The sequence below is a fragment of the Nomascus leucogenys genome, chromosome 16 (assembly GCF_006542625.1).
Source record: "Nomascus leucogenys isolate Asia chromosome 16, Asia_NLE_v1, whole genome shotgun sequence".
NCBI classification, from domain to species: Eukaryota; Metazoa; Chordata; class Mammalia; order Primates; family Hylobatidae; genus Nomascus; species Nomascus leucogenys.
The window spans coordinates 13626465-13770643 of NC_044396.1; the positions used below are offsets into that span (position 1 = coordinate 13626465).

At 37.6% G+C, this 144179-nt stretch overlaps 2 protein-coding genes and 1 pseudogene across 3 annotated transcripts; 2 read left to right on the forward strand and 1 right to left on the reverse strand.

Annotated features, from left to right (window-relative positions):
• Positions 1-11265: 11265 nt before the first annotated feature.
• RAD54B (RAD54 homolog B) lies at positions 11266-112794 on the forward strand. 2 transcript variants are annotated; one of them, XM_003268318.2, is made up of 15 exons: positions 11274-11388; positions 18843-18993; positions 28190-28358; positions 73231-73425; positions 76799-77080; positions 80285-80447; positions 84058-84283; positions 84896-85103; positions 90976-91115; positions 92945-93235; positions 97682-97857; positions 104408-104669; positions 106482-106548; positions 106737-106937; positions 112362-112794. In XM_003268318.2, exons 2-15 carry the CDS (start codon positions 18859-18861, stop codon positions 112580-112582), a joined length of 2736 nt encoding a protein of 911 aa, XP_003268366.1. In that variant the 5' UTR covers positions 11274-11388; positions 18843-18858; the 3' UTR covers positions 112583-112794. The 2 variants fall into 2 exon arrangements, with proteins under 2 accessions (XP_012351500.1, XP_003268366.1); XM_012496046.2 differs by lacking the exons at positions 73231-73425; positions 76799-77080; positions 80285-80447; ... (7 more) ...; positions 106737-106937; positions 112362-112794 and adding an exon at positions 53894-54605 and having other exon boundaries at positions 11266-11388.
• On the forward strand, positions 49439-54605 carry FSBP (fibrinogen silencer binding protein). Its single transcript, XM_003268319.4, has 2 exons — positions 49439-50065; positions 53894-54605. The coding sequence occupies exons 1-2, from the start codon at positions 49692-49694 to the stop codon at positions 54417-54419; spliced, it is 900 nt and encodes a 299-aa protein (XP_003268367.1). The 5' UTR covers positions 49439-49691; the 3' UTR covers positions 54420-54605.
• A 24195-nt stretch (positions 112795-136989) lies between the features above and the next one.
• LOC100592105 lies at positions 136990-138540 on the reverse strand (annotated as a pseudogene).
• Between the last annotated feature and the right edge of the window lie 5639 nt (positions 138541-144179).

Sequence of the window (144179 nt, forward strand, 5' to 3'; positions counted from 1 at the left end):
GTCGGGAGTTTGAGATCAGCCTTACCAACATAGTGAAACCCTGTCTCTACTAAAAATACAAAAATTAGCTGGACATGGTGGCACGCGCCTGTAATCCCAGCTACTCAGGAGGCTGAGACGAGAATTGCTTGAACCCAGGAAGTGGAGGTTGCAGTGAGCAGAGAACGAGCAACTATACTCCAGCTTGGGGGACAGAGCAAGACTCCATCTCAAAAAATAATAATAATAAAGAAAAAATTAGCTGGGTGTGGTGGTGCACGCCTGTAGTCTCAGCTACTTGATCCTACTGAGGCAGGAGGATCACTTAAGCCCAGGAGGTCAAGGCTGCAGTGAGCCATGATTGCGCCACTGTACTCCAGCCTGGGTGACAGAGTGGAAAAAAAAAATCAGACTGGAGCAGGGCACAGTGGTGGGCACCTGTGGTCCCAGCTACTCAGGAGGCTGAGGTGGGAAGATTGCTTAGGCCCAGGAGTTCAAGTCCATCCTGGGCAACGAGCAAGACCCGTATCTCTAAGAAATAATAAAAGCTAGGTTGGCTAGCTCCTAATTCCTTACCTCTCCATCTTGGAGAAGAAGCTACTTTTCAGGTTAAGTGTGTTAGAGATCAAAATTAGGAATTCATCATAAGGCAATGGAGTTTCAGAGACCCAACACTGTATTTTAGTTATTTCAGAAGTGAGCCTCAAACAAGACATTTCAGGGAAAATTTTTGTTTGTTTGTTTGAGACAGAGTCTCATTCTGTCACCCAGGCTGGGGTGCAGTGGTGCTTTCCCGGTTTACTGCAGCCTCTGCCTCCTGGGTTCAAGCGATTCTCCTGCCTCAGCCTCCCGAGTAGCTGGCATTACAGGCACCCACCACCATGCCCGGCTAATTTTTGTACTTTTAGTACAAACTGGGTTTCACCATGTTAGCCAGGCTGGTCTTGACTCCTGATCTCAAGTGATCCACCTGCCTCAGCCTCCCAAAGTGCTGGGATTACAGGCATGAACCACTACACCCGGCCTATTTCAGGGAAAGTTTTGAGTGGCATTTAGAAATTAATGAAAGATGCAGAATTCCTTCGAGGACAAATTTAATCTGTGGAAGAGGAGTTGATAGAATCATTTGTGTTTATTTCCTAAGAATAAGAAAAAAGAAATACTATGAAATATTGTTATGCTTTATTTAAAAAGAATGTTGCAGGTAGTATTCTGTGTGAAGGAGTAGTAGGCACAGTTAGCTTTATTTCTTTTTTAAAAAGTAATTGCAAAAACCTGCAGGATGAGAATGTAGGAACTAGAGTATGTCTCCTATGCATCTTCTGTGTTCCATATACCCTAGTACAGTGTGGGGAATATAAGGGTGACTAAGATATTTTTTGCCCTCAGGAAACTCACAATCTAATAAAGGAAAAAATTATGTAAACGTCTTTTTTTTTTTTTTTTTTGAGACGGAGTCTTGCTCTGTTGCCCAGGCTGGAGTGCAGTGGTGTGATCTTGGCTCACTGCAACCTCCACCTCCTGGGTTCAAGTGATTCTCCTGCCTCAGCCTCCCGAGTGGCTGGGACTACAGGGGAGGTCCCACCAGGCCTGGCTAATTTTTTGTATTTTTAGTAGAGATGGGGGTTTCATCATGTTAGCCAGGATGGTCTCGATCTCCTGACCTCGTGATCTGCCCTCCTCAGCCTCCCAAAGTGCTGGGATTACAGGCATGAGCCACTGTGCCTGGCCACATCATTTTTTAAAAGAAAAGTTAATGAGATCTTAAGAGTATGAAGTGTATATGGAACAATTCAGAATTCTTGAATAATCCGACCATTACATTTCTAATTGATTTTATTGTGGGTTTTTAAAAGTAACTATTTTAAAAATAGTATTTTAAGAAAAGGAAATCTTGGCATTACAATTGTATAAAATCTTTTTGGAATTGCTTTTGCATAAAGACTAGTTTTTGGGGTTTTTTGTTTTGTTTTGTTCTGTTTTGTTTTTTTGAGACGGAATCTCACTCTGTCACCCAGGCTGAAGTGCAGTGGCATGATCTCGGCTTACTGCAACCTCCGCCTTTCAGGTTCAAGTGATTCTTGTGCCTCAGCCTCCCAAGTAACTGGGACTACACTACAGGCACAAGCCACCATGCCTGGCTAGTTTTTTGTATTTTTAGTGGAGACAAGGTTTTGCCATGTTGGCCAGGCTGGTTTTGAACTCCTGAGCTCAAGTGATCTGCCCTCCTCAGCCTCCTAAAGTGCTGGGATTTCAAGCATGAGCCACAGTGCCTGGCCTAAAGACTAGTTAAGCAGAAAAGATTATATATGCAATTTTAATTTTTATTATTTTAAATTCATAGGACAGATTAGGAGGTAATGAGTAGGATCTTTAAAGTGTCATATAACTTCATAATCTAGAGAAGGGGGTACAAACTAAAGTACTAGCAATACACATTATTGTGTTAACCAATCTCTAGAACTGTTTTTTTTTTTTTTTTTTTTGAGACAGACTCTTGCTCTGTTGTCCAGGCTGGAGTGCAGTGGCACGATCTCGGCTCACTGCAACCTCCACCTCCCAGATTCAAGTGATTCTCCTTCCTCAGCCTCCCTAGTAGCTGCGATTACAGGCGCACGCCACCAGGCCCAGCTATTTTTTGTATTTTTAGTAGAGATGGGTTTTCACCATGTTGACCAGGCTGGTCTCGAACTCCTGCTCAAACTCCTGATCTCAAGTGATCTACCACCTCGGCCTCCCACAGTGCTGGGATTATAGGTGTGAGCCACTGTGCCCGGCCAGAACTTTTTCATCTTTCAAAACTGAAATTCTATACCCATTAAACAACTCTCATTTCCCTGTCCCCCCAACCCCTGGCAACCGCCATTCTCCTTTTCTGTCTCTGTAAATTTGAGTACTCTAAATACCACATGTAAGTAGAACTGTATAAATTTGTCTTTTTGCCGCTGGCTTTTTTCACTTAGCATAATGTCCTCAAAGTTTATTCATGTTGTAGCCTGTGTCAGAATTTTTTTAAAGACTGAATAATACTCCATTGTGTGGATATGCCACATTTTGTTTATTCATCATCGGTTGATGGACATATGGGTTGCTTCCACATTTTGGCTATTGTGAATAATGCTGCTATGAACATGAGTGTTCAAATATCTTTTCAAGACCCTACTTATAATTTTGGGGCGTATATATCCAAAAGTGGAATTGCCCTAATGACATGGTAATTCTGTTATTTTTAATTTTTGAGGAACCACCATACTGCTTTCCACAGCAGCTGCACCATTTTACATTCCCATCAACAGTGCAAAGGGGCTCCAATTTCTCCACATCTTTGCCAGCGCTTGTTATTTTCTGTTTTGTTTTGTTTTCATAATAGCCCTTTTAATGGTTGTGCTTCTGACTTTTAGGGAGAAGCCAAAAATCTGGATTATTGTGTAATCAGTTTTCAAATATGCAATTAATTCAATTTAAAAATTAAAAACATTTTGTGAGCAAAACAAAAAATTATGCAGGACAAAATGTGCCCAGAGAGTTTCAACCTGAAGAATTTGATGATAGCATCTGTTTTAGAAATCACAATGGAATTTCTATAAAGAGTTATTTTTATTTGGGAAGGTGAAATGTACCAGGTAAATTTGTGATGGGACATGATGTTGTGGAGAAGTTCTTTGTGACCAAAAAGTCTGGTTTTGAGAACCAGTTCTATGCTCTACTAATTAGCTGTGCAACTGTAAATCGCTCCTCTTAAGTTTCTTTTTTTTTGTTGTTGTTGAGACAGAGTCTCGTTCTGTCACCCAGCCTGGAGTGCACTGGCGTGACCTTGGCTCACTACAACCTCCACCTCCTGGGTACAAACGATTCTCCTGCCTCAGCCTCCCGAGTAGCTGGGATTACAGGCGCCCACCACCATGCCTGGCTAAATTTTGTATTTTTAGTAGAGACGGGGTTTCACCATGTTAGTCAGGCTGGTCTCAACCTCCTGACCTCAAGTGATCCACCCACCTTGGCCTCCCAAAGTGCTGGGATCACAGTCATGATCCACCGTTCCTGGCCTATCCTAAATTTCTTTGTCTGCTCTGCCTACAACAGTAGGTTATGGGGATTAAATAAGATTTGTATTTGATTTTTTTTTTACATGTAGAGCATTATTACTTTAAATTAGATCCTCCACTACCTAGACAAAAATATACTTAATATGCCTTACTTGCTAAGTTATTTCTGAAGCCAGAAATTAGTGCCTGCTTAATAAATAAATGGAAATTATGTAAGTAGAATTATACTAATGTTTAACAGCTCTACTGAACAATATTGATGTGGTTTTAGGGAGACTATTAGTTTGAGGACACTTTTATAATGGTTTTTTGAACATAGATTCTAAGTGAGGATAGTCCAGTTTCTGTCTAAGCAGAATTTCCAGGATACTCAGGGCATATGGTAATATTTTTTAAATGTAAGGAGGTGGTAATTGCAGGCAACAGTGAATAGTCTACTTTGGCCAGTGTAGGAATGTAGGGACAGTGTAGAAGGGATGGAGGGGAAGGTATATTTGGAGACTGGGGTCAAATTATGAAAGGTCTTATTTGCTGTGCTAAGCCTTAGGGAGTAACTGAACTTTTTAAATGTGAGTGGCATCTTCAGATTTGGTACACTTTTATGAGCTTCTATCGGCCAGTCACTATGAAAGATGTTTTCACATAACTCCCAATCAGAAGTATTCTTTTAAAAAGGGAACTGATGGGGGCAGTGGCTTATGCCTGTAATCCCACCATTTTGGGAGGCTGAGGCAGGAGGACCACTTGAGCCCAGGAGTCAGAGACCAGCCTGGGCAACATAGCGAGACCCCCCACCTCTACAAATAGAGGTGTAGTGGTGCTCATCTGTAGTCCCAGCTACTCAGGAGGCTGAGGTGGGAGGGTTGCTTGGGCCCAGAAGGTCAAGGCTGCAGTAAGCTGTGATTGTGCCACTCCACTCCAGCCTGGGTGACACAGCAAGACCCTGTATCAAAAACTAAATAAATAAAAATTGAAAAAATAAAAAGATTAAAAGAGAACTACTTTGGTGCAGCAGAGAGGAAGGATTAGAGAGAGAAGAGCCTGAAGGCCGACCAATAAAGAAGTTACAGGCCGGCGTGGTGGCTCACACCTGTAATCCCAGCACTTAGGGAGGCTGAGGTGGCCTCCTAAGGTCAGGAGATCGAGACCATCCTGGCTAACGTGGTGAAACCCTGTCTCTAATAAAAATACAAAAAAATTAGCCAGGCATGGTGGTGGGCACCTGTAGTCCCAGCTACTCAGGAGGATGAGGCAGGAGAATGGCGTGAACCTATGAGGTGGAGTTTGCAGTAAGCCAAGATTGCTCCACTGCACTCCAGCCTGGGCGATAGAGTGAAACTCCCTCTCAAAAAAAATAAAAAGAAGTTACAGCAAAGTTCTCTATGAGCAATTCTCAAAGAGCAATCCCTAGACCAGCAGTTCAGCATGACCTGGGGATGTGTTAGAAATGCATATTCCTCCAGCCTGGGCAACATAGCAAGATCCTGTCTTTACAAAATATATATTAAAAAATTAACCAGGTGTGGTGGCATGTGCCTGTAGTCCCAGCTACTGGAGAGGCTGAGGCAAGCGGAGCCCTTGAACTCAGGAGGTCGAGGCTGCAGTAAGCCATGATCACGCGACACTGCACTTGAGCCTGGGCAATACAGGGAGATTTTGTCTCAGAAAAAAAAAAAAAGAATGAATGAATATTCTTAAACATGACCCCAGGCACAAGAGGGGAGGGGTTGGCAATGTGTGTGTGTTTTAACAAATCCTGCAAGCAATTCTGTTAAAGTCTGATGCATCCTAAGGTTTGAGAACCACTGATCTATATCAATGGTTTTCTTTCTTCTTTTCTTTTCTTTTCGTTTTGTTGTTGTTGAGACGGTGTCTCGCTCTGTTGCCAGGCTGGAATGCAGTGGCACAATCTCAGCTCCCTGCAACCTCTGCCTTCCGGATTCAAGCGATTCTCCTGCCTCAGTCTCCCGAGTAGCTGGGACTACAGGTGCCTGCCAACATGCCTGGCTAATTTTTGTATTTTTAGTAGAGATGGGGTTTCACCATGTTACCCAGGATGGTCTCGATCTCTTGACCTCATGATCTGCCCGCCTCAGCCTCCCAAAGCGCTGGGATTACAGGTCAATGGTTTTCAAATTTAGGAATCATCTGGGGAGGTCTTTAAAAATGCAAGTTTTGGGGGCCTACACATCTCTTTTTAAAAAACTTCTGAGGAGATTCTAATAATTAGCCAGGTTTGGATACAGTGACCTAAATGAAAGTAATGTCTTCAGCTAGGATAGTGGTAATGAAAACAAAGGGATCACATAGAACAGGTATTTGTCAGATACTGTAATACTGCTAGAATTATATTAGGCCATGATGGCATAAAACTCAATAAAGCAGTTACTGTTCTGAAAGAACTTTCTAATGGGAGAAGAGAGGGGCAGGTGCTTGGGAGCAGAATGAGGAAAACGTAGGTAGCATTTTGGAACAGCAGAATTGAAGCTCAAACGTCTGGAGGTTTCCAGATGTGGTAAATAGTGCCACAGGCTCCAAATGGATCACAGAGGGTGAAGGTGAAGATGAAACAACAACTAGATTTGGCAATTTGGAAGATTTTATAACCTTTGTGATGGCAATTTTATTGGAATGAGAATTTGAAAGCAAGGTAAGCAGAATCCGTAATGCTATTTGTTGGCATGATTGAGAAATGAAAGTATAGGCGATGGGTACTTTTTCAATTTGAACTGAAGAGAGATTGCTAAAAACTATGTGTATCAAAGCCATCCGCTCCTCAACTGTTTACACATAATGATTGACTTTGGATATGTGGCCTTAGACTGTTATCTGCAGAGTCTAGTTATGTTTTTTGTGCTTCCACACTTTTGACTACATACTTCTTTGGAATTCCATTTCTGATTATTGTGTTTTAAGTTCTTATGTCTACTTTCATATCTGAGATGTTGTCGCCAGGCTGGAGTGCAGTGGCGCAATCTTGGCTCACTGCAACCTCTGCCTCCCGGGTTCAAGCAATTATCCTGTCTCAGCCTTCCTAAGTAGCTGGGATTACAGGTGCCCGCCACCGTGCCTGGCTAGTTTTTGTATTTTTAGTAGGGACGAAGTTTTACCATGTTGGCCAGGCTGGTCTCGAACTCCTGACCTCAGGTGATCCACCCTCCTCGGTCTCTCAAAGTGCTGGGAGCCACTGCGCCCAGCCACATATTCTTGAGTTTAAAATGGAATAAGGTTTTGAGGTATTCATTTGGAAAAAAAATGCTGAATTACATGACTTTCATTTTAAAGCAATAGACAAAACTAAAATATTAGTTAAATAAACATTCTTAAACTTTTTCTCAAGTTAATAAATCTTGACAAATTATTTGAGTTGACAAACTGTGTAGTATTCCCCACTGAAGGTCTCTTGGTTTGCTAAGAGATACTTTGGGCATATTTTGGTAAAACTTTGGTCCTCTTTAAGTCTGCAGCTGCTTTCAGTTGTTTCCTCTAGGAAGGATGCTTTTAGATGTTCTGGTAATCCTGGAATGGTAGAATTGCTACTTACTCTGATGAAACATTTCACCTGGCCCTTCCAGAACAAGTTAGGGTCCTCTGGAATCACTGTTCTCTTTAAGCTAAATAAGGAATCAAAAATAATTCACCTGAAAGCCCAAGTCATATAAAATAAATATTATCCAAAACTGCTCTATAACCATGTGAAACTTATTAATTTTTTTTTATTGAAGCGAAGTCTCACTATGTTGCTCAGGCTGGTCTTGAACTCAAGCTATCCTACTGCCTCGGCCTGCCAAGTAGTTGGGATTACAGGCACACACAAGCACACCCAGCTAGCACGTGAAACTTTAAAAAACTGTTCAAAAATTTTCCCTCCGAAACTTATTTTGATGAAAAAGTAAGAAATTAGTAATGAATAGAGCTAGGTACTAATCATGCCTTTGCCATTCATTAACTTCTGTGTGATATGAACAAATCACTAGTGGGGTGTTATTTTCTCATATTCTGAAACATAAAATAGAAGTAGGAATGTGTGTGGTGGGGAGGTGAATATGAATCAAAAGAGAAATGTATTACAGATATTTATTATAGAGTTAAAGTAAAAAATAACAGTCCAGAATTGATCAAGTGTAGCAGCTAGGAGACAAGTGGGATCACAACTGAAAAAGAAGGGTAATCAGACTAAAAGGAGGTGTCCAAATTATTTTTCTTCTCTCCACTCCTCCCACCCCAGCTGTAATGTTGATGCTGCTTAACCAATTCACTAACATTACCAGTAAGTAATAACCAATTAATGTGTTAATTCAACATTATAGTTACAGAGACTTTTACCTCCAATATTTGTTACTGTTAACCCCAAGGCACAGTATAATGTCCTTATAAAAATATTTAGGGGTGATATACTTGGCATTTAATGATTAAAGAAGGAAATTAAATGAATACCAATATATTGGTATATACCAATACATTCATTTCCAAAGATATATGTATCCACCTAATTGGACAAAGACTTTGATTTTTTTCTTTTGAGACAGGGTCTCATTCATGTTGCCCAGGCTGGTTTTGGACTCCTAGACTCAAGCGATTCTCCCCACTCAGCCTCCCAAAGTGCTGGCATTACAGGCATGAGCCACCACACCCAGGCTTACATTGCATTTTATTTGTTTCCTTTAGAGATAATACAAAATCAGACTATACACTTCTGCAGAAAAGTACTTTTGAACTACACATTATAGTGTCCTCTGCATTATCAGGTACTTCATGTTTAGTATTTGTTGAATAACGGAAATCTTGTTTTTTAAACTTCTTTTTTTTTTTTGAGATGGAGTCTCGCTCTGTTGCCCAGGCTGGAGTGCAATGGCGTGATCTTGGCTCACTGCAACCTCCGCCTCCTGGATTCAAGCAATTCTTCTGCCTCAGCCTCCCCAGTAGCTGGGATTACAGGCATTCACCACCATGCCTGGCTAATTTTTGTATTTTTAGTAGAGACAGGGTTTCACCATGTTCACCAGGCTAGTCTTGAACTCCTGACCTCAAGTGATCCGTCCACCTCGGCCTCCCAAAGTGCTGGGATTACAGGTGTGAGCCACCACGCCTGGCCTTTTTAAACTTTTTACTTGAACTGATGTTTGACTTACAGAACACTTGCAAAAACAGAACAGAGTGTTCATGTCTACACTTCTTCCAGCTTTCTTTCTTTTCTTTTCTTAAAAGACAGTGTCTCACTATGTTGCCCAGGCTGGTCTTGTCTCAAACTCCTGGCCTCAAGTGATCCTCCTGCCTTGGCCTCCAAATAAATATCAACAAATATATACTGAGTGCAGTCTGTAAGGCTAGTACTGTTCTGGCTGGGCGCAGTAGCTCATGTCTGTAATCCCAGCACTTTGGGAGGCCGAGGTGGGTGGATCACGAGATCAGGAGTTCGAGGCCAGCCTGGCCAATATGGTGAAACCCTGTCTCTATCAAAAATACAAAAAATTAGCCAGGCGTGGTGGCGCATGCCTGTAGTCCCAGCTGCTCAGGAGGCTGAGGCAGAAGAATTGCTTTAACCCAGGAGGCAGAGGTTGCAGTGAGCCAAGATCACCCCATTGCACTCCAGTTGGGTGACTGAGTGAGACTCCATCTCAAAAAACAAAACAAAACAAAACAAAACAAAACAAAAAAGACTAGTACTATTGTAAACACATGGGTACAGCAGAGAATAAAGCAAAGATCCTGCCCTCATGTAGCTTATATTCTGAGAGTAAGAGGAAAACAATAAACAAATAAGTATATGTTAGGGAATGGAAAGTGTGATGAAAACCTATAAAGCAGGATAAGGGAGATAGAAGATGAGACAAGAGAGCAATGGACTGTCAGATAAAGCCCTTTGACAAGTTGATATGTGAGTAATGATCTGAAGTGAAGGAGCAAACCAGATGCAAATCTGCAAGAGGAATGTCCCAGGCCACCTTTAGCCAATCTGTTTTAGATTTTCTGAATTCCCCAGATGATATTAAGGTAGGCTGCAGACACTACGAAGCTAGCTTGTTTTCTGGTAACCCTTACTCTTTATGTGTCCCAGTCCAAAGAAGAGGGGGGTGCGGTTTACTAAGGTGCCCAACCTTGGCAGGTCCCCATTTCAAATTCTTGTAACCCTGACTCCAGGAGCTGCCAAAAACACAACTCATCCTATGAGGTGCTCTTTATGACTGGAAAAAGTCCCCAGGATAAAAGCTCCTTAAGCACATTACTCTTTTTTTTTTTGAAACAGGGTCTCTCTCTGCTGCCCAGGCTGGAGTGCAGTGGCACCATCTCGGTTCATTGCAGCCTCCACCTCCCAGGTTCAAGGTATTCTCCCACCTTAGTCGGCTGAGTAGCTGGGATTACAGGCGCGCTCCAGCTAATTTTTGTATTTTTAGTAGAGACCGGGTTTCACCATGTTGGCCAGGCTGGTCTTGAACTCCTGACCTCAAGTGATCCGCCCGCCTCGGCCTCCCAAAGTACTGGGATTACAGGCATGAGCCACCGCTCTCAGCCTCAAATTACTCTTTTAAATGGCTGTACCTATTTACACTCCTACCAGCAGCCCAAGAGTTCCCATTGTTTCACATCTTCATTTCACCTTTGATATTTTTTAGCCTTTACTTTTTGTCAAACTGCTGGATAAAACTCAATAAACAACCTTTAGCCATTCTCTCTCCTTTCAGATTAGCTTTCTAATACCATTCTTCAGGGATAGTAGACTGTGTTATCGCCTAGCACTTAGAAGGTGCTCAGTAAATACTCATTGAATGATGTAACTTTCCTATTTAACATGCTTTAATGCTTTTCCAAGTCCGGAGGCGCCTCCCCTTTTCTGAGAGCCTAATAATCACGTATTCATTTCTATATTCCCAGAACCTAACAAAGAGTTTGAAAATTATCCTGCAGGCAACACTAAGTCAATGTTTTTTCGGATAAATTAATAACCAATAGGATATCGTATACCTCTGCGATGCACGCATTTCTATTATCGCACACACCGAATCATACCGTATTTATTACTTATCCACGCAGATGGTGAGGTCTGTAGCCTCAGCATCTACACTGTGTCTGAAAGTACGTACTAAACCAGTTTTTTTTTTTAATTGAACCGTAAACTTGAATCAAACTTGGAAGCATTTAAAGGCAAACGCAAAGATACATGCGCAGTGATGCAGTAGGGTCGTCCAATCAGGGTAGGGCAGGACAGGGCAGTGCAGCGGCTAGGTAGTGCGCACGCGCAGCGGGCTCGTCCGCGATTGGCTTCGCCGAGGCGGGATCCTTGAGCTTCTCCGGCGGTGAGGGGATCGCTGGTTACCAGAAGGGCTTCTTTGCAAGGCCAGTGGTTTCTGTCAGATTTTCGCCGGTGCGTCCTGCAGGGGGAAGCTCGGGAGGCCGCGACAGCCTGTAGGCTCGTGCGGGACAAAGCAGGGAGCAGGCCAACGAGGGAGGAGGGAGGGAAGGCGGCAGGAGCCACCGAAGTGGCCTCCTGCGGGCCTGCAGCTTTGGTCTGAAGTGCCAGGGACGCCCTGGCTGCTGGCCCCGGGGGGGCTTGGAGCGAAGGGCGGGCGGTGGGGGTTTGGGGGTGTGCATTTGTGTGCGAGGGATGGTTCTGGGCAGTGGCCCCTGGGGCCGCCCCTGCGGTCGCTTCGCGCAGGCTCCTGTGGGCGTTTGGGTCTCTTCCTCACTCCTGCTCTGGGAATCTCCTTCCCCAGGGCCAGGGGGTGAAGGCTCCGCGAGCGTCCTGGAGAGTGTCGGTACGCCTTCTTTAGGGGCTTTTACCTCTTCGCTGGTCAGGTTTTTCTTGTATTTCCTTAAAACCTTTTAATCAATTACCTTATGGAAGATTTTCTAGGTAGGTACAGATGCTTCTCGACTTTCTTACGGGATTGAAAATATCCCAAGTCGAAAATGGATTTAAAACAGCTAACCTACTGAGTTACAGCTTGGCCTAGCCTACTTTTGTTATCAAAAAAATTATTTGCAGCTGTTTATTTTAGATTTGAGGGTACATGTGCAGGTTTGTTGCATCGGTATATTACGTGGTGCTGAGGTTTGGATACGATTGATCCTGTCACCCAGGTAGTGAGCATGTTACCCAATAGTTTTTGAACCCTTGCTCCTCCTTTCCTCCCCCTTCTAGTTGTCTCCACTGTCTATTGTTGCCATCTTTATGTTCATGAATGCCCAATGTTTAGCTCCCATTTATAAGTGAGAACATGCAATACTTGATTTTCTGTTTCTGCTTTAATTCGCTTTGGATAATAGCCTTCAGCTGCACCCATGTTGCTGCAAAGGACATGATTTCATTCCTTTTTATGGCTGCGCTAGCCTACCTTAAACATGCTCAGAACACTTACCTTAATCTACAGTTGGGCAAAATCATGAACACAGACGGTTGTGTGGTTACTTGTACAGTTTCTACTGAATGCTTATGGCTTTCTTAAAAGTCGAAGAATTCTAAGTGACACCGTCCTAAATTAGGAACCATCTATATAGCCAGAGTCTCAAAGGAGCAATTTAAGGCATGAAGTGGAATAATTACTACCGAATGTAGTTGGAAGTCGAAAAGCAGCAACAGCAGGGAGAGACTGTTGCTGGTTCTTGGTAGAGTTGGTTTACTTAAATTCTTGCATCCTAGACGTTTGATGGTTGCACATACCTCTCTTTAAATCCCAGACGAACCCAAAGATTCTGGTCATTGTCCTATATGTTGAACTACCCCTTCTCTATCTCCTTCACAAGACCTTCATCATTTCTACTCTCCAATAATACTAATTATAGATAGTAATATTACAGATAACATTGAGTGCTTACTGTGTGTCAAGTTTTGTTCTAAGTGCTTTACATATTTCATTTAATCCTCTCAACAGTCCGGTGTGTAAGTATGATTATGGCACCCCCTCTTAAAGATGAGGAAACTGAGACACATGGAGCCAAAGTAAACTGTGCAAGACCATTAGGAAGTGTCAGTCCACATTTATATTCAGGCATTTGCTTTCAAAGTTGTGTTCTTATTTACCACAGTGTAGTGCCAAGTACTTGTGGCTATCTGGTGTATTGCAGTTGTCAGCTTGGCCTTACCATTTTACTTGGAAGGACTGAAGCTAATAGGTGTTATAGAAGTTGTAGCATCACATCAGGGCTACCAAATGGCTTTATTCCTAGGACCTGGGAAAAGGGCTCAGACAGCACTAATTAACTAATTTATTATGGACAGGACAATATGAACATACAGAACCAGTTTAAAAAGCTATAAGGGTGCAATGGTCTTTTGGGGGGAAATGTACTGATTTCTGCATTTTACTTTGAAATGTATCAACAAATTAAATGGCTTGATGGATGCCCAAGGTCATATGTAAATAGCAGAGTTAGGATTCTAGCCAGGCAGCCTGGCTGGCTCCAGAGTCAGTCTGTTTTCTTAACCACTGCTCTGTGCTGATGCTTGTATGCTTGCATTATCATTTTTATTAGTTTACAAAATAAATAGGAGGATTGAAAAATCAGAAATCATATATTAGATGTAGAAGCGTTTAGGGTAGTAATTCTTTGCATTTAGTGTTGAAAGAAATTTTAGCATCTAGTTCGTTCTTTATTTTATAAATGAGAAAATTGGTGTCTAGAGAGTTAAATAGCTTCCCCAAAGTTAAGCATCCCTGAAATAGCAGAATCTGAATTACACTCTGGTTTCCTTAATTTCTACTGTTAATGTTTCTAACTTCTGTATTTTTTAAGTGTTCCTTTTAAAAAAGTGTCAGAATTTTCACAGTATTAAAGGGTATTCTGACTAATGTATAGAACAGAACTCATTACATTTCGTGATGTGGACATCATATTTTTATTAATGCTATCTAGAATTTATTAATTTAAGAAGGCTCATTATCTTATTTCAGTTGAGCTGTAGTCACTAAAATCTTTAGTTTTAAATTTCAGCTTCTATTGTTCTATTTCATTTGACCATTAAGTAACTGAGTCTAAATGCAAGGCCTAACATCCATGTCGTCTTGTGACAGTTACCGTTAATCAGTTTCAAACTTGTGTCAATTATATATTTAGAGACTTGTAGTATTCTGCTTACCCATTATAAAAAGGAAATTAGTTTAATGAAGTTATTTTGGCATGACTTGTTTGGCCAGAATTCGTATTGACTTCTGGTATTGGTAAATACTGCTTCCAAAGCAGTCAAAAACCATCTGTTTCGTAATTTGCTTTAAGATTAAAGATTGTACTAATAGAGATCCATTTCGTCCTTGAATAAGAAACAGAAGAGAGTGATCTCTCCTACTCATTCCTCAAACTATGTAAAGGCTGGTTATATATCAAATATTTACATGTTTCATCATTTTAACATTGATGAAATTGGGAAATGTCTAACCATCAATGATAGTGTATCATGGTTTAATTGGCTACACTTTTTTTCTTGGATACATAAAATAATGGTACATCTTACAATTTAAAAAATTTTTATTTTTAAAATTTTTATTTACTTTTAAAAATTTCTTTTCTATGGACTAACAATCAAGAGTATGTCTTATAATTGATGGCATTTTAGATTTGATGAAATATGGTAATTTAAAAAAATCTAATTAATGATACTTTTCCCTATTACAAAGGTAACATTTTCATTGTAAAAAATTTGAAATATACAGAAAATAACTCAGAATAGAATGAAAATTACTGGTATTCTAACCAGACCTAGAAATAATTAGGGTTAATGTTGTGGCATGTATTTTTCTAGTTTTTTAAAAACAATTGTGTATTTTAACATATAACATGTATATTATATCTACTTTATAGCAGTACAATTTACAGTGTGCAGTTAGATGTGTACATTTTGATGTTTTCATATACAGATGTATATATACTCCTGTAACCATACTACAATCTTATATAGATTATTTCTATCACCTCAAACAGTTCTCTCATGCTCCTTTGCTTTCTAATCTTTTAAATGTACATACACACATTATCGTTTTTCTTTTTCTTTTCCTTTTTAAAAATTAGAATGAGGCTGGACATGTTTTGTGGCCATTTTTCCTTTGATCTATCAAAACATATTTCTCATGTCATTAAACATTTTTTTAAAGTATTGTTCTCCCCCGCCGCCGCCACCCATTAATGGTATCATTCACATAACAAATACTGAACTCCTTCTGTGTATTTGGTACTGGCGATATAGTGATGAATTGTACGTAAGATTTCATGCCTGAGTTAATAGCTCAGGGGGAATGATAGGGCAAATTTCATTGCAGTGTGAAAAGTGCTTGGGTAGTGCCTACACAGGAAGGTCCTCCAGTCCAGTCTTTGGGAGGAGACGAAGGGGGCTCATGGTTAAGACTCCTAGAGGATAAGGTAGAATTAATTAGGCAAAGAAAAGTGGGAAAAAGCATTCCCAACATTATATTACGGAAAGTTTGTTCAAAGCCTAGAGAAAAAGAGAAAAAGAGAACATGGCTAGCTTGGGGAATAGTACTGACTTGATTTTGGTGGTATATGAAGAGAGTGTGTTCTGTTGTGTGGGTGTACCATAATTTATCTTGTACTTCATTATGGACATTTGTTTCCCTTTTTCCCCCCTACTGTAATTGATACTAGCATCATTCTTCTTTTTTTTTGTTCTTCGTTTTCTTTGAGACAGGGTCTTGCTCTGTCACCCAGGCTGGAGTGCAGTGGTGCGATCTCGGCTTACTGCAACCTCTGCCTCCCAGGTTCAAGCGATTCTCATGCCTCAGCCTCCTGAGTAGCTGGGATTACAGGTGTGTACCACCACACTTGGCTAATTTTTTTTTTTTTAGACGAAGTTTCGCCTTTGTTGCCGAGGCTGGAGTGCAATGGCGCTATCTCGGCTCACCACAACCTCTGCCTCCTGGGTTCAAGTGATTCTCCTGCCTCAGCCTCCTGAGTAGCTGGGATTACAGGCATGCGCCACCACGCCCGGCTAATTTTGTATTTTTAATAGACACAGGGTTTCTCCATGTTGGTCAGGCTGGTCTTGAACTCCTGACCTCAGGTGATCCACTCACCTTGGCCTCCCAAAGTGCTGGGATTACGGGTGTGAGCCACTGCACCTGGCCCCAAATTTTTATATTTTTAGTAGAGATGGGGTTTCGCCATGTTGGCCTGGCTGGTCTCAAACTCCCGACCTCAGGTGATCCACCTGCCTTGGCCTCCTGAAGTGCTGGGATTACATGCCACTGTGTCCTGCCCAGCTGATTATTCTTATACGTAGTTAGTATTATCTCCGATAGTTCCTTAGGTTAAATTGCCAGAATTGGAATTTCTGGGTGAAACAGATAACGTTGGTAGTCATGTTCATCCTTGCTGATGGCTTATGTTAAATAGTGTTTTGTGGTGTTGATTTGAATTGGAATGCTTGCTACTATCCATTGCAGAAACATGATGTATGTATGTAATGTCCTTGTTTTCCATTTGTTCCCCTATCTAGTCCTAGTGGAAATAAGATTGAGCGAAAGTTGGGAAACCTGGTTCTAGTCTCTTGATTTATATTTTAAAAAATTCCACTGTTTTCAAATGAAATAGGATAGTAAAAACAAGTTGAATTATAAAAATACCTTTTAAATTGCCAGATTTCATTCATTCAAAATATTTGTTAGTGATGGTAATGTATCTGTCACTGTTGCCAGACACATTATAGTCATTAGTGGTGGAGAAAACAAGCATGAGATTGCCACCCTCATGTGGTTTATGGATTAGTGGAATAGAAAAAAGACAACATGTTTGATATTTGTATGTGAATTGTATTTCTTTACATTTTGAAATTTTTATTTAAATTGCTTTAAAGAAGATATGCTTATAGTATTATCAGAATGACATATACTTAAATTTACACCATTTGTATTAGTCTGTTCTCACACTGCTAATAAAGACATACTCAAGACTGGGTAATTTATAAAGGAAAGAGGTTTAATGGACTCACAGTTCCACATGGCTGGGGAGGCCTCACAATTATGGCGGAAGGCAAAGGAGAAGCAAGCCATGTCTTACATGGGAGCAGGCAAGAGAGTTTGTGCAGGGGAACTCCCATTTATAAAACCATCGGATCTCGTGAGACTTATTCACTACCACGAGAATAGGCCCTGCCCTTGACATGGGGATTATTACAATTCAAGGTGAGATTGGGTGGGGTCACAGCCGAACCGTATCACCGTTCAATTTAAATCTTAAATTCTTTTCAATAGCCCTTGATGAAAAAAAAAATCTTACTAGCTATTGAACTTAGTTTCTTTTCCTTTTTTTTTTAAAAAAAAAAAAAAAAAAACAAGAGATGGGCTCTCTTGGGCTCAAGTGATCCTCCCACTTTGGCCTCCCAAAGTGCTGGGATTACAGATGTGGGCCACTTTGCCCAGCCTGAACTTGTTTTCTCAGGCTTATTCTCTTATGTTTTGTTTTTGTTTTTTCAGTTGAAGTCTTGCTGCTATGTTGCCCAGACTGGTTTTGAACTCCTGACCTCAAGGGATCCCCCTCACCTCAGCCTCCTGAGTAGCTGAGACTACAGGCATGCACCACCAAGCTCCTCTTATCTTTTTTTTTTTTTTTTTGAGACAGAGTCTCGCTGTCGCCCAAGCTGGAGTGCAGTGGCGTGATCTGAGCTCACTGCAAGCTCCGCCTCCCGGGTTCATGCCATTCTCCTGCCTCAGCTTCCCGAGTAGCTGGGACCACAGGCGCCCGCCACCACGCCCGGCTAATTTTTGGTATTTTTTTTAGTAGAGATGTGGTTTCACTGTGTTAGCCAGGATGGTCTCAATCTCTTGACCTCGTGATCCGCCCGCCTCGGCCTCCCAAAGTGCTGGGATTACAGGCGTGAGCCACTGCCCTCGGCCTTTTTTTTTCTTTTAATTTTAATTTTTAATAGAGACGAAGCTCCTAGGTTCAAGGGATCCTCCCGCCTCATCCTCTCAAAGTACAGGGATTACAGGCATGAACCACTACGCCAGCCCCTTTTACCTTTTTACATATGTCATGGTTGTATTACCAAACCAAACTTGAGACGGCCTGCCTGGCACAGCAAAGCTGTCCACAGACATTGGGATTTGCAGCAAGAGAAAGGCATTTATTGCAGGGTGCCAAGCGAGGAAAAATGGGCAGCTAATGATTAAGACCCAAACTCTGTGATGGCTTACATGTAACTATTTTTAAAGATGGGGAGGCAGAGGTTATAGGCAAAGTCATAAATCAATGCATCATTGATTTGGCCTAAAAAGGTGAGAAATCTTGAAGTGGGGGCTTAGGAGTCATAGATGTATTAAAAGATTCTCTGATTTGGGATTGGTTAAGGAAGTGAAGCTTTGTCTAAAAACTTGGGGTCAGCAGAAAGGAATGTTGAGCTCTGGCCTGTGGGTATGACTTCCTCCAGACCCCTGAAGAAGAAATTTAGAACAAAGAATAGCAGTTAGAGTTCAGTCCTGTTTCCCCTAATCTGAGGTCTATATGCCAGTAGACAGTATTTTCCATTTGGTGGGGGTCTGGATTTCTGAAAAACAACTCAAGGACATATGTTAAGATGTTACCTTTAATTTCTAGAGGGAACCAAAGAGTTTGTCACTCTAACTTCCCTCACCATTATTTTAAGCCATTACCTTCTTGCTAATCATATTGCTCATATACTTCTCAGGGCTAGCTAAGTGCCTGGAATTTCCTTTGAAGGAACTGAAGATTTTCCTTTGTTTCTATGCTTGGGGGCCCAGGCAGGCCCCTAAGAGGGGTTCCTGCTCCATCTCAGTTGTAGTTTTGAGCTATTTTTATATTTGGGGGTGATTGTAATTAGATTCATGGATAGTTACTGTTTTGGGTATTTTTCAGGTCACCACTGCTGAATATGAGACGATCTGCAGCACCAAGTCAGTTGCAGGGGAATTCCTTCAAAAAACCAAAATTTATACCTCCAGGAAGAAGTAATCCAGGTCTGAATGAAGAGATTACAAAACTGAATCCAGATATAAAATTATTTGAGGTAAGGCAAAAAAGGACTCATAATATAGATAATATAGAGAAGCATGTATGTTTAAGAAAATGCCATTTAAAGAGTTAACAGTATTTTCTGCCTGTAGGAATTTTCAGTACCTCTGAAAACCTCTTCTAAAAACCTTGGAAATGAAGATTACATACTTTTTTTTTAAAAGGAATAACAGGCTGGGCACAGTGGCTCATGCCTATAATCCCAGTACCTTGGGAGGCGGAGGCGGGAGGATCACTTGGGCTAAGGATGTCAAGTCCTGCCTGGGTAACATAGTGAGACCCCATCTCTACAAAAAATAAAAATTTAGCAGGGTGTGGTGGTGTGCACCTGGAGTGTCTGCTACTCGGGAGGCTAAGGTGGGAGGATCACTTGAGCCTGGGAGGTCGAAGCTGCAGTGAGCTGTGATTGTGCCACTGCACTCCAGCCTGGGCAACACAGCAAGACCCTGTCTCATTCAATCAATCAATGGAATAAGATGTACTTGAGTCTATAAAATAAACTTTTGGTAATGGTAAGTAAGTACCTCTTTGAGGGAAGGGATGGAGATTCTATAAGTGAAAACTTCTTTAAGGTCATTTAAAGAGGAAAAAATACATAATGATTTATATCACTATTCCAAACATTTCTTCTCATTTTTATCTATAAAAAGTGAATACTGGCTGGGTGCGGTGGCTCATGCCTGTAATCCCAGCACTTTGGGAGGCTGAGACGGGCAGATCACCTGAGGTCAGGAGTTCGAGACCAGCCTGGTTAATTAACATGGTGAAACTCCGTCTCTACTAAAAATACAAAAACTAGCCGGGCATGGTGGCGCGTGCCTATAATCCCAGCTACTCTGGAGGCTGAGGCAGGAGAATTGCCGGAACCTGGGAGGTGGAGGTTATAGTGAGCTGAGATCATGCCACTGCACTCCAGCCTGGGTGACAGAGCAAGACTCCGTCCCCCACCGCCCCCCCCCCAAAAAAAGTGAATACTGAAAGCAGTCTTAACGTGTCTCATTTACTATTAAGAAAAAGGATTGTTTTGGTCTTAGGTCTAAGATCAAAGGTGTTAGTATATATGAAAGGTATATAAAGTATAAAGTAGGTATATAAAGTATAAAGTAGGCATATAAAATGGAGAATTCACACTACCTACTACTCTGCAATTCCCTGATCCTTTTGTGTTATAGGGCTTAAAGTCTATTAATTTTTTCCCTCTTCCTTTTCATTGTGGTTAAGCATATGTAACATAAAATTTGCCACGTTACCATTTTTAAGTGTACAATTAAGTGGCATTAATGACTTTCACACTGTTGTGCAACCATCGCCACAATCTGTTTCCAAAATGTTTTCATTACCCCAAACAGAAACTCTGTACCCATTAAACATTAACTCCCCATTCTCTCCACTCAGCTCCTGATAACCACTATTCTACTTTTTGTCTCTATAAATCTGACTGCCCTAGGTACCTTATGGAAGTGGAATCAGACAATATTTGTCCTTTTGTGTTTGGCTTATTTCCCTTAGCATAATGTTTTCAAGGTTCATCCATGTTGTAGCGTGTATCAGAACTTAATTTTTTTGTATGGTTGAATAATCATTATATGGTTTTACCACATTATGTTTATCCATCCACTCATCTATTTGATGCATGCTTGGGCAGTTTCCACCTTTTTGCTGTGGTGAATAATGCTGCTATGAACATTGGCATCCAAGTTTCTGTTTGTGTTCCTGTTTTAGTTCTTTTGGGTTATAACTAGAAATGGATTTGCTGGGTAATATGGTAATCCTGTGTTTAGCTTTCTGAGGAACCATCAAACTGTTTTTCATAGCTGTACCATTTTACATCTTCACCAGGAATGTGTAATGGTTGTAACATCTACATCCTCAGGAACACTTGTTATTTTCCATTTAAAAAAATTTTTTATTATTGGCATCTCGGTAGTTGTGAAGTTGTATTTCACTGTGGTTCTGATTTGTATTTCCTTAATGACTAGTGATGCTGAGCATCTTTTCATGTGCTTATTGGCCATTTGTATATCTTTGGAAAAATGTCTATTTAAGGTCTTTGCCTGGTTTTTAATGGTGTCTTTTTTTTTGCTGAAAAAACCTTCTAATTTTTGACTCTGCTTTTTTTGGTGTGTATGTGTTTGTTTTATCCTATATTTCTTTCCCAAGCAGATTGTTTAGCACTTACCAATGTAAAAATTCTGGCACACTGTAAGGAGAAAATATAGGCTTTTGTTTTCTTAATAAGGTTTCTTTCTTTCTTTCCTTTTTAAAATACAGCTTTATTTAGGTATTGATAGAGTTTAGATATTTGTCCCTTCAGAATCTCATGTTGAAACGTGACCTCCAGTGTTTGAGGTTGGCCTAATGGGAGATATTTGGGTCATGAGGGATGGATCCTTCATGAATGGCTTGGTGCTGTCTTCATGGTAATGAGTGAGTTTTTGCTCTGAGTCCATGTGATATCTGGTTGTTTAAAAAGAGTACGGCATCTCCCCCCTCCCTCTTTTGCTCTCCCTCTTCCGATTGAGACGCAGGTTCCCCCTTTACCTTCTGCCCTGATTATAAGCTTCTGGAGGCCCTCATCAGAAATGGAAGCTGGCACCATGCTTCCTATACAGCCTGCAGAACTGTGAGCCAAAATAAACCTCTTTTCTTTATAAATTACCCAGTCTCAGGTATTCCTTTATAGCAATGCAAACAGACTAATACAGATATAATTTAAATACCATACAGTCTACTTACTACAACTCAGTGGTTTTTAGTATATTCACAGAATTGTGCAGCCATCTCCACAATCAATTTTAGAACATTTTCATGACACCAAAAATAAACTTTTTATCAGTAATTTATTTCCTATTGCCGAAATATCAGTTTTCTCTTGCTGCTGAAACAAATTACCACAAATCTAATGGCTTAAAATGAATTATCTTATAGTTCTGTAGGTCAAAAGTTCAACACAGATCTAAGATCAAGGTGTTGGCAAGGCTACATTCATTTCTGGAGATTTTAGGCGAAATCTGTTCCCTGGCTTTTTCCAGCTTTTCCAGGTCACCACGTTCCTTGGCTCATGGCCCCCTTCTTCCGTCTTCACAGCCAGGGAAGCACGTTTGAGTTCTCATGTTTCCTTCTCTTTGGTTTTCTGCAGCTAGAACTCATTTGATTAGGTTAGGCCCACCTGGGTAATCCAGGATCATCTCTCCATTTCAAGGTCCTGGTCCTTAATCACATCTGCAAAGTCCTTTTTACCACATAACAATACATTCACAGATTCTGGGAATTAGGGTGTGGACATCTTTGGGAGCTGTTATTCTGCCTGCCACACTGAATAATCTGTTGTTTTAATATACCACATTTTATTTATCTATTCATTAGTTAATGGTCATTTGGGTTGTTTCCACTTTTTAGCAATTATGAGTAATATGAATGTTTGTGTACAAATTTTTGTGTGGATATGTGTTTTCATTTCTCTCTTTTTTCTTTCTTTTTTTTTTTTTTTTTTTTGAGATAGGGTCTTGATGATGGCACCATCATGGCTCACTGCAGCCTCCACCTACTAGGCTCAAGTGATCCTCCCACCTCCGTCTCCTAAGTAGCTGGGACCACAGGCATGTGCCATCATACCTGGCTAATTTTTAAATTTTTTATAGAGATGGGGTCTGCCTATGTTGCCCAGGCTGGTCTCTAAGTCCTGAGCTCAAGCAGTCCTCTCCTCAGCCTCCCAAAGTGTTGGAATTACAGATGTGAGCCACCATACTTGGCCATGTTTTCATTTCTTTTGAGTGTATTCCTAGGAGTAGAATTACTGGATCACATGATAATTCTATGTTTAACCTCTTAATGAACTGACAGACTCTTTTCCAAGCTGACTGCACCGTTTTCATTCTTACCATCATTGTATGAAGGTTTTAATTTTTCCATATCCCTACCAACACTTACTATCTTTTTGATTATGGCCATACTAGTGGGTGAAGTAGTACCTCATTGTGGTTTTGCTTTGTGTTTCTCTGATAGCTGATATAGAGCACTTTTATGTGTGCTTATTACCCATTTGTGTATCTCTTTGGAGAACTGTCTTTTTTTTTTTTTTTTAAGGCGAAGTCTCGCTCTGTCGCCCAGGCTAGAGTGAGCCACTGTGCCCAGCCAATATTTATTTATTTATTTATGTATTTATTTATTTATTTTTGAGATGGAGTCTTGCTCTGTCACCCAGGCTGGAGTACAGTGGCATGATCCTGGCTCACTGCAACCTCTGCCTCCCGGGTTCAAGCGATTCTCCTGTCTTAGCCTCTGGAGTAGTTGGGACTAAAGGCACCTGCTGCCACGCCTAGCTAATTTTTGTATTTTCAGTAGAGTTGAGGTTTCACCATGTTGGCCAGGTTGGTCATGAACTCCTGATCTCAGGTTATTCGCCTGCCTTGGTGTCCCAAAGTGTTGGGATTACAGGCGTGAGCCACCACGCCTGGCCAAGATTTGTTTTTTGATGTAGTGTCTAAGGACTAATTCTAGGCAAAAACACTGATTTACTATTTTTTTCTTTTAATTCTATAAATAAATAGTTATTTTACTTTTTAAAACTGAAGTGGGTATTTTTGAAGTTATACAGCAATTTTAAGCAAGGTAACATGAGAAGCCTAAAAGTATTAGGCTTAGCAGTCAACTCCGCCATCTTTTTACTTTGTCTGTTACATTCTTAACTTTTTGTTTTTAAATTATTTCTTATCTTAGGCTGAATTAACCTATAGTGAAAAAGTATTGTTTTGGTGACTTCAGTGGTTTTTACTTGATTGGTCTGATAAATACAAAATCTGGAACAAATTGAACATCAAAAGAAATATACTAATGGATTATAACCCATTGAATAATACAGGAGTCAGAATCCATAATAATATATGTAAATAAATGAATAAATAAATAAATGAAGATTAAACTCTTCCTTACAGTGGAATGCTAAAGCATAGAAATAGAAGTAATGATGGTGTTAGAGAGTCTCAATGGATGCCAAAACTAGTGGGTAAATGTTCAATGAGGAAGTAGGATATTTGAATATACTCAAGTATCTCCTCACAACATACTTAAAAAAATTACAAAGGGAAAAATACTTTGGCAGACACCACCTTAATCAGTGATCAAAGTTAATACCTCTAGTAATGGAACAAACCAATATTATGTGCCTCCTAATATGATGAACTGTTGTATTCTTGCCCCAAATTCACAATCTGAAACTAATCATAGGGAAACATCAGACAAATCCAGATTGAGGGATATTCAGCAAAATAACTGGCCTTATTTTGAAATTTTGAAATTTCAAGACCAGAAATGATGAATAAAGTTAGAGATTAAAGGAAACTAAAGGAACATACTGACTAGATGTAATGTGTGGTGTAGGATTGGATCCTGATTTGGGGAAAAATCTATAACAGACATTATTGGGATAAGTGACCAAATTTGAATATAGATGGTGGATTAGATACTGGTATTATACCAGTGTTAAGTGATCAATTTTGGTAATTTTACTGTGATTATGGAAGAGGGTCTTTGGAAACACACCTTGAAATATTTAGAGGCGAAGGAGCATAGTGTCTGCAGTTTACTCTCACGTGTGTTTGTACACACATACACAGAAAGAGCAAAGGGGGAGAGGGAAACGGAAGAAAATGTAAAACAATGGTTAATATGGGTAAAGGTATACTATTTTTGGAATACTATTTTTGGAATGTTTCCATGAATTTTAAATTATATGAAAATAAAATATTGCAAAAAAGAAAATTTGTGACCTTCATTAGTTGACTTACTTTAAAATCTAATCAGATATAAAAAATAAAAAAAGATTATCAGGTTTTTTTTTTGGAAACTTTATTTACTAACCATGAAATTTATTAAGATGAGTATTTATGGCTGGGCGCAGCAGCTCATGCCTGTAATCCCAGCACTTTGGGAGGCTGAGGCAGGCGGATCACCTGAGGTCAGCAGTTCGAGACCAGCCTCAACATGGGGAAACCCCGTCTCTACTAAAAATACAAAATTAGCTGGGCGTGGTGGTAATCTCAACTACTTGGGAGGCTGAGGCAGGAGAATTGCTTGAACCTGGGAGGCGGAGGTTGCAGTGAGCCGAGATTGCGCCATTGCACTCCAGCTTGGGCAACAAGAGCAAAACTCCGTCTCAAAAAAAAAAAAAAAAGATGAGTATTTATAATAACATGACAACTTTGCCTATTATTGTGAGTTTCTATGTAAAAAAAATTCAACCATGTACTACTGTGGTAGACAGAAAAAATGGCCCTTTAAACATGTTCATGTCCTAATCACTGGAATCTGTGTTACCTTACATGGCAAAAGAGACTTTGCTGACGTGATTAATGTTAAGGACCTTGAGATGGGGAGGTTACCCTGGATGATATGAGTGGGCCCAATATAATCATAAGTGTCCTTAGAAGTGGAAGAGAGAGAGGGAAGAGAATCAGAGAAAGAGATGGTGATTAGAGAAGCAGGGGCAGAGAGATGTAACATAGCTGACTTTGAATATGGAGGAAGAGGGCTAAGCCAAAGAATTTGGGTGGCTTCTAGGATTTTGAAAAGACAAGGAAATATATTCTCTCCTGGAGCATCCAGAAAGGAACGCAGCCCTGGTGATAACTTTGAATTTAACGCAGTAAGACCTAAGTCTGTGTTCTAACTTACGAAACTATAAAATGATAAATTTGTGTTGTTCTATGCCACCAAATTTCTGGTAATTTGAGAGAGCAGCAATAGAAAACCCATACATATACAAAAAAAAAAGAGAAAATAGTACATAGTGAACTTCCTTGTCCATATTACCTAACTTCAACAATTGAAAATTTATGACTGATCTTATTTTTATTTTTATTTTTTGAGGCAGGGTCTGGCTTGTTGCCCAGGCTGGAGTACAGTGGTGTGATCTCAGCTTGCCTGCAGCCTTGGCCTCCTGGCCTCAAGCCATCCTCCCACCTCAGCGTTCGAAGTAGCTGGGACTACCGGAACACCCCACCATGCCTGGCTAATTTTTGTTTTTTTTTGTAGAGACTGAGTTTCACTATGTTGCCCAGGCTGGTCTCAAACTCCTGAGCTCAAGGGATCTGCTTGCCTTGGCCTCCCAAAGTGCTGGGATTACAGGTGTGAGCCACCATGCCTGGCCGTGACTGATCTTGTTTCACCTTTTTTTTTTTTTTTTGAGACGGAGTCTCGCTCTGTCGCCCAGGCTGGAGTGCAGTGGCGCAATCTCGGCTCACTGCAAGCTCCGCCTCCCGGGTTCACGCCATTTTCCTGCCTCAGCCTCTCCGAGTAGCTGGGTCTACAGGCGCCCGCCACCACGCCCGGCTAATTTTTTGTATTTTTTTTAGTAGAGACGGGGTTTCACCATGGTCTCGATCTCCTGACCTCGTGATCTGCCTGCCTCGGCCTCCCAAAGTGCTGGGATTACACGCATGAGCCACCGCGCCCGGCCGGCTTGTTTCATCTTTTTTTTTTTGAGACGGAGTCCAGCTCTGTTGCCCAGGCTGGAGTGCAGTGGTGCAATCTCGGCTCACTGCAAGCTCCGCCTCCTGGGTTCACCCCATTCTCCTGCCTCAGCCTCCAGAGTAGCTGGGACTACAGACACCTGCCACCACGCCCAGCTTTTTTTTTTGTATTTTTAGTAGAGATCAGGTTTCACCGTGTTAGCCAGGTTGGTCTCGATCTCCTGACCTCGTGATCTGCCTGCCTCGGCCTCCCAAAGTGCTGGGATTACAGGTGTGAGCCACTGCGCCCGGCCTAATTTTTTATTTTTTTGAGACAGGGTCTTGTTCTGTCACCCAGGCTGGAGTACACTGGTGCATTCTTGGCTCACTGCAACCTCTGCCTCCTGGGTTCAAGCGATTCTCCCGAGCAGCTGGGATTACAGGTGTGCACCACTGTGTCCGGCTAATTTTTGTTTTTTTTTTTAGTAGAGACGGGGTTTCACCGTGTTGGCCAGGCTGGTCTTGAACTCCCGACCCCAAGTGATCCGCCTGCCTTGGCCTCCCAAGGTGCTGGGATTACTGGCGTGAGCCACTGTGCCCGGCCTCTTGTTTCATCTTTACTTTTCCACTCCAGTTTGAGTCCCTCCCTTCTTATTTTGATGCAAATTCCAGGAATATGTTTTCATTTGTAAATTTTTAGAATATGTCTCTAAAATATAAGCGCTTTTTAAGGCCGGGTACAGTGGCTCACCCCTGTAATCTTAGCACTTTGGGAGGCCTAGGCAGGAAGATTGCTTGAGGCCAGGAGTTCAAGACCAGGCTGGGCAACATAGACCCCATCTCTACAGAAAATAAAAAACATTAGCTGGGTATGGTGGCACATGCTTGTAGTTCCAGCTACTAGGGAGGCTGAGGTGGGAGGATCCCTTGGGCCCAGGAGTTGAAGGCTGCAATGAGCTATGGTCGTGACACTGCACTCTTCAGCCTGGGTACCAGACTGAGACCCCATCTCTTAAAAAAAGAGGTAGGGGCTCGTTAAAAAAACCCAACATAGTGACATTACCATTATCTCACCTAAAAATATTTAAGTATTGATTTTAATATTGAGAAATTTAACAAGAAAAAGAGCATTTTACTATGAGAATGGCATGTTATGATTTGTTTAAAAACTTCTGATATGTTTAAAATATAGTATAATTATAAGCATAATTTTTCATTCTGTCATATCGTTCAGTTTTAATAGCATAATTTAAAATAGCTCTAAAAACAAGCAATAAAAATTAGATTTTAATTAATTAGTTAAATTTTTTTTTGAGATGGAGTCTCGCTCTGTTGCCCAGGCTGGAATGCAGTGGTACAATCTTGGCTCACTGCAACCTCCGCCTCCTGAGTTCAAGCGATTCTCCTGCCTCAATCTCCCGAGTAGCTGGGATAACAGGCACTTGCTACCACGCCAGGCTAATTTTTGTATTTTTAGTAGCGACAGTGTTTCACCATGTTGGCCAGGCTGGTCTCAAACTCCTGACCTCAAGTGATTCACCTGCCTTGGCCTCCCAAAGTGTTGGGATTACAGGCATGAGCCACCATGCCTGGCAGATATTAATTTATTTTTAAATATCTAGTTCTCATTTATATATATAACTGGTAGCTCATGTTTTAAATTAGAATCTTTAATGTAAAAATACAGAAAATACAGAAAATTAGGCTTGATTTCTGATTTAAATATATATTTGTTTATTTTAGGGTGCTGCAAATAATAACACCTTTCTCCCATCACAAAATGATCCTAGAATATGCAGTTTAAATCTGCCTAGTGAAGAAAGTACTAGAGAAATTAATTACAGAGATAATCGCAGTGGAAAATATTGTTTTGAAGCACCTACACTGGCAACATTAGATCCACCTCATACAGGTAAGACTGCTTTTTATTTATAAGGTTTATGCTTGACCAATAGTATTATAGTATTCTTTAAATGATGATTGAAGAATGAATATGTTATATTAGAAAATTGTTGATGTAATACCACTACATTGTTGGTAGTTCAGGTTTTTTGTTGTCATAATTTATCTTTAGTGATTGGATTAATAACTGTGTGATTAAAGTGTGCTTTATAGTAGATGTATGCTTAAGACTGTTTATTATAAACTTGGTCAAATGTGATCTTTTCCTCAAGAACCAAGATTGTGTTTAAAGATAGGATTTATACATTTTTTTCTAAAAAGCATGTTAATAGGACTAAAATTGTAGAGTTGAACTTGAAATTAGTTACTTGTTAATTCATTAGAGTCTGGAGTACTTCAAATCAGAGTTGAATTATTAAGATACATACTTGCATGAAAACCAAGCATTTAACAAATGCTCCATCCCTCTATTGTTGAACTGAGTTAAAATAATGATTATGGTTCCTTTTGTATATGTAAGAGATCACTATTAGGTAACTAAAAAAAATAATTAAGATGGTTCATAGATGTTTATTTGGCCTTGTGAAAGCCATCATTAGACTGTATTTTTCCAAATTACATTTTATTCATGTTTTGGTTGAATGAACAGATTGAGCCAGCCGGCCCCATCTGTTGGCCTACAGAATAGTAACTGCCATCCTTATGATACCAGTGCAAATCAACAAAGTGCCCTAAGCACTTAACCATTTTGAAGGAAGTTCTTGGACTTTCTGATGATTAATGAATTTTACCTGTGAATGGGTTTGTATCTTGTTGGGACAGAAAGGAATTCTGTATTTACCTAACTGGCCATTATCTTGATGCCATTTATGTGCTCCTCATAACTTTTCAAAAGCTGTGACTGGTGTCAGAACAAGGTCGAGAAAGACTTTTTGAGCTGATTCAGTATAGGAAGATCCCTAGGAACAGCTCTGGGCATGGCAATTTAGCTGCTGCTCTATCTTACTGACTTGCTCTCCCTTCTTTCCTCCCTATTTTCTCCACTTCCTCCTTCCTTGCTTCCATCCTTGTTAGGTGACTATTCTGTTTTCCCAGGTTTTCTTTTCTACTTTAAGCCCGAGGTAGATAATGATCCATGTATGCCCGGTTCTTTTCTAATTTCTTCATCAGAAAATGACATTTAGACTCTGGAATATAATACCTTTTATGTTACTAATCTTGGGCTTTATTTGTGTTCTACTACAGTTTCTCATTCTCTTCCCTGCTAAATTTGAGAAGGGAGTTAAGAGTTAAAATAAAATAAAGAGGGAGTTAATTTACTCAACTCCTAATCCCTTAATGCTTTCTCTGATTAGTACAGTCAGTGGACTGAAGAACCTGTGCCGACCTCCTGATATCCTCCTGTTTCTTGTTCAGAAAGAGGTTAAATTGGGGAAAAGAGCTTTGTGAGAAATGTTTTGTTCTCTATGGTGGATTGTTGGAGAGGGATGTAGTATATAGAAAAGCATAGAGATGAGAGACCTGTTTAGTATCCACTCACCCTTTCACATCTTTTTCATTCTAGATCTAATCCACCTTGAAATGAGCTACAAAGCTGTATGTCCCAGTTAAATAAAATATGTCATTTTCCCCGTCACCTTTTTATTTTGAAATATGCCTACATACTCTCAAGTTGAAAGAATGATTCAGTTAACATCCTAAACTCACCAGTTACTAACATTTTGCCTCATTTGTGTGCTTTCTTTCTTTTTCTCTATGTAGATGCACTCCCCTCAACCTTTTGAAAATAAGTTGCGTATATCATGCCACTTTACCTCTAGCCACTTAAGCATGTATTTCTTGAAATAAATGTTTTCTCCTGCATAACCACACATTGTTATTATACCAAACAGGATTAATAGTAATTCATAATATTTAATTCATTGTTAATGTCATTTTTGCTTAAGCTAGTTTCAGTTTAGTTTCTCTTTCAACTGAAAGAGCCCTGATAAGTACATTTTCACTTTCTTGAATTCACGGGACACTTTGAGTCTCTTCATAACACTACGTGTTTACAGATAATATTCTTTGTGTGAGAATGAAGATGTAGGTCTACCACTAATGACTTCCCCCAAAGCTTAGGGAATGTGATTTCTTTAGGGGTGTGGTAGAACGGCCATAGGGCCCACTTCTATCTTCTTTGATCCAAGCTCCACAGGTGTTTCTTTTCATGAACAATCTAGTTCAGTACTTTTGAGCCTGGGCTTTCAAAAACCAAATTCTGGGAGAGGGGAAATGTAGTGGCTTGAATTGTGTCTCCTAAAGATATATGTTAAAGTCCTAAGCCTTGGTACCTATGAATGTGACCTTATTTGGAAATAGGGTCTTTGCAGATGTAATCAAGATAAAGTCATACTGGATTAAGATAGACCCTAAATTTAATGACTGGTGTCCTTATGAAGAAAGAGATGGAAACACAGAGGGAAAAAGACCATGTGATGGTGGAAGCAGAGATTGGAATAACCACCCATGATGCTGGCAACCACCGGGGGCTAGAAAGAAGCCAAGAAAGATTCTCCCTTAGAACCTTCAGAGAGAGCGTGGCCCTGTGTCACCTTGATTTTGGACTTCTGGTTTCCAGACTGTGAGAGAATAAATTCTGTTGTTTAAAGCCACCCAGTTTGTTATAGGAGTCTCAGAAATGAATACAGGAAGCCCCAGATCTCTTGGATATTCAGAGCTATATAGTTTCTTTAGAAAAAGAGAAAGATTTTATTCTTTCTGATTCCTTCTCATTCTGAAGAACTGTGAGAGGAGACTGTGCCATCTTCTGTTTTCTGTTTACCTGAATCTCCTTCACAAAACTGTGACATGCAAAGGCAGGAACGTTCTCTTGTTAAGGTTTTAAATCAAAGTATATAGATTTAAAAATGTTTTGTGACTGAATGAAGAGATCCTGAGAAACTTACAGTTTTCTCTAGTTGAGTCTCTTGGCTGTCTTTGGCTTCAGAGTGCTTCAGGGAAGTCAAGTAGCCACAAAGAGGCTATTGTAACATTATAGTTTGCAGGCTCTGGTAATATTTGAGAGAATAATTTCATAAGTGTTTTGGAATAGAAGTCATGCTGTAATGGATATGTGATGAATGCAAATAGGCCAGTGGAGGAAGTGAATGCGAGTAAAGTATGTAAATAAAGTTTGTAAGTAAATAAATAAATTCGGTAGTGAAGGAAGTAGTATCTCAAGGAATGGTACAGGGCTAGAGAGTTTTGTTGTGTTTTTGTTTTAAGGTAGTATGTTGTAGGCTGAGAGGAAAAAAGGTAGTGAAGAGTGGAAGATTAAAGGTGTAACGGGAGTGATAAAAATCTTTCCCCAGTGGAGAAGTTAGCTAAATGTTTCTTAAGTGGGTCTTAGGTCCTTGGAGATGGTTGGACATAATCTCAAGGGTTTATAAATTCTCAGATAAGTTAGACTTTTGTGTTTTCTTTTAAATGATATGAATAAAAGTGTATACGCTCGTGCTAGATCTTTTGGATAGCTGCCTTATAATTGAGTGCCATTACATGATTTTATGCCTGCAGATGAGAACAAGTAGACAAATGTATAAGTGGTATACTTTTGCCAAATGAAGGTTTCCCATATTCAAATAGGGATGGTGAATGAATTAAGCCATCTCATCCCCTATTGGATAAAAGGCTTGTTAAACACAAAAGATGTGTGTCACATCTGTTGGTATCATATTTATATTGTAATTAGCAGTTTAATCTTAGCAAAATATTACTCTCATGAAACTAATATATTTTAAAATATTTTATTGGTTTTATTTGTATTCATAAATGTTTGTTTTTTTATTGTGATAAAATATAACATATAATTCACCATTTTAATCATTTTAAAGTATACAATTAAGTGGCATTTAGCATATTTACAATGCTGTACAACTGTCACTTCTATCTAGTTCCAGAACATTTTTCTCTAAAAAGAAACCCCAGATCAATTAAACAGTCACTCTCTTTCTCTCCTCTCTTTCCAGCCCCTGGCAACCACTAATTTGCTTTCTGTCTCTATGGATTTACCTATTCTGGATATGCGATGTAAATAGAATCATACAATATGTAATCCTTTGTGACTTTTTTTTTTTTTTTTTTTTTTTGGTAATGCATGCACATGGTAAAAAATTCAGAAGGCGTTAAGAATATAGTAAAAAGTTGGCCAGGCGTGGTGGCTCACATCTGTAATCCCAGCACTTTGAGAGGCTGAGGCGGGTGGATGACCTGTCAGGAGTTCGAGACCAGCCTGGCCAACATGGTGAAACCCTGTCTCTACTAAAAATACAAAATTAGCTGGGTGTGGTGTTGCACACCTGTAATCCCAGCTACTTGGGAGGCTGAGGCCGGAAAATTGCTTGAACCAGGGAGGTGGAGGTTGCAGTGAGCCGAGATTGCGCCGTTGCATTCCAGCCTGGGCAAAAAAGAACAAAACTCTATCTCAAACAAACAAACAAAAAGAGAATATAGTAAAAAGTCTCCCTTCCCTGTTACCTAGCTGTCTACTTCCCTTCCCCAGAGGTAACCAGTTACTAGTTTTTTGCATGTCTTTTTTGAAGTATTCTAGAAACATATTTGTATCTATATATTTTTTTCTCCATCTAAATAATTGTTCACTAGCTTTCTTGTTCTATACATTGCATTTTTACTGCAACAGTATATCACTGAAATCTTTTTTGTCAATGCATTTAGAACTACCTTATTTATTTATTTATTTTTTTGAGACGGAGTCTTGCTCTGTCACCCAGGCCAGAGTGCAGTGGTGTGATCTTGGCTCACTGCAACCTCTGCCTCCGGGTTCAAGTGATTCTTCTGCCTCAGCCTCCTGAGTAGCTGGGATTACAGGCACCTGCCATCACACCCGGCTAATTTTTTTGTATTTTTAGTAGAGACAGGGGTTCACTATGTTGGCCAGGCTGGTTTTGAACTTCTGACCTCAAGTGATCCGCCCACCTCAGCCTCCCAAAATGCTAGGATTACAGACGTGAACCACTGTGCCCGGCCAGAACTATCTTACTTTTAAAACTAATTCCATTGTGTGGATGTGCCAAATGTACTTAACCAATGTCTTAATAGTGGATATTTAGTTTGTTTGGTATCTTTTGTTATTACAAATAAAGCTACAATAAATATCTATATAATACATACATATAGGAGACTATATTCATAAATACCTTGGAGTAGGATACTCATCACAAGGTATGTGCCTTTAGCATTTTGATGGCTAATGATAAATTGCCTTCTACAGAGGTTAGTACAGGTATATACTCTCATCAGCAATGCATGAGGAATGCATTTATCATGTATTGTGATGCTCAATCTATATGTAAGTATATATTTATATTTTTGATATTTGACAATCTAAGTTAAACAATGTTATTTTGTCATGCTTTCAATTTAAACTTTTTGATGTTAAAGATTATTTAAAAATTACAGAAAAAATTAAGGATAGTAGACTGGGTGTGGTGGCTCATGCCTGTAATCCCAGCGCTTTGGGAGGTCAAGGCGGGTGGATCACGAGGTCAGGAGATCGAGACCATCCTGGCTAACACGGTGAAACTCTGTATCTACTAAAAATGCAAAAAATTAGCTGGGCGTGGTGGCGGGTGCCTGTATTCCCAGCTACTCTGGAGGCTGAGGCAGGAGAATGGTGTGAACCCAGGAGCGGGGCTTGCGGTGAGCCGAGATCGCACCATTGCACTCCAGCCTGGGCAACAGAGCGAGACTCTATCTCAAAAAAAGAAAAAATTAAGGATAGTATAAAAAACTTCCACAAATTTAACATTTTTGTGTGTATTGTATGTATATGTGTAATGTTTCAGAACTAGTTGAGAATAACATGCTCCATCACCTGAAATTCTTCAGTATGTATTTCCTAAACAAGGACAGGCTACTATATGATAAAGTACAGAAGTACAACGTCAAAATCAGGATATTAACACTGATACAATGCTATGGCCTGAATGTTTCTGTTTCAGCAAATTCATATGTAGAAACCTAAGCACTAATGTGATGGTATTAATATTAGGCGGTGAGGGCTTTGGGAGGTGACTGGGCCAGGAGGGTGAAGCCCTCATGAATGAGATTAATTCCTCTGGGAAACAGGCCCCAGAGAGTTGCCATTCCTCTTTCACCATGTGAGGACACAGGAGACAGTGCCATCTATGAACCAGAAAGGAGGCCTTTACCAAACACTGAAATCTGCCAGTGTCTTAATCTTGGACTTCCCGGCGTTTAGATCTGTGGGAAATACATTTCTATTGTTTATAAGCTACCCAGTTTATGGTATTTTGTTATAGCAGCCTGAATGGACTAAGACAACGTCCTTTATGGCAGAAACAAATTTAAAAATGAATAAAGTTTTTTTTTTCCTGCTAGACCAGGATGTGTGTTGTATTTAGTCATCGTGTCTTTTAGTTGCCTTCAATCTGGAACATTTTCTTAGTCTTTGCTTATATTTTGTGACTTTTTAACTTAAGGAGTACAGGCCAATCATTTGTTGAATGCTTATCAGTTTGGGTTTGTTTGATATTTCCTTATAATTAGATATAGTTTATACATTTTTGGCAGAAATATCACAGAAATAGTTCTTAGTATATCAGTCAGAAGGCACATGATGTCAATTTATCCCATTACTGGTGATAATAAGTTTGATTATTTGGATAAATTGGTGTCAGCAGGGTTTCTTCACCATAAAATTATTTTTACCTTTGAAATTAGTAAGTATCTATGGAGAGTTACTTTGAAATTTATTACTATAATTGTTGCCAAATGTTAGTTTTCTCATTCCGTCTCTACTTATTAGTTGGCATTCTGTTGTAAGGAAGAGCTTTCCCTTCTCCCCCATTTATTTGTTAATTTTTATGGATTCATAAATGTCTGTTTTATTCAGTGGGCTATAATCTGTTACCATTTATTATGATGCTCAGATTTTCTCAGATTTGGCCAATGGGAATCCTTTTACCAGGGTTCCTATATCCTTTTGACAATCCCCATCAATTTTTGAGCAATTTTGTGCTTCTGGCACAATAAGATCTTTCCTGCCCCAGTTCTAGAAATCATTCGAGCCCTAGTTCTTTTTTGGTGGAGAAGTGTATTTAAAAACCAAGAACTGACCACTAGGTGTACTCAGTGATACTGCAGTGTTATTGCTTTTAGCTCTTCTAGCAGTCAAAACTAGGAAATCTATATATGATTACATCTATATTTATCTATAAATATTAAAAACCACCAGCTCATACTAATACCTCCAATTCTAATATAGTACCCCAGGATTCATTTTAGTTTGCAGCCCTTTCTTTCATAGTGAAAAATTTGGTTATTGTTATCTTAAATATATTTACCTATTAATTTCATTTCTGTTTAACCAGTCTATCAAAAAGGGACCAAATTTAATAGTAAATTTTTTTTTTTTTTTTTGAGACAGTCTCATTCTGGATTCAAACAATTCTTGTTCCTCAGCCTCCCACGTAGCTGGGACTACAAGCGTCCACCACCACACTTGACTAATTTTTGTATTTTTAGTAAAGATGGAGTATCGCCATGTTGGCCAGGTTCGTCTCGAACTCCTGGCTTCAAGTGATTTGTCCACCTTGGCCTCCCAAATTGTGGGATTACAGGCACGAGCCTGGCTGAGATTTTATATCCTTATTAAAAGTGCTTATTTGAATAGAAGTTAGTTATACTTTTTCTCACAGAAACTATGACATGATAAAACTTCTTTTGTTTATATATGACTCTTTTAGCCCCATCATAAAAAGGGTTTTTGTATAATATTTGTGGATTGCTTAACTTTTCCTAAGGGCCTAAAATTCTTTGATATTCAAGTCAGTCTCTTTCCAAGTACCTATCATGTCAACCTTTTGCAAATTTGCTGTTTCATTTTGTAGTTGATTGTCATGCAGTCTCAAAGAGACTTTGATATTATGGTTGAGGTTTAAGGGACATTTGAATGGAAACTGATTTTTAAAAATTTGTGACCAGTTGATTGGTGAATATGTTTTCTTTTCCAGTGGCTCTTACTTCCTTATATAACAACCTAGCCATAACTGCAAGGAATCAGATATTGAATATTCAGAGCCACTGAATCTTTTTCCCCATAGAAAATTCTCCACAGACAATCGAGTATTGAGGAAATCATCCTATGTCCTTTAGGGCTCTTTTATGAAGATTTGGGTCAGGGAATAAATAGGTTTTATGATTTTTGGATGTATTAGCATTGTTTCTGATCCACACAGTCAGTAGTCCAGTCTGCCGAAGAAGGGGAAACATGATAGGTGTATCTTTTCTCCTTTCAAAAATACACCATTGAAGATAATTCTCCCCTAACTAATTTGCCTTCTAGGTCTTATCCTAGTTGTCAGGATAAAGAAGGGCTTTTGAGGAAACCTATATACTGGGACTGTTCTTTTGAATTCCTGCCTTGGATGGAAGTGAATAAGAATCAGGCTACTAAAAAAAGGTCCTGGTCATTTGAATATTGACTCTCTCATATGCATCCTTCCAAATCATCCTGAAAGATGTTTGAAACTACTGAGGCGTTATCGAGGGCTATTTCTAGGAGATTGGGTTATCAAATTCTCTCCAGAGTATAGAGCATTTCCTTTTTTTTTTGGAGACAGAATCTCACTCTGTCACCCAGGCTGGAGTGCAGTGATGCGATCTTGGCTCACTGCAACATCTACCTCCTGGGTTCAAGTGATTCTCCTGCCTCAGGCTCCTGAGTAGCTGGGATTACAGGTGCCCACCACCACACCTGACTAATTTTTGTATTTTTTTTAGTAGAAACAGGGTGTCACCATGTTGGCCAGCTGGTCTTGAACTCCCGACCTCATGTGGTCTGCCTGTCTCTGCCTCCCAAAGTGCTGGAATTACAGGCGTGAGCCACTGCACCTGGCCGCTAGAGTATGGAGCATTATTTTTTAGATGGGTCACTCAAGGGAAGAGGCAACAACCTGATGCTATGGATATTGGGCAGTAGTTAATTAACATGGGTTCTAGAGGGTTGTCTGTGTGTGTGTGGCGGGGGCAGGGGGGAAGGGTGTGGTATAAGACCTAATATTAAAGCTCAATGTAAAACATTTTAAAAATAAATTTTATTGTGCATACCTGAGGTTTACAACATGATGTTATGGGAGATATGTGTGTGTGTGTGTGTGTGTGTGCACGTGCATGTGTGTATGTATATGCATGTGCACACATGTACATATATATACAGTAAAATGATAATTATAGTGAAGCAAATTAACATATTATTCATCGCATATACTGTTTTTTGTATGTGACCAGAGCACCTAAAATCTACTTATTTAACAAAATACCTAATACAATTTTATTAACTATAGCCTTCATGTTGTACATTAGATCCCTAGACTTGTTCATCCTACATACCCACTACGTGTATCCTCTGACGCATATCTCCTGATTTCCTCTCCCTCCTCCCCCACCACCCCACCTCTCTGTTCTGGTAGCCACTGTTTTATTTTTAATCTCTATGTTTGGCCTTTTTTCTTTTTTTTTTTTTTTTTAAGTAACATTCCACATATAACGTGAGATGCAGTATTTTTCTTTCTGTGTCTGGCTTAATTCATTTAGCATAATGTCATCCACATCCTTCTATGTTGTGGCAAATTACAGAGTCTCCTTTTTTAAGGCTGAATGATATTCTATTTTGTGTATGTGTGTATGTGCTCCCATGATGCAGCGAACATGGGAATGCAGACTTTTGAGATGGTGATTTCATCTCCTTCGGGTGTGTGCCCAGAAGAGGGATTTCTGGGTCATATGGTAGTTCTGTTTTTTATTTCCTTAAGAACCTCCATAATGGCTGCACCAATCTTCATTCCCACTAACAGTGTACAGGGTTCCTTGTTCTCCATACCGTTGCCAACATTTGTTATCTCCTGTTTCTTTTTGGTGGGGGAGTGGGGTGGAGGAGACAGGATCTTGCTTTGTCACCCAGGGTGGAGTGCAGTGGTACAATCATAGCTCAATGGAAAGACAAAAAAATAACCAAAACTATAGAATAGTTGAAATAATAATGACATTCAACCTCTACTTTTTGGAGAATGAACTATCTTCCTATCTTGTCTTTCATTTGAATCCTCATTTAAAAACAAAATGTCAGAGAAATGTGGTAATTTGAGCAAGGTAACATAGGCAAAGAAGAAAACAAGGGAAAGAAAGAAAAAATAACCAAAAAGAATATATTTTTATATCAGCTAATATGCTTTTGGTTCAAGTATCAATAAAAATACTAGCTTATTTTTTTGTATAAATATTATCCAAAAAAATACTAGCTTATTTTTTTGTATAAAAAATACTAGGTTTTTATTGGCATGTATAACTGGAAATTCCAGGCTTCAGGGCTAACTGGTCTAGCAGTTTAAAGGATATCATCATGAGCCCAGTTTCTTTCTATTTATTCCATCTGTCATCTGTAGGATTGGTTGCATTCTTAGACTGGCTCCACTTATGTTAAATGATGGATCCCAGCAACTACTGTGGCTGCACGCTTTTTCTCATCTATCTCATGACAGGCAGGTGGTTCCTACTCAGAATCACTAAATAAGATTTCCTAACTTTGTGCTGTTACTGACCACTTTCCTGTGACCAGGGGTTTTTCTAATCCCAGTCTTAGTTTGCCATCGTGAAGAAGAATCCTTACCAGTTTCTGAGAATCCTCAGTGTATGAAGCAGGCACGTACTTTTCATCTCCTTCCTTAGAAGTGAGAGTTATTTCACCTAAATTTTCTGGCTGCAACACAATGAGTGAGTGGTGTAGTGAATATTGTGAGACGCCACCAGCAAACATAATGTTAACTATACTGATAAAATGATTAAGTGAAAGAATGGCTAAAATAAATAAGAGTAGCTTAGCAATGTTTTCAGTATACAAAATTCATCTAAAGGGCAGGCCAGCTTCTGAGGCAGAGAGGCTCCTTTAGCTCAACATATTTTTACACCAAGGACTAGACTTGGCCAAACAGAGCTCCTTAATAGACAGCCGGGAGCTATTTTGTGAAGATACATGTAAATTTAGATTATATAGAGTAGGTCTGTGATTCATGTAGCATGGGTGGAGTAAATTTTATAATTTGACTCCTTTGGTTTTGTGAGGGTTTTCAAGGTCCTTAAATCCTAGGTTTTGATTGTCTTGACTGCTTAACATCACAGAATATCACCACCAAAGCACAGTGATGAAGTGTGAGATATTTAAATGCTGTAACTGAGAATAACTCTTAGGGATTGGATTTACCCTAGTTTTTGCCCTATTTTTATGTGGCGGATTTTTTTTTTTAAGTCTTATCTTCCTCTCATGTTGCATTGTGATTATATCAAACATAATCTTATGTGCCTCTTCAGAGTCCCTTGGCACCATCTGCCTCGTAGAATTTTCTGCTGCCACTGGAGGCTAACCAGTTGCTTCATCTGAGGAATGAGAGCCCTATGCCTTGGTGGCCACCATCTAGCTAAGTTTATGAACCATACTCTGGGAGGGTCTGGCTCCTCCTGCCACTTCCAATCTTGGGTATAACGCCACACAGCATCCTTGTAGGTAGCATCTTAAGCATCTGTGAAGGCCAGATGACACAAAATGAAGTGCAGTGTACTTCAGGGTGGACTTTGACCAGTGGGAAATAGGAGACAGGAGGGAACCTGCCAGATAAATTTCTTTTTTCACATGGACTACTCTGAGGTATGGTTTGTTTTTGTAGTCTGTCAGGAGACATTCCACAGAGAGTACACCAAGTGGATGCATTTGTTAAGTGACCTATTTTTTTTTATAGCTTGTTGTAAAATGGTAGCCAGCACTTTCCCTTGCTTTATATATTTTCTTGCCTCAGTTTACCTTCTCTTCACCTTGGATGCCCTGTGTATGCACCTCTCAAGTGAAACACCAGCATTTTAATCAGGCTGTGTTTGCCAGAGAACTGGGCCAAGACAAAGATTAATAAGGCATATAATTCTTATCATGACTTTTTTGGACTACCTGCTAAAATATAGAAAAAATTTCTGTAATCACTGTACTTTTTGTGCCTTAAAAAGAGTTTGTGGAAAAAATCACCCCTACCCCACAATTATTCTTTACTATTACATCTAATTATCTAAGTTTTATTTTAGAAATTCAACTTTGTTCAAACTTTGCACATTTTTAATGGCTGAAGAGTTTAAGATATACTACTTGCTATGTTTTCTTTTTAATGATAATTTTTGAACATTTTATTATGATACTTTAAAAAATCTTACATAAGTGTTGAAAGAATTTTGTATTGAACACCCATAAACCTACCATCTCAAGTCTACAATTAAAATTTTACTATATGTGTTTTATTATATATTTATCCATCAATCTATATTAGTTTTAAAAAAGAGTTCTAAAGTTTCAAATATTAGTACGTTTTCTTCAAAATAATTTGTGCAATTCGTTAAGATTAACGTACTTAAGCCTAAGTGTGGTGGTTCATGCCTGTGATCCCAGAGCTTTGGGAGGCTGAGGTGGGAGGATCTCTTGAGGCCAGGAGTTCAAGACCAGCCTGGGCAACATAGTGAGGCCCTGTCTCTTAAAAAAAAAAAAAAAATTAATGTACCTAAATACATTCTCTTCATAAAACTATCTAAAATACTGCAGATACAACTCAGCTGTTATTGTGGGTGCTATGCTTCAAATAAATGGTGTTATTCAGTATTTATCTACTTACAACTTTATCTTTGACACTCGTGAATAAAAAAATCAAGACACATTAAAGTGGTAAAAACAAATTTTATTCAGTAACTACTGGTAATAGGGGAAAGAGCTGAGCTCCATGATTTTTGCAGTCATGACTGGGCCTTTTAAAGGGAGAATGAGGGAGTACAGAAGGGGAGCAACTGAGGGCTCAGGTAGAGTCAGGAAAGTGAAAATTACAAAGGGCTGGTGCTGTGGTTTGAATGTTTGTGTTTCCCCCCACATTTATATATTGAAATCCTAACCCCCAAGGTGGTGATATTAGGAGGTAGGGCCTTTTGGGAGGTAATTAGGTCATGAGAGTGGAGCCCTCATGGATGCGATTAGTACCCTTTAAAATAGGCCCAAGAGTTCTCATTTGTTCCTTCTACCATGTGATGACATACTGAGATGGCACCATCTAAGAACCAGGAAATGGGCCCTTACCAGACACCGAATCTGCTGGTGTTTTTATCTTGGATTTCCTAGCCTTCAGAACCACGAGAAATAAACCTGTGTTGTTTATAAGCCACCCAGTTTATGATACTTTGTTATTGCAGCTCCAGGCTAAGATAGTTGGTCATTGTAAATTTTAGTGGGTCAGGTGTGCCTGCTAGCTGACAGTTAACAAAATTAGGATTCTGTCCTTCCACAGAGACTGGGATACAGAGATCCACACCTTCCTGATGATTACGTTTCAAAGGAGTGGCTTTCTGGTTCTTGAGAAAGACACTGCTGGGTTGTAGGAGATACATACACATCTCAAAGGGACAGGGGAAGAATTTACAATTGTAAACTCTTCTTAGTTAGTGCTCTAAGAAAGGAAGGCCAGGGGCCTATAGTCAGGTGTTGGCTAGAATAAACAGTAAGCGTCTTTTGATAGCCCTGAACTTCTCCAGACAGACTGGAGCTCAAAAGGAGGCTGGGTATTCCAGGGCTGAGTGGAGGCGGGCTAGGCTACTAGAAGCTATGCCAGAGTTGGTCAAGGCTCTTAGAGCAAGAATTTGGATGGAGTTGTTTTCCAAGAATTATTTACAGTTCTCATTAGTTTGCCTTGGATGTTTTTTGTTTTCATTTTAGAACACGTAGATCCACCTTATTCTTTTTAATTGCTGCAAAGTATACCATGGTATGAACGCATCATAGTTGTTTTTAGTTGTTTTTTTTTTTTACTATTAAAACCTCTGCAGTGAACATCCTTATGCATGTGGTCTTGTGAACATGTGCATGTATTTCTCAGGAGTTGTCAGATCATAATGTGTTTGCATTACACTTTAATATGGTCTGCCAAGTTACCTTCCAAAATGACTGCCATCATTCGTGTATGAGAGAATTTATTTTCCCAACTTCTTCAACACATGTTATTAAACTTTTTAACTTTTGCCAGTTGAATGAGGAAAACCTACTGTTATCTTTTGTGTCTCCCTGTTTACTTGTGAAGTTGAGTTCTTTATATGTTGGACATTTGTGTTTTATTCATTAAGTTATCTGTATTCTACATCCATTTTTCTGTTGTATTTCGTAAGCATAAAATTTAATATAAATTTTATATGATACAGGAGCCTTCATAAGTAAATGAAGACTCAGAAAATTGGTAAACTTGTATATTTTTTATTTTTACAGTTTATTTTTATTGATACATAATCGTTGTACATATTTTGGGGCTGCATGTGATATTTTCATATATGCATACATTGTGTAATGATCAAATCAGTGTATTAACCAAAAATGTGACTCAATCAGAGGTTTATTAAGCCACAGTTTAAGGATGCACCTGGGAAAAACACAAGTCACAGGAGCATCTGTTACCTGTGCTTTCCGAAAGAGGGTTTCTGGAACTCAGTATTGAAGAATAAAGAGCAAGCAGAAGGGACAAAGGAAGGTAAGAGAGGCAGTGAGACAAATGGTTACATTTTTGTGAGGCTCTAATTAGTGCCCAGTAAATCTGTGTTTTACATAAGGTAAGGTAAACATTTGAAAAGATGGAGTAGAGGAAAGAGTCAGTTATGCATCCATCTCTGGGTAGCCGAAGGAGTGATTTTTTTTTTTTTGATTATTTCATTTTATTCCCTTGAATTATTACTATTATTATTTTTCTTAAACTTTTATTTCAAGTTCAGGGGTACATGTGCAGGATATGCAGGTTTATTACATAGGTAGATGTGTGCTCTGGTGGTTTGCTGCACATGTCATCCCATCTCTTAGGTATTAAGCCAACATTCATTAGTTGTTCTTCCTGATGCTCTCCTGACCATCCCTATAGGCCCCAGTGTGTGTTGTTCCCCACAATGTATCCAAGCGTTCTCATCATTCAGCTCCCACTTATAAGTGAGAACATGAGATATTTGGTCTTCTGTTCCTGTATTAGTTGGCTGAGGTTAATGGCTTCCACCTCCATTCATGTCCCTGCAAAAGACATGATCAAAGGAGTGATCAGCTTACCTAAGAAGGTAAGCTTGTAATTGACATTTTCAGTGTGAGATTTAACAGAACTCAGTTTTAAGAGTTAAACTTAGGTTGCACACCCAAGGTTACAATTGGCATGTGCTGCTTTTATAGGGGTATGTATCCTGAAAGGTTTAGTGACTAGGAAGGGATTTTCTTGTGAGAAGTTTGTGAGGGAGGTATGTGTCCTTTTGCCATTGCGGGACCCTGACTTAACGTGTAATGCTATGACACAGGGTTGTGAAATTATAGCTCTGGGGGGAAAGAGGAGGAAGGAAAGGCAGTGTTGCATGACCAATTTTCTAGGTTTAACTTTCCCTTTGGTATAATGAGTTTGGGGTCCTAAGATTTTATTTTCTTTTACAAGAGTAATTAGGACAGCCATCACCTCAAACATTTTTTATGTTGGGAACATCCCAATTCTTCTATTTTGAACTATACAATAAGTTGTTGTTAACTATAGTTACCGTATTATATTATTGAACACTAGATCTTATTCTTTCTATTTAACTGTACTTTTTTTTTTTTTTTTTTTTTGAGACAGAGTCTCGCTCTGTTGCCCAGGCTGGAGTGTGGTGGCGTGATCTCGGCTCACTGCAAGCTCCGTCTCCCAGGTTCATGCCATTCTCCTGCCTCAGCCTCCCGAGTAGCTGGGACCACAGGCGCCTGCCACCATGCCTGGCTAATATTTTGTATTTTTAGTAGTAGAGATGGGGTTTCACCATGTTAGCCAGGATGGTCTTGATCTCCTGACCTCGTGATCCACCCGCCTCGGCCTCCCAAAGTGCTGGGATTACAGGCGTGAGCCACCACGCCCGGCTTTTAACTGTACTTTGTATCCATTAACCAACCTCTCTTAATCCCCACCTCTCCTTCCCAGCCTCTGGCAACCACTAATCAAGTCTCTACTTCACCCTTTTAGCTCTCACATATGGGAGAGAACATACGGTATTTGTCTTTCCATGCTTGGGTTATTTCACTTAATATAATGACTTCCAGTTCCATCCATGTTGCTGCAAATGACAGGATTTCATTTTTTATAACCAAATAATATTCCATTGTGTATATGCAGTTCATTTTCTTTATTCATTTGTTGATGGACACTTAGGTTGATTTTTTTGCCTTTGTTTATTGACTGTTTTGTAAACATTTTGTTTCACAAAAATCTCCAACTGAAGTTAATAATATGTGATATTGTGGAATATATATTTGGCCTTCGACGCCGCTTCTCTAGTATACAACTCCTAAAATCCTTACGACCTCCAAAGTAATGTCTGTTTGTGTGCTAGTGATTGATTGATGGCTGACAGCCCCTAGGTAGTTTCAGGATGTGAGTTGGTTACGTGAAAGACCAAGGCACCATTAGAGAGTTGGAACGTTCAGCCTCACCCCTATCTCTGGGGAGAGGAGAGAGGCTGAGGGTTAAATTGATCACCAGTGGCCAATGATTTAATCAGTCATGGCTATGTAATGAAGCTTTCATAAAAAGCCCAAAGCCCTGTGTTGTAGAGCTTCAAGATGGCTGAACAAGTGGAGGTTTCTTGGGGTTGTGCCTGGAGTGGGCATGGAAACTTTGTGTCCCTTCCACCATAACTTGCCCTATGCATCTCTTACATCTGGCTGTTCATTTGTATCCTTTGTAGTATCCTTTATAATAAACTGGTAAGCGTGTTTCTGAAGTTCTGTGACCACTCTAGCAAAGTAATAGAACCCAGAGGGGATTGTGGGAACCCCAACTCGAAGCTTTTCGGTCAGATGTTCCGGAGGCCCAGACTTGTGACTGGTATGTAGCGGGACAAGCCACAGACAAAACCTCTCAGACACTGAGTTGTAGAAGGAAGGGCTTTATTCAGCTGGGAGCATCGGCAAGCTACTGTCTTAAAATCCGAGCTCCCTGAGTGCACAATTTCTGTCCCTTTTAAGGGCTCACAACACTAAAGATTTCACTTGAAAGGGTCGTGATTGATTTGAGCAAGCAGGAGGTACGTGGCAGGGGCTGCATGCACCGGTGGTCAGAGTGAAACAGAACAGAGCAGAGAGTTTCACAGTGTTCTTCCATACAATACCTGGAATCTATGGGTAACATCGGGTTCTAAGTCATGAGTTAATTTTTAACTACTAGGTTTAGGCTAGGCAGGCCCAGGCCTGGTTTTGGACCTGGCGCCGGGCTGCCTGTCTTTGATTTCACTTCCTTGTTTTTTTCTTAAAACAGGTACTGAGTATAAAACAATATAAAACAATATGAGAGGGTCTCTCTCTTCCCTCAGGTGGGGCCATGGGGTTTGTGGTACTGAGCTCTTAACCTTTGAGATCTAACACTATCTCCTGATAGTGTTGGAAAGTTGAATTAGAGGATACCCAGCTCCTCTTCACTGCAGAACTTACTTCTTGCTTAGTGTGTGGGGAGAAACTCCCACACATTTGGTCACGCAAGTCTTCTGTGTTAATTGTTGTGGTGTGAGAGCAGAGGAAAAACAGTTTGAGTTTTTCACTCCCAGACAGCACAATGATTCTTTATAAAACTCTATGACTACACCAACGAGCATTGGCAAAGAACGAAAAATTATTCAATTTATTTTACCAGTTCCATAAACTGGCAGTGATTCATAGCATTTACACATATATTCGTCATGTTCTTTACAACTATATCCATGATACCTTTTCATAGTCTGCTTTAGAAAGTCCTGCATAGTATTTTCCACTCAATTCTGCATCAGTAGTATAGCTTCTTTTAATTTACAAACTTGTCCATTCTATTTTTAAACTAGAAAGATAATTTTATTGTAATATCAAAACAGTAATAAATGTTTCAGATTAATCATCAATTACAATTTACATAGGTTATCACTAATTTGTGCTGTCTGCATTGAGGACTAAGCTCTGATTTTATTTTTTTTAAAATCTTGCCCAAATTCCTATCTAAGGGGTCTGGGGAATCATGCTCTATAAACCATACATTGTCATCAGATGGTTTTATTTAACCCTGTATATCATGACTTACTTTCCAATCTGACTCTGGCATAACATGAAAGAAAATAAAAATATTTTACCCCAAAACATGTTTCTCTGCCATATCTTGAAATGGTCCTGCAAAGCCATCCCTTGTGGGAAAAATCCACATTCTATAGAGAATCCACTTTCCCCTTGTTTTCCTTCCTTCCTTTCTAGATCCAGGAGATAATCAACTAAGAGGCAGGCACTCTTTTAGGTCTGATAATAAACAGTATACAACCTGTTCTCTCTGAAGTCTGCTATCTGAGAGCTTCCTCTGCACAATAAAACTTGGTGCCTACAATCCTTTATCTTAACTTGAACATACATTTCCTTTCTATTGATCCCAGGTCTTCAGATGAACTCAACCAATTGTAAACCAGAAAACGTTTATAGCCTAGAACACTGGCCACCGCCCCCACCCCACCGCCCCCGCCTTGAGTTGTCCCGCTTTTCTGAACTAAACCAATGTATTTCTTAAATGTATTTGGTTGATGTCTCATGCCTCCCTAAAATATATAAAACTAAGCTATACCCCAACCACCTTGGCACATGTTCTCAGGGCCACCTGAGGGCTGTGTCTTGGGCCATGGTCACTCATGTTTGGCTCAGAATCAATCTCTGAAAATATTTTATACAGTTTGACTCTTTTCGTTAACAGCATAATATATTCAAACACACTATGATCTGCATCTTTCATTTTAATGCTGCCTGGAGTAGACCATGATATGGATGTATTGTATGCTTTTAACTCCAACTGATGTGCTTTTAGATTGCTTCCACTGTATGCAACTACAAAGAATGTTTCGTTGCTCCCGTGTGCATTTTGAGCATTTTTCTAAGGTGGATTCTGAGACATAAAATTACCACAATTTTAGAAGATTTCCTACTTACGTAAAATACTAGTAGATACTCCCAGATCACCATCCAAAATGTCATTTTACACTCCCTTCAACGGTACAGAAGAGTACTTTTTCTCTTCTATCCTTTTCCACTCTTAGAGTCTTCTTTTTTTTCTTTTTTTGAGGCAGTGTCTCGCTCTGTCACTGAGGCTGGAGTGCAGTGGCATGATCATGGCTTAGTGCAGCCTCAACCTCTTGGGCTCAAGTGATCCTTCCACCTCAGGTTCCCCAGTAGCTGGAACTACAGGCACATGCCACCACACCTGGCTAATTTTTGTATTTTTTGTAGACACGGGGTTTCTCCATGTTGCCCAGTCTGGTCTTAAACTTCTGTGCTCAAGTAATCCTTGGCCTCTCAAAACTGTGGGATTACAGGCCCATGTGCCACTGAGCCCGGCCTCACTCTTGGCATTTTAAGTCTTAAAAAGTTTTGCTAATCTATGAATGAAAATCGTTTTTAGTATACATTTCCCTGATAACTAGTGAGATTGAATATTTTTTCATATTTTAGTAGTATTTCATTCTTAATACCTGTATTTCTTCTGAAAATAACAAAATAATTATCTAAATTAAGTATATACCCTATGTTCTTTCTTTGGTTCTCTTTTAATGTTCTAAAAGCTCAGAAAAGGCTAGAATGATTTTGAGTACCTGTGGTCCAGTCGTTGTTGGGGAAGGTCAATTTTCTTTTTGCAACTCTATGGACAAGAATCATTTGCATTACTGATTTCTGCAATTTACAGAGCTGTGAAACTGCTCAAAGACAATGAAAGGGTAGAACTATTATGGAATCAAATTACTCAATAGGGTATACCAGACAACACCTAGCATTCCATAGAACATCCAGCGATCTTTCACTGTTTTCTGGAAGATAATACACTTAAAGCTTTTAACACATTAGCTCGCAGTGAGAGCTCAGTAAATTTAATTTGCTTCTCCATTGTTAAAAGAATGAAAAACAAGATAATTGAGAATTTATAGCATTTCTGTGGAACTACAGTTCCCTGGATAGGTGCTGTATCTAGATTCATTTTTGATTTCATTGGGTCTTGCACAGTGCCTGGGAGCATTTATATACGTGGTCAGTAATTAAAAACAGTTTATTTTTCCTACCTCTTAATACTATCACAGTTGTTCAGTAATAGTTTTATTGGATAGAACTATGTTCAAGTATGTTCTAATTTATTCCCCTATCTGGAAAAACATGTATATTGTGAGAAAATAGGTTTGTCTTGCTTACATTATTATGTATCATATATTTTCATACTGGGGTTAACAAATATATTCTAAGCACTGAAACTAGTGGCCTTGAAAATGGCTAGACTAGCTGTTTCCTTTCATAGTCCAAACTGTGTGATATAGCTAAATAAAAAATCTGGCTCTATTATAATAGCAAATGTGATTTCGTATGTGGAGTCTTAAGGCGTGATTATACTGTTTCTCACCATGAATAGTGATTTTTTACACATGATAAGGCAGGCTAGCAAATTCACATACATTACGGCTAGAATAATCCATTGCTTTAAAAACATGATTTTTACCTGCTTTTTAGATTGAGTGTTCCATAAAAATTTTTTCTTAACTGAAAAAAATGTGCAGAGGCTAATGTAGACTGTAAAATGAAGGAGAAGCTTAGCTTTACTGTGGAGTCTGGGTCTGGGTGTAACCTAACTAGCTAGAGGATATGCAATTCCTGATTGACAGCAGATCCAGCATTATGCAGATTTTGTAAGGGAGAACACTCAGCTCAGAAACAGTGATGAGAGGCTCTGTTAGGAATTACTACATTCACCGCTCATATCTTTTAGTTTTCTGTCTACTGGATTTGTAAATAAATAGCACAAAACAGTTCCTCTTTTGTTTTTATTAAAGTGATACTGCAATGCAGTTCAGTCTGTCAGCTAGGCATACATGTGTGAAATTTGATATTCTCACTAAATTAGCTAATTTTTAGCTGTGTTCCATGCTTATCTCTAGACCTTTGTGTATTAAATCCTGTCTCGAGCTGTTCCCTTTATACACAAGTGTGTTTTGCTTGTGCCTTCCTGTCTTCTTCAGTGAGAAGCTTTATGTAGGTCAGGCTTGGCTTAAGCAGATTTCCTGAACCTGCGTCAGCTTAAGCTGGAGGAATTTTAATAAACCCTCCCCTGTAGGCGTGGGCCTAAATGAGGCTAGCCTAGTTAAGCCTGATCTTTTTCTGTTTGTGAAAAGAGCTGAGCAGAGCTGAAGGCTGCATGGTGGTTTCAGAAACTGCCTACTTAATTTGAAAAGAACAATGGTAGGAAAGGCTAGATCTTCCAATTTTACCTTATCCGAAAAGCTTGATTTGCTAAAGCTTGTGAAGCCATATGTGAAAATTCTCGAAGAACACACTAATAAACATTCAGTAATAGTAGAAAAGAATAGATGTTGGGATATCATAGCAGTTAACTATAATGCAATTGGAGTAGACCGCCCTCCTCGAACAGCACAGGGCCTACGCACCCTTTATAAAAGGCTCAAAGAATATGCCAAACAGGAGCTATTGCAGCAAAAAGAGACCCAATCAGATTTTAAAAGCAATATTTCTGAGCCAACCAAGAAAGTTATGGAGATGATTCCCCAGATTTCCAGTTTTTGCCTGGTAAGAGACAGGAACCACATACAAAGGTAAGCTTTATTTTGTTTTGTTATGGAAAATTATGGCGCCTCCTATCTATTGAGCTTTGGCTTAGTCGTGATAGAGATATGCATAGTAAGCACCCCCACAACGGGAGCAATGAATAGTGTCTTTGTTTTGCATTTTTTAAAAAGAGAAAAGTGAGGCTATGAGGAATTTTTCTGTTGCATTTAAGCTACTTTTTACTGTCTTCCCCTCCCCCTTCCCTCCTGTAGTTTCTAAAAGTAAAGGTTAGGGAGGAATAAGTGGGTTGAAATTTGTGACATCACTTCATAAACTTTTTAAGCTTTAAAATTAAATTATTTAGTTTGCTTCTGAGAGATACTTTTTTTCTCATTTAAGATTACATTTCACGGGAATTTTCAATTTTATATAAAATTTATATAAAGTTAGCAGTTTCTAGAGAAATGGAACCTTGCTTTTTTATGAATTGTCATTGTCTACACTTATTGAATATACATTAACTAACAAATATAACTAAAATCAATAAGTAAACTTGTTAATGGCATGATTGTGTATATGAAGACAGTTTAAATTATTTTTCTAACACGTTTAAAATAAAGACGAACACAACTAAAGGGAGTTAACGACTAATTAGGGATTCAGTTTACTTAATAAAATTATAAGGTTTTTTTTGTTGTTTTTATTCCTTAATGGTCTAGTTTCACTTTGATCTTGGGTCAGATAGGAAAGTGTAAGCTTTCTTTTACTGCTTTGCAAGGATATCAAATTATGAACTTTAAAATACCCCTAAGAGCAACTGGGTTTTTTTAGTTAGAAGCAATTTTTTGGTTAAACTTGTGTTCTATGTAACTATTTGCCTTGGAATTTTCAAAAGTATTATCTTGCCACTAATTCAGATTGTAACCTCTGGCAAAATATAAAAATGGCAGCTACATTCTTATTCTGAACCATTTAGGGTAATTTAAACAAATTGTAAACTCCTTGTTAGTTTGAGGAGCCTTTCAAACAAAGCTTTACACAATGTTCTTTTCTATTGGTGGAAGAGGCATTATATAAGCAAATTATTGATTACTATGAAATCCCTTTGAAATTAGAGAAACAGAAAAAAACTACTTGTAGCCAAGTGCATATGTTATTTTGGTAATTTACTAGGAAAGTATTTTTGAGCCTAGCTTCTTACCAGATACTGCTTATTTCTACTTGATAGCACAGTAAAAAAATATCACCAGTGGGAATCCAGGACATGAATACACAGTGGATTAATTCTTGGGGCCACTGTGATGACAGTGTTCACTGTGATGACAAATGATGAAATCCCAATAGCTGGATATCCAGAAAACTACACAGTAAAATTGTTTTATACTGTGCTACTTATGCAGAATTTTCTCCCCCTCGAACCATGGAGAAAAGTGTTTTTTGCATTGCAGGTATAAAACTGTACCCTTTGGTTAGTAGGTATAGGTTTTTATAATTTGAAAACGACATGTAGAAACTGTAATTTTAGTTGGTTGCATATTTTAAAAATACAGTGAGTAGAAGAGAAATAATATATAAATATACAAGTATCTGGTTACATTTTGACTCTTTGTGTGTGTGAATATTTACAATATTCACACGCAAAAACTTTTGGGATATCAACATTTCTCTGATAAAAATGAGTTGATTTGTGTATTTCTATACTTATGGCTTAAATAATACCAATTCGTTAGGTTTTAAAGGGAAGAATATAAGAAACATGCCTTTTAAATTCTTATGTTACTGTGTCTACATTGACATTTTCTCTGTATTAGCTTATTTCTTTAATATATATATTTAATGTGCTTATATTTATTTGACATCATCCTTGAATCTTAATCATCTCAGAAGTTTATAATTATTCTATAATCTTAACTATACTTCTACATAAATATTCCTGTTAATCTTACCAAACTCTTCCTTTTTAATAAGGAAAATACGAGTGTTTGCGTTAACATACTTAAAAATATATACCTGTTTTGTAAGGCTATTTATTTTCTGTAACCCACATTGACTTATGTCTTTATTTTTACCTCTTCCTAATATCAGTTTATATTTTGTGTTTTTGTAAACTGATCTTCAAAGTTGTGATTCTCAAGTCCTTCTCTGTCATTTTTGTGACCTGCTCTAAAGTTTTTTTTCTCCCTTTTTACATTGTTATGCCTTAGTTGTAATGTTTTAGCTAAAATGGAATGGAATGTTCCAGATATAAGGCATATTTTTAATTTACTTGGGAGTATTATGTCTATGTTTATACTCTATTTTATATACTAATTTGAAATAGTAATTATGTGGTTTTAAAAACTTAATTTTCATATGCAATTTTAACCTTTCCCCATTCCAGGTTTTAGCAGAGCTATTAATAGAAGCAGAGCTTGCTACTTTGAATTGCATTTATAATTAATTGTTTTGTTTTTGGAAATAATAAAATGACACAAACAGAGACAAGAACAAAAATGAATTTAACCTACAAATAGATTTTTTATTATATACTATATATATGTTTCATTTTGTCTCTTAGATGAGTATCTGATATTTCTGGCAATTTAATGCCATTAGCAAGTAACATATGGGTAGTTTTAATCTTTTTCTATGCATCCTGCTTGAACTTGTTCCAGCATTTTAATCATCCATGTAGAATGTATTCTTTTAATTACGTTTCTTACTATATGTAAAATCTTCTCTAAATAATATTAAATAAAATATTTCCATTAATGTTCAATAATCTAATTTCCCTTTATAACTTTTATTTTTAAATTAGGCAGAAGCATAAATTAAAAAAAAAACAACCTCAAGGAGCAGATGTTCTTAATTTACAGCTTCACGTTATACATAAAATTATGTTTATAAAACAGAATTTTAAGGTTTATTGCATTTATAATATCATAACTTGTTATGTTGAAGCTTAAATTATGCTAAAGCTGTAGTTGTCTCCATTAGGAATGCATATTTGGTGGAAGTTATGTGTAAATTTAATAAACCTTTAATATATCTGTATAGGCCATTAAAAATGTTTCATTAAAAAATCATTTAGTTTGTTTCTTTTCAGTCATTCAACACATAATGAGCACCTACTAGGTTCTAAGTACAGTACCTACTAAGTACTGAGTACACAGTTGTGGATTAAAACCATCGCTCTTGTGAACTTTACCTGACCAGTGATTGAAAGACTTAAAGAGCACCTGAGTCATGTGGTTCAGGATAGGTAAAAGGGAAGTTTTTCCTATCAGATAAAAGCATCTGAAATAAGAAAGTTAGGATAACCTTCAGTAGTTGAGCATATCCCAAAGCCATATACAATCTTTATGTTTTATTTTTTGGGCAAATGCAGAAATCAGTACCTCCCATAGATGGCCTTTCACTGTCCTTTTAGAAGTTATGGGCCTTCGTGGTTTTAAGATCAGTCCAGGAGAACAGAAGCCGGAGGTCTAGGGCGAAGGTATGGGGATAATAAGACTGAGAATGTATTAAATGGCTCTTTACACCATTTGAAAACCTTAGGGTTGTGGGAAAGATTGGTGTCTGTTTGACAACATGAAAACTGGCTTTTCTTTTTTATTTTATTTTATTTATTGGCCTTTTATAATATTTGTAATTTCCTGCTCCTTAAAAGCACAATTTTAAAGTTAAGGATGGGGGAGATCTGTGAGTATACATTATTGAAATCCCAATCTTAGTCACTTTAATGTATTTCAAGTGTTAAGATTTTTTTTTTGTTTTGTAACTTTATAGTTTTAAAGCTTTATAATTTAATGTATATTAAATATAAAATTATGCTATAAATATACTCTTTTTCTTCATTTGATTTACATATTATAATGCTTTTTTGTGTGCTATAGTGCAAACTTGGATGAGGAGGCACAGGCTGGTACCAGTTCACTACAGGTAATGTTGGATCACCATCCTGTTGCTATTACAGTGGAGGTGAAGCAAGAAGAAGACATTAAACCACCTCCTCCACTGCTTTTAAATTCTCAACAGAGTGATACTTTAGAGCAAAGAGAAGAACATGAATTAGTACATGTTATGGAAAGATCCTTGTCGCCTTCACTTTCCTCTGTTGATATGAGAATGACATCGTCTCCATCTTCTATTCCAAGGAGAGATGATTTTTTTCGGCATGAGAGTGGTGAACACTTTAGGTCACTATTAGGGTATGATCCTCAGATCCTGCAAATGTTGAAAGAGGAGCATCAGATAATTTTAGAAAATCAAAAAAATTTTGGATTGTATGTTCAGGAGAAGAGGGATGGATTGAAAAGAAGGCAGCAGCTAGAGGAAGAGCTACTAAGAGCAAAAATTGAAGTGGAGAAGCTGAAAGCAATTCGCTTACGGCATGATCTACCTGAATATAACAGTCTCTAAGTTTTTTTTTTCAATCTTGCAATTTGATAATTTTGATTTTGGCCAAATTACTTTAATTTGGGAATATCCTGAAACAGAACACACGTTCTTGAAAAATGTTGTTAATCTCTATTATGGAAAAACATTTTTGATTTAATTTTCTAATTATTTTCTTTTGAGATATTAAAATTTACTGGTTGGTTGGCATGATTATAGTTTTTATTGTCTTCTTTTTTTTCCTTAAGTTTAATTGTTGACCTTACAAAAGATATTTTATTCTGATCACTAAGATATACACAAATACATATACAAATATATATTCTTTCAAAGTTCTGAGTCTTCAACATTTTTAGTTAGAACTTTGAAAGCTGTAATTAGAGATTTTTAAGTCAGTCTAATTTAGGAACTATACTAACCTAATACCAAGAAGCTTGTCTGTATGACATTGATTTTTATGCTTTTATCTTTTGAAGGAGTACATCCTACGATTTTAGAGATGGAAGATATTTGGAGAATACTTTTTTCCATCTCTGCAGTTTAGGAGTAATGAAACAGGTCCAGGGAGAACTCAATGACTTACTTAGGGTAGCAAAGCTATTTATGGCAGAGCAGAGACCAGCACTCGTTTTTCTTTGTGTAATTTCCGTCCCATTATTCTATAGAAGTAAATATCCACTAAAATATTCTCTAGATTTAAATATTAGAAGCATTTGTTTCATTAAAATTGCCTTTAAAAATTGTTAGGTTGTGAAATCAGGATATTATATCAATTACCCCCATTCTCTGTTTTTGTTCCAGCAAAATAGATAAGGTATTCCATTGAAGCTATTATATATTTTGGCTGTGTGATTTAAAGACATGTCTTAATTCATTTTGAATGTCCTGTTCTGGAAAAAAATTTTTTCACAGTAAAAATCAGAATGAACATAATTAAAATTTTGTGTATAAGTATTGTTATTTTAATATTCATGGAAATAAAACCTCAATTCTTAAAGCATACATATTAAATTTATATTAAATCTCTAATATGTATGTTACTTAAGAATTTCTATTTTTGCTGGGGTTTTGTTGAGAAAGGATTTTTAAGCCAAGTTTTAGGATGGAGTGGGTGTAATTTCAGCAGTGAAGGGGGACCATGGGTGTTTGAAGTCAGAGTGAGAAGCTGGAAAAAAGACCAAAGAATGGGAAAAAGTGGACTGAGTATATAAGCACAAATGCAGTGCTAAGCCATTGATTTTAAGTGAATGTAGAGTCAATTTGGGCTGTGGTATCCTGGACTAGGAAGGACATCTCCCTGGACTAGGTAGGGTAGCTGCTGTTTAGCTCCAGCACAATTTTCACATGCGGGGATAAACCTGAAATCTGCATTTTTTAATGCAGAATCTTCCAATTTTAAAATGTTTGCAAATAACACAAAATGCTTTTAAAACATTATACAGACAACATGTGAATGGGCCTCATTGAGCCGTTGGGCTTCCACTTTGTGGCTTTTGGAGTAGAGCAATGGTTTTCCAAGTATGGGTCCTGACCAGCAGCATCAGCATCACTTGAGAACTTGTTAGAAATGCAAATCCATTTCCAACTGAATTAGAAACCCTGGGGGTGTCAGCAATCTCTTTTAATAAACCCTTTAGAGATTCTGATGCTTGCTAAAGTTTGAGAACCAGTGAAACAGTATTTTGGAACCTCGCTTGGTGCCTAAATCATACTAGTCTCAAAATTTTTGTCGAAGAGTAGTTGAAAGTGAACTGAGGGATATAAATTTGGATGATGGTACCAGATAATGAATTACATTAAATACTTTTTTTTTTTTGAGATGGAGTCTTGCTTTGTCACCTAGGTTGGAGTGCAGTAGCGCGATCTTGGCTCACTGCAATCCGCGTCTCCTGGGTTCAAGCGATTCTCCTGCCTCAGCTTCCCAAGTAGCTGGGACTACAGGCGCACCACCACGCCTGGCTAATTTTTTGTGTTTTTAGTAGAGACGGGGTTTCACCGTGTTAGCCAGGATGTTCTTGATCTCCTGACGTTGTGATCTGCCCGCTTCGGCCTCCCAAAGTGCTGGGATTACAGGCGTGAGCCACCGTGCCCAGCCTAAATACTTTTTTTAATGAGTCAGACTCAACGTACAATGGGAAGCCATTGAATGCTTTGAATTAGGGGGCTAATTTGATTATAGTTGTGATTTAGGAGGAGTGGCATTTAGGGACAGGCATTGTATTGGAAGAACTTAAATCAGAAATTTAAGTTATGGCTATAGAAACAGAAAAAAATGAACTCTTAAGGTACTATTTCAGCATGTTGACTGCTTAATTTCACTGGTTAAATTAAAAAGAGCGTGTTTTATAGCTGGTAGAGTTAACTTTTTAAATTATAAAGATGTCCTGAATATATAACATGATATATCCTTTTGACAATGTTACCTTTTCTCTTTAATCTGTGCTATGACTTTTCTTTGAGTCTAATGAATCTTGTAATTCTTAATTTGAGGTAATGTCTCCCAGTATAATTCTAGTAAATACATCTTGGCAGTAGTAAGCTTTATTTTTTGAAATTATTGAAAGCACATATATGAGATGTAATTCACTTTACAGTTTCAGCATGCTACTAAGAATTGATAATGAATGTTCAATTTAAATGTTGGCTTTTACAGCAAATCAGAGTTTTCCCAAGTGTGTTCTGTGGAACATTAATTCTGTGAGATGTTTCTAGAAAAGAGATCTGTGTTAAAAAAAAGTGCAGTATACCTCTTTTTTTTTTTTTTTTTTGGTGGTTAGGTTCTAAAATAATTGTGGAAGGTAAAAGTTATGTATATACAAAATAGCCCTTGAAAATTCCTTTGCTGCCCATAAAATAGCATAAATGTAGTCTGCTACAATCATATTTTTCTCAAGCATTGTTTAAGATTGCTTTTTCTTTAGTGTGTTAGGTGACACAATTCATTAGCATTTAGGGGCTGTATACAATAAGAAACCTATTTTTATGTATTTTTAAACACCAGAATCACACTCTTTGAGTTTACTGCAGCAACTTTTCCAAGTCAATCTTGTTTTTCTCCAAGTCAATATTGTTTACTTTTAATTTGCAAAAGTTTAAATGCATATAATTCTGCTCATTGTCTACCTCCCCTTGTACAACCATGATTAACATAGTATAGTTTATGAGAATTCCTGTATAAAGAAAATTATTTATTTGACCATAGAATCCTTTTCGGAGGCTGTTTATTATCTTACAGAGTATCTTAGGGTAATTTGGAACCAAACCTTTTTTTTTCTTCTTTTTTGTATTGAGACTTTTTTGAGTTTGGGGACTACTTACCAACTAACATTAGCAGTTTTTGTTGAGGACAAGTTTCATTAAGGGGAATATATAGGGGAAAGTTTGCTAGTACAATGGAATGTACACTTGGCTCTCTATCAGCAGGTTTCACATCTGCAGATTGAACCACTGTGGATTGAAAATATTCAGGCAAAAAAATAAATAACAGTACAACAATAAAAAGTAATATGAAATTTAAAAAAATGGTATAACTGAGGTAGGAATTGGGCTAAGCCCCAGTTTTGGGGCTTGTCCTGTATCTTAACAACTATTTATGTAGTATTCACATTGTATTAGGCATTGTAAGTAATCTAGAGATGATTTAAAGTATATGGAAGGATGTGTGTAACTTGTATGTGAATACAAACATTTTATATAAGGGACTTGAGTATCTGTGGATCTTGATGGGGTAGGGGGTGTCCTGAAACCAATCCCCCTTGGATACTGAGGGATGACTATAAACTTAAGCCACCAGACATATTGCATACCATAGACAATTGTTTGGGGGCCATGAGCTTTAATTACAAAATGTAATGCTGGGAGAACATAGAGAAGAGTGATTTTGTTTTTTAAATGTAGACTTGATTCTATAGAAATATACTACATTTGAGAACTATACTAAGTATATAGATTATTTCATCCAATACATTAGTAATTTAGATAGTGGATAGCCACTTTCCTATCTTTCTCTTATCCATATGAATGTAAATGGATATGTTGTTACAACTTATGATTTTCTAAACTAGCTGTGATTTATAATGACATCCTGAGAAAAGTCAGTGAAACTCGTTTCTAATGAATACCGTATTTCTTAAAATAGTCAAGTATTTTTTTTTGTGTGTATGATGAGATATCAACTTGGTGTTATTTCATTTTTTTTTTTTTTAAGGAGTCACTCTACCCTGTTCTATCTTTACTTATGTGAAAATGTTTAAAATATGAGTTTTTTTCATGTGCCTTCTTTTGGAGTAATGTCAACTTTTAAATACACATGTTTAAATAACTTAGAGTGTAATAAATTGTGTTTAATATATACTGTAGATAATGATGGTTAAATGCTTTGTTAACACATGTTCTTTTAAATACAAGATAATACTTTGTACTGATTTGTGTACTTTTTTTGTGTGCCGTTAAGACAAATAATTCAGTACTGTAGAGGTAAAATTTTTTGATAAGGTATAACTGAAATACATTTATTTGGATGATTATGTTATAATAGATGGCCAATGTACCATATCTAAATATCACATTTCATTTCTTTTTTCAAATGTTAAGAGCCACAGCTTCTCAAAATCAAATATTTGATGGTGAATTTGGTTGTAAACACTTTAATTAGATGAAATATGGTTGCATACTTAAACAAGAGTAAGTTCTTAGAATATGCAACCTAATTAAACATTAACAGTCAAGCAAAATCTTTGTATATGATTTTGAGAAATTGTTCAATATATTTTTATATATCTTTTATATTGATTAAAGCTAGTAGTTATAATTTGAACATATTATTTATTTTTAGTTTCCAATTGCTTTGTAATAGTGGAAAGCAAAATAAATGAGTAAATAAAAATAAAAATAAAAATATTGCTCATATCGATCCAGACAACTTAAACTAAAAGGATATATCATTATAATTCCACTTTGCTAGCAGGTCTTTTTTGTTTTAAAATTTATGTGTGAATTCACCTCTTACAAAGTTTTTTTTTCCCCTAACATTAAGAAACCTTTCAAACATACAGAAACAGTTAAAAGATAGTTATAGTAAGTATCCATATACCTACCACATAGATTCTGCAATTAATGTTTTGCTATACTTGGCTTCATCACCTATTTATCCATCAATTCTTTTTTTTAAAGGAAAAATGTTACTTCGAAACAAGTTGTGGAATTAGAATAATTTACCCTTAAGTACTTCAGCATGAGTATTACTAGAGTTTACTATTTATTTGTGCATGTGTGTTTTTTAGGTAAGATTTGCATACAGTGAAATGCACAAATTTAAAATATACCATTTGGTGAGTTTTGATCTACAACTGTGTAGCTCAAAACCTCTGTCAAGATTTAGAACAATATCACCTCAGAAAGTCCTATCTTGCCTGCTTCTAATCAGTCTTCTTGCACGTCAGGCAACCATTGTCCTAATTTAAAAAAAATTATAGATAAGTTTTGCCCATTCTAGAACTTTATGTAATTGGAATCATAGAATATGCATACTTTGTTTCTGTTTTTTTTTTTTTAACCTATCTTAGTGTTTTTAATATTCATCCATGTTTATCCATCCTCCTATTAGTAGCTCATTGCTTTCTGTTGGTGAGCAGTATTCCATTGTATAAATATACCACACTTTGTTTATCCATTATCTTTTGATGGACTTCTTGGCAATTTCCATACTTTGGCTATTATGTATAAAGATTCTATGAATATTCTTGTGCAAGTTTTTCATGGACATAATACTAGTTAGGGAACCATACAGACTTAACCTTTAAGAAATTGCCAGACATTTTCTAAAGTGATTATATCATTTTACACTTCCATCAACAGGGTATGAGTTTTTTTTTTTTTTTTTTTTTTTTTTTTAATTTTTGCAAAAGGCTGGGCATAGCGGCTCACATCTGTCATCCCAGCACTTTGGGAGGCTGAGGCGGGTGGATCGCTTGAGGCCAGGAGTTCGAAACCAGCCTGGCCACCATGGTGAAACCCCGTCTCTACTAAAAATACAAAAATCAGCTGGGCGTGGTGGCAGGTGCCTGTAATCCCAGCTACTCAGGAGGCTGAGGCAGGAGAATTGCTTGAATCTGGGAGGCGGAGGTTGCAGTGAGCCCTGATCACGCCACTATACTCCAGCTTGGGCAACAGAGCAAGACCCTGTCTCAAAAACCAAACAAAACACCCTTTGCATGTTCAGTGACTGGAATGTCAGAAGTGAAATTGATGAGTAATTTTTGTAATATTTAAGTGCATTCAAAATGCTGGGCAGGTAATTTAGATATCTGGGAATATTGTAGTTTATTGGTTTTTTTTTTTTCATTTTAGTACTAGTTGCATATATGCTCTGACATGAGGTATTGAAGAAATGTGAAATGTGTAGTCTGCTAAGCTTATAAAACATAATTCTGAAAATGATCTTTAATGCAAAGAAATATCTTCTAGGTTTATTTTATACTTATTGATACTTATATTTAGTTCACATTCAATCTCTTATTAGATAAAGAAAACTGAGTGATTATCAGTTTGAAGGGATTTGTATATTAATGTTTGTATGCTTTTTAGTGTAATAAAAACTGTTTCAATCTTAAATTTATATTGAAGTTATATATTAATGCATATTAAACATTGTGGTAGGTTTTGGTAATTTTAACACTCAAAACATGATCTGCAAGAGTATTTACATTCTTCATTGAATTTGATTATATGAGACATTTTAAATTTCATTTGTGCCATTGAAAACAATGTGTGTATTTAGAATTGTTAAACAAAAGAATATTAGGCTGGGTGCGGTGGCTCATGCCTGTAATCCTAGCACTTTGTGAGGCTGAGGCAGGAGGATTGCTTGAGTCCAGGAGTTTGAGACCAACCTGAAGACCTTGTTTAAAAAAAACAAATAAAAAGAATATTAAAGGCTTAGGTTTATGGGATGTACAATTAAGTCGTTCAAATCCAGAGTGGCTATGCTTAGGAATCGTTCACTGAAATGATCATGCCCACTATTAATATTAAATGACATTATTTCCCTTTATCAAAACATGGTTTTAAGCATCCTGCCCTTATGAATTTTTTTTTTTTTTTTTGAGATGGGGTCTCGCTCTGTCACCCAGACTAGAGTACAGTGGCACAGTTACAGCTCACTGGAGCCTCAACCTCCTGGGCTCAAGCAACCTACCTGCCTCAACTTCCTGAGTAGCTGGAACCACGGGTGTGCACCACCATGCCCAGCTAATTTTTGTATTTTTTATAGAGACAGAGTTTTGCCATATTGTCTAGGCTGGTCTTGAACTCCTGGGCTTGAGTGATTCTCTCACCTTGACCCCCCAAAGTGCTGGGATTACAGGTGTGAGCCACTGTGCCCAGCCGCCTTATGAATCTTGCAGATAGACCTTCAAGTCTCTTGTTTATGCCGACCACTTTTTGGTATTGATTTGGCAAGCACATTACAGGGTCAAGGGGAAAATAGATCAGAACCCAGTTTACAGTTGAGAAATTATAGAGTAGGATCGTTAGGGGTGGTTATTCTGGGACATAGCAAGTTAGTCAATATTTTCTGTAATACAAGTAGTCTAGATATAGGAGGTTATGTTCCACTATTCCGTGTTCCCAACGATCTTGTTTTTACCTTTTGGAATTATTCACCCTCTCTATTCCCTGCTGTATGGCCTACATAATTTTAAAAATGGGAGTAATTGGGAAAGGGACAAGGGCAAGTGTTGATGGTGTAAACATTAAGGGAGCACTTACTATGTGGCAAATACTGTTGTGTTTTACATATATTCACTAATCCTTGCTCACAGTAGGTTTGCGAGGTAAGTATTAGCATTATATTCATTTTATAGATTTATAAACTGGCACAAAGGGGTTAAGTAACTTATCTAGGGTCACAGAGCTAGTAAGAGGCAGACTTAAGACTCTAACCCAGCCAGTCTGTCTCCATAGTTCAGTGCCCTTCTGCTGTTCTGCAAAAGAAAAGTGTATATCCGAGAATCTTATGGTATTTCAAAGTTACTTATAAGTAATTTCTGAATTATCGGAATTTAGTTATCTTGTTCATCGTTTTTTCTGGGGGCTGGTGGGATGATGGCAGGGAGGGTCTTGGACATAATAGCCATTCTCTTAGACCCTGGGAATACAATACGGTATTTTACTCCAGGATGTTTTTCCCAGTCTTTTGATGAAGACATTCTTTTTATCCGCTCTTTAGGGTGAAAGAGGAAGTATGTTTTTCTCTTGGATAACCTAATAAAAAACAGAGAAACACATTTTAACTATGCAGAAAGATTTTGTCAGTTTTTAATTCAATGCACAGTGACTGCTACTGGTAGAAATAATACAAAAAGAGAACTAATTAAAATTGACCAAAATTGCACACAGCAAAATTTTTTAGAGTTCAAAAACTAATTGAAGCATTCTGTTTTTTGTTAATGCTAAAAACCTCAAAACTTTATCTGGGAAGATTGGGCTTGGTAAAACAACAAAAATAACCCATGACAGCTACAAATTTATCTAAAAACTGGTAAGTTTTCTTGACTAAAACTTGTTGGATTAATACGATCCTGATAATATTTAGCTGTGCAAAATTTGACTCAGTAAAACCTCATTTGGTAAAAATTATGGTTATAAAAGAACATGTTCATAAAGGCTTTCACTGATCAATGAAATAATATGGTACATAAACAAGTGACTGAATCTTTGTTATAAAATTTACTTGGAAAATGATCCTGATGGTAACAGGTTTTTTTTGTTTGTTTGTTTTGTTTTGTTTTTTTTTGAGATGGAGTCTGGCTCTGTTGCCCCGTCTGGAGTGCAGTGGCACGATCTTGGCTCACTGCAACTCTGCCTTCTGGATTCAAGCAATTCTCCTGCCTCAGCCTCCTGAGTAGCTGGGACTACAGGCGCCTGCCACCATGCCCAGCTAATTTTTTGTATTTTTAGTAGAGATGGGGTTTCACCATGTTAGCCAGGATGGTCTTGATCTCCTGACCTTGTGATTAGCCTGCCTCAGCCTCCCAAAGTGTTGGGATTACAGGCATAAGCCACCGTGCCCGGCCGGTAACAAGTCTTTGTCAATGAAAATAAAAATTGGGTAATAATGGAAATGAGGACAGTTATATTCTAAAGCAACTCTTAATGAAAATGAATTTTAAGATAAATACATATATATGTATATTTATACATATTCTCTTTCCCAATTAGTCCCATTTTTAAAATTATGTAGGCCATACAGCAGGGAATGAAGAGGGTGAATAACTCCAAAAGGTAAAAACAAGATCATTGGCAACATAGGATAGTGGAACATAGCCTCCTATATCCAGACTACTTGTATTATGAAAATATTGACTAATTTGCTATGTCCCAGAATAACCACCCCTAACAATTATATATATATATATATATATATATATATATATATATATATATATATATAAAATTTTTTGTGGTGAGGGGGCTTTCTAGAAAATTCTGAAACTGGATTTGGAATTGGCAAAAACTGGAAAATTCTGAAAGAGCTGTAACACTGATAATTATATATATATACATACATATATATATATATATACATACATATATATATATATATATATATTTTTTTGAGACGAAGTCTCGCTCTATCGTCCAGGCTGGAGTGCCAGTGGAACATTCTCGGCTCACTGCAACCTCCGCCTCCCGGATTCAAGTGATTCTCCTGTCTCAGCTACCCAAGTAGCTGGCACTACAGGCGTGTACTACCATGCCTGGCTAATTTTTGTATTTTCAGTAGAGATGGAGTTTCGCCATGTTGGCCAGGCTGGTCTCAAACTCCTGACCTCAGGTAATCCTCCTGCCTCAGCCTCCCAAAGTGCTGGGATTACAGGTGTGAACCGCTGTGCCTGGTTGATAATTGTATTTTAATTAAATGTTTTTATAAACATTTAGTCAAAATGTACCTAGAGTCAACATAGTAGTTTTTGAAAAGTATCTTGTTCTGTGAGTATGGTGATGAACAAATCAAAACATACTCTCAGGACTTTATAAGTTACTGGGGAAGGCTGATATTAAATGATTTGTTACATAACTAATTATTGAGATAATGTTGAGGTAATAGGGTGACTAGATTTGGCAATTGGAAATTTAAGTTGTACAGAGAGTAGAAGTTAATTTAGATAAGGGCATCAGAAGAAGACAGGTAAAAGTCTATAGCTGGAAATAGCATACTTCCTTCAAGATTACAAGGACTCATGGATTTTAAGCAAGAGGGATACATTATCAGATTTACATTTAAAAATAGGTAACTATAATAAATGTGGAAAACGGTTTTAGAGAATGGAGGTGGCAAAAGATGCTCTCAGTAGACTTGTTGGGAAGCCCCTGCAGTAATACCGAAATTCAGATCAGAGATGAGTTGAAAAAAGTGGAGGCAATGGAGAAAGATACAATACATAGCTTTGAAAACCTGGTAGGCAGAATTGTCTGGATTTTGTGGTTGATTGTCTGTGGGACTGAAAAAGTAGTGTCAAGGATGATTTCCAGTTTTCTGGCTTGAATAAGGACGAGACATGGGGAAACCAAAGGAGGAACAATTTTTGGAGGAAAGATACGTGGACATGATGAGTTTGAGATGTTTATGAGATATGTGGACGTGTCTGGGAGGCAATCAGATATGCAGATCAAGAGTTGTAATCTGGGCTAGAGAAAAAAAGGTTGTTAGTACCTGGGCGGCATTGAAGCCACTGAAGTGGACGGGCTACTTAAAGAGAAGTGGTGCACAGTGAGAGAACAGGGTCTAGAAGTCAGTTCTGAAGAACTCCAATAAATAAAAGGTAGATGAAGTATGAACTGGCAAAGATGTCTAAGAAGAAGCAAGCAAAGAGGTAAGAGGAAAATTTGAAGGATGTTAGAGAAGCTACAAAAGTATAGTTCAGTATTTCTAGGAGGAAGTAGTCAACATTGTCTAATGCTTTTGAGAGCTTTGATTAGGACTAAAAACACAACCTGTGGGTTTATAGACAAAGAGTTCCTAGTAACTTTTAACAGGGCAGTTTAGGGGGAATAACTACTGGAAGCCATACTGGAGCAGTTAAGGAGTGATTGGGAATTTGAAGAAGCAGAGGCAGTGTGGGGGTGGGAGTGTTTGGATACTTGAAGTGGAAACAATGGGGTAGACAGCTTCTTATGGTATGAAAACATCTCTTTTTTTTTTTTTTTGAGACCGAGTCTCACTTTATTGCCCAGGCTGGAGTGCAGCGGTGTGATCTCGGCTCACTGCAACCTCCGCCTCCAGGGTTCAGGTGATTCTTCTGCCTCAGCCTCCCTAGTAGCTGGGATTACAGATGCCCACCACCATGTCTGGCTAATTTCTGTATTTTTAGTAGAGACGGGGTTTCACCATGTTGGCCAAGCTTGTCTCGAACTCCTGACCTCAGGTGATCCACCCGCCTTAGCCTCCCAAAGTGCTGAGATTACGGGCCTGAGCCAGCGCGCACGGCCAAAAACTTCTCTTTTTATGTATGTGTTTCTTCCTGCAATACACGTTTCTCCCTGAAATATAACATATTACATAATAATCTTGACTTTATTTTTCCATGCTATGTTTTTTCCCCATGATTTACTGTGGAGAAAGGAGTTTATTAAGTAGGAAGTCAAAGAGTGACCTTGTTGAGAGCTCTTTGGGAGGCTGATGCAGACCAGTCATTTAAGCTCATGAGTTCGACACCAGCCTGGGCAAAATGGTGAAACCCCGTCTACTGAAAATACGAAAAAAAAATTAGCTGGGCTTGGTGGTGCACGCCTGTAGTCCCAGCTACTCAGGATGCTGAGGTGGGAGGATCGCCTGAGCCCGGGAGGTGGAGGTTGCTGTGAACCAAGATCACACCACTGCACTCCAACCTGGGTGACAGAGTGAGACTCTGTCTTAAAAAAAAAAAAAAAAGTTTTCTTTGGCCCTTTTACTACAGCATGTCGATATATTGATTTAGAGTACAATCATGTTGCTTACTGACAGGAATATGTTCTGAGAAATGCATTGCTAGGTGATTTTGTTGATGTGTGAACATCGTGGAATGTACTTCCTCAAACCTAAATGGTATAGCCTGCTACACACCGTGTGGTATAGCCTATGGCTCCTAGACTGTAAACCTGTACTGCATGTTGCTGTGCTGAATACTATAGACAGTTGTAACACAGTGGTATTTGTGTATCTAAACTTATCTAAAAATAGAAAATATACAGTAAAAATATGGTATTAAGATGTTACAGGACCACCATCATATATGTGGTCTGTGGTTGATCAAAACCTTGTTATGTGGTACATGACTGTATAGTAAAGTGTTTAATAATTTCTAGTAAGTGTGAGTGGGCTTATTTCAACCTCTTTTATTTTACTCTGTTAAATTGTTCATGTTGCTTTTTTTTTTTTTTTTTTTTTGGTGGGGGCCAGGCTGTGAGAGAAGAGGGAGGAGTTTTTAAATGACCTGGGTTTATTTAAAATATTGTAACAGCCCCGTAACTTAGTCAGTACCTCCTATTAAAGAAAATATTAAATGGATTCTTAATTCTTCCAGCACAGTCAACACTTGTGTTCCATGTATTTTATTAGCATTTTACATATTAAAATTCAGTAGATTTATTTTTTGCTTTAATTTTATTTTTATTTATTTATTTTTTTGAGACGGAGTTTTGCTCTTGTTGCCCAGGCTAGAGTGCAGTGGCACGATCTCGGCTCACTGCAAACTCTGCCTTCTGGTTTCAAGCAATTCTCCTGCCTCAGCCTCCCGAATAGCTGGGATTGCAGGCGCCCGCCATCACGCCTGGCTAATGTTTGTGTTTTTAGTAGAGACAAGGTTTCACCATGTTGGTCAGGCTGGTCTCGAACTGCTGACCTCGTGATCCACCCGCCTTGGCCTCCAAAAGTGCTGGGATTACAGGTGTGAGCCACGCGCCCAACCTTTTTGCTTTAACAGTTCTTACTAATTGAAATTCTTTTATGCCTATTTTTTACTTAAATATTTTAAGTAAAATTCAGGGTTTAGATTCTACATATTGGCAATATGTCGGCTGAATGTTGAGGGTTTTCTGGTCAGATTAAAACTTTAAAGACCTGAGAATCTTTTCTTTTTTTCTCAGGTACCTTCTTTAAGTGTAATGTGAAATTAGGAGAGTCTAGCAAAGAGGAAATGAAGATACATTTAAAAATATCCTATCACTAATCAAATTCAAATTGCAGCATTAAGGAGATACCATTTCTACCAACTAAATTGATAAAGATGAATTCACAGAAAAAGTTCATAGAAGCTTTATGATAGTCAAAGCTATCAACATTAAGCTGAAAACTCAACTGTCTGTCACTATCCTATATAATAATAAGAACAAATTGTTGATACAGGCAACAATTTGAGATGAATCCCAAAGACATTATGCTGAATGGGAGAAATCATTTTGAAACGGTTGTATACTGTGTGATTCCATTTATTTGACATTCTCAAAAAGAAAACAATATTCATGGTAAACAAGTCAGTAATTGCGGGGGTTTTGGGTAGGGGGAGGGTGTGAGTATAAAGCAACAGCATGAGGGAGTCTTTTGGGATGATGGAACAATTCTATATCCTGATCGTGGTCATGGTGGTTCTGTGAATCTATACGTGTGTTAAAATTTGTAGAGCTGTACACCAAAAGAAAAAGTCTGTTTTACTGTATGAAAATTAAAAAAATAAAATAGTTAAAAATGGATAAAGGTGATGTTTTATGCTAATGTAGGTGTAATGGGTGTAATGAAGTGGACACCGTTGCTTGGTGGGAATATCGTTGATACAACCTTTCGTGGAGAAAAATTTGTCAGTCTAAATCAAGAATCTGAAAATCTTTAAATTCATTGGACTGGTAATTTCATTTCTTGGACTTTATCTTCCACAAATAACCAGAGATGCACAGATTGAGTATAATAGAGCTTAAAAAAGTCCAGTAATAAGGGACTAATAATATGTAGAAATATATCCACAATAACATATGAAAAGAGAAGGGTAAAAAACTATCCGCTACATCTACTGGGACATTAGAAGCACATTTCCCCCAAAAAAGTATCTGCAAAATGACCTGTTATCCATACACTCTCATCAGGGAAGGAAGGTCAGAAAACTGGAGGAACTGCACTTAAGTCCTTTGTCTTCTTGGTTCCTGCTGAGGGCACTAGCAGTCTGAATCCTTTCAGGAACTGATCAGAGTTCATTGGGTCATGCCAGACAGAGCTGACTCAAGCTGGGTATGAATCATTTCTTTTCTCAGAAAAAAACTGGTGGTTCTGAGTGTAATTTACTGGTTGAAGATAGCCAAGACTCACTTTCTAAATCCATGAATGTCATTAATGAAGATACGATTTATCTGAATTGTAGTAGTGATAGATTCTCAGGCATTTGGCAGGTTGATTTACCTGGCTTGGAGATGTACAAGTTTTTTTTTGTTTTCCTAGACATTTCTTCTTCTTCTTCCTTCTTCTTCTTCTTCCTCCTTCTTCCTTCTTCTTCTTCTTCTTCTTCTTCTTCTTCTTCTTCTTCTTCTTCTTCTTCTTCTTCTTCTTCTTCTTCTTCTTCTTCTTCTTCCTCCTCCTCCTCCTCCTCCTCCTCCTCCTCCTCTTCCTCTTCTTCCTCTTCTTCCTCCTCTTCCTCCTCCTCTTCCTCCTCCTCCTCTTCCTCCTCTTCCTCTTCTTCTTTTCTTTCTTCTTTCTTTTCTTCTTCTTCCTCTTCCTCTCCTCCTCCTCCTCCTCCTCCTTCTTCTTTCTTTCTCTTTCTTTCTTTCTTTCTTTCTTTCTTTCTTTCTTTCTTTCTTTCTTTCTTTCGTCTTCTTTCTTCCTTCTTCTTCTTTTCTCCTCCTCCTCCTCCTTCTTCTTCTTTTCTTCTTCTTCTTTTTCTTTCTTCTTCTTCTTCCTTTTGGTGAATACCTAGCAGTGTAATGGCTGGTTATAGTAGGTGTATGTTTAACTTTTAAAGAGTCTGTGAAACCATTTTCCAAACTGGTTGTACTGTTTGACATTCCTTCCAGCAGGATATGGTATTTTCAGTTGCTCTATATCTTTACTAGCACTTACTGTGGTCAGTTTTTTTTTTTTTTTAATTTTAGTCAATCTAACCAAAGTGTGATGTTATTTCATTGTGTGTGTGTTTTAAACAGCTTTATTGAGATACAGTTAACATACCATATGATTCAGTCATGTAAAGTGTACAATTCATTGTTTTTTAATATAGTCACAGTTAATGTGCAACCATCAGAACAGCCAGTTGCAGAATATTTTCAATACCTGAGAAACTTTTTACCTTTAGCTACCACCACCCTGCTTCCTAACCCTATCCTTACCCTCCAGCCTAAGCAACCATTAATCTGTTTTCTGTCTTTGTAAGATTTTGCTGTTCTAGACATTTTATATGAATGGAATCCTAAAATATATGGCCTTTGTGACTGGCTTCTTTCACTTAGCATAAATGTTTTCAGGGTTCATCCGTGTTTTAGCATGTATCAGTACTTTGTTCTTTTTCTATGATGGAATTATATTCCATTGTATGCATATGCCACATTTTGTTTATCCATTTGTCAGTTGAATGCACGTTTGGGTTGTTTCTACCTGTCAGCTATTATTAATAATCCTAGCTATAAACATTCATATGCAAGTTTTTTTGTGGACATATGTTATTATTCTTTTGGGCATATACTTAGGAGTGTAATTGCTGTGTCATTTGGTAACTCTTGTTTAATTGAGCAACTGTCATGCTGGTTTTTCCAAAGTGCTGCACCATTTTATACTCCTGGCAGCAGGATATGAGGGTTTTGATTTCTCCATATCCTCATCACACTTGTTTATTATGTGACTTTGTGATTCCAGCCATCCTAATGGTTGTGAAGTGGTATTTCAGGTTTTTAATATGTATTTTCTGGATGACTAATGATGTTAAATATCTTTTTATGTGCTTATTGTTAGTTTATATATATCATTTTCTGAATTGTCTAAGACTTTTGCCTGTTTTCTGTTGATTTGTTTGTTGTTTTATTTTTAAACTATAAGAATTCTTAGGCCGGGCGCAGTGGCTTACGCCTGTAATCCTAGCACTTTGGGAGGCCTAGGTGGGTGGATCACTTGAGGTCACAAATTCAAGACCAGCCTGGCCAACCTGGTGAAACCCCGTCTCTACTAAAAATACAAAAATTAGCTGAGCATGGTGGTGGGCGCCTGTAATCTCAGCTATGTGGGAGGCTGAGGCAGCAGAATTGCTTGAACCCAGGAGGCAGAGGTTGCAGTGAGCCGAGATCACACCATTGCATTCCAGCCTGGGCTACAGAGCAAAACTCTGTCTCAAAAAAAAATGAATAATTATTCCGGATACAAGACCTTTGTCTTGTTCATATGCTGTGAATATTTTACCCCAGCCAGTGGCTTCCCTTTTGTTGTTTTAATGGCATCTTTCAAAAAGCAAAAGTTTTAAATTCTGATAAAAGTTGATTAATAATTTTTGATTTTTATGTTTCGTGCTTTTGTATTCTAAGAAAGCTTTGTATATCCCGAGGTTACAAATATTTTATCCTGTGTTTTCTATTAGAGATTTTTTGTTTTAGGTTTTACATTTAGGTCTATCATTCATTTTGAGTTGAATTTTGTATATGGCGTGACTTAATGGTTGATGTTTATGTTTTCCAAATGTATATCCAGTTGGTTTAGCAATGTTTGTTGAAAAGACTTTCCTTTCCTCATTGAATTTGCTTCCCCACCTTTGTTGAAAATAATTTCGCCATATATGTGTGAGTGGTTCTATTTCTTGCTTCTCTTCCAATGCATTGGAATGTCTATATGTCTTTTTTTGGAGAGGAAGGGCAGTACCAAACTATCTTGATTATTGCAGCATTATTGTAAACATCCAACTTTGTTCTTTTCAAAAATTGCTTTGATTAGTCTACGTTACTTTTATTTCCATATGAATTTTTAAATCAACTTGCCAATTTTACTAAAAATGTCCTGGGATTTTGATTGGTATTGTGTTAAATATATTGATCATTTTGGGAAAAATTACTATCTTAACAAAGTGAATGTTCCAATTCATGAAATAGGAGCTGTGCTTATTTATAAGAGCTTTGTTAATTTTTTTTCAACAAACATTTTAATTTTAATGTAGAGATCTGGGTTATCTTTTGTTAGATATTTTCGAAGTATTTCATATGTCTGTTTTTTGGAGCCACTGTGAATGGAATTTAAAAAATTTTATTTTTGGTTATTTCTTGCTAGTCTATAAGAATACAGTTGATTTTTGCATATGAACCTTGCATCTTGTGACTCTGCTAAATTTATTCTTCTTTATTTTTAGATTCTCTGGGGATTTCTATGTAAATAGTTACATCATCTGTAAATGCTCCTGTTTTATTTCTTCCTTTCTAATCCTTATACTTTGTATGCTTTTATTGCCTTATTCCTATTTAAGTAAATAGGAAAATAGTAAAAAGGAAAAAAAATTACTTCATTTTGTTTTTAAAATTTTATTGTTTTGATAGTTTCCATGGTTCAAATGTGTATGATGTAAAAGACATAGTGAGGAGCTCTTCAGTAATGGGGGGAATGAGATTTTGCTGTCTTCAGCTAAACCACCTTTTATCCAGCCACTGAAAATCTAGTGTGTACAAGTTAGGTGTAAGAAGCAGGAGACAAAATAATTTTAATAATATTTATTCTCATTTCTGCTTTGCTGTTTTATACTTGTTCTTATTTGAAAAAGTAACATATCATATGATCCAACACTTTCACTCCTGGGTATATAGCCAAAAAAAAAAATGAAATTGGCATGTTGAAGGGATATCTGCATTCCCATGTTCCTTGGAGTATTTTTCACAGTAGCCAAGATGTGAAGTCAACTCAAGTGTCCATCAATGGATGAATGGATTAAAAACTTCTTGGTACAGGTACACAGTAGAACACTACTCAGCCTTAAAAAAGAAGGCAATCCTGTCACTTGTGACAACATGGGTAAACCCGGAGGACATTATGCTGAGTGAAATAAGCTGGACACAGAAAGACAATTATTGTGTGATCTCACTTATATGTGGAATTCAAAAAAGTCAAACTCTTAGAAAGTAGAATGATGGTTACCTAGAGTTGGATAGAGGTGTGGGGCATTGGGGAGATGTTGGTCAAAGGATCCGAAATTTCAGTTAAGGAGGAATAAGTTCAAGAAATCTATTGTATAACATGGTGACTATAGTTAATAACAATGTATACTTGAAAAATGCTAAGAAAGTAGTATTTTAAAAAATGTTCTCACCACAAAAAGTATGTGAGGTAATGGATAATATTAGTTTGATTTAGCCATCCCACAGTGTATACATATATCAAAACAGTGTTATGCACCTACATATATATAATTTTTATCAATTAAATAAAAATTTCAGGTTTTACTTTCAGAGAACTCTGTATTCTTTGCCTTTTCTCAGCTTTGTCATATCACTTAATTAAATCAGTTTTGTCAAAATGTGATTTTAGATATTTTTCCATGCTGTAGACATTGAAATAATATCTTAATTTTTAGGGTTTTAAAATGTTTACAGTGATTATTACATTATTCTACTTCAATTGAGTTTATTTGACTTTGGAACAGTAAGACATTTATAGTCATTATACTCGTGGTAATATTAACACCTGATATTTGGATTTCTTAGTTTATAAAATGCCAACATGAGTATGATCAAATATTCTTTCATACTATTTCTTAATATAATCTAATTTTCTTGTGCCTTTTTGTTTTGTTTGAATGACCTTACTACTTAGACATTAAAGTCATTTTTAATAATGTGTTTTTTTTTTTAATTGTAGTTCATTCGGCTTCTAAAGAAGTAGCAGTGTCCAAGGAACAAGAAGAGAAATCTGATAGCCTAGTTAAATATTTCAGTGTTGTTTGGTGTAAGCCTTCAAAGAAAAAACATAAAAAGTGGGAAGGTGATGCTGTTCTTATTGTAAAAGGAAAGTCATTTATATTAAAGAATTTGGAAGGCAAAGACATTGGAAGAGGTATTATGATACTACCTAATGTTTACAGTTTGGCCTGAAATTAGTATGTATCTCTGGTTACATAATTGAAATGTAATTGGGTTTTATAAAGAGATGATAAGGCATTCTTTAATGGATGTTCATGCCTCAACTGTGTATAATACATAAAATAATCTCATAATGGTTAGTGAGTCTGACAATCTTATGGCTTATGCTAGCTCAGTGAAGCAAATACTATCCTATGGTTTCATTTTCTCCAAAAATGGCCAACCAGCTACATACAGTTATTTTGGTACTTTTCTGAGCTTAAATACTAAATTTGACTTGGTATACTTTCTCTCTCTCTCTCTCTTTTTTTTTAAGAATGCTAAGTGGTTAAAATTGAAAAATATGTTGATATCAAGTTGAATGATATGTAATTTCAGCACTACTCAATAATGTTTTGAAAAGCAGAGCAAGGAGATAATGGTTAGGCCTGACCTAGATTAACATATGGAAATTGGAGGTTGCCATTGTTTCTGTTACAAAATGTTGCCAGCATAATTTGTAGTAATACAAGTTAGGCTACAAATTAAGAATGGCTAACACCAACTACAGTGTGTTTGCATTGTCTCAGTTCAATTTTGAGTGTGACCTATAACTATAAAATCTGTTCTATGTGTTTATTTACTTAAAAATATAGTTTATAGTTTTTAATAACTATTATGTGCCAGGCAGTATGCTAGGAATACCAAAGATGATTATAATTTATAATTTAATGGGAGCAAAGCAAAGTAATTGATGATTAGGAAGCAATAATACAGTTGTTTCAATGAGAATTTTTACTAAATGCAGTGGGAGCATAAAAGAACCATTTAATCTGCTCAGGAGGCTAGGGGTAAGCTTGATAGGAGTTACCGTTTAAGGCACTATTTGAAGGATGAATAGTTTTGGAGGTTATAGGTAAGGGCCATGTGCAAGAGAGAATAGCACATGTAAAGGCACAAAAGCAGGAAGGAATTCAAACTAGTTCAGTGTTTCAGGAATGTAGTGTATGAAAGGCCGTGACAGTGTTAAGAGTTGAAGCAAACTAAATTATCTATAATAGAATGTTTTATTTATTATAAAAATATGGAACAACTGTGTATAGTGATTAGAGGAAGTAAAAAGAAAAATATATAGTACACATTCTATGTTGGTTAAGGTAGATTGGGGCTAGATTTTTGGAGAATTTGTTCATGCATTGGTATTGCCTCTTTAGTGAAATTCTAAAGTCAGTGAGAGAGGAAAAATTATCACAATTACTTTGGAATATCTTTTACCCCTAAGGTATTGTATGCATGGTTTTGCATATGTGTAGTTTATAATAAAATGATCTTTCAGTTGCAAGTAACAAAAACTGAAAATTAGGCTTAAAACAGTGGGTTTTTACCCTGACCATGCCAGTAGAATCACCTGAGGTGCTTTTAAGGGTGTAGTGGCTCATGCCTGTAATCTCAGCACTTTGGGAGGCTGAGGGGGAAGGATTGCTTGAGGCTAAGTTCGAGACCAGCCTGGGCAACTTAGCAAAACCTTGTCTATACAAAAAAATAAATTAACCAGGTGTGGTGGCATGCATCTGTAGTTCTAACTACTTGGGAAACTGAGGCAGGAAGATTGCTTGAACCCAGGAGATCAAGGCTGCAGTGAGCCTTGATCCTGCCACTGCACTCCAGCCTGGGCTGGAGAGACCCTGTCTCTTAAAAAAAAAAAAAAAAAAGAAAGAAAAAGAAAAGAAATGCCAATGCCCAGACTCTGACCTTTCTTTGAGGCTCTCATTTATTTGGCCTGTATGGTAGGGAGAGGGACTGAACATAGGTATGTTTTAGGGTTTTCAAAATGAAAATATCCAAACATAGGACTTGGTTGCTTAATTTATAACATTAATAAATGTATTAACCTGAAGTTAATTTTGCAAGTTACTGTCTATAAGCAGTTTTTCTTTTAAATAACTGGGATATACAATATGTAAATTTGTTAATGTAAAGATAGAGGTGCTAAGAAAACCAAAAGCTGGAATGCTAAAATTGCTAATAGCTTGTGATAATGCATCAGGCTCAGTTGGCCATCATTGCATAATACCTAGAAAAAAAAAAACCAGTATGAGAAACAAAGTTTAAGAGTAAAAGAAAAGCTTCTAGCAACTGAGATGTTTGAAAGAGTCATCTTTGGATCAAGATCATCTATGGATCTAAATGAAATGAGAGATCTTGGAATTACACCTACTTTAAAGGTACCTCAAAGTTAAAAGGTTATTCTTGTCTTCCATTTCCATATAAAATTGAGATTAACAGTAATTGGATTTTATGTGAAGATAAAACTATAATCTTCATGAATTTGGATAAGTGAAGGCCAATACTGAATTGGGATGGAGTGATACGTCTTTGACATTGAGCTAAGTAATTTCTTCCTATATCAGAGCATTACAATTAGAAAATATTCCACCATAAATAATTTAGGACTATATATTAAATACAGATTGGCACAGATTATAAATTTTAGGCCAGTTTCAGTAGAGAAAATTTTAGTAATTTCCAACTACTTGAAAAGGGTCATCATATTTTCTAAAATGTGACAGTCTTTTATTATTATTTTTAGAGACTTAAAAGTTTCTGGTATACACAGCTCCTTTGCATGGTAATGGCACAATAACTACACATTTAATAGTTTAATGCATTTAATAGACAAGCATGGAAGTCTAAAATTCCATCTATGTGGTAAATGAACTCATTTTAAGCAGCCTATGACTGACTTATTCATTCTTATATTTCATCAGCACCTTTACACAGCAACACAATAAATGTTCATCAAATTAATAATAATTCAAACAAGCTTAATATTACAAAATATTCCATGTTTTATTAAAGAGTTAGAACATGGAATATCTATGACCTCTTGCCACAACTGTATTTTAACTTTGCTATCTCATGTGAAACAGTCAGTACTAGTTGTGGTAGCAGTTGCTTTTATTGCTAGTTCTCCTTCACATTTCTAGCTGTTTCTAAGTGAAAATAGAGGTACCATGATGTTTCTGTAGTTTATTTACAAGAAAGGAGGATACATATAGCCTATCAAACTATTTTCTTGGCTTAATTTTTCCAGACAGGAGATGGCAAAACTATAGAGTACAATAATCTATATTTTCAATAGTAAAAAAATTCTTGCTTTCTCTAAAGCATGGCTAATTTTATAGCTGTATTATTTCTTTTGATTTTTAGCGTTTTTTTTTAACCAAAATGTTAAATTATGCTTCCATTTTGGCTAATGCATTATACAAGACTATTTACATTCAAAGTGCAGTTTTTTTGTACAGTTATGGGAAGGTGACCATGGTATCATAGAGTGTCAATTAATTTTTTTCTTTCTTAACTTAAAGGCATTGGTTATAAATTCAAAGAGCTTGAAAAGATTGAAGAGGGCCAAACACTGATGATTTGTGGAAAAGAAATTGAAGTCATGGGTATAATCTCTCCAGATGACTTCACCAGTGGCAGGTGTTTTCAGCTTGGAGGAGGAAGTACTGCTATCTCGCGTTCTTCTCAGGTTGCCAGGAAATGTTTCTCTAACCCTTTCAAAAGTGTTTGTAAACCAAGTTCAAAGGAAAATAGACAGAATGATTTCCAAAATTGCAAACCACGCCATGACCCATATACGCCAAGTAAGATTTTAAAAATAATTTGAATTTTCTGTTTTTACTGTCAAAATGTTTTTTGTATGTGAATTTGAAGTTTAAATTTTGTTTTAAAAGTTTTAGGTGAAAGTATACATTATTCTTGAGATATATAATCGGACATAAGAGATAATGTTGAAGTCAAATAACAATATAGTTTGGGAATTATTTCATATGTAAATGAATAATTCCAAGAATACAATAATAAAAGTACTGTACATGTGTTGAAGGAAACATATCTAAATTGTATGTATATACATTACACATACATGTGTATAATTTTGAATAAAATCTGACTTTTTAGTAAGGACAGAAATTAGTAAATGTATTAATCTGGACTATGATTATACTTCTAGTTTGAGGACTGTATGCCTTGATCACAAGCATTAGTGTATAAAAATATTGAATGGTAAGATTTCATGCAAAGTCCAAATTTTACTGGTGAAAGTTCCATTCAGTCAGTTAATTTTCACACTGATGAATGCAATTTTAAAAATCATGTTAAAAAAAAAGAAACCTAGATTGTATCTGATTGTTCTTTTATTTGACTGTTCACTCAGCAGGTATTTCTTGATTGCCTTTTATGGGTTGGGCCTAAAGATAAAACTGTCATCACAGAGCTTCTCATTTGGTGAGGGGAAGGACAAGTAATCTGAATCAAAGTATAGTGTAGTAGATGTGAAAGTTGAGACAAAGAGGTGACTTCTTTCCTCACAACAGCAAGTGTATAAAGTAATGATTATTTTTCCCCATTGCAAGTATTATGGAAACAAGTTTTGAAGTAAAGAGGTCTTTGAGATCATTTAGTCTCTTCACTTTGCATTGGAGGAAACTGAGGCCCAGGAAGATGAACCGACTTACCTAAATACAAATAATCAACGGCATTATTGGGACAAAACCCCACAATTAAAAATTCTTAGTTCTATATTAGCTTATCCCAAAGACTTAGTTGAAATATAGGGAGTGGAAGCTGATGCAGCTGAATTTTCCCTTTTTGTCCAAATACTTTGTCTGTTCCACCAGCTCTTTTAACAATCCCCCTCCTCTTTATTCTCCTTTCTCTTTGTACTTTTACTATTACACAATACAGGGCTGTGGGGAACTGAAAAGAATACTGTGCTTATTCAGAGATCTGAGTACGAATCATGGTTTTGCCACTGAACTAACTGGTTCTTTGACCTCTTGGGGGTAGTCACTAACCTTCCTAATGTTTTGCCTACTCATGTGTAAAACGTGGGTCATAATAACCACCATAGAGATTTAGTGTGTCTAGTATATACTCTTTCCAGGAAATACTTGTTGAGTGAGTGAATGAAACATTTTATTTTGGTATTTATGTGTTGTGTGTATGTGATGTAAATGTATATATATCCGTGTACATGTGAATTATATATGTGTGTGTGTGTGTGTGTGTGTGTGTGTGTATAAAAGCACTTCGGGTAAATAGTAAATGGTTAATTATTCTCATGTATTTATCTTATGCCAAGGATAGAATTAGGTTGTAGACTTTAATGCCTGAGACATGTTGTTAGTATTAAACGATCATCTTCATCATTGTGAAGATAAAGAAACATCTTAAAATTTGAACTAGTGTTCTATTATTTTGACTGTTTAGGTTTCTCTTTCTTGAAGATGGGCCTTTTATTAGGTGATTTATAATCCTATAGTCCTTTTTGCTTGGGCAGTATGTGATTTTTCACCTCTATCTTCTCTTTTTCCTTGTTGTCCTTTTTAAAAGATAGAAAAATAATGGGGCCATTTCTTGACTGGAAATCCACAAGGAGTACACTCTTACTTTGCTACAGTGATATAGAGGAAAGCCAAGGACTACATTTCCCATTTTTACTTCGTAGTCTCCTACCTAACAGGAATTGACCTCAAAGATGAAAGTTCATTTCAGTTACTCAGAAACCTAGGAAGATGCACAGAAAACTTATCCTCTGGGTATTTGTTAATGGTAAACATGACTAAACTCTTATTCCTGTGACAGTATAGTTCCACACTGATGAATATTTACATAGTCTACTGGAATCTATTTCTTTTTATCTCCTCATCTCCTCATTCTTCTTTCTTTTTTTATCTAATTCAATTTTTATAAACATGATGTAGGCATGCAAATATATCCCCAAAATAATTTTGGTGAGTTTATTATCTAATTTCAGATTTATCAATTGAGACCTGCCTTCTAGTTATATTTGATTTTGCCTTTTTGGGTGATATTTTAGTAAATCTTTTAAATTGTGTTAGCATAGTTTTGAAGAATTACATTGTTATTCTATGATGACTTCATGCTGCTTTAAAGAGGTTCATGAAGCTGGGTGCAGTGGCTCATGCCTTTAATCCCAGCACTTTGGGAGGCTGAGGTGGGCAGATCACTTGAGGTCAGGAGTTCATGACCAGCCTGGCTAACATGGTGAAACCCTGCCTCTATTAAAAATACAAAAATTAGCTGGGTGTGGTGGCACGAACCTGTAATCCCAGCTACTTGGGAGGCTGAGGCACGACAATTGCTTGAACCTGGGAGGCGGAGGTTGCAGTGAGCTGAGATCACACCACTGCAATCCACCCTGGGCAACAGAGTGAGACTCTGTCCTCCCGCCCCCCCAAAAAAAGCTTTATGAACTTGACATTCATGAATGTAGTAATTAACTTCAAGCAAATAATAGTGGCTAAGTCAATGGAAAATTTATCGTTTTCTCTCAGTTCTAATTAATAGGAGTAGTGATCATTGTTAGTGTGTTTAGGACTGAAAAGATAGAAAGCCTATATGTTAAATTTGGGGAGACTTTTCAGAATGAGAAGCTGTGAACACTGGCAAATGCATCTTGGCAAAATTCCAACCTGTGCTTTCAGTTGGAAATAGTTCTCTTTGCTCTGAATACTGAACTATTGAATGTTGTGGCTTATTGAATTCCTTACTAGACAATAGTGAATTTCAGTGCTTTCAAAGCACTTTTGGGTATATGAAGTTTGGAAGGCTCTTCGTAATTCTTTGCATGAAATCGTTCATCAGTAAGGCATGAGATTTTCTTTTTAAATTTTATGCCCTTGGGTAACATTACTGTGACTAAATTTTGGACTTTTTGGCCACAGATGATGGCAAACATTTCTATCTTAGGGTAATGAAAACAAGATAATGTTGGTTGCTGAAAAAGTGAAATTACAATACTTGTACTTTTACAATTTTTTAAGATTCCCTCGTTATGCCACGACCAGATAAGAATCACCAGTGGGTATTCAATAAGAACTGTTTCCCTCTTGTGGATGTAGTGATTGATCCTTACCTTGTATATCATCTTCGACCACATCAGAAAGAAGGAATCATATTCCTTTATGAATGTGTAATGGGAATGAGGTAGGAAAATAAATCATTTGTTTAATCTAATCTGAATTTTGATTTAACCTGTAACACAATAATGGTTTTCTAAGAAGATCCTGATATAATGAGTCCTGAGGGTACACTATGAATTTCAATTGGTAGGAACAGTGAATAGTGCTTAACATGTGCATTTATTCCAAAAGTGGTTCTTGATAGATGCCATGTGCCAAACATACTGCTAGGAGGTGGGCATATAGGAATCAGGACCATGGTCCTTACTTTTAAGTGGCTTTTAAAGTATTTGAGTAAACAGATAAATGCAATTGACCTTAATGTGGTATAATAAAAGCTCACTGACTGCTAGTATGGTAAAGGGTCATAAGAGCAAGTGAAAGAGGCTTTTAATTCTGGTTATAATTTTTTTTTTTTTTTTTTGAGACAGAGTCTTGCTATGTTGCCCAGACTGGAGTGCAATGGCGTTATCTTGGCTCACTGCAATCTCCATCTCCCAAGTTCAAGTGATTCTTGCGTCTCAGCCTCCTGAGTAGCTAGGATTACAGGCGTGCTCCACCATGCCTGGCTAATTTTTGTATTTTTAGTAGAGACGGGGTTTCACCATGTTGGCCAGGCTGGTCTTGAACTCTTGACCTCAAGTGATCCACCCACCTCAGCCTCCCAAAGTGCTAGGATTACAGGCATAAGCCACTGCACCTGGCCTGGTAATGAGAATTTTGGAAAAAGATTTTCTTCTGTCTCTACATCTGAAAACAGAAAAAAGTTTCTTCTTCCCTTTTGCATTTTCTGATTAAAGAATAGTAGTATCTTAAAGATATTTTAGAGGACACAAAAAAACAGGAGAAAAAAAGAATCAAAGGCTCCTGCTAACATTTCTTCCAGTCTTTTTTGTTTATTTGTTTGTTTTGGTTTTGTTTTGCCTTGTTTATAAATGCCAAGACCCTTGAATTTAAAATTTGTCCTTTAAAGGTAGTTGGAAATGAAATTCTCCCCAACTCTAAGAACTCCTTGAATGATGACAAGTTAAGGGAATACTGTCTTCCAGAAACTGTTAACTAGACTCATATTTCCTCCCAAATCTGCTTTTTCTTTCGAAGGTCTTATCTCAGTTGGTCTGTGAATCATCTTTGATTTCTTCTCTCTTACATTCTGAATCTAGTCAAACCTGAACTTTTAATTATTTTAACCTCCTAAATATTGTTTCCTAATCTTTTCTGTCATTCCACTGCAGCGTCTCTAGTAACCGATGTCATAAAAATATCATATTTTATCTAGACTATTGCAATGGCTTCTAACTTGTATATTTGCTTCTGATGCTTCTCAAATGTATTTTACTTAAAGCCACCAACTTGAGTTTTCTGAAAAACAGTTCTGAACATGGCATTCCCTTATTTAAAATCATTCAGAGACTCTCAGAACTCAGAACAGTGTTTCCCAAACTGTGATCCCTACTCCACTGGCAGTATATGGGACCATTTTGAGGTGGCAAGTGGACAAGCCTTTAAACAAAATTTGAATAGTAGCATATTTAGTTAATTATTAGAAAAATAGGCTGGGCATGGTGGCTTACACCTGTAATCCCAGCACTTTCGGAGGCCAAGGCAGGCGGATCACTTGAGGTCGGGAGTTCAAGACTAGCCTGGCCAACATGATGAAATCCCGTCTCTACTAAAAATACAAAAATTAGCTGGGTGTGGTGGCAGGCACCTATAATCCTAGCTACTCAGGAGGCTGAGGCAGGAGAATCACTTGAATCCAGGAGGTGGAGGTTGCAGTGAGCCAAGATAGTGCCACTGCACTCCAGCCTGGGTGACAGAGCAAGACTCTGTCTGGAGAGAAAAAAAAAAAAAAAAAAGAAAAATAGCACATTAAACTTTTGGTTTCACAGATAAATTATGCTTAGAGTTTTCTTTTCAAATTTAAGTTAAAATGGTTTGAAGAAAAATAATAAATAATATATAGTATCACAGATATGACAACAAATCGTGATGGTAGTCATGAAATACTGGTGTTTGGGAGATGCTGATCTATAAGATACAGTCTAAACTCTCAAGGATAAGTATCCTCCTCTTTTGTCTTCTACCTACCATGCTAGTTCAAGCCCCAACTATATTCAGCTGCCTAATTAGTGTAGTAATTATTTACCCTTTACAATTTTGCTCAAGGTCCATCTTCTCCATAAAGGCTTCCTGTTTGCTCCCTTCTCTTTGTCATGAAAGGATGAATCTGGATTTTCTCTTTGCTATTCACTGTATCTCATTGGGCTGACATTTGGTCCTTTGTTGCCAAAGTATTGATCTAAAACAGCCACCTAAATAGTAGCTGTAATTTATGTTGGTAATTTTTTTCTCTATACCTTGAAATGGAACACATATATAAAATTGCATGTTGGTTCTTAATTTCTACTAAGAAGAAATACAATTAACTAACAAACTACAATTGACTCTTGAACAACTCAGGAGTTAGGGGTGCTGACCCACTGTGTAGTCAAAAATCTGCATATAACTTTTGCAGAAACTTAACTAATAAACTACCATTCACTGGAAGCCTTACTGATAACATAAACACTCAATTTACACATAATTTCATATACTATATGTATTATATACTGTATTTTTACAATAAAGCCAGAAAAAAGAAAACATGAAGAAAACCATAAGGAAGAGAAAATGTATTTACTATTCATTAAGAGGAAATGGATCATCATAAAGGTCTTCATCCTTATCATGTTGAGTAGGCTGAGGAAAAGGAGGAAGAGGAAGGGTTGGTTTGGTTATCTCAGGAGTGGCAGAGGTGGCGGAAGAGGTGGAGGAGATAGAAGGGAGGCAAGAGAGGTAGGCACACTCATTTATAACATTTTTGAAAAAAACCCATATATAAGTGGACTTTCACAGTTCAAACCCTTCTTGTTCAGTGGTCAACTGTATACTTATATATTTTTGTAATATCCTTAATTCCCTTGGACTTTCTTAACTTTAAAAATATCAAACATACACTTCTAAGGTCTTTAAAAATATAAAGTGGCATAAAAATACATGGTCTTACTAATAATATCTCTAATAACATTTAATTTTAAATTATGTAACTTAGTAGGTCTGTAGGATAACAACTTTTACTAAATTGTGTATTATATCAAGTGTTTAGTGTTTAATTTTTTTATGAAGCAGGGAGCTATTTTTGTTGAGGACTTCATTTACTGACAGAATCATAAAATACAGCTCAGTAGATCTTGCTGATTAAATATAATACAACAATATATTTTAAACTGTTTTGATATCTGAAACCAATGAAAATCACTCAACTCTTAGTGATGAGAAACACAGTTATAGTTAAATTATCCATATGCAGATATAAAATTGGAATTCATTTCTAGCCTCTAAATATGTACATGTAATAGTAGCAGATGATTTAGATTCAACTCTCTAATTTCAGATTTATGTTTTGGTAATTTAGTTGACAATATGTAATGGATATAATTATCAAAGATGCAAAAGATGTGTTGTAAATTAGCTAATGAAGTACTAAAAGTCTTCAGTGTCATTACAAAATATCAATTTCTGGTTCTTGATGATTTTAAGAGCATAAAATACTTTTCTATTGTGATTAAAGGAAGTAAAATTATTTCTAACAGAATGAATGGCAGATGTGGAGCTATTCTTGCTGATGAAATGGGTTTAGGGAAAACATTGCAATGTATTTCGCTAATCTGGACCCTGCAGTGTCAGGGACCCTATGGAGGCAAGCCAGTAATAAAGAAGACACTAATTGTCACACCTGGAAGCTTGGTGAATAATTGGAAGAAAGAATTTCAAAAATGGCTAGGAAGTGAAAGGATCAAGATATTTACTGTTGATCAGGTAAGAAACTTAAAAGTTTAGCCTTAGTCATTTAAAAAAAATGTAGTTTTTCAAATCAGTAATTCAGTTTTTACTTGTTAACTCCCTAACCCGTTTGCACAAAAATGGAGTCTTAGCTTACATTTTGGTTTTGAGTTGTTATGGACTGAATGTTTGTGTTCCCCAGATTCATATGTTGAAACCTTAACTTTCAATATAGCAGTATTAGGAGGTGGGCTTGGGAGGTAATTAGGTTTAGATGAGGTCGTGAGGGTAGAGCCACGTGATGAAATTAGTGCCCTGTAACAAGAGCAAGAGACACCAGAACTTCCTTTCTCTACCATGTGAGGATACAGTAAGAAAGCATTCTTCTGCAAGCCAGGAAGAGGGCTCTTACCAGAATCCAACCATGCTAGCACCCTGATCTTAGACTTTCCACCAGAACTGTGAGAAATAAATGTCTGTTGTTTAAGCCACCCAATCTATGGTATTTTGTTTATAGCAGCCTCAGTTGACTAAGACAGAGTTAACATATTCCGATTCTTAATAAGTGACTGTCAGGAATAGGCTGCTTAAATTTGATTTCATATAGTTTCTGTTCCTGATTTTTAAAGTACTATCTTTTTTCCTTAGGACCACAAAGTTGAAGAATTCATCAAGTCTATATTTTATTCTGTTCTTATTATCAGTTATGAAATGTTACTTCGTTCCCTGGATCAAATTAAGAATATAAAATTTGATCTTCTAATCTGTGATGAGGGGCATCGTTTGAAGAACAGTGCCATTAAGACAACTACAGCCCTCATTAGCCTTTCTTGTGAGAAAAGAATAATTCTAACTGGTCAGTATTCAGTTTGGGGAAGATATTTTGGAATTTTTGCCTAGTGAACATACAGACTTGTACTATGATGCTTAACATTCAAATAACTGATGGTGTTGGATGGAATTTATACTAATAAACCTGTGTTAATTAACTCTTGGTAGGATTCTGAATCTTCAAATCCATGTGTAATTTTCTGTAGCCCAGACTTTGGGGTTTTTTAGGAATAAACACAATGATATCATGATAAGGAATTTAGGAGATCAGACTGGATTGCTTGTGCTTGGTTCCCGAGTCTGACATAGCTGTACAACTTGGAGCAAATTATTTAGTGTCTCTGTGCCTCAGTTTTTTTTAATCTCTAAAATAGGGATGATAATACCATCTAACTTTGTAGAGTTCTCGTGAGGGTCAGAAGAGTTAATCAATGTAAAGTTCTTGGGAAACTACCTGACACGTGGTAAGTGTTTAATATAAATATCAGTTATTTATAACTACCTGACATGTGGTAAGTTTAATATAAATATCAGTTATTTTTATATGTATATGCTACATATGCATGGTTTATTGTTGGACAAAGCTTCTGGACCCAACTGTCTGGAAAGGTGGAATGGATGGTAAATACGGGAATCCTCTTCTACCTTTTTATTTAAGGCCTAGACTGGAGTATGATCTAAGTAGCTCAGTGTAGCTTTTCTTCCATATCTCATCTTGGTCTTGTATGGCCCTTCCAATTTGCCATTGTGTCAGCAGAATAAAGAAGAGAATTGTATTCATTACTAATATTTACAATTCCCCTATTTTCTACTTGGGGCTCCATTTTCCCTACCATCTTCAGCCCTTTTGGAAGGAATGGTCAGGATATGATTATTCTTACTGTGTCATCATCATTTTTTTCCTCATGTGTTGTTTATGCATGTCACAGCTCTCCTCTGAAGTTAAATGAGGAGAGAGAAGGAATATGACCAAAAACTTGTACCTCCTTCCTATACCGATAGGGCGGAAATATGTCGCAGAACAACAGAGAGGAGAAAACTCCTCCTCTTCTGTTCTTACTGTGTTGGGGTGGGGAAGATTATCCACCTTTAAGAAATTCCTCGTCATTTGACTTCCAATTTGTATAGGAGGATTGTATTAACCATTATCAAAAGCGATTTTTAAAATGATCTGTACTTTAAAAAAATGATTTTGGGAAATGCTAAATGACCTTTTTATTTTTTGAATTTAATCACGATGATAAAGACAAAAGGACTAGGGTCAAATTTCATAGTTATACCCCCAAGATTTACTAGGTGCCCAACGAATGTTTGTCAATAATAGTGAAGTGGAAACCAAAGAATAGGAAAAGTAGTGTTGAATATTTATAAAATGCCATTTTTAAAGGAAAAAATGAGTCAGGGAAATAGGAACCATAATCTGAATGATTTTCATGTCTTTGGCTGTTTGAGAAGCTGAGTGGATTCGTTATACTTGATTTCCAATGCTGCAGTTAAGATTTCTTTACTGGCCTTTGATCTTGAGATCACTGGAGCCAGAAAAGTAATGAAAAAAAAAAAAAAAAAAGAGTTAGCTGCATTTAGTAACACTGAGTTAGAAGAGAAAAAGACTGTTCCTTCTTACTGCTTAAGATGGGGGTCAATATTGCTTAAAGAATAGTTGCAGATATAAAGTAAAAATGTTTAGCACTAGAGGGGAGGAGAAAAAGAAATAAAAAGAGTGAGAAATAAAATTTACTGAAAAGTACTGAAGATAAGAAATAAAAGTAGTTCCCTTCCTCACTTGAAAATCATAATTTTCTGTAGCAAAAATATATAGTTTTATTGATATTCTCAATGATAAGCAAATACTAATGTAACATTCCAAATTAAATTTAATCTGCAGTAGAAAATTGATCTAGGATTTCATTCAGCAAGAATGTCTTGATAGCAACCAGTGAGATTGTTTCATTTGTGGCATTAGTATTGTCCTCTGTATCCTTTGTCAATCTTAGCTTGTTTCTGTTTTGCTGTCCTTATCACTCTTATCCCCTGAGCTATGAATTTAGGTAAAAACTAGCCCTAACTAACCTTCTTAATTTAGAAATACTGATAGTTGGTTTCTGTCTTCTTAGAATTGCCTGAATGAAGTCTTTGCTTTTATGGGCAAGATGTTTTACCCCAAGATGATTTGTTCCTTATTATGAAAGTACATGTTTGTATAGGAGTATGTACAGTGATATATACATGATAGGTGCTCAATAACTAAGAATCAAATGAAAATAATTTTGATTTTGTTTCCTTGTATTATCTAGCCCAGTGCTGTGGAGTTAATATTTACTGGAAAATGGTTAGGATTCAGTTTGATTGATAGAGGGGTATTAGTCTTCTAGCACTGCCATAGCAAAAGACCACAGACTAATCAACAGACATTTATTTTCTCACAGTTCTCGAGGCTGGAAGTCCAAGATCAAGATGTCAGCAGGTTTGGTTTCTATTGAGGTCTCCCTACTTGGCTTGCAGACAGCTGCCTTCTCCCTATGTCCTCATGTACTCTATCCTCTTTGCAAATGTATTCGTGGAGTATTTCTCTCTCTTCTTATAAGGACACCAGTCATTTTGGATTAGGGCCCCATCCTTAGGACCTCATTTAACCTTAATTACCTTCTTAAAGGTCCTATCTCCAAAAATAGTCACATTGGGGATTAGAGCTTCAACATAGGAATTTTAGGGAGATACAGTTCAGCCCACAATTAAGAGCTGAATGATTATTATAAGATCTTCGATGCCCTTTCATTATATCATAGAAAAGATAAATCTGAATTTTGAAGCAAAATTCTTATTACAGACCGAAAATTTAAAAACACACATACTGCTATTGAATGTTTAGAAACTAGAGAACAGAAATCATCGTCCAACCTCACCTTCTTAATTGTTAGCACCTGACATTTTATTATTTGTACATACACACAGAGAGCATACCTGCAAATTTTAAAATTCTTTACACGTACATACAAAACACATCTTTTTGCACATACACATGTGTACATCAAAATATCTTTCATATAAACATTTTTCTATAATGCATAATCTTGAAAACTATTCTTACAATTTAAGATTAGGTTGTTTTTAATTCTTTACTGTTATAAATAATGTGGTGAATATCTACAAGCATATACTTTTTCTGTATAGATTCCTAGAAGTGGGCTTATAGGATTAAAAGGAAAAATATAAATGTATATAAAAAGCTCTCAGAGCTTTCTATGGAGGTTACAGGAGGATATAGATGTAGGTTATTGACAGTGTTGGGTTGGATGGTAGATTTATTTCTTAAAAAAAAAAAAAAAAACCAAAAAACAAAGAAAAAGCTTTTTTTTTGTAGGGATAGGGTGGAGGTAGGGAAGAGAAAGAGTCCTTTCATTTTCTCAGAAGTTTCTTTCCCATACTCTTGAAGATAGTCTTAGTAAGTACACCAAGTTGACTTGAAAATCTTTAGTTTTTTCTTTTTTTCTTCTACAGGTTTTACCTAGTCTAGAATTATAGCACTGAAATAGCAAATGGGGGTCTAAATTACCACTAGAAAGCAATGTGACAAACTCTTACAATGATGCTATACTATACTATTGGTTCTCTCTTGTAGCCATATTCCCCTTATCATCTTTTTCCCCCCCTTCCTTACTCTTTTTTCCTTGTTCTTTTCTGCCCTAAATCCTTTTTACTATTCCCTTCTTGTGTTCTGCTTTTCTTCTTTTGTCCAGTTTTGCTCTTGCTTCTTCCCTTTGTTATATCAGTTGGGATGATTTCAGATGCTGGTAACAGATGATCTGAATCAGATGTGCTTATTCCCCCATATAACTGGAAGTCTAAAGGTAGGGCAGGCTACAGCAACCCAACGTTGTCATCAAGGATTCTGGTTCTTTATGTCTTCTGCTCTGCCATATTTGGTGTTGGCTTCATCCTCAGGTTGGTAGCAAGTGACTGCAGCAGTTCCAGACATCACAGCTAGATGTGATGATATCCAGAGGAGAACAGGACTGGCTCTTCTTGTTTCTCTAAATGTTTAAGAGTGAGGAAACTTTCCCCAAAGCCCCTCTGTGATGACTTCTCATGTCTCATTGGCCAGGATGAGTCACATGCTACTGATGGAACTTCTTGGTGCCCATTCTAGCTCTCCTTTTCTGGGCTGTTGTATCCATCGTTTAGCTGCTGGTACTATTGATTAAACTACTTAGAACCCCTTCCTTTTCTGGAGAATTATCTTTGATTGAATGACAGCTGTATTCTCCTCTATAGTTTGCAATCAACGATTGACTGATTTAGGGGTAAGCAGCAAATGGCAGCTCCCTTGCCTTAGAGTAATTTCAGGACCAGCATTATGGTGCAGTTTATGCTCTAGAGCTCCCTGTAATTTAGCTCAAGCTAAATTATAGCTGAGGCCATTCTTGCTTAGTTTCTTCCCCTACCATTTTCTGATTCCATTATTCCCTTTCTCGTGAGAGCTCTCCCTCTGTAAATCACGTGCAAACAAATCACTGTCTTAGGCTCTGCTTCCAGTGAACCCAGTATGAGACAAGAACCCTTGCGTATGTCAGTCATTTGCAAAGGAGGGGACAGAATTACTATGACTGACTTAATCGTTTGGGGTTTGATGAATGTCTGAAAGCCAACCACAGTGATCCTTCTACTGTTCTTTCTCTTCTTTCCTATACTCCCCAATCTTTGTCATCATCATGCATATTCTTTTAGAGGCTTAACTGAATATATACTAACATGAATGTATTTTTCCCAACTCTTTCAATGATGTGTCTAAAAATTTAAAACTGACTAGATGTGTTAAATTTAAAAAAATTAGCAATTGCTGGTCCAACCTGGGGGTGGGGAGGACCCATTAAGTTTTAGGGAGGTGATTATTAAATTCCTTGACATTAAAAAAATTATGTCATCTATCTTAATGAAATAAATGCATTTTTATTTACTTTACACATTATTTATATCTTTGGACAACATTTTCTAATCTCTTATTTGAAAGCCATCTGATATTACATTGTTTGTGCTGATTTATATGTTCTTTTGGCACTATTATAATTATTGAAACATGCTAATGTTTCTTTTAAAATTAGCCAAAAGCTATTGCATACTATATGTAATATATAGAAGGTATATGAATCCATTACAGTCTGTATTAACCCTTTGGGCAGTGAAGATCTTAATTTGATCTGATAACTTCGAAAGGTAGTAATAATAGGTGCCATTCAATGAGTGTCTACTGAGTGTCAGGCATTTTGCTGGGTACTTCATATCCATTGTCTCTACTTTTCATTATAATTATTCTGGGAATTTATTATCTTCATACATTTATAAATGAAAAAAAAAATGCTGAGTTTAAAGGACTTAAGCAGTTTGTCCAAAGTCACACAGCTATAATAACAGTAAAATTACTAAAGTTATAGAACATTTATTATGCTCTAGGCACCATTCAAAGTATATTATATGGATTGACTACTTTGATCCTCAGAACCGTAGGAATGACTATTATTATCTGCATTTTACAGAAAATAAACTGGTGTAAATAACTTTCTCAGGGTCACTCAGGGAGTAAGTGATGCAGGTAGGATTTGAACCTAAGCAGTCAGGCTCCACTGAACCTGCACTCAGTCACTATGCTATACTACTGTGTAAGAATTTAGTATGCAGTTAAAACCAGAGTTAAAAGTTTATGTGGTGATTAATATGTTTTTAACTTGCTTTGACTGCTCTTTCTTAGTTTTAGGCAATTTGCTTGTATTTATTCCCTTTAGGGGAATATTCCCCTTTAGGGAATAAATTTCTCCAAACTTCCATTGTGGTTTTGCTATAAACCTGAGATTGTGATTGTAAAGCACAAACTTGACCTTTTCCTCATTTTTGTCTCTCTTTAGGTACTCCAATTCAGAATGATCTGCAAGAATTTTTTGCATTAATTGATTTTGTAAATCCAGGAATATTAGGCTCTTTGTCATCTTATAGGAAAATATATGAAGAACCTATCATTTTATCAAGAGAACCTTCTGCTTCTGAGGTATAGTTTACTCTAATAAATAAGTTTTAAAAAGCTGTATGAGGAAATCATCCATAACTTCATATTATTTTGATTTAGAAAAATCAATAGTGTGAACTCTATTTTTCTCCACAATCCTTCGTTTCTTGCATTCCTTATTTTAGAATATGACATCACTTGTCTAAAATTCATGAATAGGAACTTCACAAAGAATTATGACAATAAACATACAAAAATGTTCATCCTTACTAGTTTTGAAAAAAGTAGAATAACCAAAGTGACTTTTGTACTTTTCTATTGGTGTGTGTTTGTTTATTTAGAGATGGTGTCACTCTGTGTTGCCCAGGCTGGCTTTGAACTCCTGGAGTATCCTTTTGCCTCAGCCTCCCAAGTAGCTGGGACTGCAGGTGTACACCACCTCCCCAACTTGGATTTACTAGTAGTAGCAAGTGTAGACAAGAGTCTCCTATTTGGAATGTAAATTGTTGGTTGGAATGGACATTGGGACAACTTGGGGAAAGTTTGGCAATGTATATCAAAAGCATTAAAATGGTGTATATCTTGTGGCCTGGCAATCTCCTTTTACGAATTTATTATAAAAAAAAAGTACATTTATTTAAAAATTTAGCTGGCTAGGTGTGGTGGTTCATTCCTGTAATCCCAGCACTTTGGGAGGCTCAGGTGGGTGGATCACGAGGTCAAGAGATTGAGACCATCCTGGCCAACATGGTGAAACCCCGTCTCTACTAAAAATACAAAAATTAGCTGGGCATGGTGGCACATACCTATAGCCCAGCTACTCAGGAGAATCACTTGAACCCAGGAGGCAGAGGTTTCAGTGAGCTGAGATCGTGCCACTGCACTCTAGCCTGGTGACAGAGTGAAACTCCATCTCAAAAAAAAAAAACCAGAAAAACAAAAAAACTAAAAACATAGCTATAAGGTATAGGGTGACCTTATGTCTACCAAAAAAAAAAAAAATCAGCCAGGTGTGGTGGCATGTACCTGTGGTCCCAGCTACTCGGGAGGCTGAGGTGGGAGGATTGCTTGAGCCTGGGAGGTGGAGGTTGTAGTGAGCTGAGATCACATCACTGCACTCCAGCCCTGGGCGACAGAGTGAGACTCTGTTTCAAAAAACTAAAATGAAATAAAAACTTAGCTGTAAGGGTAAAAAATTAGAAACTGGCTGGGCACAGTGGTTCATGCTTGTAATCCCAGCACTTTGGGAGGCCGAGGCAGGTGGATCACTTGATGTTAGGAGTTTAAGATCAGCCTGGCCAACATGGTGAAACCCCGTCTTTACTAAAAATATAAAAATTAGCCAGATGTAGTGGTGTGTGCCTGTAATCCCAGCTACTCAGGAGGCTGAGGCAGGAGGTTCCCTTGAACCCGGGAGGTGGAGGTTGCAGTGAGCCAAGATCGTGCCACTGCACTCCAGCCTGGGTGATACAGCGGGACTCTGTCTCAAAAAAAAAACAACAAAAAAAAGAAGCAAACTAAGGGAAACACAAATGGGAAACAAACATTTTTAAAGGTAGGACAATGGTTAAATTATGGTCTACATGTTGTATACAGACTATATTTCATTGAATCTAAGATTCTGCCAATTAGGGGATATATCATTATTTTGTTATTTAGGAGACTGTGACTTCACTTAATTAAGTGGTTATGCTAAACATATAAATAGATCATGGTTGGTTTTTCTGTCCCTATACTCATATTTTATTTCTTCTTTTAAAATCTGTTGGGAAGCAATGAGTAAATGGTTTATCATTATGAAATCTTTAATGTTCATTTTAAGTGTATTTTTGTCTATAACGCTTTCATTTAAGTCTGCTGTTTTTCCATAGGAAGAAAAGGAGTTAGGGGAAAGAAGAGCAGCTGAACTTACTTGCCTCACTGGACTCTTTATCCTTAGAAGAACCCAGGAAATTATAAATAAATATCTCCCACCTAAAATAGAGAATGTCGTCTTTTGCCGACCAGGAGCACTACAGATTGAGCTTTATCGAAAGCTGTTAAATTCTCAGGTTGTCAGGTTCTGCCTTCAAGGGTTGTTGGAAAATAGTCCCCATCTAATATGTATAGGAGCTCTTAAAAAACTGTGCAATCACCCCTGCCTTTTGTTCAACTCTATAAAGGTAAGTGCATAGTATCTGAAACTGTGTCAGGGATATGAGGGTTCTATAGTATATGAATCTAAGAGGGCAGACAGGGCTAATTTCTGAGGTTGCATTTGCGGGTTTTCAAAAAGCTCTGCTGGCTATCTAGTATGGTTCTGCTGTAGAGCTTATCCAGCCTTTCACTTGTTCTTCAGAGCATGTCCACATTCCTAGAGCTGAAGTAGGGAAGAGATGAGTTTGAGGTACTGCCTTCTATAGTTTGTGCCCAATCCCCTTTGGTACCTTATCTAATACTTGGCCATGGTCTCCCTTCTTATTTTATGTTAATATAGTCTGTCAGTTTTGTTTGTTTGGTGCTGACAAATATAAAATTTGCCATTAAAAATAATTTATTTTTTTCTCATTTTGAAAATGATACATGATTGTGCATAAAATTTAGAAAATTCAGAAAATCACAAAGAAAATAAAAATCATCTTAAGCTCAACCCATGGAAAATCACATTTTGGTATTAATAATATTAGCTAACAGTTATTAAGCACTAATTATATACAGGTTGAGCATTCCTAATCTGGAAATTAGAAATTCAAAATGCTCCAAAATTCGAAACCTTTTCAGTGCCAACATGACATCACAGGTGGGAAATTCCATACCTGACATCTTTGCTTTCTGATGTTAAGTGTGCACAGACTTTGTTTCATGCACAAAGTTATTAAAAATACTGTATAAAATTACCTTCAGGCTATGTGTATAAGGTATATATGAAATATAAATGAATTTCATGTTTAGACTTGCAGCCCATGCCCAAGATACATATATGCAAATATTCCAAAACCTGAAAAAATCTGAAATATGAACCACTTCTGTTCCCAGGTATTTTGGATAAAGGATGGTCAACCTGTACCAATCACTAAGTGCTTTATTAGTGTTATTTTATTATTTACAAAACTCTATGGAATAAGTACTATTATTAACCATCCCCATTTTTTTGGTGAGGAAATAGGCGCTCATATATATGCATATATATATATAAAATCTATCTATCTATCTATCTATCTATCTATATATATATAAAATCTTATTCTAGAGAAACTTAATGATGCTGTTTATTTGTTTATTTATTTATTTTTTGAGATGAAGTCTTTTTCTTGTCCCCCAGGCTGGAGTGCAATGGTGTGATCTTGGCTCACTGCAACCTTCACCTCCCGCGTTCAAGCGATTCTCCTGCCTCAGCCTCCCGAGTAGCTGGGATTACAGGCGCCTGCCACCACACCCAGCTAATTTTTGTATTTTTAGTAGAGACGGGGTTTCACCATGTTGGCCAGGCTGGTCTTGAACTCCTGACCTCAGGTGATCTGCCTGCCTTGACCTCCCAAAGTGCTGGGATTACAGGCTTGAGCCACCGCACCTAGCCCTTTTTATTTATTTTTTTAAAAAATATTTATTTAGAAAAAATAGAGATGGGGTCTCACTCTATTGCCCAGGCTGGTCTTGAACTCCTGAGCTCAAGTGATCCTCCCACCTCAGCCTCCCAAAGTGCTGGGATTACAGGTGTGAACCACTGTGTCCAGCCACAACTTAAAAAAAAAAACTGATTCTATATACAGTGATAAAAATCAAACCTTTTGGGCATGAAGCACAGTAGAAATAGCCAAAAATTTCTTCATTAAAAGGAAGAACTTATGATGGCCCAGAGTATACCAGTTAATTTAGAATATGTTTGTACATTCTTGAAGAAAGCAGCAGGGGGCTCTGAGTATTTCTCCATTGTTGCCATGCAGTCACTAATAATAGGCATAGGATACTTCAAATAGGGTACATAATTTATAGTCTGACATTTATCCAGAAAAGCCTTTTCTCTGACTTCATAGCAAATAAGGATTGATATAAAAGAGCAGAAATGAGCCTTCTACATGTATAAGTAACCTTTAAGCAATGGCTTGTAACTATGTTTCTATTGAAACGAAATTGTTTCCCAAGTCCAATTAAGATGTTAGGTCTTTCTTTAGGAAATGTGAGTGGAATGTAACCAGTAACAATATCATAACTCATAATTGAAGTGTACATGGAGTCAGAAGAGATAGTGTCCCGATTAGCTTGATGTGAGAAGTCGAACTGGTAAATCTCTATGATGGAGATGCTGCATCAGGCTGTCACAGTATAAAGATATTATCTATTAGTCAATTATTAATTAGTGGTACATATTATAATATCCTGGGAAGCTCTTAAAATTACATTAGTCCAGGCCTCAACACATATGGATTAATTCAGTTTGTTTGAGAGTAGGACCCAGGCATGAGCATTTTTAAAAAAGCCTTCTCAAGTGATTCTAATACGTGTTCTTGGTTAAGAACTTGTGCATTAAGATCGCCCATCCTGGCCAGGGCGGTGGCTCACGCCTATAATCCCAGCACTTTGAGAGGCTGAGGTGGGAGAATTGCTTGAGGCCAAGAGTTCGAGACCAGTCTGGGCAACGTAATGAGGCCCTGTCTCTTTAAAAAAAAAAAACAAAAACGATCACCCATCTCCCTGTACTCTGATTTAATATTCACCAGACACCTTCTGTAAGTGGTTTGACTTTCCCTGAGGACGTTCTTTCATAGGACAGAATGCATGTGCATAGACTAATTGGTCTAAATAGGCAGGTCTCATAGGTGAATACATTTTCATTCTGACTTATTCAGTCTCTTAATTTGGTTAATATGAATAATTTCCCTAGATCTTAAGCATATTCAAGTTTCTGAAGATGAAGAACTGTATACTAGATCCTGGGCCTGTGGTCCTTTGATGATCTTTCCAAGTTGTAGGCAGAGCTAACCTAAAGCAGCCAGCAACTACTTCTTTCTCCTCATATGTCCCAGTGATAGAAATATTTTAGAGTTCCTAGAATTTTTAATCAAATGACTATACCTAAATATTGCTGTATTTTGACAGTAAGCCAAATTAAAATTAGTACTCTGTGCCCAGCATTTTTATACATTTCACATAGGATTCACTGCCCTTAAGGTGTTTCTAGTATTACTAAAGAGGGGATGCAACACACAGGAAAACATTTGTGAAGTATAAAAAAGTCATTCAATCTTGAACAACCCTGGGGTTAGGGGTGCTGACCCCTGTGTGTGCTGTTGAAAATCCCTTTATAACTTGTATGACTTTTGACTCCCCCAAAACTGAACTACGAATAGCCTGCTGTTGACCAGAAGCCTTACCAGTAACATAAAGTCAGTTCACACATATTTTGTATATTATATACTGTATTTTTACACTAAAGTATAATGTTATTAAGAAAATAATGAAGAAGAGAAAATATATTTATTATTCAGTAAGTGGAAGTAGATCCTCACAAAGCTCTTCATATTGAGTAGGCTAAGAGGAGAGGAGGCAGAGGAGGGGTTGGCCTTGCTGTCTCAGGGATGGTGGCAGAGATGGGAGAAAATCTGCATATAAGTAGACTTGCATAGTTCAAACCCATGTGTTCAAGGGTCAACTGCATATCATTAACTGCTCAATTAGATAAAGTCAAAGCTGAAGTGTACTGTGTAACCGTAAAGGTTAAAACTCAGTGCTAACAAAGGCTATGAATAATCAGGTATAATTTGCACTGGGTCCTCAAGTATTTATAGGATTGGGATAATTGAGCAGCAAAATGAAAAAGTATTCCAGACAAGGGGTTTAGGTTGAACAAAGTTTCAAAAACAGTGATAAATCTGGTAAATATGGGAGAGAGTTAAGAGACCTGCCAATCCTAGGAATTTAACCAAAAAAGTGATGTAGTCATGAATATCTCTGATCTCTAGTTATATGTTCACAGCTAGGCAGTTTTGGAGGGGGAATTTCAGAAGTGCTGATAATCACCTTGGAATAAATTTATTCTGCAACTATTGGTAAAATAAACAAAAAGTATTGTTGTAAGTAAGAATAAATTTCTTTGTTAATTTATTGGTGAAATTCTTCCTTCTTACAGAAGAAACTGGTAAGATTAAGTAAACGATAGTGCTTGTTTTTGGATGTAAATGTGTTGTATGAAGCCCACAATTCAGTAGAGAATACTAATAGGGAGGAAAGGAGAGAGGAAAAGAGAAAAAGATGTATCAAAGATGCAAAATGTTAGGGTTTTGGAGAGGGTGGATTTTGTATCACCATTTGCCCTTTATTTCCCTCTCCTTTCTTTGTCTGCTCCTACTTCCTGTAGTTACGTGTGGGAAATATGAATACTACACTTGCAGGGTGAAGGTAGCAGGCATCATGAGATTACGTTAGAACTGCTCTGTAACTAACTCAGTAGAATGCATGTTACTTTTTTCAAAAATGATCAAATCATGACCTATAAAGATTTACCTAACAGTTTCTTGGACTTTTCAGATAGCTGTTAATCTTCACCTTTTTCCTTCCATAATTTTAGCATTTTCCCCTCCTAATTAAAAAAATAAACATGAGCCAGCATTAACAATCATCATTTTGAATAGGAAAAAGAATGTAGCTCAACTTGTGATAAAAATGAAGAAAAGAGTCTATACAAAGGCTTGCTAAGTGTGTTTCCTGCTGACTACAACCCTCTCCTGTTTACTGAAAAGGAGTCAGGAAAACTACAGGTGTTGTCCAAGCTCTTAGCGGTTATCCACGAACTTCGACCTACTGAAAAGTAAGATCGATTTAACAAACTTATAAGTGCTCATAGAGTTTTAGTTTGCACTATTTCTGTACTTCCTACTTCCCTTTTAAAATAAAACATTAAAAATATGTTGTTTTCTTCTTTGGAAGTACGGTTAGCTTCCAGTATTTAATAAACTTGTAATTAACAATGTATCTATAAGTTTTAAGAAAAACTAAACATATGTATACTTTTAAAAACCTAGTGTTATTTTCTGATATATAACGCTTGTTTCTCAATTTTCTTCAGAATCCTTTCTTCTTTTACTGTTTCTTAAATATTGATACACCTTAGGATTTTCTCTTTAACTTTCTCACTCTTAACACATTTCCTGAGTACTATACTCCCTGTACTTTCAACTATTGCACACACACATGCACACACACACACACACACATGACCATACCATGTGGTCCAGTGTGTGTGTGTGATGACTATATATATATATATGTATATATATATATTTTATATCTTCTTGGATACCAAATGCATATAATATTGAAACAAATTTATATCTCTAGTTCAGTCCTCTCTTCTAATTTCTACATCTTTAAGTGTTGAATGGACATCTAAATCTATCTTGATGTCCTATGTACTTCAAACTTCCCAGGTCCAAAACCATGTGACAAAACCATCATTTTGTTATTGCAAGCCTCATCTTGTCCCATTATTCCTTGGTACCATAATGCAAGCAAAAACCCTGGAAATTATTATAGACTCACTTTTCTTCTTCATTTATCTCACAGTGTCAGTCACTAAATTCTATTGATTTTATTTTTTAATTTCAAGAATCCATCCTCATTTTTCTGGTACCAAGATTTTTGTTTTGATTCTTAAAATTACTGATTTGGGTTATGATGGGCTCTTATAAGCTATTTCCCTCTTACTTTCAGCCCCCTGACATACTCACCATTGCCTTGAATTATATTTCTAAAATATAAATATGAACTCGTCACTCCTTTTCTTAAAAAATCATTTGAAGACTCCCACTTGTCTTCCAGAAATTTCTAAATTCTTTAGCACATTAGGCAAGACTCTTCATGATATGGTTAATGCCTCCTTTTCCAGCCTCATCTCTCATCACTCCTTCACACATACCATGTGGTTCAGTCATACCAAACCACCTGCAGAGCCTGTAATTTGCCCCACTTCTGCTCTGCTCTTACATGTTGCAGGTTTCTGTGCCTGGCTTACCTCTGCTTCTCATTCTTCTGGCCAACTTTTTCTCTTTGTTAAGCCACAGCTCAACAGACCAAGTGCAATTGCTTATACCTATAATCCCAGCACTCTGGGAGACCAAGGTGGGAGGATTGCTCGAGGCCAGGCATTGGAGGCCAGCCCGAGTGACAGAGTGAGACCCCTTTTTTACAAAATAACAACAACAACAAGACTCATCTCTCGTGCTTTCTCCTATCTCAGATTGAGTTAGATTCCCCTCCTCTGTACTCTCATAGCATCCTGTACCCACCTCTAATGGAGCCCTTCTCACATGTTTTATTAGATAATATATGATATGTGCAAAAGGGCGTGTGAGATGTATATTTGCAGATTGTGACCCAGTTTAAGAGGGCAAACTTTCACTTTAGCTTCTATTCATATCTTATTATTATCTTATTTTTTTTTAACTGGATTTTTTTTTTCTCTCCTCTGAAGGGTGGGTGGGATAGGTGGTTGTTATTGGTCAAAGGGTAATGAGTGAAAACAGTTTTAAAAGAAATGAGAAGAGATACAGTTTGAATATAGGTGTGAGAATTTATCTTTGAAGATGTCATAGGGGAAAGTTTCCCTCTTGTGGCAAGAAGGAAGAAAGGAATGAAGAAAAATATAATGATTAAGAAAAATAAAAATAGTATTTGGGGATTGAAGTTGGAGTGGTCTTTTCTCTTTATCTTGAGACAGGGTCTCACTCTGGGGCACAGGCCAGAGTGCAGTGGTGTGACCTCGGCCCACTGCAGCCTTGACCTCCCAGGCCCAAGTGATCCTCCCACCTCAGCTTCCCATGTAGCTGGGATTACAGGAATGTGCTATCACACCCTGCTAATTTTTGTATTTTTGTAGAGACGGGGTTTCACCATGTTGCCCAGGCTGGTCTCTTAACTCCTGAGTTCAAGCAATCTGCGTACCTCAGTCTCCCAAAGTGTTGAGATTATAGGTGTGATGGTCATTTTGACTCCTTGTGGGTTCCTAAGAAACCTAAACCTTGCCATGTTGCATTGAAGGAGAAGCTACACTTTCATAAGTGGCACAGGCTGGGTCTTTGTTTTGTTGCTTCACATTATCTGAAGAGATCTCCTTTTCTTTAAAAAAAATTGTGGTAATATAGACATAACATAGAGTTACCCTTTTAACCATTTTTTATGCATAATTCTGTAGTGTTAAGTACATTGGCATTCTGGTGCAACCAATGTTCAGAACTCTTTGCATCTTGCAAACAAAACTGAAATACTATATCTATTAAATACCAACTCCTTATTTTCCCCTCCCTTAACACCTGGACTACCCTTCTACTCTCTGACTGTGACTATTCTAGATGCCTCATATAAATGGAATCATATAGCTTTTTTTTCTTTATGTTACTGACCAATTTCACTTAACATAATGTCCTCCAGGTTTATCCATGTTGTAGCATGTGTCAGAATTTCCTTCCTTTTTAAGGCTAAACAATATTCCATTGTATGTATATACCACTATTGATGAACAACTTGGGTTGTCTCTACTTTTTGGCTGTTGTGAATAATGTTGCTGTGAACATGGGTGTGCAAATAACTTTTCAAAACCCTGCTTTAAATTCTTTTTTTTTTAAATGTATAGATATATTTTTATTACACTTTAAGTTCTAGGGTAACATGTGCACAACGTGCAGGTTTGTTACATATGTATACATGTGCCATGTTGGTTTGCTGCACCCATTAAATTCTTTTGGATATAAATCCAGAAGTGGAATTGTTGGATCATATGGTAATTCTATTTTTAATATTTTGAAGTACTGCCATACTGTTTTTCATAGAGGACTGCACCATTTTCATTTCCATCAACAGTGCACAGGGTTCAAATTTCTCTATCTCCTTACCAACTTTGTTACTTTCTATTTTTTTGATAATAGTCATCCTAGTGGGTGGGAGGTGGGATATCATTGTAGTTTTGATTTGCATTTCTCTAATGATTAGTGATATTGAGCACGTTTTAATGTGCTTTTTGGCCATCTTATCCTTGGGAATCCCCATCCTATCCTCGGGAATACATTCCAAGACCGGGAATGGATGCCTGAAACCACAGATACTACCAAGCCCTATATGGATTGTTTTTTTCATGTACATATATTCCAGTGATAAAGTTATAAATTAGGCACAGTAAGAGATTAACAACAATAACTAATAATAAAATAGAACAATCATAACAGTATACTGTAGTGAAAGTTATGTGAATGTGCATTCTCTGTCTCTCAAAATACCTTACTGTGTGTAATATTTTTGAACTGAGGTTGACCTCAGGTAACTGAAACAGTGGAAAGCAGATCTGCAGATAACGGGGTACCACTGTGGTCTCTAGGTGGCTCTGTATTTTCTTTGTCTTTCCTCTGTGAGTCCTCTGTCTTCCTGCTACAATTTGAACTGATCTCTAATCTTGCTACATAGCTGTCATCCTGGGACTTTTTTTCTTTTTGAGATGGAGTCTCGCTCTGTTGCCCAAGCTGGAGTGCAGTGGCGTGATCTCAGCTCACTCCAACCTCTGCTTCCTGGGTTCAAGCGATTCTTGTGCTTTGGCCTCCCGAGTAGCTGGGATTACAGGCGGATGCTAATTTTTTTATTTTTAGTGGAGATGGAGTTTCACCATGTTGCCCAGGCTGGTCTCAACTCCTGACCTCAGGTGATCCACCCCCCTTGGCCTCCCAAAGTGCTGGGATTACAGGCGTAAGCCACCATGCCCGGCATCCTGGGACTTTTAAACAGCCATCACGTATGCATTAGTCCGTTTTCACACTGCTATAAAGAAATACCTGAGACTGAGCAATTTATAAAGGAAAGAGGTTTCATTGACTCACAGTTCCACATGGCTGGGAAGGCCTCAGGAAACTTACAATCATGGCAGAAGGCAAAGGGGAAGCAAGGACCTTCTTCACAGAGTAGCAGGAAAGAGAGAGCTAGCAAGAGCAGGGAAAACTGCCTTATAAAATCATCAGATCTCGTGAGAACTCATTCCCTATCACGAGAACAGCATGCAGGAAACTGCCCCCATGATTTAGTCACCTCCCACCTGGTCCCTCCGTGAACAAATGGGGATTATGGAGATTGTAATTCAAGATGAGATTTGGGTGGAGACACAGAGCCAAATCATATTAATTTATAAATTCATTTTTTTCCTCTTCTGTGTTGGATTTTCTGTTTTCTGAATTTCACATTTTGCTGGAGCACATCTCACATAGTTTCCTAAGAAAGATGGGAGATTAATCTTTTTGACTTCTTGTACATCTGAAACTGTCTTTATTCTACACTAGCACTTGACTGACAACTTCCCTTGTCATAAACTTCTAGATCAAAATAGTATTCCCCTAGAATTTTGAAGACATTGCTTTACATGTTGTCTTCTAGTTTTTAGTTGCTTTTGAGAAGTCGGATGATTTTCAAATTTCGATTCATTTGCATATGACCTATATTTCTTCATCAAAAATTGATCAACTTTTATTCATTCTTCATACTTTGAGTTATAATCTTGATATGCCTTAATATGAGTCCTCATTTTATTAATTGAGCTGGGAACTTTTTAGTAGGTCCTTTTTATCTGAAGGCTCCATGTCTGGGAAATACCCTTTCTCTTTCTCTCTCTTTTTTTTTTTTTTTGTTTGAGACGGAGTCTTGCTCTGTCGCCCAGGCTGGAGTGCAGTGGCGCGATCTCGGCTCACTGCAAGCTCCGCCTCCCGGGTTCACGCCATTCTCCTGCCTCAGCCTCCTGAGTAGCTGGGACTACAGGTGCCCACCACCATGCCCAACTAATTTTTTTGTATTTTTGGTAGAGAGGGGGTTTCACCGTGTTAGCCAGGATGATCTCTATCTTCTGACCTTGTGATCCGCCCACCTCGGCCTCCCGAAGTGCTGGGATTACAGGCTTGAGCCACCGCGCCCAGCCTTTCTCTTAAAACAATTTCTTGTTTTCTTTGGAATTCCTGTCAGTCAGATATTGAACCTCATGAATTGATTCTCTAATTCTTTTTTTTCTCTCCTATTGGTCATCACTTTTTCTTCTTAATGTATTTCCTGTCAAACTCTGTTACTATTATCTTCCAGCTCTCCTGTTAAAACTTTGTCTATCATTTTACATTTCTAAGATATTTTTCTAATTCTTGATTGTTCCTTTTGAAAAATTTCATCCTCTTCCATTGAACGATAGATAGCTCTTGTTTGAGGACATTAATTATTTTTGGAAAGTTATCTTCTTTTTTTTTCATTGCTTTGTTTAATTCAGGTTTGTTTATTTTGATTTTTCCTTTTCATGTTGAAGCTCACTTCAAATAGCTGGTGTTCCTTGGTGTCCACAGTTAAGAGTGAAGCGGTAAAACATTAATTGAACACTGTATGGTTAGGCAGGGCTTGTTGACTAATAACCATCATTGGGTAATCAGGCAGCAAGCTGGCTTTTTAATTTGGGGACTCCCTATCTGTGGATCTTTTCTGTGGAATCATTTAAGTCTTTCCATAGATGAATCCTTTAGTAATATCTTCCTTGGGCTGGCATGTGGCTGCTGGTATTCTAGTAGTTGGCAGGAAAAGGGTAGAGGGATCTTATTCAGTATCTAGACTTTCATTAACACATTTTTTTTTTTTTTAAAGACAGGGCCTTGCTGTATTGTCCAGGCTGTACTGAAACTCTTGGATTCAAGTGATCTTCCTGTTTCAGCCTCCTGAGTAGCAGGGGCTACAGGCATAAGTCACTACATTGGCTCTCCTGCCTTCTACAGTCAGTTCCTTGGTCTAAGTTTCTTTGGTTTATTTTCTCCGGATAATAAATACTTTATTTGAGAAAGAAAAGTCAACTGATCACATGGGAGCAGGGCCTGGGTTCTACGTACCAATGTTGTAATAGTTCCAGTCTAAATTCCTTCCTTCTCAGGTACCTTAGCAAGATTCTGTGGTGCAAATGAACTTTCATTTGTTTCTTACTGGAATCTCCCTCTTTGGGCATGTAGGCGTCACTTTATGTATACTCCTAAGCAGGTGACTGCTTCACTGTGCTTTTTGTTTTCAAATATCTTCAGAGTTAGTTTCTGTTCATTTTTGTATTTTGCTCATTCTCTTGCTGTTTTTAGAGTGAACCTCAGAGAAATGAAGAAGGCAGAAAGGTCTTTGCTGCACTATCTTAAAATTGGAAGTTTAGATATTGACTTTAAAATGGAATATGCAGGAATACCTATGTTTTAATTGTACAAGGTCATTATTGCATGTTCTCTCAATGTCAGTGATAATATTATTGTGGTATTTTCTTTCAACTAAGAAAATCTAATGCTGCCTTTAAATTTATCTAAAGAATCTTTCTTTTTGATTGACAGGGTGGTGTTGGTATCCAACTATACACAAACCTTGAACATTTTACAAGAAGTATGTAAGCGTCATGGATATGCTTATACAAGACTTGATGGACAAACACCAATCTCTCAAAGGCAGCAGATTGTTGATGGCTTTAACAGTCAACACTCTTCTGTTTTTATTTTTTTGTTAAGTTCAAAAGCTGGTGGTGTAGGACTTAACCTCATTGGAGGATCTCACTTAATTCTCTATGACATTGATTGGAATCCAGCCACTGATATTCAGGTAGGAATATTTATGCATTAAATAGATATTATTGAATGCCTGAGGATACAATGCCTATTGAGGATACAAAGATGATGATGATATATAATATCCACTGCATAAAGAGCCCTTATTTTGCATAAGGCACTCTGCTAAGTGCTTTCCATCTATTTAATCTTCCTAACAAGCCTACAAGGATGGATATTAGTAGTCCCATTTTACAGATGAAGATATGGAAGCTTCTTCAAGATCCCACAGCTTGTAAGATGCAGAGCCAGGATTCAGACCTAAACCTGTATGTCTCCAGGTTCTAGTTTACTGCAGAGTTGGGCCTTTAGGATGTTCATGACCATCAGGTGAAGACAATAAAGTTACAGATGCTATGATTAGTGTTTATGCAGGCTACAGTAAAGGTATAAAATAACATATTTAGGAAAATATTTGAGAACCTTTGGTTTTCTTTAGAGTACAGCCCATCTTTTTGTATCTTGAGTTTTCTACCTGTAGGTTTGCACCTCAGTTGGTATGTGCATTGGGGGATCCCAAGACAACCCTCAGGTTTAATGATTCACTAGAAGGACTCAACTGAGAAAAGCAGCTATACTCACAGTTATGTTACATTATAGTAAAGAATACTCAAATCGGTAAGGAAAAGGTACTGAGTCCAGGGCAGAGTCCAAGAGAGACCAGGCACAAGCTTCCAGTTGTTCTCTCCCAGTGGAGTTTTATGGACAACACTTAATTCTGTCAGTATTGGTGAGTGACAGTGCATATAGAATACTGTCCACCAGGGAAGTTCATCCAAGTCTTGGTGTCCAGAATTTTGTTTGGGGTCAGTTCTGTAGTCATGGAACACCTGCATGACTGACCTTAGTTAATCAGTCTTTAGCCTCCAGAAATTGAACTACATGATCCAAGGCCCCACCATATAACATTGTTAGCATAAACTATCTGGTGTGGCCCAAGGCTTCTGGTAAACAGAGACTCATATCAGGCAGGACATTCCAAAGGCCTAGAGATGATCTCTTAGAAGTTGGTTGAAGGCCAGATTTTTATCTGAAATGTGCAGGGTTTGAACATCAACACTTTATTGCACAGTATCATTGATACATCTTTAAACCACAGGGATCCACCTAGAGCCTTAGCTGATTACATGTATCCTAGGTACTTCTCAGGGGCAAATCTTCAGCTATTTGGACTGAGAATGAACCTCCAAGCCCATGCTACACTTGGTTTTTTCCATTCTTGCTGTCCATACTCACTGTCCCATTGATGAAGATATATTCTCTCACTCTTGCATGATACCCCTGTAGTTATTCTACAGTACCATAGTAAGTGTTCACTCATCCCTTTCTTTCTGCCAAGAAAAAGCTATGAAGTAGGGCATGCTTGGCTGGGCGCGGTGGCTCATGCTTGTAATCCCAGCACTGTGGGAGGCCGAGGCGGGCGGATCACGAGGTCAGGAGATCGAGACCACGGTGAAACCCCATCTCTACTAAAAATACAAAAAAAATTAGCCGGGCGTGGTGGCGGGCGCCTGTAGTCCCAGCTACTCAGAGAGGCTGAACCAGGAGAATGGCATGAACCCCGGGGGACGGAGCCTGCAGTGAGCCAAGATCGCGCCACTGCACTCCAGCCTGGGTGAAAGAGCGAGACTCCTTCTCAAAAAAAAAAAAAGAAGTAGGGCATGCTTCACACACCTGGGATTTGTTTTTTGAAGCTGTATGTAAAATATAGAATTCCAAATTTTAAAACATATTTCTGCAAATTGCATATGTGGAAAGTGCCATCAGTTTCTACTGTATTCTCAGAATTCTCACTTATTTTCTATAGGCAATGTCTAGAGTATGGAGAGATGGTCAGAAATATCCTGTACATATTTACAGACTCCTAACTACAGGTAACAACCCTTCAGTGTGACAAAAAATGTATACCCTTTGAACAATTAAAATTATTTTTTGTTAGCCTGTGCTTCAGTGTCAGGAATATATTGTTATTTTGTTAACTAGTATGTTACTAAACATTTTACCCAACAAAAATAATGAACATAAAGATCTGAAGGAAATCTAATGAATGTTTTCTCTTTAGGTACAATAGAAGAAAAGATCTATCAAAGGCAGATCAGTAAGCAAGGTCTTTGTGGGGCAGTTGTCGACCTCACCAAGACATCTGAACATATTCAGTTTTCAGTAGAAGAACTTAAAAATTTGTTCACATTACATGAAAGTTCAGATTGTGTTACTCATGACCTGCTTGACTGTGAGTGTGCAGGAGAGGAAGTTCATACAGGTTAGTTATATTTTAATTCTGTTACTATGTAGTAAAGGTAATTTATTTCTCGTTAGCAGTTGAAAATATTTAAAGAATAACTTTATAATATTTACCATTTGCATATGTTAGTTTTTTTTTCTCAGCTCATAGGGCAGCTGCCAGATAGAGATATTTGAGAAAATATTCAGTAGAATCTTATTCTCTCAATTTTAGCTTTTTATTTCTTAATCACTTGTGAAAAATTGAACTTATTTAGGAAAATCTTTCAAGTCCTGGTGTAATGGCTTTGGAGTTAGAGTTTTTTTGGGTTTTTTTTTTTCCCAAGACAGAGTCTGGCTCTGTTGCTCTGTTGCCCAGGCTGGAGTGCAGTGGTGCAATCATGGCTCACTGCAACCTCTGCTTCCTGGGTTCAAGCAGTCTTCCAGCTTCAGCCTCCCGAGTAGCTGAGACTACAGGTGTGCACCACCACACCTGGCTAATTTTTGTATTTTTTGTAGAGATGAGAATTCTTCATGTTGCCCACACTGGTCTCGAACTCCTGGGCTCTGGCAATCTGCCCGCCTCAGCCTCTCAAAGTGCTGGGATTACAGGTGTGAGCCACCGCATCCATCCAGAAAAATGGTTTTAATCCCTATTTCTCTTTCACAAAAAAACTACAGTTGACAGAATAATCCTGTTTATGTTGTACAGAATTCATAATGGGGTCATATTTTCTGAGGCACTCAGAAGCATGGGTCACCATACTTCTCAGTACTTGATGTAACTGCTAGTGCTGCTTAAGTAAAGCTGAAAATTTACCCTCCAGAACAGACACCATTCAAAAAGGAACTAGATCAGGTGTAGGACTTGAGCAATCAATGTCTAGTAGCTGAAAGTTACTTGATAAATTATGTTAAGATAGGTTGAAGAAGTTAGACTATATAAGACTGAGATGGAAGAATTTAGATTTTATATAAACATAAAATATATTTTATATAAGTGTTTCTCTTCTATGGAAATGTTTCTTTATATAAATGTTTCTCTTTAGATACAATAGAAGCTTATTTATTATTTGTCATATAAATTATATATGGTTATATTTATTAGTTATATGTCATATATAAATATATAACTAATAACTGAATATAATAATCATGCATAATATATAATTATAACAATATATAATATTTATGGTAGTTAAAATATGTATATATTTTTATTTTTTAGTGGGTAGAATTTAAACTTCATAGAAATGTTTTCGGATTTTCTCTTCATAGCCATTTTGGTAATTAAAAATATTAATTAACACTTTATCCTCCCTATTAAATTTTTTCCTGTTTTAATAATTTCTCTTCTCCTTTTTCCTTGTATTTACTCTAATGTTCTTTTTCTAATATTTAAGCTTAATACTTAGCTTAATGATTTTTCAGTCTTCTTTTCAAAGAAGTGGATATTTAAGACTATACATTTTCCTCTAAGCTGCCCATAATTTTGATGTACAGTCTTTCATTATTCAGTTCTAAATATTTTGTTTTTTTCATTATGATTTCTTCTTTGACTCATGAGTTATTTAAAAGTATGTTTTAAAATGTATTTTAGTTTTTGTTACTGAACTCTGGCTAATGCTTTGTAGTCAGAAATAGAACTACATGATATGGATTCTTTGGTAATTACAGAGACTTGGGGTATGGTCTAGTGTGTGGTCATTTTTTTGTAAATGTTTTGTGCATGGAAATCATGTATATCCTCTTAATTGCCTCGTGTAGAATTCTGTCATATTAGCCAGATTTTGTTATGTAATCCATTTTTTCTTTTATAGATTTCAAAAATGACTAATTTTTTTGAATTGGTAATATATTTACATGACTCAATTATTTAAAAATATAAAATGTACATGGTGAAAACTCTTCCTTCTACTCTACCCTTATCTCCCTAATTTCTAGCCTTCTACATCAAAAGAAACCACCACTATTAGTTTTTTTGTGTATCCTTCCAGATATATATGTATGCATATATAAGCCACTCTAGATATATATTCTTGCCCAGTTTTCCTCCCAATAAATTATAACATATTATATTTCTGTACCTTTTTCACTCAGTAGCGTATCTTGAGATCTTTCCGTATTGTTACAGAGTTTCCTTATTCTTTTTCTTCCTCAGCTGTATAATCTTCCAGTGTATAGATATATCATAATTTATCCCCCACTATATTAGTCTGTTTTCACGCTGCTGATAAAGACATACCCGAGACTGGGCAATTTACAAAAAAAAGAAGTTTAATTAGACTCCCAGTTCCACATAGCTGGGGAGGCCTCACATTCATGGCAGAAGGCAAGGAGGAGCAAGTCACATCTTACATGGATGGTGGCAGGCAAAAAGAGAGCTTGTGCAGGGCAACTCCCATTTTTAAAACCATCAGATCTTGTGAGACCCATTTATTACCACAAGAACAGCACAGGAAAGACCTGCCCCCATGATTCAGTCATCTCCCACCGGGTCTCTCCCACAACACCTGGGAATTATGGGAGCCACAAGATGAGATTTGGGTGGGGACACTGCCAAACCATATCATCCATAGATGTACAATTAGGTTATTTCCCATAAGTGTGTATTTTATTCATGTATCATTTTGAATATCTTCAAATATACCTATAAGGTAAATTTTTAGTATTGCTGAGTCAGAGAACATGTACATTTGTAATTTTGATAGATATTGCCAAAATGCCCTTTGTTGGACGTTGTGTCAATTTACACACTCCCAGAAATACACTAGAATGTCTATTTTCCCGTAGCCTTGCCAGTTTAGTGGATTATCGAATGTTTGTATTTTTGCCAATCTGATAGTAAAAAAATAATATATCGGTATAGTTTTAATTTGCTATTCTCTTATTATGAATGAAGCTGAGCATTTTCCTAAGTTTAAAAACCATAGTTCTTTATGTGAACCATCTCTTCATATTGTTTGCCCATTTAAAACATTAACAACCTAATTTTTTGTCAGCTATATCTATTATTCAAATAAATATATTAAAATATGAAACTGTGACAGTGGATTAGAGAAAATTGTTATTTTGTCATTTTCTGCTTCATATATTTTATATCTTCCTTGTGAAATATTTTTTTCATTATGGTTTCTCTATTTTATTGTTATGTAGTGATTGCCTTATCCCTAATGCCTTTTGCTTTCATTTTGTCTTAACATATTACCCTAGTTTTCTTATCATTAGGGTTTGTCTGGTCTATCTTTTCCCATCTATTTACCTTAAATCTCTCTGTGTTCTTATGTTTTAGGTATCTCTTGTCAATAGCATAAAGCTGGATTTTATTTTTTGTCCAGTCTGATATTTTGTTTCAGTGAGAACATTTAGTTTGTTTGCATTTATAATTATTAAGGTATTTTTATTTATTTCTACTGTCTTTTCATTTTTTAACAAGGGCCTAATACTGGCTAACTGTTAGCCAGAGGTTTTTTGGTTAGTGCTTTGTAGGTATTATTCTATTGTCTTCTAATTTTGGAAGCAGTCTCTTTTTTTTTTTTTTTTTGAGACAGAGTCTTGCTCTGTCACCCAGGCTAGTGTGCAGTGGCGCTATCTCGGCTCACTGCCAGCTGGGCCTCCTGGGTTAACGCCATTCTCCTGCCTCAGCCTCCCCAGTAGCTGGGACTACAGGTGCCTGCCACCACGTCTGCCTGATTTTTTGTATTTTTAGTAGAGACGGGGTTACACTGTGTTAGCCAGGATAGTCTTGATCTCCTGACCTCGTGATCCACCCGCCTTGGCCTCCCAAAGTGCTGGGATTACAGGCGTGAGCCACCACACCTGGCCTTGTCATCTCTTTTCTTAAAACCTCAATGATTATGAACACTGACAAGAATTTGATGATATTAAGGAATGACTTGAGGCTTTTCTTTTAGGTGTGATAAAATTTCAAAGAAGTGTTTATCTTTTAGAAATGTAGAATGAAATATTTATAAGTGAAATGATACATGCTATATATTTATTATATTTATTTGAAATTTCCCATAATTAAAAGGTTAAAAAAATAAAACCTCCAATAGCTTCCTGTTGCTCTTAGGATAGATACTAAAATCTCTAAATTGGTAAGTTAGTCAGGGCAGTCTAAATGCTGTAACAGGAATCCAAAAAAGCACAATGGTCTAACACAATAGAAATATGTTTCTCATTTGTGTAACAGGTCATTGTGGGCATTTAGTGGACAGCCTTTCATAAAGTAATTTCATGATCCAGGGTTCTTTCACTTGGAGCTTTTCCATCCATTTGGACCTTAGAGTCCTCTGCTGGGATCCTCTGCTGGGATCCCCTGCTGGGATCCCCTGCATCTGCCAGCCAGCAATGAGAGAAGAGATAAAGTAGAAAATTGTTCAGTTTGAAGGATGTTTATAGTTCAGACCTGGAAGTGACATAGCTGCATTCCATAGGCCAGACTCAGTGGCAATATCTAACTGTAAGGGAGGCTGGGAAAGGTGACTAAGTGCCCTGGAGGAAAGAGAAATGGATTTGGTGAATAATGGCTGGCCTGTGCCATTCATGTTTTGCATAATCCAGCCCTTGAATACTTGCTTCACTGTGCATTACTTCTTTTGCATTATTCTTTGCTTTTACTCTATAGGCTTTAATTGCATAGGCGCCTATCAATTGCTTGACTATGCCAGTGTCCCTTCCTTTTCATAGCTTTTTAATGTGCTTATCGTGGAATGCTTTATCTTTTTTCCCCATCTAGTTCTTTTCTCCTCATGTTTCAGATCTTAATAGAACATTTCCTCAGGGTGCCCTTCACTTACCTTCCAGACCAAGTCAGCCTCTCTTGTCATATGTAAGATAGTTCCCTGTATCTTTCCTTCATACCCTTACCTCTGTTTGTAATTCAGCTCCACAGTCCCTTATCTTCAATTCTGAAATCTAGAAAGCTCAAAAGGTTTTTTTTTTTCTTCATAAATTTGTGACAAAAGTATTTGTGGCAAAACCTTACCTAAATTGATGTGAGTTTATCAATAGTCTTTATTTAACCCATTTTGTAAGACTATTTATGACTTGCTACAGAATGTTAATGAGTTTCATTATGGAATGCTGACCCAGATTGTTCGAATTATATTCTGAATTTGTAAACGTATCTGGCCCCACAGGTTTTAGGAGAGGGATTTTGAATTTGTAATACATTTTTCGGATGATTATTTATTTAATGTGTATCTCTCCTACTAGACTGTAAGGTCCTTGAAGTCAGAGACCATGCCTGTGTTTCTTCATCATTTTACCTTTACTGTTTAAATCAGTACATAGTAAATAATTTATAAATGTTTGTAAAAAGAATGAATTTGTCTTAACTTGAACCATGGTGATCAAATGTAATAAATAACATAAACTAATTATCATAAAACAAAAAAGTATTGTATTTAGCAGGATATTGGCTTGCCTAAGGATTTTCTCATTGTTTTACTTATTGCAGGTGATTCGTTGGAAAAATTCATTGTCTCTAGAGATTGTCAGCTTGGTCCACATCACCAGAAATCTAACTCCCTGAAACCTCTTTCTATGTCCCAGCTGAAGCAATGGAAACATTTTCCTGGAGATCATTTAAATCTTACAGATCCTTTTCTTGAAAGAATAACAGAAAATGTGTCATTCATTTTTCAGAATATAACCACTCAAGCTACTGGCACACAATGAAACATTACTTCTGACATTCCATTGCTCTTCTTTTGAAAATTAGTATGGTAATTAAATGTACTTTTTGAAAATTAATAGAATTATTTAAATTACAGTGTATGTTGCAAAATATATCACATTTGATACAATAGTCAAAATTGTTTGAGTGGTTTAATTTTTTGTAAATATTAAATGTTTAAATGAAAAATTAAAGATGTGCTTCTATCATTGTATAATTGTTAATAATTCCTTGATCAATACACTTTCATTAAGTATCTACTGAGAAATTTTTATAAGGAATATAAAAAGGTAAAATACTTAGTCTCTGTCTTTGGGAAAACTAATCTGATTAGAAATATTAGACAGATGTTTGAAACAACTGAAAAACTTGGTAAGTTTAAAATGTAGCTCAAAGGAGAAAGAGAATGAGAGGTTAGGATTGCAAATGCTAAAGATGTTGGATGTAATAGTTGCTGCAGGGCAGTTTGAGTGGGAAAAGTCAGTAGGTTAGTGCAGGAGATGAAGGATTTGGGAACACTTTAGAGCACTAGTTCCTAGTTTGGGACCTCAGACTTATGCAGTCTATAAAGCCATGTCTACCAAATATTGTTTATGCACTGAATAAAGGTTCAGCTACCATCATTTAAGGGTTATTTGGAGTAATTTTTCACATTGAAAAGAGTGTTTTAGCTGTGCGCAGTGGCTCCAGTTTGTAATCCTAGTTACTTAGTAGGTAGAGGCAGGAGGATTGCTTGAGGCCAATAGTTTGAGACTATCCTGAGCAACATAGTGAGACCCTGTCTCTAAAAAACAAACTTAGCCACGTATGGTGGCACATGCCTGTAGTTCCAGGTACGTAGGAGGCTGAGGTAGAAGGATTGCTTGAGCCTAGGAGTTTGAGTTTGCAGTGAACTATGGTTGGATATGATCCAATATCCATCCTGGGTGACAGAGCAAGACCCCATCTTAAAAAAAAAAAAAAAAGGTTTTAATACACAAAGCAAGCTTTAGAAGACTGAAGCCTGCAAAGAGAAAGGAGTTACTAATTTAATCTCCAACTGGGGCTTCTGTAATCAGCTTTTGTTTCCATTTAGGAAAATTTATTTTAGACAGAAAATACAGGCATACCCTGGAGATTTTGCAGGTTTGGCTACAGACCACTGCAATAAAATGAATATCACAATAAAGTAAGTAACACATTTTTTTGGTTTCCCAGTGCATATGGAAGTTATGTTTATACTATACTGTAGTCTATTAAGTATGCAATAGCATCATGTCTGAAAAATGATGTATTTTCCTTAATTTAAAAATAATTTGCTAGAAAATGCTAATGGTCATCTGAGACTTTAGTGAGTTGATGCTTTTTTTTTTTTTTTTTTTTTTTTTTGAGATGGAGTCTTGCTCTGTCACCCAGGCTGGAGTGCAGTGGCACGATCTTGGCTCACTGCAACCTCTCCCTCCTGGGTTCAAGCAATTCTTCCTGCCTCAGCCTCCCGAGTAGCTGGGATTACAGGTGTCCACCATCATGCCCAGCTAATTTTTGTATTTTTAGTGGAGACAGGCTTTCGCCATGTTGGTTAGGCTGGTCTTGAACTCCTAACTTCAGGTGATCCACCTGCCTTGGCCTCCCAAAGTGCTGGGATTACAGGCATGAGCCACCGTGCCCGGCCTGATATCTTTTTGCTGGTAGAGGGTCTTATACTGATGTCAGTGACTGCTGACTGATCAGGAACCTGGTGAAGGTTGCTGAGGGTTGGGGTGGCTGTGACAATTTCTGAAAACAAGACAGCAACGTTTGCCCCATCAATTGACTCTTCCTTTCACAAAAGCTTTCTCTGTAGTGTGCAATGCTATTTGATAGTATTTTTCCCACAGTAAAAACTCTTTCAAAATTGGAGCCAGTCCTCTTGAAACCTGCCACTGCTTTATCAACTAAGTTTATGGAATATTCTAAATCCTTTGTGGTAATTTCAACAGTGTTCACAGCACCTTCACCAGGAGTAGATTCCATCCGAAGAAACTACTTTCTTTGCTCCCCCATAAGAAGTAACTCCTCATCTGCTCAAGTTTGGTCATGAGATTGCAGCAATTCAGTCAAATCTTGAGGCTTCACTTCTAATTCTAGTTCTCTTGCTGATTCCACCACATTTACAGTTACTTCCTCCACTGAAATCTTGAACTCCTCAAAGTCAATTATGAGGATTGGAATTAACTTCTTCCAAACTCCTGTTAATGTTGTTGTATTGACATCCTCCCATGAATTGCAAATGGTGGATCTTTTCCAGAAGGTTTTCCATTGATTTTGCTCAGATCCATCAGAGGAATGACTGTCTATATGGTCATAGCTAGCTTTACACAATGCAATCCTTACATAATATGAGTTGAAAGTCAAAATTACTGCTTAATCCATGTACTGCAAAATGCATGTTGTGTTAACAGGCATGAAAACAACATTGATCTCCTTGTAAGTCTCCATCAGAGCCATTGGATTACTAGGTGCCTTGTCAATGAACAGTAATATTTTAAAAGAAATCTTTCATTCTGAGCAGTAGGTTGCAACTGTGAGCTTAAAATACTCAGTAGCCCAGGCTTTGTTGTTTCATTTCTAGAGCACAGGCAGAGTAGATTTAGCATAATTCTTAAGAGCCCTGGGATTTTTGGAAGGTGGCTTCAACTTAAAGCTACCAGCTGCGTTAGTCCCAGAGTCAGCCTGTCCTTTAAAGCTTTGATGTCAGACATTGACTTATCTTCTCTAGCTATGAAAGTCCTAGCTGGCATCGTCTTTCAATAGCAGGCTGTTTCTTCTACATTGAAAATCTGTTGTTTAGTGTAGCCACCTTCATCAATGATTTTAGCTAGATCTTCTGGATAACTTGCTGCAGCTTATCCATCAGCACTTGCTGTTCACCTTACACTTATATGATGTGGAGACAGCTTCTTTCCTTAAATATTATGCTAGCTTCAAACTCTTCTGCAGCTTCCTCACCTCTCTCAGCCTTCATGGAACTGAAGAGATTTAGGGCCTTGCTCTGGATTAGGCTTTGGGAATATTGTGGCTGGTTTGAACTTCTTTCCAGGCCATTAACACTTTCTCTGTATCAGCAATAAAGCTGCTTCACTTATCATTTGTGTGTTCACTTGTAATTTCCTTTAAGAGCTTTTTCTTTGCATTCAGAACTTGGCTAACTAATGCAAGAGTCCTAGCTTCCAGGCTGTCTTGGCTTTCAACATGTCTTCCTCACTAAGCTTAATTCTGTCTAGCTTTTGACTTAAGGTGAAAAATATATGACTTTTCCTTTCACTTTAACACTTAGTGGCCATTGCAGGATTATTAATTAGCTGAATTTCAATATCGTTATGTCTCAGGGAATAGGGAGGCCCAAGGAGAGGGAGAGAGATGGGGTAGCCAACAGTTGGTGGAGCAGTCAGAACACACACAACATTTATTGATTAAGATTGCTATCTTACATGGGCATAAGTTATGGTGCATCGAAACAATTACAATAGATCAAAGATCACTGATCACAGATAACCCTAACAGATATCATAATAATGTAAAAGTTTGAAATATTGCAAGAATTACTAAAATGTGACACAGACATGAAGTGAGCACGTTTTGGGGAAAAGTGTCACTCATTTGCTTGATGCAGGATTGTCAGAAACCTTCAATTTAAAAAAATCACAATATCTGGGAAGCACAACAAAATGGGGTATACCTGTATTGTCTTGAGGTGTTAAATACTCAATTATGTATAATCAAGGATGAATTCTTTTAATTCATAATGCTATACCTGGGTAGCTAGCTGTACATCTAGGATTCATGAACAGGCAGTTTGGGACCAAATTCGTCAGTGAGGAATAAGTAAAAATGGTGTTTCTTGGCCCCATGTATAGACTTAATGTATGAGGCTTTACATACAACTTTTTTTTTTTTTTTTTTTAAGAGAGGGTCTCACTATGTTGCTGGACTGAACTCAACTTTCAATATCTATCTTGCATCATATCCTTTTCAGGCATAAAGTACTTAACATTGATAAAGGACAGGTAATTCTGCCTGTCTTTTTAAACAAAAATTTATTTATTTATTATATTCACATAGTTCCAGCCACTCTGCAACTGCTGCCTGTCTTAACTGTGGTGTATGCAAGGGTGTGCTGCCCAGATTGCCCCTTTCAGAACCAAGGCTCTTGTTTCTCCAGCTGCCAGAAGCATCACCTGTGGGCCACTTATAGCCAAATTCTTCCTCAAGAATAGCCCTCAGCTGAGAGGATCTGCCTCACCCAAGATTATGCTCCTCCCCTGGTTGGCCAACATTTGGTGACTGGTGGATGCTGGGTAGAAAGCCCAGCACCCTTATCTCAATTCAAGACAAATCTGTCAAAAGGAACATTTCAGCTCCTTAGGTAAGGGTGCTGGGCCCTGTTTTTATAATGGATACCTATTGTTCTTCATAAAGTTGTTTGTTTGCCAAGTAGTGTGGGAAGTAACCTTCCATCCATTTCTCTGCCTCACTCTGAAAGCTTCCAGTATCCTGCATGAGAGTGATTTGGCAGTAGAAATTTCAGAAGAGGCTGAATTTCATGGGAGAACCCATGTGACATGGAATAAAGGTAGCATATGTGGCATGGGATCTCAGAGGCTGAGAAGTACAGAAGATAGCCCTCTGGGAATTGAGGAAGACTTTGGACTTTGACAAGCCAGGCATTTGTGGGGGTTTAGACTCATTTTATCCACATGTTAAGGGACCTTAACACCTGGTTTGCACATATAAAGCAGCTTTTGTGTGAGAGGTGCTGTTTATAAGAATTTTCCCTTTCTCTATGTTCCCGGTCCATATGCTCATGCGCTTGCACACTCTCCCTCTCTCTTTTGGTGGAATCCTTTGAGGATGGGGATTTAATCTTACTTATAATAATATTCTCAGGACCTTGTATGGGACCTGGCATAGAATAGCTATTTAGTAATTGAATGAATGAATGAGGTACTTTACCTCTTTTACTTCTTTAACCACCTTGGTCATGTTTCTTGCTCATAGATCTCAGTTTCAAGGTATTTATTTAAGCCAACTGTTGAGCATGGAGCTGCACTTAACACTGAAGAGAGCAGAGCCAGCAGTTTCTTCTTGCCTCTGACAGCATCCAGACTTCCCTTTTTGTTTCTGTGATCTGTCAATCTGCTGCATGAGCTGACAGAAGCTGTCACTGCAATGGGTAATAACTGAAGTCACATACATAATTCATTTCTAATTACACAAATACACCTTTCACACAGCTTTATGTCATAATGTTCTGGTTCTAAACGACAATGTAAATACATTTCAATCACGTTTTCATTAGGATTGAATTACTAAAGGTGAATTTAAACACGAGCAGCTCTGATCTGCAGAAGTAAATTTCTAGACAGCCTATCCATCCATTTAAAAGGGTGTATGACAAAGGAGCAAGTGAAAAAATCTGGCTGGCATTTCATTTGAGTGGCTCAATTATGGCCTACAGTCACATTGCCTGAGCAACTGTGTCCTAATATTATGTTGGCAAGATTAAAATTTTGACTGTGACTCACAGCAAATAATATGTGTAATTAGCATATGGCTTTGTTTTTCTGAATTGTTCCCAAATTAATATATTGTATCCTAGAGGGATTTGTAGATATGCTATTTTGGTATTCAAGGAAGGCTTCAACATGACTTGGTAGAAAGGGATATTATTTTGTCTTACCTTGTATGATATAAACATGTTTTTGGTTTAGAACAGTTTCTTATGGCACTTTTCTATAGCTAACCTGTGATCTTTGCTTCAAACCATTACAAACTTCTATCCCTAAGATACTCTGTTGTTCACAAAACCAATACCAATTCAGAATACAGCTTTTATGATGTAAAAACTGTAAAAAAAAAAAAAAAGTACCTTATTGACAGACAATAGTTTATTGGAGTTTATTACACTTACTTGAAAACCTGAAGTGTTCAGTGTGATTTAATCTTTACAATTTTTTTTAGATTTATTAAAAAATTTTTTTTTGAGTAAGAAGATAATAAAATTCCAAAGCAGACCAAAATTAACAATTCCTTTATTTTTATTTTTCTAGGAAATGTCAACAAAATACTGAAGACTTTTTTGTGAGTAGTTAAAAAAAATATAACATCATAGATGTCTACAGCATAAAAATTCTGGCCGGGCATGGTGGCTCATACCTGTAATCCCAGCACTTTGGGAGGCCGAGGTGGGCAGATCACAAGGTCAAGAGATTGAGACCATCTTGGCCAACATGGTGAAACCCCATCTCTACTAAAAATACAAAAATTAGCTGGACGTGGTGGCACGTGCCTGTAGTCCCAGCTACTTGGGAGGCTGAGGCAGGAGAATCGCTTGAACCCGGGAGGCAGAGGTTGCAGTGAGCCAAGATCGTGCCACTGCACTCCAGCCTGGGCTACAGAGCAAGACTCTGTTTCAAAAAAAAAAAAAAAAAAAAACCTTTGTACCTGCAATATATTTATTTTCATGTATTCTTTTTTTTTTTTTTTTTTTTTTGAAGTAGAGATGGGATCATGCTATGTTGCCTAGGTTGGTCTCAAACTCCTGGCCTCAAGCAGTCTTCCTGCCTCTGCCTCCCAAAATATTGGTATTACAGGTGTGAGCCACTGTACCCATTCCTTGTTTTATTATTAAAAATTTCATCTCTGGGGGTATGCATAGTTTATGTAGTAATTATAGATCAAGTTAGAATTTGAAATTGGGAGTTAAAATGCTTCCTGATATTTCTGGATGTGTCTGTGAGAGTGTTTCTGGAAGAGACTAGCCTTTACCTCTAGAAGAGATTTGCTTTACCAACATTGGTTTGTATCATTGAATCTTTTGAGGACCTGAATAGAGCGAAAAGGCAGGGAGGGTAAATTTACTTTCTCTTTGAGCTGGAACATCCATCTTCTACTACCCTCTGACATCGGAGCTCCTAGTTCTCAGGCCTTTGGACTCAGACTGGGACTTACACTATCACCCGTGTCTTTGTCCATTTGAGGTGCTATAGCAAAATACCATAAACTGGATAGCTCATAAACAACAGAAATTTGTTTCTTACAGTTCTGGAGTGGGGGTAGTCCACGAACAAGGCACCAGCAGAGCCAGTGTCTGGTGAGGGCCTGCTCTCTGTTTCATAGATAGCACCGTGTAGCTGTGACCTCACATGGGGGAAGGGACAAGGAGTCTCTCTTGGGCCTCTTTTATAAAGGCATTAATTCCATTCATGAGGACTCTGCCCTCAGGGCCTGATTACCTCCCCAAGACCCCACCTCCTAATATCACATTGGTAATGTGGTTTCAACATGAATTTGGGAAAGACACAAACATTCAGACTATAGCAACCCCTTACCCCCTTCTCAGGCCTTCAGACTCAGACTGGGACAGCAGATTTTGGGACTTCTTGCCTTCTATAATTATGTGAGTCAATTCCCTTAATGACTCTCTATATATCTATATATCTACTTATCTTCTATTGGTTCTGTTTCTCTGGACAATTCTGACCAATACAGATGTATACTATTGTTTAGCATCTGAGTGGAACAAAATTACAACTGCTACGTTTGTTTAAAGAAAATCTATAGGAATGTCAATCTAATGCTTCCGTCTCTTACATAAATATAATGGTGCTAAGTAGAAGTTTAGTATTTATAAACCTTTGTTTATTATGTATGCAGTATAGCCGTTATGAACTAATATAAATAAATAAGATAGGATCAACGATTTTCTGAAGCAGACCAAAATGAACACGTGAAAATCAGGTGCTTGAAACATGTGATAACCTACATTTATTTAGCTCTTTACAGATAAGTGGTTTGCTCCTCACAACAATGCTGAGAGTTGAACAGAGCAAATACTCTATTATCTCCGTTTTACAGATTTAAGGCTTACAGAGATTAATTATTCAAGATCATTCAGTGACAGAGCTGAAACTTGAACACCAGCCCCTCTTTTAACTCAAAATCTGAAGCTCTTTCCAGTGCACTGTCCTGCCTTTTCTATGATTTCACCATGCCAGGTTCCTGAGACAGATGTATATGTGAGAAGTAAAATGAACTAATGTGAGCGTTTCATATCATGTTCTCTTTTCAAGTGAATTAATTAAAGAATTGGGTTTTGGATTAGAGTGTGTGAATTTCATGAGATCTGAATCTTATGTTTATCCTTTCACAGAACAATAGACATGGTATTTTACAATTGAAGCAGTTGATTTGATTGACCCTTTCTGCTCAGATTACTCAAACTGACAACTCACAAGACAAAAACACAAGGTCACAAGACACTGTGGGCTGCATCCAGCTTTAGGTTTACTTATCTTTAAGAAAGCATGCACACCAGGCAACGAGAAAGCATGGATTGCAAAAGCAGAGTGGAAGTCTTATGAGTCCAGGCTAGGCTTCCAAATGTCTCAGTCTCTCTGTAACGAGGATACATGTGGTCATGTGAGACAAGACTGAGTGTGTGTGGAAAACCATCATTAGTGGGAGCCATCAGCTCTGGGATTCCTTCAGCTTTCATACTTTGTTAAGGTGAGAAACAAAAAGTACATATGGAGGTCAAAATATCCCTTTCATTTTTGATAATAGCTTACTTGATTGGCTTGGCTTTACATCTGTTACCCAAGTGGGTTGTTAATACTGAGCTCTGTCCTACCCATGAGGAAATGTTTCCCAGGTAAGCTTCAGGGTTTGGAGGCACAGAAGAAGCTTGTGTTTTTTGTTTTCTTGTTGTTGCTATTGTTGAGATAGGATCATGCTCTGTTGCCCTGGCTGGAGTTCAGTGGCACTATCGTAGCTCACTGCAGCCTCGAACTTCTAGGCTCAAGCTATCTTCCCACCTTAGTCTACCTAGTAGCTGGGACAATAGGCATGTGCCACAATGCCTGACTAATTTTATTTTATTTTTTGTAGAGACAGGGTCTCGCTATGTTTCCAGGGCTGGTCTTGAACTCCTAGCCTCCAGCAGTCCAGCCATCTTGGTGTCCCAGAATGCTGGCATTACAGCCAAAAATCACTGCACCCTGCCTTGAGAGCTTGTGTTTTCTACACGCAAACTCATTTCCAGGAGGAAGAAGGTGGAGATATTTCCATTTTTTTTTTTTGCAGTTTTTTTAAATTGAGGTAAAATTCACATATATAAATCATAATTAAAAATAATTTATTGAGGTGAAGTTTATATAGCATAAAATTGATTATTTTAAAGTGAACAATTCAGTAGAATTTAGTACATTCACAATGTTGTTTAGCCGTCACCACTGTCTTATTCCAGAACATTTTCATCACCCCCAAAAGAAACCCCATACCTGTAAGCATTTACTTCTAGTTCTGGGATGAACTGTGACCATCGTGGTCCCTTTCATCTTCTGCTCTAAAACAGCAGCAAGGGAAGGAGGGTGACTGAACTTTTGAGGTTCTGTAGAGGTTGTTCCTTAGGGCCATGAAAGTAGGGTTGGGATGGGGAGTGACAGTGCACTGAGCAAGGTTCTAGTGGGTCCTTTATCCCACCTGCTGGTTGTCAACAAAGAGTTCCAGTGACTTCTACTGCAGGCCTATTTTAACTTTCCATTTGTATTAGTCAGGGTTCTTCAGAGAAACAGAAACAATATGAGATCTCTCTCTCTATATCTATATCTCTCTATATCTATCTCTGTCTATCTATCTATCTATCTATCTATCTATCTATATACTTAGAAATGTATTTGTTTTAAGATTTATTTGTTTTAAGAAATTGGCTAAAGGGATTGTAGGGGCTGGCAAGTCGAAAATCTGTAGGGTAAGCCAGCAGGCTGGAAACTCAGGCGGAATTTCCATGTTGCAGTTTTGAGGAATTCCTCCTTCTTATGGGAACCTCAGTCTGCTTTTATTGCTTTCAGCTGATTGAATGGGGCCCACTCACATTATAGAGGGTAATCTGCTTTACTTAAAGACAACTTAGTGTAAATGTTAACCACATCCACAAATACCTGCACAGCAACCTCTAGACTAGTGTTTGACCAAACAGCTGGGCACCATAGTCTAGCTAGGTTGACATAAAATTAACCATCACATCATTTACTCTTATTTATTTTATTTTAAATTAATAGCAGCTGTGTAGCACTCACTGCGTGCCAGGGACTTTTCTAAGTGCTTTATGAATATTCATTTAATATATTTATGCTTATTAACAAGGATCCATTATATGTACATGAATACAAATCTTAGTGCATAAATACAAGTTCATGACTTGTTAGTACGGTTTGCCAAATACTTGTTTTTTCCTCTTATTTATATACCTTTTGTTCATGCTTAATCTCAGTCACTAAACCTTTTTATTTGAACTTATTTCTCTGGGTATCCTCTAATAGCTTTTTCCTGGGCTGTGCCCTTTCCCCCAGCATTCTTGGACTCCCTCCTGCTATTTTGTGGCTGTAATTGTCAGAAAACCTGTAATACAGGGGCTTAAGTGAGGCAGAAGTTTATTTCTCAGGTGAAAGTCTGGGTCGGCAGTCTGGGCTGGTGTGGTAGTTTCAGTCGCTGGGGACCCCAGCTCCTAGCTTGTAGTGGCACCCCAGTCCCTATTATGCGGCTTCCACCTTGTGGTATACACTGGATCCAGCAATCATATTTGCATTTCAGCTAACAGGAAAGAGAAGGAGAAGACTTCCTCTTCGGCCTTATTCTCAAAATTGCATACCACACTTTCATTTACATCCCATTGATCAAATTAACCACATGGCAAGGTGGAGATATTCTTGATAAATTTACCAGTCAGAGAAGTCACTGTCTCCCAAGGGGAAGGGTGAACAGGTTGTAAAAGGAGGCCAGGAGTTAAATAAACTGAGCTCCCTTCACCAGAAAGGTGAAGAAGCGCTTCCCTCTGACAATGGCCAGTCAGCACAATTTTAATGACACCAGTGGATGTAAAGTCATTCACTAGATACTGGGTGTGGTGGGGAGCTTTGAAAAAGTAGTTTATAAGAGAGCTTTGCAAAGAAGGTTGGTGTACATATAGGCTATGGTTTTTTGTTTTTGTTTTTGGCATTGTCGAATTTGTTACCAAGTTTTGGACTGAGTGATTATTTATATGAGTGTTATTTAATCTGTCACAATGGGAGCAGCAGTAGTGCTGATAGCCTGTGGCTTATATCATCGCTTTAGAAATGTTAACAAGTAATGACTATTTTCTGTTAGCAATAACTGTAGCAATAGTGTGTCATGTTAACCTTTATCCTCTGAATCCTATTCATATTTTAAATTTCAATCACTAGTAAATCACACACTGCTAGCTTTATTATCTGAAACCAGCTGCTCTAATATTTCTTCCTTTATTTATTCAGACCTCTGCCATAGGAGGGAATCATCAAGGAGAAGCCTTGTGTTTTGATCATGAGGCCTCATTAAACACGATAAAGTTGGAATGTAGCCAGATTTTTCCCGATGGTTGGCCTTGGAAATCAGTTTCGAACTCAGGGGGCATCAAACGAGGTGGCTCTAAGGTGGCTGTGAGTGATGTTTTTTTTTCCTTCCTGGCCTTTATGTTCTCTTCTACTCAGTGGCTAAACTAACTTAAACCAGCTCACGCATTACACCAGAGTCCAGAGGCAGTTAGGAGGGGCCACAGCTCTGGCAAAGTCAAGGGCATGCCAGCTGGGATAAGGGCCTTGGTTTATCACACAGAGCAGCCACTATCCTGCTCAGTGTAATGATTAATGAGAAGTTCCTGGGGCAGAGATTAGGGAAATTAGGAGTGGGCAAGTGTGAACAAGAGGAAGGTGAATGGTGTGGGGCCAAAGCCCTTGTTCAGACCCCAGTTCATGGGCTAATTTATGAAACCAGGTTATGGGCCTCTCTGAACTTCTGGCTCAATCCTGAGGTGCCTGGGTGTGTCTGTGGAAGGCCCTCTAGCAATGCCTAGGGTGATGGAAACATGGTACCTAATACTAGGTATCTACTTCTGATCATTTGGTAATTTTGCCCTTAATTACCAAAGGAAAAAATTATTTCTTACCTTTTTCCCTCAATCTTCTCTCGCTCAAGAGTCTAAGTTAAAAATTTCGCAGTGGCCTCCAGGCCTAACATGATCTAGCTCCATTATCTTTCTGACTTCATCTCCCCCTCACTAACTACACTTCATTCCCACTCTCCCCCTTGCTGTACCTTAAATGCTGAGTATGCTTCTGCCTCAGTTTTTCCCATGGCGTCCTAGAGCCTGGCCCATGGTGAGTATCTGCTCAGCAATTTGTTGAGGACTTGAAGAATGGTCAGCAGTGTCCAACCTTTCTATGGAAACAAAGGGAAATGTGGGACAGGAAAAGACCACTGGATGAGTACAAACACTTTCTCTGTAGTGGAGGCACTAAAAAGTGGCTTTGAGATCAGTTAGATATATTGTCATATTGTCTTTGGCAATAAAATTCTTAGAAGGGCTTACACCCTTAAAAGATGGGAAAGAGCTACATGATTCAGAGGGTTGACCAAATGCCAAAGAGCATTGCTGTCCATTTGTTTCCCACACACTGTGAACCACCATTGACTGTGCAGAACTAGAGCCTTAAAAAACATAATGGGCAATAAAGAAGGCTCTGGTGCCTGTGTATTGAGATGGGATTGAGATCAATAAATTTTTCTATCACTTGCTAACAATCCATACCCTTTATAAAACTTTCTAGTACCTTTAATAAAGCTAATTTGGGAAGCAAACACTGTAAATTGCCCCTCTAATCTTGGAACTCAGTAACCTCCAGTATTTAGTTTCCATGCAATAAGTTAACTTCCAAAGGGTGGAAAAGTTTTTGGAAATCCTTGTTTAGAAAGCATTGCAGACATAGGAATAATTAATATATAATTTAACATTTGATGAGACAGCAAGTCCAGAATGATTACTCATTCAAGTTGAAAGGGAGATAAAAATCTAATTATAGGACAATATTTTAAAGGTACCTATGCAAGACTTACCATTGAGACACGGTCGCTTCACTTATTTTCTCTGTAGCAAAGTAGGCCTTTGGCATTTCTGGTCTTCCCCAGCTCCTGATCCACAAAACTTCAGCCACAAGGCTAGATGGGAATTCACACTGCCCTGTCTTATGCTGCATGGCAGCTTTCTCAGTGAGACATCAAAGGAATCTGGCTTTAGTTACTGCTTTGAACTAGACTAGAAATTGTTTCCACTAACTGTGCTGGGGAGCGCCCCTCATGCCTATGCTCCACCATGAACATATTGAATAGTGTTGCCAGACGGAAACACATAATGGAAAGCTGCTTTATTTATCTGAAGCTCTGCAAAAGAAAGAAATTTCAGAGCTTAAAGAGGAATCTCATGTACTTGCTTCTTATGAGAAATATTACCATAAAAATACCACTTCTGTCATCCAAGGGGGAGAAAGCTGTTTTCAGATGTAGGAGGGATATCCAGTGGAACCTAATGGTTTGTCTAATTCTGGGCTTAAAAAGGACTTCATATTTGAAAAGTGATGTTTGCAGCAATCTTGGCCTATCCCAAAAGAACCAGAGTCTTCGTCTTAATTATATAAATAGAAAGTCAGCATCATTGCAATATGATGTTCAAAGCCCTTGGCTTAGAATCAGCAGATTTGGAGGTTCTAGTCAGAACTCTCCCATTGATTTGGCTTCTGATTGTATGGAAGTCTTAATTTTTACACTTTAATAATAATAATGAGTCATTAATTGATGGCTTACTATGTGCCAGACATTTTGCTAAATGCTTTATATGCATTATTTCATTTATTCCTCTTGTCAATCCTAAGACATGGGTATTATTATCCTTATTTTACAGGGAGGATACTGATGCCTAGAAAAGTTAAATGCTTCCCAAGAGCACAATGCTAAGAAGCTGGCTCTGATCCCAGGTTGATGTGGCTATAGAACTTGTTTGTATGCACCAGCCTTAAATTCACAAGCTAAATGAAAATTTAAGGAATGTCTTATAGCAGTCATCAGTGTGATGAACTGTGGGCTTCTACCTTTCATGCCAGGATCACTTGTTCTCATATTAAGATATATTTACCAGGAACCTGATTTTAAAAATGCAAGGATTTAGGAGCTTATGAAAAAAAATAAAGGAATAAAAGATAAGCAGAAAGATTAGGCCTGTTTGTTAGATAAATTTTAAAAAGGTTATATATGGTAGATTTTAAAGAAGTGATTGTTATTGAGGATACCCATGAAAAAGATTTGTTATTTTATCTAATTATTTATCCTGATTAAAGAATGTGGTGGTCAAGAAGTATCGGTAGATAAGTTGGAAACAAAACAAAAAGCAAAGGGGAAAATACCATTTTGTGAGAATGGCCTGCTGGTGGCAGCAACAGATCACAACAATTGTCTCCCATCACATCAGGAATTCCAGGCATGTCTTTAAGCACACAGCTTCCTGTTTTTATGAGATTTCAAATCACAGGCTGCTGTTATGATGGCTATAAAAACTGGCAAATCATTCTAGCTATCAATATGACTGACAGGATTATTTTCCACAGCATTTTATATTGTCAGAGCTTTACACTTATTTTCTCCCCATGGGTTGTGTTGGTAGAGGGGGGTGGGTATTAAATTATTAATTAAATGAAAAATGAGCAAACTTTAAAGTTTGATGGAAATAGTCTGTTGAAATCAGTGACACCTTAGTTATTAACTTTTGATTTTGTTGTAAGATGAATATAGGTTTAATAAACAGACTTTTGCACAGAACTGTTTTTTCACAATTTTTTTGCAAGACCTCCAGTAACAATTTTTCAGTTCTCCATAAACATTATTAAAGGATTTTTTGACTTAAATAGCTTTGAAAACACAAAACATTAATGTTTATTCCATAAGTAGTAGACAATGAAAACGTATGTTTTAGTTACTTTATTTATGCCTGAGGGAATACCCATAAAGAGAAATTCTCAACTGCTGCAGTGCCTGAGCCTTTGATGAAGGCCAGCCTCTGGTTACCAGGTGGAGCTGTCGCCTCCTAGCAGTGCCTTGGGGGCCCAGGTGTAGAAGGGTCATGTGGTCAGACAGTGATGCTTTGACCTGGATGTTGCTTTCTGTCTGGGTAGCTTAGTACTGGAGGCTTCCATACATCTCAGCCTGGTTTCTGATCCTAGGGTGGGAAGAGTTTGTGCTGCTGAGGAAGATGAGTTAGAAGACCCACTCTTTTTGTTAGTACTGTGTGAGCAGACCACATCTGGGTTCCTGTAATGGAAGGAACAAATACTGAGGCTTCCAGAATGCTAAGTACCTTTTAGGTAAAAGGGGATCTGCTTGAAAGTTGGACCTGGGTGGAGCCCTTTATTGTGAGAAATATGATCGACCTTCCTGGACATGTTGAGACTTCAGTCATTCCTATACCTTGAGATGTTGATGGCACCAAGTGGGTGCTCGATATAGGTGAATTAAATGGATAAACGAGTGAATTAAACAAATAATAAAATGCAAGATAACTCCTTTCATTTCCTCGGTAAGAAGCTCTGTGTCTCATCTCATTCATTTATTAATTCATTTGCCATACAGTGTTTGAGAACTTAATGATGTTCTAGGTTTTTTAAAAAATGCTGAAATTCAGAGATGCTTATTTTCATTTCTGCAGGTTCTGTCATCTATAATTTTGGTGTGAGGAATAAGTTAGGAATCTAAATTTTAGAAAACCGTTGCCGAATTGTAATAACACTTAAATAATCCATTCTTTCCCTATTGATTTTTCTGTTCTTGAACAGTATTTTAATTAATATGGATTTTAAGATTTATTATTATTTAGGAGATCAAATTCCTCTGTAGTATCCTTTTTCAGTATTTTATTGGTTACTCTATATCAGTTATTTTTCTGGATTAATCTTAGAATTATTTTGTCAATTAATTTTGAGAAAAAAATGAGATAATTTAGAGTATTCATCCAGGAATATGGAATATCTCTCTAGATATTCATGCCTTCTTTTATGTTCTAGGAAAAGGTTGTGTTGTTTTCATGTAGAAGAAAACATTCCTAAACATCACTGGCTTCCTTAATTAGTTTACATCTAGGTGCTCAGTCATCACCTCCTCAGAGTAGCCTTCCTAACCATTAACCATACTATTTGTTTTTTTGTGGGTTTTTTTTGTTTGTTTTGTTTTTTTTCTTCAAGAAACAAGGTCTCACTTTGTTGCCCAGGTTGGTCTCCAACTTTTGGTCTCAAGCAATCCTCCCACCTCGGCCTCCCAAAGTGCTGAGATTACAGGCATGAACCAGTGTGCTGGGCTGAATCCATGCTATTTGAATGGCATACTGCCCACCCCTGCATAAATATTTTCCTCCATTTTTTTTTTCAAGGCAAGGTCTCGCTCTTGTTGCCCAGGCTGGAGTGCAGTGGCGTGATCATAGCTCACTGCAGTTTCGAACTCCTGGGCTCAAATGATCCTCCCAGAGTGCTGGGATTACAGGCATGAGCCACCACACCTGTAATTTTTTATCGTGTTAAAATGTACACATAACACACCTCCAGTTTTTTTTGTGTTAAAATACACATAACATTTACAATCTTAACCATTTTAAGTGTACAGTTCTGTGGTATTAAATACGTTCATAATGTGTAACCATCACCACCATCCATTTCCATAATTCTTAAAAAAATTTTTTAAAATTTATTTTATTTTTTGAGACAGGGCCTTGCTTTGTCACCCAGGCTGGAGTGTAATGGCATGATCTTGGCTCACTGAAGCCACAACCTCCTGGGCTCAAGTGATTCTCCCATCTCAGCCTCCCGAGTAGCTGGGATTACAGGCATGCAGCACTATGCCCAGCTAATTTTTGTATTTTTTGTGGGGACATGATTTTGCCCTGTTGCCCAGGCTGGTCTACTGGGCTGAAGCAATCTGCCTGCCTCGAGTTTCCAAGGTGCTGGGATTATAGGCGTGAGCCACCACACCCAGGCTAAAATTTATTTTAAAAATTTAAAACTTTTAAAAGAGATAGAGTTTCATATTGCTTAGGCTGGAGTGTAGTGGCTGTTTGCAGGCGCAATCATAGTGCACTATATCCGCGAACTCCTGAGCTCAAGCGATCCTCCCATCTCAGCCTCCCGAGTCGTTGAGGCTACAGGCACACAACACCACACCTGGCTGCCATAACTCTTTTTATCTTGTAAACCTGAAACTGTACCCATGAAATAACAGCTCCCCATTTCTCCCTCCCCTTGGCTTCTGGCAACCACCACTCTACTGTCTCTATAATTTTGACTGCTCTAAGTACCTCATATAAGTGGACTTATACGGTATTTGTCTTTTTGTGACTGGCTTATTTCACTTAGTATAATGTTGTCAAGGTTCATCTCTGTTGTAGCATATGTCAGAATTTCTTTCCTTTATAAGGCTAAATATTAGTCCATTGTAGTATACCACATTTTGTTTATCCATTTATCTGTTGATGGACACTTGGATTGCTTCCATGTTTTAACTATTGTGAATAACTGCTATGAACATGGGTTTACACATATCTCAAGACCCTGTTTTTAATAATTTTGGGCATATACCCAGAAGTGGAATTGCTGGATCAAGTGATAGTTCTATTTTTAATTTCTTGAGGAACTGCTGTGCTGTTTTTCACAGTGGCTGTACCATTTTACATTCTTACTAACAGTGTACAAGGGTTCCGATTTCTCTGCATCCTCACCAACATTTCTTATTTTCTGTTTTTTTTTTTTTTTTTTTTTTTTTCTTTTTTTTTTTTTTTTATTATACTTTTTTTACATGTGCACAATGTGCAGGTTTGTTACATATGTATCCATGTGCCGTGTTGTTTGCTGCACCCATTAACTTGTCATTTAGCATTAGGTATATCTCCTAATGCTGTCCCTCCCCCTCCCCCACCCCACAACAGTCCCCGGAGTGTGATGTTCACCTTCCTGTGTCCATGAGTTCTCATTGTTCAATTCCCACCTATGAGTGAGAACATGCGGTGTTTGGTTTTTTGTCCTTGCGATAGTTTACTGAGAATGATGTTTTCCAGTTTCATCCATGTCCCTACAAAGGACACGAACTCATCATTTTTTATGGCTGCATAGTATTCCATGGTGTATATGTGCCACATTTTCTTAATCCAGTCTATCGTTGTTGGACATTTGGGTTGGTTCCAACTCTTTGCTATTGTGAATAGTGCCGCAATAAACATACGTGTGCATGTGTCTTTATAGCAGCATGATTTATAGTCCTTTGGGTATATACCCAGTAATGGGATGGCTGGGTCAAATGGTATTTCTAGTTCGAGATCCCTGAGGAATCGCCACACTGACTTCCACAATGGTTGAACTAGTTTACAGTCCCACCAACAGTGTAAAAGTGTTCCTATTTCTCCACATCCTCTCCAGCACCTGTTGTTTCCTGATTTTTTAATGATGGCCATTCTAACTGGTGTGAGATGGTATCTCACTGTGGTTTTGATTTGCATTTCTCTGATGGCCAGTGATGATGAGCATTTCTTCATGTGTTTTCTGGCTGCATAAATGTCTTCTTTTGAGAAGTGTCTGTTCATGTCCTCTGCCCACTTTTTGATGGGGTTGTTTGTTTTTTTCTTGTAAATTTGTTTGAGTTCATTATAGATTCTGGATATTAGCCCTTTGTCAGATGAGTAGGTTGCAAAAATTTTCTCCCATTCTGTAGGTTGCCTGTTAATTCTGATGATAGTTTCTTTTGCTGTGCAGAAGCTCTTTAGTTTAATGAGATCCCATTTGTCGATTTTGGCTTTTGTTGCCATTGCTTTTGGTGTTTTAGACATGAAGTCCTTGCCCACGCCTATGTCCTGAATGGTATTGCCTAGGTTTTCTTGTAGGATTTTAATGGTTTTAGGTCTAACATATAAGTCTTTAATCCATCTTGAATTAATTTTTGTATAAGGTGTAAGGAAGGGATCCAGTTGCAGCTTTCTACATATGGCTAGCCAGTTTTCCCAGCACCATTTATTAAATAGGGAATCCTTTCCCCATTTCTTGTTTTTGTCAGGTTTGTCAAAGATCAGATAGTTGTAGCTATGCGGCATCATTTCTGAGGGCTCTGTTCTGTTCCATTGATCTATGTCTCTGTTGTGGTACCAGTACCATGCTGTTTTGGTTACCGTAGCCTTGTAGTATAGTTTAAAGTCAGGTAGCGTGATGCCTCCAGCTTTGTTCTTTTGGCTTAGGATTGACTTGGCGATGCGGGCTCTTTTTTGGTTCCATATGAACTTTAAAGTAGTTTTTTCCAATTCTGTGAAGAAAGTCATTGGTAGCTTGATGGGGATGGCATTGAATCTATAAATTACCTTGGGCAGTATGGCCATTTTCACGATATTGATTCTTCCAACCCAAGAGCATGGAATGTTCTTCCATTTGTTTGTATCCTCTTTTATTTCATTGAGCAGTGGTTTGTAGTTCTCCTTGAAGAGGTCCTTCACATCCCTTGTAAGTTGGATTCCTAGGTATTTTATTCTCTTTGAAGCAATTGTGAATGGGAGTTCACTCATGATTTGGCTCTCTGTTTGTCTGTTATTGGTGTACAAGAATGCTTGTGATTTTTGTACATTAATTTTGTATCCTGAGACTTCGCTGAAGTTGCTAATCAGCTTAAGGAGATTTTGGGCTGAGACAATGGGGTTTTCTAGATATACAATCATGTCATCTGCAAACAGGGACAATTTGACTTCCTCTTTTCCTAATTGAATACCTTTTATTTCCTTCTCCTGCCTGATTGCTCTGGCCAGAAATTCCAGCACTATGTTGAACAGGAGCGGTGAGAGAGGGCATCCCTGTCTTGTGCCAGTTTTCAAAGGGAATGCTTCCAGTTTTTGCCCATTCAGTATGATATTGGCTGTGGGTTTGTCGTAGATAGCTCTTATTATTTTGAGATACGTCCCATCAATACCTAATTTATTGAGAGTTTTTAGCATGAAGGGTTGTTGAATTTTGTCAAAGGCCTTTTCTGCATCTATTGAGATAATCATGTGGTTTTTGTCTTTGGTTCTGTTTATATGTTGGATTACATTTATTGATTTGCGTATGTTGAGCCAGCCTTGCATCCCAGGGATGAAGCCCACTTGATCATGGTGGATAAGCTTTTTGATGTGCTGCTGGATTCGGTTTGCCAGTATTTTATTGAGGATTTTTGCATCAATGTTCATCAAGGATATTGGTCTGAAATTCTCTTTTCTGGTTATGTCTCTGCCAGGTTTTGGTATCAGGACGATGCTGGCTTCATAAAATGTGTTAGGGAGGATTCCCTCTTTTTCTATCGATTGGAATAGTTTCAGAAGGAATGGTACCAGTTCCTCCTTGTACCTCTGGTAGAATTCGGCTGTGAATCCATCAGGTCCTGGACTCTTTTTGGTTGGTAAGCTATTGATTATTGCAACAATTTCAGAACCTGTTATTGGTCTATTCAGAGATTCAATTTCTTCCTGGTTTAGTCTTGGGAGGGTGTATTTGTCGAGGAATTTATCCATTTCTTCTAGATTTTCTAGTTTATTTGCATAGAGGTGTTTGTAGTATTCTCTGATGGTAGATTGTATTTCTGTGGGATCGGTGGTGATATCCCCTTTTTCGTTTTTTATTGCATCTATTTGATTCTTCTCTCTTTTCTTCTTTATTAGTCTTGCTAGCGGTCCATCAATTTTGTTGATCTTTTCAGAAAACCAGCTCCTGGATTCATTAATTTTTTGAAGGGTTTTTTGTGTCTCTATTTCCTTCAGTTCTGCTCTGATTTTAGTTATTTCTAGCCTTCTGCTAGCTTTTGAATGTGTTTGCTCTTGCTTTTCTAGTTCTTTTAATTGTGATGTTAGGGAGTCAATTTTGGATCTTTCCTGCTTTCTCTTGTGGGCATTTAGTGCTATAAATTTCCCTCTACACACTGCTTTGAATGTGTCCCAGAGATTCTGGTATGTTGTGTCTTTGTTCTCGTTGGTTTCAAAGAACATCTTTATTTCTGCCTTCATTTCATTATGTACCCAATAGTCATTCAGGAGCAGGTTGTTCAGTTTCCATGTAGTAGAGCGGTTTTGAGTGAGTTTCTTAATCCTGAGTTCTAGTTTGATTGCACTGTGGTCTGAGAGACAGTTTGTTATAATTTCTGTTCTTTTACATTTGCTGAGGAGAGCTTTACTTCCAACTATGTGGTCAATTTTGGAATAGGTGTGGTGTGGTGCTGAAAAAAATGTATATTCTGTTGACTTGGGGTGGAGAGTTCTGTAGATGTCTATTAGGTCCACTTTATGTAGAGCTGAGTTCAATTCCTGGATATCCTTGTTAACTTTCTGTCTCGTTGATCTGTCTAATGCTGACAGTGGGGTGTTAAAATCTCCCATTATTATTGTGTGGGAGTTTAAGTCCCTTAGTAGGTCACTCAGGACTTGCTTTATGAATCTGGGTGCTCCTGTGTTGGGTGCATATATATTTAGGATAGTTAGCTCTTCTTGATGAATTGATCCCTTTACCATTATGTAATGGCCTTCTTTGTCTCTTTTGATCTTTGTTGGTTTAAAGTCTATTTTATCAGAGACTAGGATTGCAACCCCTGCCTTTTTTTGTTTTCCAGTTGCTTGATAGATCTTCCTCCATCCCTTTATTTTGAGTCTATGTGTGTCTCTGCATGTGAGATGGGTTTCCTGAATACAGCACACTGATGGGTCCTGACTCCTTATCCAGTTTGCCAGTCTGTGTCTTTTGAATGGAGCATTTAGCCCATTTACATTTAACGTTAATATTGTTATGTGTGAATCTGATCCTGTCATTATGATGTTAGTTGGTTATTTTGCTCGTTAGTTGCTATAGTTTCTTCCTAGTCTCGATGGTCTTTACAATTTGGCATGTTTTTGCAGTGGCTGGTACCGGTTGTTCCTTTCCATGTTTAGTGCTTCCTTCAGGAGCTCTTTTAGGGCAGGCCTGGTGGTGACAAAATCACTCAGCGTTTGCTTGTCTGTAAAGTGTTTTATTTCTCCTTCACTTATGAAGCTTAGTTTGGCGGGATAGGAGATTCTGGGTTGAAAATTCTTTTCTTTAAGAATGTTGAATATCGGCCCCCACTCTCTTCTGGCTTGTAGAGTTTCTGCTGAGAGATCAGCTGTTAGTCTGATGGGCTTCCCTTTGTGGGTAACCCGACCTTTCTCTCTGGCTGCCCTTAACATTTTTTCTTTCATTTCAACTTTAGTGAATCTGACAATAATGTGTCTTGGAGTTGCCCTTCTCGAGGAGTATCTTTGTGGCGTTCTCTGTATTTCCTGAATCTGAATGCTGGCCTGCCTTGCTAGATTGGGGAAGTTCTCCTGGATAATATCTTGCAGAGTGTTTTCCAACTTGGTTCCATTCTCCCCATCATTTTCAGGTACACCAATCAGACGTAGGTTTGGTCTTTTCACATAGTCCCAAATTTCTTGGAGGCTTTGTTCATTTCTTTTTATCCTTTTTTCTCTAAACTTCCCTTCTCTTTTCATTTCATTCATTTCATCTTCCATCAGCGATACCCTTTCTTCCAGTTGATCGCATCTGCTACTGAGGCTTCTGCAATCTTCGCGTAGTTCTCGAAACTTGGCTGTCAGCTCCATCGGCTCCTTGAAGCCCTTCTCTCCATTGGTTATTCTAGTTATCCATTCTTCTAATTTTTTTTCAAAGTTTTTAACTTCTTTGCTGTTGTTTTGAATTTCCTCTCGTAGCTCAGAGTAGTTTGATCGTCTGAAGCCTTCTTCTCTCAACTCATCAAAGTCATCCTCCATCCAGCTTTGTTCCGTTGCTGGTGAGGAACTGCGTTCCTTTGGAGGAGGAGAGGTGCTCTGTTTTTTAGAGTTTCCAGTTTTTTTGGTCTGTTTTTTCCCCATCTTTGTGGTTTTATCTACTTTTTGTCTTTGATGATGGTGATGTACAGATGGGTTTTTGGTGTGGATGTCCTTTCTGTTTGTTAGTTTTCCTTCTACCAGACAGGACCCTCAGCTGCAGGTCTGTTGGAGTTTACTAGAGGTGCACTCCAGACCCTGTTTGGCTGGGTGTCAGCAGCGGTGGCTGCAGAACAGCGGATTTTCGTGAGACCACAAATTCAGCTGTCTGATAGTTCCTCTGAAAGTTTTGTCTCAGAGAAGTACCGGGTTGAATGAGGTGTCAGTCTGTCCCTACTGGGGGGGTGCCTCCCAGTTAGGCTGCTCAGGGGTGAGGGACCCACTTTAGGAGGCAGTCTGACTGTTCTCAGATCTCCAGCTGCGTGCTGGGAGAACCACTACTCTCTTCAAAGCTGTCAGTCAGACAGGGACATTTAAGTCTGTGGAAGTTCTTGCAGAGTTTTTGTTTGTCTGTGCCCTGCCCCCAGAGGTGGAGCCTACAGAGGCAGGGAGGCCTCCTTGAGCTGTGGTGGGCTCCACCCAGTTCGAGCTTCCTGGCTGCTTTGTTTACCTAAGCAAGCCTGGGCAATGGCGGGCGCCCCTCCCCCAGCCTCGCTGCCGCCTCGCAGCTTGATCTCAGACTGCTGTGCTAGCAATTAGCGAGACTCCGTGGGCATAGGACCCTCCGAGCCAGGTGCGGGACACAATCTCCTAGTGTGCCGTTTTCCAGGCCCGTTGGAAAAGCGCAGTTAGGGTGGGACTGACCCGATATTCCAGGTGCCGTCTGCTTCCCCTTTCTTTGACTAGGAAAGGGAACTCCCTGACCCCTTGCGCTTCCCGAGTGAGTCAATGCCTCGCCTGCTTCGGCTCGCGCACAGTGCGCTTCACCGACTGTCCTGCACCCACTGTTAGGCACTCCCTAGTGAGATGAAACCAGTACCTCAGGCAGAAATGCAGAAATCACCCGTCTTCTGTGTTGCTGGGGCTGGGAGCTGGAGACCGGAGCTGTTCCTATTCGGCCATCTTGGCTCCACCCCTGTTTTTTTTTTAAATAGTAGCCATTCTAATGGGTGTGAAGTAGTATATCATTGTAGTTTTGATGTGCATTTCTCTAATGATTAGTGATGTTGAGCATCTTTTCATGTGCTTATTGGCCATTTATATATCTTTGTTGGAGAAATGTCTATTCAAGTTCTTTGCCCATTTTTTTAATTGGATCTTTTGTTGTTGAGCTTTAGGAGTTCTTTATATATTCTGGATATTAATCCTTGTCAGATACATAGTTTGCAAGTATTTCCTCTCATTCTGTAGGTTGCCTTTTTACTCTTTGTCTTTTCATGCACAAAGTTTAAAATTTTTCTTGAAGTCCAATTTGTCTATTTTTTTCTTTTGTTGCCTGTGCCTTTGGTGTTATATCCAAGAAATCATTGTGAAATCCAGTGTCATGAAGCTTTTGCCCTTCTAAAAGTTTTATAATCTTAGGTCTTACACTTAGGTATTTGATACATTTTGAGTTACTTTTTGTAAGTAATGTAAGGTAAGGGTCCAACTTCCTTCATTTGCATGTGGATATCCAGTTATCTCAGCACTATTTGTTGAAGAGATTATTCTTTACCCATTGAATGGTCTTGGTACCCAATTAAAAATCAATTTACTATATATGTGAAAGTTTATTTTTGGACTCTTAATTCTAGTCCACTGATCTATACATCTATCCTGTGTCATCACCACATGTTATAATTACTGTAGCTTTGTAGTAAATGTTGAAATCAGGAAGTGTGAGTCTCCCAGATTTGTTCTTTTTTTGATATTGTTTTGACCATTTAGGACCCTTGAGCTTTTATTTGAATTTTAGGATGGAGTTTTCTTTCTTTCTTTTTTTTCATGCTGTATTATCTTTAATTAAGTACAAAGACCTTTCTAACATGTAACCTAGAGACCATTTTACCCACTGATTTGGCTGCCAGTCTCTTGTCTCTGTCTTCAGCAGTAGCCTTGCCAATGTCAAAAATGTTGGAAAGCCTGGTGATAAAGCTGTTGCCATTGGCATCTTTCACATGAACCACATCAAAAGATCCAAGGTGTCTTTTCTCTGTTGGTGATCACACCAGTTTGTCTCAGATTAGCACCTCCAGTAACCATACATACGCTACCAGTGTCAAACCTGAGGAAATCAGTAATCTTGCCAGTCTACAAGTCAGTCTAAATGGGGTCATTCCCCTTGATGAGGGAATCAGGGTAGCAGACAGTGAAAGCATCACGAGTCACCAGATGAGGGATTCCTTTTGTGCTCACAAAGATTTTTCTCACTTTGCACAACTTGTACTTTGTCTTCTGGGGTGTAATAGGATGAACAGCGAAGTGATCCTTAGTGTCATAGATTAGACGGAAATGCTCTCTGGTCTTGTCAATGCTGATGACATTCATGAAACCAGCAGGGTAAGTTATATCAGTTCAGACCTTGCCATTAATCTTAATGAACCGCTGTGTGCAGATCTTCTTTTCTTCATCTCCTATCAGGGTATACTTAAGTCAGTTCCTTAGGAAAATGATGAGGAGAGACTCTCAGCTTGTAGGGACCAGTGGATGTACAAGGAGTAAACATACTGGTTAATTCATCCAGCATCCAATGCTTTGGGGCTGCTGCCCACTTCAGATGCTTCTTGGGACCACCCACACAGTGTAAAGTCAGGCCGTGCCAAAAAGACAATGATGAAGAAAACCTTTCTCTGGCAGGCAGACCCAGTGTTCACCTGTCCTGGACTTGCAGTCCATGTTCCTGGCCCACCTGTAGCTGTGGTCTGGGAGGAAAAGCCATTTCTCTTGGGGTTGGAGGATGTTTGGCCAGGTCAGAGATAAAGTGCTTCCTGCCAGCGGCACCAGATCTGCCCCCACCCAGCCCCTACCCTAGCCCAGCATTTGCTTTTCTCCCTGGAGCCTGGCCTGGCCAACCATAGAGGCTGCAATCCCTTTGCCTCTCCCTGGCAGTCCCCTGCTGGAGTCCCAAGACCTGAGACAGCCCCAGCCTAGGGAGGATAGAGGAAAATATGTCCCTGGATGGGTTTTTCTATTTCTGCCAAAAAAGTCATTGGATAATAGGGATTGCACTGGATCTGTAGATCACTTTGGATAGTATTGTGACATCTTATTAAGTCTTCCAATCCATGACTATGAGGTGTGTTTCTATTATGTTTCCTTTAATTTATTTTAGCAATGTTTTGTATTTTTTGTTGCTTAAGTTTTTTACCTCCTTGGTTGATTCATAAGTATTTTACTCTTTTTGATGCAGTTTTAAGTAGAATTGTTTTTGTAATTTCCTTTTCCAAAAGGAACTAACTAGTTCATTGTTAGTATATAGAAATGCAACTGATTTTTGTCTGTTGATTTTGTCTCCTGCCACTTTGTTGAATTCACTTATTAGTTCTAACAGTGTTTTTGTGGAATCTTTAGGATTTTCTACAGATAAAATCATATCATCTGGGAACAGAGATCATTTTACTTCTTTTTTCCAATTTTGATCTCTGTCTCTCTTTACCTAATTGTCTGGCTAGAACTCCAGTACTATGTTACTATGTTGAATAAATGTGGTGAAAGGAAGCATCCTTTCTTTGTTTTCTTTTTTTTTTTTTTGAGATGGAGTCTTGCTCTGTTGCCCATGCTGGAGTGCAATGGTGCGATCTTGGCTCACTGCAACCTCACCTTCCGGGTTCAAGCAATTCTCCTGCCTCAGCCTCTTGAGTAGCTGGAATTACAGGCATCCGCCAACACGCCCACCTAATATTTGTATTTTTAGTAGAGACGAGGTTTCAACATGTTGGCCAGGCTGGTCTCGTTCTCCTGACCTTGTGATCTGCCTGCCTCAGCCTCCCAAAATGCTGGGATTACAGGCATGAGCCACTGTGCTTAGCTTCTTTGTTTTCTTAGAGGAAAATATTTTAGTCTTTCATCATTGAATATGATATTCACTGCAGGTTTTTCATATATGGTTTTTATTATGTTGACATAGTTTCCATCTATTCCTAGTTTTCTTCAGTGTGTATGTGTTTTTTTTAATCGTGAAAGGGTGTTGAATTTTGTCAAATGCTTTTTCTGCATCAACTGAGATAATCATGTGTTGTTTTTCCTTCATTCTGTTAATGTGTTGTATTACATTGACCAATATTTGTATGTTGAACCATTCTTGTATTCCAAGAATAAATTCCACTTAGTCATGTCATATAATACTTTTAAGATGCTGCTGAATTTGGTTTGCTAATATTTTGTTGAATATTTTTATATCAGTGTTCATAAGAAATATTGGTCTGTAGTTTTCTTATAGTGTCTTTGTCTGGTTTTTGGCATCAGAGTAATGCTGACCTCAAAGACTGAATTAGGAAGTGTTCCTTTGTTTTTAATTTTGAGATTAAAATTAAAGATCTTTCTCAAATCTTTCTGTAAAAATTAAGGAAAATTTTTTAATATTTAAAAATTTTAAAAATTTTTTAAAATTAAAGATTTGAGAAGGATTGGTTTTAGTTCTTTAAATGTTTGATAGAATACACCCCTGAAGCCATCAGGTCCAGGGCTGTACTTTGTTGGGAGATTTTTGATTACTGATTGTCTCCTTACTAGTTATGGGTCTATTCAGATTTTCTATTTATTCATGATTTAGTCTTGGTATGTTTTGTGTTTCTAGGAGTTTGTCCATTTCATATAGGTTATTCAATTTATTGGTGTACAATTGTTCACGGTATTCTCTTTCAGTCTTTTAAAATTTCTATACAATCAGTAGTAATGTCCTTACTTACATTTCTGATTCTTATAATTTGAGTCTTCTCTCTTTTTTTTTCTTAGTCCATTTGGCTAAAGATTGTCATTTTTGTTCATCTTTTTGAAGAACCAACTTTTGGTTTCATTGATTTTTCTCTTTTGTTTTTCTCTTCTCTATTTATCTCTGCTTTGATCTTTATTATTTTCTTCCTTCTGCTAGCTTTGGGTTTAGTTTGTTCTTTTTTATTTTTTGGGACGGACTCTTGCTCTATCGCCCAGGCTAGAGTGCAGTGGCATGATCTCGGCTCACTGCAACCTCTGCCTCCCAGGTTCAAGTGATTCTCCTGCCTCAGCCTCCTCAGTAGCTGGGATTACAGGTGCCCGCCACCACGCCCAGCTAATTTTTGTATTTTTAGTAGAGATGGGGTTTCACCATCTTGGCCAGGCTGGTCTTGAACTCCTGACCTCATGATCCACCTGCCTCGGCCTTCGAAAGTGCTGAGATTACAGGCATGAGCCACTGCACCCGGCCTCTAGTTCTTTAATTTGTAAAGTTAGGTTGTTGATTTAAGATGTTGCTTGTTTTTTAATGTTAAGTGTTTAAAGCTATAAATTTCTCCCTTAGCACTGCTGTCATTGCATCCCATAAATTTTGATATATTGTTTTTTAATTTTCTTTCTCCTGTAAATATTTTCTAATTTCCCTCGTTATTTCTTCTTTGACCCATTGGTGATTTAAGAGTGTGTTGTTTAATTTCCACAAATTTATGAATTTATGTTATTGATTTCTAACTTCTCGTTGTAGTCGGAGTAGATACTTTGTATGATGTCTATCTTTTTAAATATGAGACTTAATTTGTGGCCTAATATATGGTCTGTTCTGGAAAATGTCCTATGTGCACTTGAGAAGAATGCGTATGCTGTTGTTACATAGAATATTTCGCATATGTCTGTTAGATCTATTGGTTTATTGATCTGATAGATAATATAATATTATATACAATACAACATATATATAGTGTGTGTGATATGGTTTGGATTTATTTCCCCGCCCAAATCTCATGTTGAATTGTAATCACCAATGCTGGAGGAGGGGCCTGGTGGGATGTGATTGGATCTTGGTGTTGACTTCCCCTTTGCTGTTCTCATGAGAGTAAATGAGTTCTTATGACATCTGGTTGTTTTTAAAAGTGAGTAGCACCTCCCCTTTCACCCTTCCTCCTGCTCCAGCCATGTAAGACATGCCTGCTTCCCCTTTGCCTTCTGCCATGATTGTAAGTTCCCCGAGGCCTCCCCAGCCATGCATTCTGTATAGCCTGTGAAACCGTGAACCAATTAAACCTCTTTTCTTTATATACTACCCAGTCTCAGGTCATTCTTTATAGCAATGTGAGAATTGACTAATACAGTGTGTATTTATATATATATTATATATATATATTCAATAGATTGGTTGGTTTTTTGTGTTGTCTAAGTCCTCTATTTCCTTATCTTCTGCGTGATTGTTCTATTCAGTATTAAAAGTAGAATATTGAAGTTCCAACTATTATTGTAGAACTGTCTATTTCTCCCTTTAATTCTATGAGTTTTTGCTTCATATTTTGATGGTCTGTTATTAGGTGTGTAAATGCTTATAATTGTATTGAAGCTTTTTGAATATATACATGCATGTATATATTTCCCTCTCATAATCTTTTTTGACTTAAAGTCTCTTTTGCCTGACAGCAATATAGCCCCCTCTGCTCTCTTTGGTAATTATTTGCATAAACTGTCTTTTTCCACACTTTTGCTTTCCACTTATTTGTGCCTTTGGATTGAAAGTGAGTCTCTTGTAGATAGCGTATATTTGGAGCATGTGTTTTGATCCATTCTGCCAATATCTGTATTTTGATTGGAGAGTTTAATGTATTTACATTTAAAGTAATTATTATTAATTACTTCTGTAATTTTGCTACTTGTTTTCAATTTTCCTGTAGCATTTTTGTCTCTCATTTCTGTCATTGCTGTCTTCTTTTGTAATTACTTGTTTTTTTAGTAGTAAAAATTTTGAGTTCCTTTCTAATGTCCTTTTGTGCATAATCTATAGCTATTTTCTTTGTGGTTACATTTCTGATTTTTATAATTTGAGTCTTCTCTCTTTTTTTTTTTTACAATTAACATACTACATTTAACATACTAAAGTTATAACACTATTTTGAATTTTTACTAGTTTAACTTCAATAACACATAAAAACTCTGCTTCTTTATAGCTCCATTCTTGCCCCTTTCAGTTGTTGACGTTACAAAATTACATTCTTATACATTTTGTGCCCCAAAACATAAACTAATAATTATTTTAAATGCTTTAGTCTCTTAAATTATACAGAAAAAAAGTTACAAACCATTGTTACAAAAATGCTAGTTTTCTAATAGCCTGTGTATTTACCTTAGTTGAGATCTTTATTTCTTCATATGTCTTTGATTTACTGTATAGAACTATGTAATTGCTTGCATGGAAGATCTAGCTACTGCTAACTCTCATAACTTTTATTTATCTAGGAATAGCTTATTAGGTTGGTGCAAAAGTAATTGTGGTTTTTGCCATTTTAAAAGTAATTGTTATTCTTTTTGAAGAATAACAATTCTTTTGAAGAATAACAAAAACCGCAATTACTTTTGCACCAACCTAATAATTTCTAACTTTTTTAAAGGACAATTTTGCTGGATATAGGATTCTTGATTAGCAGGTTGTTTTCTTTTAGCACTTTGACTATATTGGCTCACTACCTCTGGCCTCCAAAGTCACAGATGAGAAATCTGCTGAGAGTCTTATTAACAATCCATTTTATGTGATGAGTTACTTTTGCTGCTTTCAAGATTCTCTCTGTCTTGAAATCATCTTTCTTGGAATTAACTGAGCTTATTGGATGTTTACATTCATACCTTTTATCAAATTTGGGAAGTTTTCAGCCATTATTTCTCCAAATATTCTCTTTGCCCCTTTTTCTCTTTCTTCTTGTTTAATTCTGACAAAGTGTATATTAATCCACTTGATGGTATCCAACATGTCCCTTAGGCTCTGTTCACTTTTCATCAACCTTTTTTTTCTTTCTGTTTCTCAGACTAGATAATTTCCATTGTCCTATCTTCAAGTTCACTGATTCTTTTTTCTGCATGCTCAAATCTGCCTTTGAATCCCTTTAGTGAACTTTTAATTACAGTTATTGTATTTTTCAGCTTCAGCAATTCTTTTTGGTATCTTTTTAGGTTTTCTATCTCTACTGATATTTCCATTTTGTTTATCATCATTTTTTTGACTTTCTGCACATCTTCCTTTAGTTTTTTGAGCATCTTTAAGACAATTGTTTTAATCATTGTCTAGTAGCTCTTCCATCAGGTCTTTTTCAGGAACAGTTTCTGTTGATGTTTTTTTTTTTCTTTTAATGTGCTAAACTTTCCTGTTTCTTTGTATTCCTTTTGATATTTTTGTTGAAAACTGGACATTTGAATCTAATAACATGGTAACTCTGGAAATCAGATTCTCTGGAAAACTCCTTTTGCCAGGGTTTGCTGTTTCTGTTATTGTTGATTTATTTATTTTTGTATTGTGGTAGGTTGTCTCCTTATCAAGGATCATCCTGAATATTAAACTTAAGGTTTTCTCAGGTCTTTTCTGAGCTTGTACCTTTCCCTGGACATGTGTGGTCACTTTTTCATTTTTCTGATGCAGTTGTTTTTCAAAGTCATAATCTTTAAAGTCTGGATCCAAAAGAAGACAAAAAAGAAAAGTGAAGAAAGGAGAAAAAAACAGTGCTGACTTTTTAAATCCGTTGAAAGTCACCTCAGCTAGAGGGGGAGGGGCTTGCAACAATGAGAAGGGGTAAAATAGCAATGGTCACCTGCCCTTTGCACATCTGTGATCAGAAGCAGCTATCAGTAATCTGAACACAGATCCCCAGTATTTGGAGAACAACGCTTGTTTTGCCCATTCTGGCTCCAGCAAGCTGTGTGTAAGCTGCTCCAGCAACACGTACACAGCTCTCAGCTATGGTTAAACCAGACACATTCTGCCAGTATAATTGTTGTCTAGGTGG

Excerpts from the sequence above, each read along its gene's own strand:
- RAD54B (XM_003268318.2), top strand. The coding sequence starts at position 18,859 with ATGAGACGATCTGCAGCACCAAGTCAGTTGCAGGGGAATTCCTTCAAA. Across the intron at positions 77,081-80,284 it reads CCATGACCCATATACGCCAA|ATTCCCTCGTTATGCCACGA; the intron begins GTAAGATTTTAA and ends CAATTTTTTAAG. Across the intron at positions 91,116-92,944 it reads GAGAACCTTCTGCTTCTGAG|GAAGAAAAGGAGTTAGGGGA; the intron begins GTATAGTTTACT and ends GTTTTTCCATAG.
- FSBP (XM_003268319.4), top strand. The coding sequence starts at position 49,692 with ATGGTAGGAAAGGCTAGATCTTCCAATTTTACCTTATCCGAAAAGCTT. Across the intron at positions 50,066-53,893 it reads GACAGGAACCACATACAAAG|TGCAAACTTGGATGAGGAGG; the intron begins GTAAGCTTTATT and ends TGTGTGCTATAG.